This window comes from Moschus berezovskii, chromosome 10, assembly GCF_049115385.1.
Source record: "Moschus berezovskii isolate FMDL1 chromosome 10, NW_MosBer_1.0, whole genome shotgun sequence".
Taxonomy (NCBI): Eukaryota; Metazoa; Chordata; class Mammalia; order Artiodactyla; family Moschidae; genus Moschus; species Moschus berezovskii.
Window position 1 is genome coordinate 75,643,822 of NC_142469.1, and position 144,179 is coordinate 75,788,000.

General features: G+C 41.1%; 1 protein-coding gene across 1 annotated transcript; it reads left to right on the forward strand.

Moving 5' to 3' along the window:
* Positions 1-3,930: 3,930 nt before the first annotated feature.
* Positions 3,931-101,072, forward strand: TMEM200A (transmembrane protein 200A). Its single transcript, XM_055433590.2, has 2 exons — positions 3,931-4,138; positions 98,167-101,072. Exon 2 carries the CDS (start codon positions 98,180-98,182, stop codon positions 99,653-99,655), a length of 1,476 nt encoding a protein of 491 aa, XP_055289565.1. The 5' UTR covers positions 3,931-4,138; positions 98,167-98,179; the 3' UTR covers positions 99,656-101,072.
* The last annotated feature ends 43,107 nt before the right edge of the window (positions 101,073-144,179 follow it).

The following is a 144,179-nucleotide window of genomic DNA, read 5'->3' on the forward strand; positions in this document are numbered from 1 at the left end:
CAGGAGAGACGGTGTCTGCTTCTGCAATTTAAAAATGGATGCTGCTACTGCTCCTCAGGTAGAAATAATCTAATCAGGACAAATAGGGAATTCATAAAATATTTAAGCAATAGTATTAGCTTCAATATTATAAAGTATCTATTTGAGATATCTAACTTGCACATTTGATGAACAGAAATCAGCAGCATCTTTCTGCCACTAAATCTACTCAACTATTAGCCAATACATATGAGAGAGAAAAATATAAAATACAGAAAAAAGCTACTCAAAATAAGAGTGAAATTGAAATGACTTAAAATTTTTACTTTTAAATGTATTTCTGCTATTTTTACTTTCTTCTGGATTCTTTCCACCTAATTCCATATTTTAAGGATAAACTCAAATAGACAATTTTCTTTGACTTTGTCCTTTACCCCTTATTTTGCTGGCAACTCTGGGTGACAGCAAAGCTTCCTCAGGGGCTTTACGACTATCAATCTATTTCACAGCTGGAGCAGAGTAATTCAGATAAGAATCTGGCAAACAATTCCATTTGTTTGCCATTGAAGATATTTTTATTTTCTGGTTGAGGAATTTTTTGCTCAGATCTAGAGATGTTATGGGCTACAATTATGGCAAAAGCAAATGAGTACCATCCCACATAAACTTCACCAGTCTTCCCTTAGCCTTGTTACATGATCTACTTAAGAATACTTGTTCTTTTCCATTCCAATGTGTATTTTCAAAATCAATTCGTTCAAAATGTGTTGCCATCCATTGGGCTTACGTCTGTAGTGTACCAAGAACAAAAATGTTGATTTGCATATTTCAACATTTTTCTCAAGCTAATTCTCAATTCCAGAGGAAGCATCTTACTCTATTAATAGCATTAAGATAAGCTTGGTGAGTATGTGCGTGTGTGTGTAACCAAAAATGTGATGAGGATCTGTGTCACAGGTTAAAAGAATCTTACATGTATTATTTCATTTAATTTGCAAAAATACTTTGGAAACAAAATACTTTGAAATAGGTTTGTTCCTACTTAAGGGTTGGGAGAAATGAGGGTTCATTTCCCTCCATTAGTATTTAGTTGAATTTGAATTATAGTGAACATTTTGCTCCCACTAAGCACTCTTGTAAGATGGGCTTGTTCTAGTGGAAATTGATGCATCTTAGAAGGACACTGCAAAAAATATTATGTGTGAAGTGCAGTGCAGCTTAATGGTGAGAGGTGCCATCCATTACCTCAAAGGAGGATATGAAGCTAAATTCAAAACCCATTACAGGCATGGTATTTTTACTGCTCTTTTTCCACATGGAGAGATACTGCCCATTAGCAGAGATTAAATAATTTACCTGAGTTTATCTTGGGCACTCAATGCCAAGGAAGAATTTATGAGAATGCCAAGAATTTATCTTGGAAGTTGCTTGGTCTACTGAATTACAAACAAACCTCTATAGAATATTTTATCCTTGCTTTTTCTGGGACTTACAGTAATTCTTTTAAATGGAAGTGTAAATAATTCTTTAGTGATCTTACATAGTTTATTTTAAGTTGAATCACTGAAATCTAAGCTCAAAAACGAATCATCAGTATTTATGACCAAAAGAATGCGCTTATGCCTTTTTCAAGGCCTTCGTCTTTGAGGCAGGCTCAGTCTTTCAGAGTGTAAAATGGTTAGATGACCATTTTAAATGTGCCACTGCTTGTCTTAGGATGTCATGTTTGATGATCTTGATCACTTGTGCCCATTCTTCATTTCCTAGGAAGCCACTAGGAAACATAATTAGGAAATATCTCTCAGGAGCTCTACAGAAAAATATGGTTTCAAGACACTTTGTTATGAATTGAAGAGGTTACAACTAAAAGGAAGGCCCCATGGAATCACAGCCCTTTAAAGGGATGCCTGTACAACTGTGTGAGAACACCTAAGCAAGTTGAGCAGGTGGCTGATGGATAAAGAGTACAGAGACAGGTGAGGCAAAAATAAAACTTACAGATGGTTTACAGGGGTGACTCATTTCTCCACCCCTTCCAGCTTCCAACCCCTTCAGTGTTTAGTTTTGTTTTTAACATTTTGATTGTGAAATTTTTACTAAAAGTGTCAAGTCTCCCAATTCTTCTAGTCAAGACAGGAAGAGTGTACCAAATAAATCCATTTCTATAGCAGTCTCTCCTCATTGCCAAATCTGATATCCAAGATTCTTTTTCAGTGTTTAAGTTTTGCATGGGATTCTCTTCTCTTTCTTGTATATTTCCCACATTCAGAAACAAATTTTTGTTGAAAATGAAATCAGCAGACTGCACATTGAAAGACACAAATTCACTGCACTAGAATGCCATACTTGTCTTCCAGTCATCAGCTTAAATATATTCAGGAGACACAACAGATACACCCTACACCCAGCGCTGGGAGATTGTATGCTCTGTACATGGCAGGGTCGTGGGTGGACTATCTGGTAATCCCGAGTTTTACATAAAACTTTATTTACTGAATTGACTTGTATATATACAATCACCAGTTCGGTCTCTGCCAAATGGGAGGTACCTACCTAGCATAACCTTTAGCAGCTTCCCAGATGGCAGAGTGGTAAAGAATCCGCCTGCCAATGCAGGCGACACGGAGACGGAGGTTTGATCCCTGGATCAGAAAGATCCTCTGGAGGAGGAAATGGCAACCCAAGTCAGTATTCTTGCCTGGAAAATTCCACCGAGCCTGGCGGGCTACAGTCCACAGGGGTCGCAAAGAGTTGGACGACTGAGCGCGCGCGTACACACACACACACACACACACACACACACACACACAGGTCAGATAATCTTCTCTGTGAATAGGGGACAGTCCTCACTTACTGGATGTTTGAGGGTAAGGAGGATTAACCCATACTCCTCCTTGGCTGTGACGTTTAGAGTTGAACCTAAGCACTGCTCACCGAAGCTCTCCAAGATCCGGTACGCCCTCGTCCGCCCTGCCCATGACCCTCACATCGGGCCACTCTCGCGGAGCTCTTTTCGGTGCTAGATCGGGTGGGCGCTCCAGGGCCGTGTTGATAGTGGATACCGGGTCTGGTTCCGCTCGCGCAGCACCCGCGCAGCCCGCCAGGGGGACCCCGACCAGCCCAGGCAGCGTCTGATAAGAGAGAGTCCGAGGGGCGTGGAGCGAGAGTCCTGCAGCGTCGGCTCCAGGAAAACCCGGAATCAGCCGGGGCTTCCCCACTGGTCCAGGGGCTGGTGGGACCCCCGGCTCCGAATCCCGGGGTTCCAGTGAGAGGCGGGCCCGGCTGGTGGGTGTGTCCTTTCCCCCTCTCTGGGCTTCCAACAGGAAGAGCCCCAGAAAGCGGGTATTTTGTTCCCAACGATAGGTTTTGTCTGCGGTGATCCCTGCACTGCAAGTGCAACTTTGAGGCCAGGGTACGCCTCCTGGAGGCTGGGAGTCCGGGGGAAGGGGATTGGATTTTGTCTGCATCCTCAAGGAGGAGGCTAGCGGCGAGAGTAGGGGAGGCAGGGCCTGGGGAGTTCCTACCGGTCGTGGGCAGAGGGAGACTCGCGCGCACCCGGGTCGCGATCGCGTGGCCACGCTCCTGGAAGCCCGCCCGGCACCCCACGCGCCGCCCCTAGACTCCTCTTTCTGCGACTGGAGCGTGAGGTTCGGTGGGGATCTGCTCAGTGGGGATCTGAGCACTGCTGAAAACTTTTCTCCTCTCAGCCCCCGTGAGTCTTTTGTCTTGTGCGGCTGAGAGTCCCTGTCCGCTCCCCGGCGCACCGCGCGCGCCGGGTGACCACCGAGGGCAGGAGCGCTCTGACTCCGTGCGCCCTATGGCTGCGGCCGGCCGCCCGGCGACCCGCGGCGGGCACAGCCCGCGGCGCGCCCCCAGCCCCGAGGCCGCCGCCCCCACCCACGTCGGCCCTCCGGCAGCCCGCGCCGCCCGCCCCCTCGCCTGACTCATCAGCCCGCGGTGGCCGCGCCGCGTCCGCTGCCCGAGCCCAGCCGGGATGGGGAGGGAGGCCGCGGCTGCCCAGGGCTGCGGAGGTTTCTGCTGACGCCCCCAACCCCGCTGCCTCCTGCGCTCTGCTCCGGAGGCGCCCGACGTCCCACCCGCTCCGGGAGTGAGAGCCGTGAGAGGCGACTGGACCCCCGAGGCCCCGCGCTCGGGACAGGTGAGGCGGGAAGGAAAGAATGCTGTCAGGGGTGGGAAGGTGGGTGGGCAATCGGTGCAGTTGAAACGGGGCGCTGCTTCCCCACCCTCTTCCTCCCAGCCCCCAAACACTGTCTCCTGAAGTTTGGGGAATAAACCAAACCCGCCATCAGTTCTGGACTCCCCCGTTCCCGGAGCGCAAGAGGAGCGGTGTAGGGCAGCCTCCCAGGACACCGGAGCCTTGGAGAGCCTGGCTGGGTTTCTCCAAGCTACACCCTCCTTTGTCTCCGTTCCAGAGTCGGCATTCTCTGTAAAGATGTCCACAGTGTTAATTTATAGTAGTCCTTGGCAAGAGCGAAGTGTGGTCAGGGTTTCCTAAAGCAAGATCTGTATGTAGTAGGTTCTTCATAGACAAAATGGAGAGGTGAAGCAATTATTTGCCAAATCCAGCGCTATTCTTCTCCCTATATAATCTGTCCTTAAGAGAAAGGGCTGGGCGTTTGCAAGATTTGCTCCATTAATCATTCTTTTGCTCTAATTAATTGCCCAAGCCAGCATCTCACATTTTGTAGGTACAGGCTCTCTGTGGGTATTTACTGACACTAGTTTTCCGCTGATAAGTATGTGTCTCTGTCTGTGAATGGTATATATAATCAGAATAATTCATTATTCAGTTCCAGGCATAGGCAATGCCAGAAAATCAGATGCTTCCTATGTATGTAATTTACTCACTGAAGTCAGATCAAGTACACCTTAGCCTGGTATTGGATTATGTATGTTGGACCGAAGTGTTTATTACCTTTTTTTTTTTTCTAAAGACCTTCAAAAGTACTTGTGGACAACAGAAAGCATTTCAAGAATCGACAACTGTTCTTATTTGTCAGTATGAATATTGAACTCTTTAGGTTTAGCTGTCAAACCAAGTTCTTCTTTATGAAGAACTACAAAATCATGAACAAATGTTAACAGCTCTGTGAAAGCTATTAACTTTGCTATCTTGTCATGTCTTGCTTTACAGAAACACATAAAATGACCTTCAGTTTGTTATTTGACCACCAATACCAGAATATATCACCATTTTGTGAAAAGTAGGCTGAGCTTCAAAACTTCTCAAACCTTACTTTATTTTTCCACTACTTTTTCCCTGTGCAGAAGCATCCACTTTAGTTTCATGCTTCTCAGACAGCTTAAGTGAAGGAGTTGTTCTTAACAGAAGATAATGCTTCTCTTAAGTAAATTAATGTTTGAGATTTTTTTTTACTCTTAAAATATATCTTGTGAAGTGTTAGGAATGATTTTTCTCTAATGAAGTCTTACTATAGAACTCATATTGTGAGATGATTTAACTGTAATTTGTAACCTTGGTTATAATTAGCTTTGTATCCTAGGCTGGGGAAGCTTTCAGTGAAAGAGTTGTGTGGGGAGCATCTGTATGTGGTTTGCAGGCAACTGGCACAGAGAGATTTAACCTGTTGCTTCTGAGTCAGGTTCAGGGAAATACATGTAATATCCAAAGGCTTTCTGGAAGGGATTCTTCAGGAAAGGTCACTGTAAAGTGTGATGGCTGCTCTTTTTATTCCAATTTAGAGGAATTACTAGTGAAACTTTCGAGAATTCCACGAGTTAGATTGCTATACTTGAACTTTTGTAGCTTCAGCATTTGACAACAGCTCATTGGACAAAGATAAATACTAGCATATAGGGGAAGAGGATTCACACCGTTTATTTAAATTTTCTTATTCCCATGATAAAGCTCAGCATAAAGGAACAGAAATTTAAGAAAATAGATAAGAACACAGATAAGAACAGATGTCACTTTTTTATGTTTCTTCAACAAAATCAGTAGACGATAAAATTAAGTCTTCATGGTAATACCTATTACTTATCATGTAGAATGTAGAGTGTAAAAGAGGAGGCAATTTTAAAATAAATTTCATTTCGTGTTACTTTCGCTAAATGAGAGACAGCATGAGGAGTTCAGTCAAACAAAGCATGTTTGGGAAAAGAACTTGTGTAGAGATGGAAAAAAATGTGTCTGCAGTAAGATGGACCTTTCATTTTATTAAGGGATATATGATTTGCAGTTTTGTCAAGGGTATTTGTTTCAGGATTTTAGATATGCTTTGTCTGCTAAGATCTGATATGTGTCCAACCATTCAGAAAACATCCATGAACCCTTGTCATGGTGCTGCTGCTGCTGCTAAGTCACTTCAGTCGTGTCCGACTCTGTGTGACCCCATAGATGGAAGCCCACCAGGCTCCCCTGTCCCTGGGATTCTCCAAGCAAGAACACTGGAGTGGGTTGCCATGCTAGGTTTGCTGATTGGTGGCAAACTAGCCTCTCCTCTGGGAGTTTGCAGGCTGGCAGGGAGGGGACTGGGAAATGTGTCAGATCACTGAGCATCTGCAATGGTCTTTGAGCATCAGGGATCTGGTCCACACTGAATTTCCAAGGGCATTGGGTGGGGAGCTGGAAAACCCAAGTTGTTATTCTGGCTGAGACACTGGTTATGTGGCCTTGGATACCTTTCTAGGCTTTTCAGAGTCTCTCTGCTCTCGTTGGCAGACCAAGGACTTTGGACTCTGATCTTTTCATTCTCTTTGTAGAATGCTGCATGATGAAGAGAAAGCAGGATGTAGTGGGGATGGTGTGGTGAGCAGAGTTTGGTTTGGGGGAAGACAGGCTGGAGACTGCATTGGACACTGGGAAAGAGTAACGACCATGATAGTAGGAGGTCAAGGAGACCGGACATCTGGCCCATCACTGATTCTACAAGTTCAAAATACATGACAAAATAATGAGCTAGCAACATTCACTTAATCCTTGATGGTTTTTCAATGAATTTTCACAAATAAGGGCAGTTGATTTTCTTTACAGTTCCAAGAGGTTATTCAAACCAGGTTATGAAACCAGGACTAATTTCGCAGAGCATGCTTGTGCCAGTATGCTCCATTGCCTTTTTGCAGGATCTGTAGGGACAAGAGAAGCTAGAACACAGTTTGGAAACCTTGTGTGAATAGGAGACAGAGATAAGGGTGACATCAGATTTTAGTGGAGTTTCAAATGTCTGAGGAAAAGGTTAGGTTATATTCTGAAAGATGTGTGCGTGCTAAGTTGCTTCAGTTGTATCTGACTCTTTGTGATCCCATGAACTGTAGCCCGCCAAGCTCCTCTGGCCATGAGATTCTCCAGGCAAGAATAGTGGAGTGGGTTGCTCCAGGGTATTTACCCTGCCCAGGGATCGAATCCATATCTCTTGCATCTCCTGCACTGCAAGTAGATTCTTTACTGTTGAGCCACTGGGGAAGCCCATACTGGAAGCTAAGAATCTCCAATTGTGCTATTAAGACCTGAAACATCTGAAATTCTGATTGTTAACCTTTAGTTTGATTACTCCTGTTCAGGGCTTCCTCCTCATCTCATTCCCCTCCCCATCCCCAGCAGAAATTCTGGTGATCTGAGTTATTATAGTCATGGATAAGACTCTTCCAAAAACTTTGAGTGCAATTGGAAAAAGAAAATTCTCATATAAAGGTGGGCATTCTTGGGCCATTGTACTATTAATCGATGGAATATGTTCCAGTAGCAAGTTATTCTTTGGAAATTTTGTCACCAGAGGTGAAATTACACAAAATTCATGGGAGTGTGAGCGAAGTGTGAAGATGTGGCTATGTAAGTTCCTTTCTACTGTGTCCTTGTCACTCTGCTCCAGACACTAAGTACACTAACGGGGGTCAAGTCCCCTCCCCGTTACCCTGTGTTCCTGCAGAAGAGAGTTATCAGGATTCACCTGATTATGCACACGAGGAACCTACATTTAACTGTGTTAACCAAAAAAAAAAAAAAGAGTATATTTATTGGCTCATGTGACTGGAAAGTCCAAAGGTGGACTTTGCTTTAGTCGTGGCTGGAACACAGAGCCCCTTTCACCCTCTCTCTCTCCCCATTTCCCAGTTTCTCTTCTTTCTGAATCAGCTTCATTCTGAGATCCCTTTCCATGTGTTTCACATGCTGAGAAAGGTGAGCATTAGTAGTTCCAAACCTGCATTCCTGGGCTTTGATCCATCAGAAGAGAAGACTTGTCTCTTCCAGGTCCCATTTATGGAAGTCTTCTAAAAGGTCTCTGATTGGCTGTGCTTGGTGGTCACTGTCTCAGTCTCCGTGTCCAACCAAGAGTGCTGCTGTAATAGTCTTGGATGGAGTGCCCAACCCTGTTTGTATGTGGTGTTGGTGGTGGGGTGGGGCAAAGGACTGGGAGGGGCATCACCACTGACAGGTCTGTCAAGATCATCTAGATCCCCCAAACTTATGAGGCTGCCAGTCAAAATCAGCATGTTTATTACTGGGGAGAATTGCTGCCTCCTTTTTGGGGATAGCCTCCTGGACAATGATGTGAAGTTTATGTGTAGAGGCAACTCAGATGCCCAAGGCCGTGCAAATTCCAGGATTGGGACCTTCCTCCCAGCCAAGGCAACGTCAGGAGATGAAATAATTCCCTCCATGTCTAGACTTTGGTAATATCCAGAGGATTATGGAATGAGGAACCCACCATTTATCCATGTCCATGTGCTTTTAGGAAACACCCTTGTGCCCTATTTTCAGCCTAGGGATTTTATTTTCAAAAGCCTTGGTCATCCTGGGATCATGAGATTGGAGACTCCCTACTTTGGGCATTACAAGATCTAGTGACACAGTGACAGTTTGAACAAAGAAGTAAAGTGATGAACATAGACTAGTATTTAAACAGGTTTGTTGAGATTGTGGGAACTGGGCAGAGAAGAGGCAGTGGACAGAGATTAGGGTTATCACTTAGGAAGCCTAAGATGATTGGTCCCAAGCTAAAATATTGGCTTGTGTGAGCAACTTTATGAAGGTCTGATGAGAACTAAGGAGCCTTTGTGTTGGCAGAAGCATTGGAAGGATAAAACAAATCAGGAGGGACAAGACCAGAAGGTAGGCTAGGTCAGTAGGTGAAGTGGCTGTGTGTTGTACATTTGTTGATAGCAAATGGGCTATATCGAGAGGCATCCTGTAGCCACCACACATCCTAGGGGCAAAGCCTTTATATGTGTAGCACTGACATTTATCAAAGGCCTACCTGGTGTGCCAGGTCCCACGTTACATGCTTTACATCCATTACTCATAAAAGCCCTCTAAGGTGAGAAAACAGAAAGTAAGGGAGGTAAATGTCTTGCTTAGGGTTATATGGTCATTAAGTGGATTCAAATCCTGGCAATCTGAAACAAAATCCTGTGCTTAAACTATGCAACACTGTCTCTCAAAGTCAAGATAAAAATCCAGTACATGAGGCCAAACTGAAGGATGAGTGCCAAACTGGACCATCCAATGGGCATCCAGGTTGCCAGGAATACAGGTCAGACAGAGGGGTTGGAATGGAGGCTATTGGGGTGAAGAGGTAGAGTATTGGGATTCAGTAGCAAACTTGGTGCCTCAGTAAGAAAGGCACAGGCATAGATTCTTGGCTTGGGGTTCGGGTGCAGCGAGGAACGTGGGTAGGAACAGCTCAGGAAGTTGAACAGGTGGGCAGATCAATAGAACAACTAGAGCTTGATTGTTGATCTGAGGCCAGGAACTCTGCCATCTGCCTCGCCTTAAATATCCTTCGTGATGTAAGTCAATACAAATACGGCATGGGCAGCTCCTTAGAGGGAGACGAAGTTCTATTAGTTGTCAGGCACTATTGGGGAAAAAAGAGCTAAAGAGCATCTGCCATATGTTTTCTATACATAATCTCACCAAATCTTCATTAGAGTCCTGGGAGGAGATGTACTGTGGCTTTTTTTTTCTTTTGGTTGTTGAGCCAGGAAATGAAGGCTTAGAGAGGTTAAATTACTTGCCTGAGCTCCTGGAGCCAGACTGGAAGTTGAAGGAGCTGTCATGGAAACCGAAATCTATCTGTATCTCAACCTCATCCTGAGTCTTCAGGGAGTCATCCTGGTTCCGGCAGGGCAAGGTCAATTTCAAGTCTGGGCCATAGACTTGGGGAAGTCAGCAGAGGCATATGATTGGAAAGGGAGATTGTGAGTTGAACGTTTAGACATTTGAATGGGAGCTGAGAGCAGGTCATCTGAACAGAGTTGTCCAGCAGGACTGTATCTGGCTTTAGCAGAAAACTCAATAACCTAGTAGATTTTCCCACTCAGTGCAGGATCTCTATCATTACGCAGGATAGATAACGTCAGCAAGTCAGATGTTTGGAGGGCTTAATTTTAGTCACTGATTTCAGTTGAAGAGAAAGGACCTCTGCCAGCTGCCATGGCCTGAATTTACCTTTATACATGCAGGTACTTTTCCCAGAAATATGATAAATAAGAAATAGATACATAGAGAGAGGAAGAGCTTTAGCACATACTCAATGTTGCAGAAATGTAGAATACACTCCAGCTATAAATGTCCATACTTGAAGATGCTATAAATGATGAAGTATTTAGAGTTATTTACTGATGAAATGAGTGATATATCATTTCCCAACAAATGCAAGGTCTAATTGGTCACTGTGTAAATTTGACTGGATGTAGGCGTTTGCTGTGTGCAGTGAACTCTGTATACCTATGGTAAGAAGAAGGGCAATGAGAAAGTACATGGAAGAAGTATTTGAGACATATTTTCGAGGCTCCATAGTTCATTTGGAGAGGTAAGACAATCATGTTTAAAATGTTAAAGCAGCACAATAGAATAGTATGATTTTAGAGTTGACGGGATCTTTCAGACAGTGATCAAGATCACAGTGCTAGCCAGTACTATGAAAGACAAACTTATTAGGAGCAGTTGAACATAAATGTTATAGAAACTAAAAAGAATGGAAGTGTCCGAGCCTGGAAGACAGATCAGGGGAGGCTTCCTAGAGGAGGCATGTTCTGATGAGTATGTATGGGCAGAGAGAAGACAGAGGGGTTTCCAGGTAGCATGCTGCTGCTGCTGTTTAGTCGCTAAGTCATATCTGACTCTTTTGCGACCCCCACGGACTGTAGCCCACCAGGTTCTTCTGTCTATGGGACTCCCCAGATAAGAATATTGGAGCAAGTTGTCATTTCCTTCTCCAGAGGATCTTTCTGACCCAGGGATTGAACGCATGTCTCCTGTTTGGCAGGTGGATTCTTTACCACTGAGCCACCGGGGAAACCCAAGGTAGCATGACCAGGAACTTATCAATATCCTGCAGCCAGAGACCACTGGGAAATGACTTGTAGTTGAACAGGTTGTGTTTGTTACTTGTTACAGTGAGGGAAAATGTACACTACAGGAAAACATGGAGAGTTGCAGTAAATGTTAGAAATGAATGATTATTGGATTTGGTCTTGTAAGTGGTTTGGAAGAGGGTTTAAAGAAATAGGTCTTTGCTCTGTATTGAAGCAGAAATAATCTTATGAGTTTGTATCTTAATAAGTCTTATCTTGAAGGAGCAAGACTAGAGAGGCTAACACTATAATTGGCAAAGACGCAGCAAACACTCATTAGCCAGATTAGGAGACTACTGGTCATTTGGATAATATTTGTGTTTTTGTGTTCATATAGGATTCCATAGTGGTCTTGTGTTTGTCCTGATCTATCACGGTCACAGAGTGGCCTTATCTGGTGTTGATGCTCTGTGAAATCATTTCCATCCAACAAGAGAGCCGCAGGGCCAGCTCCCAGATGTCTGGGCTACTTTTGTGCTCTTTCATAAACTGGAAATTACGTTCCACAGTGTATCTGATTTTATGCACTGACCAAGATTCCCATTTACAATAGGAGCCTGTTAGTGAATGCTTCTTTTGGGGATTACTGAGGTGATTTTCTTCCTATTCTGTAAAATTGTATTTAATATTAACAGTGTTTATTAAGTTCTCACTGTTTACTAGGTACCCTGTAAGATTCCAGGGATGCCAAGATAACAAGGATCTCAAGAATCTCATAATCTAATGAGAAAACCACCTGTGAATCAGTGATTATGATGCATTGAAATAAAGCTAGTAGAGATATGAGAACAGGTAAAGAATAGCAGGGGCTTTGGGGATGAAAGCGATGCTGAGAAAAAGCAGGCTCTTCTGCAAACAGTGAGCTAATCACAGAGGTGCTGAATAGGTTGGCAACTGCTGAGGTATGTTTGCAGTTTTGAGAATCAGCATCTTTGGCCTGAAATGCAGTATGAATTCAAAGATTCTCCATCCTCTCTCTAAGCTGATCTTGACATAGAAGAGGCACACATTTTTGGCTCACTTGGCAAACCAAGTATCAGATCAGCTCAGTGCAAGAATGAGAACATACATGTACAAGCATTTGTGATACAGCAGGGTTACTTAGCATTTCTGAAGGATGTTATTATTTCTCATCATAAAAGTATACATGCTTCCAGTGAAAACTTTGGAAAATACATGATGTATTTTTAAAAAATCAGGGAGAAAGTTTGCCTATAATCCCATGACCCAAAACTACCCATAACATTTTGGCAGTTTTCTTCCTCTTTATTTTTAATGAAGTTTTTCCATAGTTAAATGTGCTCTGTTTGCTTAACCTTATGTCCTAAATACTTTCCAGCTTCTCGGAAAGCTTTATTAATGTTGTATAATATTTGATTGCATGATTTACCATAATTTATTAACTATTCCCTTAAAATTGGACCTTTAGGCTGTTTCCAAATATCTGGTATTATAACTGGCATTTTGATGAAATCTTTGTTCATACTTCAGATTACTTCTTAAAGGAAGATCCATGGAAGGGTAATTCCGGGGTCAAAGAGTAAGAATACTTTAAGACCTTTGGTACTTACTGCCAAACCGATTTTCAGAGTAGGTGAACTTGTGATTGCCCGTGCACAGAAATCCCTTCTCCCCTGTTTGCATGAGGGGTTATTTATTTTTTTCTTAAGCGAATAGCAGTTTTACCAATTGCTGATTTTATTCCTTTGTTACCAAGACCTCTCTTTTAGAATGGTAATTGGTCAGATGCTGCGATGAATCACTACATTAAAAAAATTATTCACAGAGTGGTCCTGAATATCCAGATAGGGGCCCATGACAGAGAGAACATTAGTTTGTGAATGATTTCTTAAAGCCAGTGACAGGCAGGCACATCTTGTAAGGGCACTCTGCAGACCTTTGTGTGGAGCACCTTTTTGTGAAGATGATGCTGGACAGAGGCCCCACTTTTCGGGCCAAAATCCTCTGCCAACTCTGTCTCTGTAGCTTAGCGGTTGGGTGCTTGGCCTCCTGGACTCCTGGAACATTTGGGATCATTGTGCTTGTGGTCCCTACACTGTTGGAAGGGGCTGTCACCCAGGGAGCATGGGTCTGTATCTATTTTGTTTACACTGTTCTCTGAGCAGGTGACCCAGGAGCAGGTTGTGCTGGTGGGTACAACGTGAGGTCAGCTGTGGCCTAATTTAGGATATGGACACCTGAGAGATACCCCCTCCCCAAAGCCCTCTGCCCTCTTAGTCACTGATCCCCTCCCCCCAAACAAGTCAAGCAAAGATCCTGAATTTTGAACCTTCTGGGTTTACTCCCTTTGCCAAAGACTGGCCAGCCATATCAAAGTGTCTCATTTTCAGAGGGAGAAACCTTGCTTTATTCCACAAGAAGGAGGAGCTTGGAGCCTACTCAAACCTCCATGGGGTGTTTTGTTGCCCAAAACATTGCTTCAGACTACAAGGGAACTATTGGACTTACCACCGCAGTCAATTTGAGGCGATCTTTGAGTTCCAATTTCAGTTTTTTCTACAACTGCTATTTTGCTGCAGAAATAATTTACAGCTACAATAAAAATACTTCTGGTTTTCTTCTAAAAGTTGGAGGAGAAAATTATTATAGTGTTATGATTCCATTTTCTTTTGTGGATCTCAGTCAACAATTTTGAGCAAAATTGTTTTCATTCATTCGTTCACCAAATCATTATTTAGTGAGATTCACTTAGTAGTTTCTGTCGAATCATATTTATGACCCATTTTGTCAAATGTGAGGTCAACTTATACATGGTAATGTAGAAAAACAGGGAGGAAATCATGACCTAAACATTTATTGGTTGCTTTCTGATGAGACCTATAAAAGTTCTCATAGCTTGCATAAAGTAGTACCCAAAGTACCCAAGCTCTGTAGGAAGTTCATTAATTAATAATTGATTCAATAAATGTTACATGCTGGTAACTGGCGATATGGTAGCCATCAAAACAAAGGTTGTGGTGAAGTGTACCTCTAAGTGGGAAAGACAGGTCTGCTTCAGAGAGTAGAAAGTGCTTGTGAGGAAAGTAAGGAGTCTAACGAATTGAGTGCCTGGGTTTTTGTAGACTGAAGGGTAGGAAAGACCTCTGTGTGTGAGACATTTGAACTAAGACCAGTCTTGCAGACTGGGGAGGCGTGTGTGCATGCATGCTAAGTCACTTCAATCATGTTCAGTTGTGTCCAACCATTTGCGACCTTATGAACTGTAGCCCACCAGGTTCCTCTGTCAATGGTATTCCCCAGACAAGAATACTGGAGTGGGCTGCCATGCCCTTCTCCAAAAGATCTTCCCAACTCAGGGACTGAACCCACGTCTCCTGCAGCTCCTGCATTTCAGGCGAATTCTTTACCACTGAGCCACCGAGGAAGCACATTGGGGAGGGGAAGTAGGCTTTATTCTCAGGGCACTGGGAAACCATTAGGAAGTTTTCCTTTTGGAGCATGATGTTTGAGGTCATTTATTAAAAATAGGGTTGAGGGAGTTTCCTGGCTAAGTGGTTAAGATTTTGCCTTTCAATGTAGGGGACGCATATTTGATCCCTCGTTGGGGGACGAAGGTACCACACACCACAGGGTGCAGCCAAAAATTAAAAACATAATCACAGGGGTTGAAATTAAGAATGTTAAGCAGTTCCTCACTGTGACGATGGTATTGGAAGCAGGAACAAAATTGGCATTCGCACTTAGAAACTTTTTGGGTTGCTCTGTTCAAGGTGTGCCTTATATCATTATGTGGCTGAAAACATTCCGTAAACAGTATACATATGTGTGTGTGCATGCTAAGTCACTTCAGTAGTGTCTGACTGTGACCCTATGGACCATAGCCTGCCAGGTTCCTCTGTCCATGGAATTCTCCAGGTGAGAATACTGGAGTAGATTGCTGTGCCCTCCTCCAGGGAATCTTCTAGACCCTGGGATTGAACCCATGTCTCTTATGTCCCCTCATTGGCAGGCTGGTTCTCTATCACTAGCACCACCTCCATAAACAGTATATCTACTTTTAACAGTATATCACCCTCCATAAACAGTATTCAGTTCAGTTGCTCAGCCGTGTCCAACTCTTTGCGACCCCATGAACCGCAGCATGCCAGGCCTCCCTGTCCATCACCAGCTCCCAGAGTCTACCCAAACCCATGTCCATCGAGTCAGTGATGCCATCCAACCATCTCATCCTCTGTCGTCCCCTTCTCCTCCTGCCCTCAATCTTTCCCAGCATCAGAGTCTTTTCAAATGAGTCCCTTCAAAAAGTTTTAAATATAAATACAAATATTTATTTATACATAGAATATAAACAGCTTAATGAGTCTGCCACGAAGTTCTTATGGAAAGCATTTTTTTAAAAAAAACCATTCCTACCTTAGTGGGGCTTCCTTGGTAGCTCAGCTGGTAAAGAAGCTACCCGCAATACAGGAGACCCTGGTTCTATTCCTGGGTTGGGAAGATACCCTGGAGAAGGGATAGGTTTCCCACTCCAGTATTTTAGGGCTTCCCTGGTGGCTCAGATGGTAAAGAATCCGCCTGCAATGAGGGAGACCTGGGTTCAGTCCCTGGGTTGGGAAGATCCCCTGGAGGATGGCATGGCAACCCACTCCAGTATTCTTGCCTGGAGAATTCACATCGACAGGGGAGCCTAGCGAGCTACAGTCCATGGGTCACAAAGAGTCGGACACGACTGAGCAACTAAGCACAGCACAGCATAGTGACTTGTGTATGGTATGCATTCAGTAAATGTTTGCTGAATCAGTTATACTGAATCTTCTATTCTATCAGTAAAATACCATCCTAGGATATAGAATCACATTGAAGTCACAGTAGTTTTATGAAAAGACCAAATAATATCTTTGGAAAAAAATTAGATAAAATGTTAACTGTACTATGAATATTAATGATTTTCAATTAGAGTCAAATTAACAGTTGAAATATTGAATATAAATATCTGATACACAGCTATAATTATCTTCGTTAAATACTTCTCACCACACAGTATAGGTGGAAATCTTTGCAAAGTCCACACATTAGATAAAGGTTTTGATAGCATCAGTTGGTTTTTTCACACTCTATTTAGCGCATGTGAAAATTCCTTATTTATTTTATGAATCTCCCAGTTGTTGAACCAACCTCTGTTCAGAACTCTTCTGCCAGCACCCACAGAATGGAACATAGATGGTGATAGCATATAATTAGTGATGCTTGTTAATGAATGTTTAACTCAGTGTCTTCCAGGAGACTGAGTTCAAAATATACTCTGAGTCATCAGACATTTATGGAGAGAGTGCCAAGTGCCGTCCATTGTGGTCAGTTCTGGGAGTTAACAGGCTTCTTACAAGGAACTCACAGTCCAGAGGGCAATCTGGTCAGTACTTAGAGCAAAGAGGAGAGTTCTGGAAGATGATCTTTGGGTGGTGTCCCTGAGTCTAAGCTTGGGGAAAGGAGAGAGTAGTGAGTGAAGCTGTGTATTATTTCACAGAAGCCTTCAATGTAGAATTTGGTTATTTTTTTTAAAGACAGATTACAAAAAGAAGACAAAGATGAAAAAGGCAGCATGTGCCTTCCATCTTTAGGTAACAAGGCCACCTGCGTCCTGATTCTCATTTCTGTTGATATTACCCTGGGGATTCCCCCGGCTGTCAGTGACTCTGTTCATTTGGCACTGACTGGCAGCATCCTCCTCGCTTCAACACCAGGCCCCATGAAACCCGCCCCCTTGGCTCACAAGCCTTGGGATCTACCTCATGGCCTCCACTCCTCCTTACCCTTACATACTCCTGCAGCTTTATTTTATTTTTTTGACTGCATTGTGCAGCACATGGCATCTTAGTTCCCTGACCAGGGATTGAACCATACCCCTGCATTGGAAGTACAGAGTCTTAAACACTGGACCACTAGGGGAAGTGCCCACACATTTTTGCAGCTTTAGATTGGCAGATTCTTGATTCTGCTGCCTTCTTGGTTGCTAAAGTCACTTATTCATTGCTTTATTCATTCACTCATTCATTCTTTCAATAACTATTTTTCTGAGTATCTACTCATTTAAACACTGGCTTTATAACAGAAAACAAAGCCAAGTTCCTCTCCTTATGATCCCTGCGTTCCAGTGGGGAGACAGCCAATGTGTATAGAGTTGCAAAGACAAACATTAAGAAGAATGAAGCCCAGCTCAGGAACTGAGAGCGCTGGGATGGGGGTAGGGGCCGGGTAGTAGAGCCGAGACACAGAAAGCCTCAGGGATCAGGTCTGAAATTTGAGCAAAGACCTGATTGAAAGGGAGGGAAGGAGTCATTAGAATGTCTAGGTGGGAGGAGAGCTCCAGGCTGACAGCAGGAAGTGCAAAGGCCAGAGGAGGCAGCAGGAGAGGTGGGAGTAGGTTTGAAATGTTTGAATAGCAAAGAGGCTGGTGTGATTAAAACAATGCAAGGGCTTATAGAGGGCCTTGGGACATTGAGGGAACTTTGGACTTTACTCTGAGAAGCATAGGAAGCACCTGCCAGGATCCTAACCTACCCTCGAAGCTTTGCTAGGCCCAATCCTCATAGAATTAACTTGTTTTCAGAAGGAATATGCATAGAGTGGAGGCCTATTCATCTGCCTGATGGACCTGAACTCCAACTCAAGATTCTTGAAAGTGATGTGATCAGATGAGAGTGACATTGACAAACACTTTGAAGCAAGGATAACCCAGGGAATTTCAAAGGGGATGTTTTACTTTGGGTGTGAGCAAAAATTTGTTGTGGATAGAAAACAGTATGCATTCACAGATTCAGAGTCCTGAGGAGACTTTTTCTTACAGTGAGAAATCTGAAGACTGGAGAACCCGTCCACTTTTGCTCAAGTTCACTTACTAAGTATTAGATGCAGATACAAGATTAAAATCCAGGCCTTTCTCCTCTTGATCTTGACTCTTGAGGAAAGGGGTGACGCACATGGGTTAAGGAAGAGAAACAATGTGAAAACTGGCCTGAGATTAGCTACCTAATAAGACAGAACTGTCAGGGTTAGTGACTTGGAGCATGCCCAGAAAGTCTCCTTAAACATCAGCATTCATTTGGTCAATAGATGCCTGTGGAGCAACTACTGTGTTCTCAGTATGACTACGTGTGATGCTGGGGGAACAGGGAGCTGTGTTCACAGGGTGAATAGGAAGCTTGTACTATAGTAATGGAGGCAAATAATAATAATAATAAGTCATAAGTAGTAAGTGTGGTTCATAACACAAAGACACACAGGCTGCTAGGAGAGAGGGTCATGAGTCAGAGGGGAAATGAAGGTTCCCCTGAGAAATGTCTTGTTAAGATAGGACCAGAGACCAGAGGAGCTTGTCTGGAGAAGATCCTTGCCAGCGAGAAAAGCCCAGGCAGGAAGGTTGAGAAAGGAAGGAGTTGGGTTGTTTTTGAGGAACAAGGAGCAAGTTGTGTTATTGGATCAAAGTGAGCCTAGGAGAGAGGGTGGAAGGAAAAGTTGTAAGCTGGGCCAGCGCCATCATGTATTGTCCTGAGGGAAATGGAAATCCAAAGAGCCAGCTTTGAGAAAAAGAGGACTGACAAATGAATGGCATTTGAGTATCATTCTAGGAGTTTCCTGGAGAAGCGGCTGGAGGAAGCAAGAATGCGTAAAGGAGATAACAGGGCCTTGGGTTGGGTGGTGGCAGAGATGAGAGAAGTGGAGAGAGAAAAGGGAGGTTTTGAAGGCAGAACCAGTGGAGCTTGGTAACTGATAGCACATGGGAGATTGTAGTCCAGGATGCTCCAAGATTTTAGCAGGGCCGGTGGTAACATTCACAGAGGTGAGGAAGACTTTTCCCGAGTTCCGTTCATGAGTTCAGTTTTGGACACATAACATTTGAGTTATAGGTGAGATATCTCAGAGGAAAGGGCAAGTAGGCGTTTAGACAGATGGGTGTGGAGCTTAGATGATAACTTTAGAAAGGGCACATAAATTTGATAGTCTTTAGCCTGCAGTTGGTAATAAAGTCATGCAGAGAATAGAGACTGAACAAAGAAGGTGACTGAGGAGCAAGCTTTGGGATTTCCACCTTAAAGGGTGGTCAGAGAAACATACAGAAGAGTATTAATAGCAGCCCTGGAAGTAGGAGAAAAGCCAGGGGGGTGATGTCATTGATGAAAGTCACATGATATTAGTGAAAGGTTTGTTTGCACATGCTCCTTACTGAGCCCTTTCTGAAGATTTGGGTTCAGTCTCTTTCTCCAACTTAACCTACCAGTGCAACCATAGTGTAGCCTGTAAGTTTTGGGTGAGATGAGATTAGAAGTTACTGAAAAAAAATTTTTTTTTATTCCATGGGCATAGTTGTCGATACTACATTAGAATAGAATAAATGCTCAAATCATACCTTCACAATAAAATGATGATAGAATAGCATATCTGAAGGTCAGTTTCATCATTATCATGTTCATTACTCATCTATTTCTGCTATCAGTTCCATGGCTGCCTTCCAGTTTAGTAGGTTTTTGAACTTTGTAAAGTATTTGAATATATATTATTAACAAATTAAAATATAATTGATGTGTGGTACATTGGTTTTGGGTATACAACACAGTGATTTAATATATGTATGTATTGTGAGATGCTTACCCCAATAAGTCTTCCTAAATTAACATCTATCACAACACATAGTTACAACTTTTTTTCTTGTGATGGGAATTTTTAAGAACTACTTTCAGCAACTTTCAAATATCCAGTATAATGTTATTAACTATAAGTCACCATGCTGTACATTACTTTCCCTAGGACATTTATTTTCTAACTTTATTTTAAACCATTACTACATCATATTTAATTTATCTGTGTGATAGGCATTTTTAAAACCACAAATAGAAGTTTAAACTATTTTCTTTTCCAGGACAATATAAGGAAAAAGCAAGTTGCTTTTCATGTAAAAGCAAGTTGCTTGGATAACTAGCAAAAGACTCAGAGGATTACCCGGCTCTTATTAAAATGCACTTTAGCTCATTAAAACTAAAGAGAAAAGACACCTGTTAATTGAGGTTGCCTTTCGCCTCTCCCCTTGGGAGCTTAGCCCATCCTGGATGTGACAGCGGACCCTGAGGGAGAATCATATCTTTGTTCCTGTATTTTCCTACAGGAAAAGACACAGTAGAAAGTCACTAGTAGTACATGAAACTAATGTACAAAAATCGAAAACCATCCTGTGTATGCATTTTCAGATTAGAAGGGATTGACTACATTTACATTTTCTCTAATCTTCTAATGTAGTCTTTTCATTTTTTAAATATGTTTCATCATATTAAAAGACTGCTTAAGATTTAGGAATAACCTTATTTATAAGAGGAGGTTATAAAAGCACTTAGTAGTGCTCTTTATGTCCCTTGTTTTAGTTGCTAAATTGTGTCTGATTCTTTTGCGCCCCTGTGGACTGTAGCCCACCAGGCTCTTCTGTCCATGGGATTTCCTAGGCAAGAATATTACAGTGGGTTGCCAGTTCCTTCTCCAGGGGATCCTTTTGACTGAGAGGTATTGAACTCATGTTTCCTGCATTGGCAAGCGGATTCTTCACTACTGAGCCACCAGGGAAGCCCATATTATGTCCATAGTACTTTCTTAACCTATGATTGAAAAATATATAATAAAAAGCTCTCCTGGACTTTGAGTGTTTTGGGAGTTTGCTCAGGATCCCCTGGATCAGTGAGAATCCTTCAGACCTTCTCAGGCACCTTTCTCTTCTTATCTGAATGCTTAGAAGGTGAGCCTACCAATGGTTTTAGGTGTCTTGGTATAAGTGTCTGTCAGTTATATGAGACCTTCACAACAGTGTGTCCTAAGGAGTAGTACTAGATAGTTGCTGGCTATATTTGATGATCCATCTTCTTGCTTACTTTTAACAAAAAAAAAAAAAGAATTTCCCCCCAAATCTGTGCCTTTGGGTGAACCATTGCTGAAGATAATCTTTGAGGAGGGAAGTGGGCTGCTTTCAGCTTCAGAGAGGACTTCTGTAAGTATTTGTGGAAGTTGACTCCCCTTGGATAACTATATCTGGTGCAGAAGTTGAGTGAAAAATAACTCTCAACCCATGGGATACTGTGCTGGGGACTCCAGTAGCTTTCCTGCAAGTGCAGTGCTTTTAGAATGTCAGCCACTTTTTTCTGTATGACTGCAGTAAATTGAGTGACAGTCCCTAAGCTGTCTTGTGCTATGTTAGACACACATTATAGGATATTATTCCTGAAAAGTGGGAGACAGACTTTTTTTTTTCTGTTGAGGTACACATTTAAAAAGCAGTTTGTGAAAAGAGAATGCCATTTTAAAATTTAAATGTAAGTACCAGAAAGGTTTATTTGGTTCTTATCTTTTATTTCTGGGCTTCCCAGGTGGTGCTGGTGGTAAAGAAACTGCCTCCCAATGCAGGAGACATAAGAGACTAGGGTTTGATCCCTGGGTGGGGAAGATCCCCTGGAGGAGGGCATGGCAACCCACTCCAGTATTCTTGCCTGGAGAATCCCATGGACCGAGGAGCCTGGTGGGCTATGGTCCATAGGTTTGCAAAGAGTCAGACACGACTGAAGCAACTTAGCACACACTTATGCATCCTTTGCCAACAAAGGTCCATCTAGTGAAAGCTATGGTTTTTCCAGTCATCATGTATGGATGTGAGAGCTGGACTATAAAGAAAGCTGAGCACTGAAGAATTGATGGTTTTGAACTGTGGTGTTGGAGAAGACTCTTGAGAGTCTCTTGGACAACAAGGAGGTCTAACCAGTCCATCCTAAAGGAAATCAGTCCTGAATATTCATTGGAAGGACTGATCCTGAAGCTGAAACTCCAATACTCTGGCCACCTGATGCGAAGAACTTACTCGTTCGAAAAGACCCTGATGCTGGGAAAGATTGAAGTCAGGAGGAGAAGGGGATAGCAGAGGATGAGATGGTTAGATGGCATCACCAACTCGATGGACATGAGTTTGCGTAAGCTCTGTGAGTTGGTGATGAACAGGGAAGCCTGGCATGCTGCAGTCCGTGGGGTCGCAAAGAGTCGGACACGACTGAGGGACTGAACTGAACTGAACTGAACACATCCTTTATATTTATAGCTTAACCAGTGAGATTTGAGGAATTGCCAATTAAAGGTTAACCTTTGATAGTCTGGTTCCCATATCTGAGTGGGATGCCCTCTCGTATCTGTACTCTCTCTTCCATTCATTCCAGAATCCTTACCACTTGGCTATGTGACTGAGGTGGCTCCCCTTCAAGTTCAGTTCAGTTCAAAGATATTTTAAAATATATAGTCAACCATTGATTATCTGGGTTGTTGATTTAAATGAGATTTTGTTTGAGGCCAGAGGGGGAATGCTGTCTTATCAACTCATGCTCAGTTGTATCCAACCCATTGTGACCCTGTGGACTGTCTCCTGTCAGGCTCCTGTGTCCTTGGGATTCTCCAGGCAAGAATACTAGAGTGGTTTACCATTTCCTACTCCAGGGGATCTTCCTGACCCAGACATCAAACCCATGTCCCTTGCATCTCCTGCATAGGCAGGCAGATTCTTTACCACTGGGCCACCTGGGAAGCCCGTAAGAGGGGGAGTATTCAATGACAATAGATAATCCAGTCCTTTACTTGTCCTTTTTCTCCACTGGCTCCCACCACCATGCCCCAGTTTGTGCATATGTTCTGTGTGAAACAGCTATTTTCTCTGCCTGCTACTTAAGCTGAAATTCTTTCTTGGGGTGGGGGAAGAAGCATTTTTCATTCTAGACCCACTTCAACTGCACCTCTTCTGTAGAGTCTTCCCCTGCCTTTCCAGGGAGAAGAGTTGTACTTTCCAGCACCTTTGAGTTGCTTTGCTCATGCCAGCAGTTAAAACTGATACACAAAGAGTGACTTCTCTACTGTCTCTGTTGTAGATCTAAGAGCATAAGTAGTAAAAGTGGACCTAATGTCTCCCTCAGGACAACAAAAATAGTTGAATGGAGAGTGAAAGGGGAATTATTTTCTTCCATTGGTGGTATTGTCACCAGCAATGTTACCAAAAAAATTTAAAAAAAAGGAACCATTTCAGCTCTAAGGATACTGGCTTGAGCACTTGCATTTTGGAGACCAGTAGACAGGACTCTCAAGCAGGGCTGCAGCCCTGAAATAAGTTGGGGTATGCGATGAAAAGATACAAATGAACTACTGTGTATAACATAGAATAGCCACCAGGATATACTGTATCAGTTCAGTTCAGTTCAGTTCAGTTCAGTCGCTCAGTCATGACCGATTCTTTGCGACCCCATGAATCACAGCACACCAGGCCTCCCTGTCCATCACCAACTCCCAGAGCTCACTCAAACTCATGTCCATCGAGTCGGTGATGCCATCCAGCCATCTCATTCTCTGTCATCCCCGTCTCCTCCCACCCCCAATCCCTCCTAGCATCAGACTCTTTTCCAGTGAGTCAACTCTTTGCATGAGGTGGCCAAAGTATTGGAGTTTCAGCTTTAGCATCAGTCCTTCCAATGAACACCCAGGACTGATCTCCTTTAGAAAGGACTGGTTGGATCTCCTTGCAGTCCAAGGGACTCTCAAGAGTCTTCTCCAGCACCACAGTTCAAAAGCATCAATTCTTCGGCGATCAGCTTTCTTCACAGTCCAGCTCTAACATCCATACATGACCACGGGAAAAACCATAGCCTTGACTAGACGGACCTTGGTTGGCAAAGTAATGTCTCTGCTTTTTAATATACTATCTGCTGCTGCTGCTGCTAAGTCACTTAGGTTGGTCATAACTTTCCTTCCAAGGAGTAAGCGTCTTTTAATTTCCTGACTATAGCACAAGGAATTATAGCCATTATCTTGTAATAAATTATAATGGAACATAATCTATAAAAATACTGTTTTACTGTACTGTACACCTGAAATTCTGAAACTAAAACAACATTGTAAATCAGCTATTGTGTTTAGTTGCTAAATCGTGTCTGACTCTTTGTGGCCCAGTGGACTACAGCATGCCAAGCTTCCCTGTCCTTCACTATCTCCTGGAATTTGCTCAAGTTCATGTCCGCTGAATTGGTGATGCTATCCAATCATCTCGTCCTCTGCCACCCTCTTCTCCTTTTGCCTTCCATCTTTCCCAGCCTCAGGGTCTTTTCCAATGAGTTGGCTCTTTGCATTTGGTGGCTAAAGTATTGGAGCTTCAGCTTCAGCATCAGTTCTTCCAATGAATATTCAGGGTTAATTTCCTTTAGAAAAGTGAACTATACTTCAGAAAAAAAAAAAAAAAAGCAGTAGAAGTACCTCCTTCCCATCCCCAAGAAGCTTCTCTCTCTCTCTTCTGGGGGCAGGGGCAAAGTAGATACACTGGGCAGGGAAGTTTCTCTCCTAATTTTGCTAAGGTACTGCTATTGAGTTTCTCTTGTGGCCAGGCTCCCGGCACCTGCTCTGGCCCGGTAGGGACTCCAGACTGGAAGTGCATCCTCTTACCTGATGAATGGTGTGAGCTCCTTAAGGCTAGGTGTGGTATTCTATCTATTGTGTTTAAGACTACTCTCTAGTCTTTGGATGGTATAATTCAGTTGAATTAAGACAGAAGCTCTGAGGGGTTCAGGGGTGCCTGTCGCATCAGGTGGGATAATGTCACTTTGATTGATGGGCAGGTCTTATCAAGTCAAAGGTATTAACTAGTTCAGAGGAAGAGCAACCCTAGACTTAGAGGCTGACTTTTCCTGATAGCTGAGAAGTCAGCAGTGGCATCCTGAGTGGAATGAAACAGCATGAGGCAGCAAGTCTGGGCATCCTGGCGTTCCAACTCATAGCCAGATGGAGAGTATTAAATGATAATAGATAACCAGTCCTTTTCTTGGCCTTTTTCATTTTGATGTTTTGAAATATCCATGAAGCTATCTTAGTAAAATTGAAAGTTGAACACTTGGAATGCCTGGCAGTGACAGATAATCTGCTTCCCAAACATAGTTCATAACTCAGCTGTGTATCTAGATATTACTTCCTGGATCTCTCTGAAAACACTGATCAATAAATTATGAGCTGTCAGGTTCAAAACCCAATAAATGTCTTCAGTTTTAATTTTTAGTGTTTCAGTAAATCACATTTTGTTGGCATAGAGATAAAAATGAATATCCAAAGTTTGAATAGTGTCTTCATTATAAGTACAAAGGATTATTAATGTATTTAAATTTTTTAAATAATTCTGACAAATATTAAAATTTTGAGGGCCAATGGACTCAAAGACTTTGATAGGAATAATTTATTCAAATATGTGAAAAAAGAAGAAATCATTTCTTAATTACTTTCTCAATATTACAAGTTGTTTTTATGAGTACCTATATACAATAAGTTTATTATTTATGAAAAATTTTGGTTTGTTATAGATATCTGTCTTGTTACTTAGGTTTTGATAAACATACCTTTCTAAAGACCACATGATGGTCTGTTACCAGCATTTCTAAATTATAGTTTTTAATTAATTAAAAAGGAAATATTGATTCTTCTGATGTTTAAAACTTTGCAATTTCTTTCCAGTCTTGGGAAAGAAAAGCGTTTTTCAGCTGTATCATTGGACACTTTGGTATTTTTTAAATGAAGCTTAACCTTTAAAGTGATGATCAGATCGTGATTGTTAACTTGTCAGAAGGCAGATAGCTGTTCCCTAAAGTGTTCTGATGGAATTTTTTTCTCTTCTTAGAAGCTTCACCGTGTCAGACACTTTGGCATTATTTTTGCTTTTCTTTTAATATTACAACAGTTAACATTTGAAGTACATTTATTATCTTTTTTGTAAAAGGATGTATCTTTCTTACCATCTCATCCAGTGGTAGAAACACAGGAAGACTATCAATCAGGTTTAATACAATCTTTTGAATATAAATATGGAGGAAAAATGTCTTTATCTAGAAATGGGATTTTCTTTGTTAACATTATGCTCCATGCATGCATTCTGAGGGAATTATCAGTTACAGAGACCTCATGATAAAACTTTTAATTTCCATTAGCCTTACGCCACAGCCTGGTTTGGTGGGGACCAGGGCTCCCTGCTGGGACCATGTGCCTGGAGGTGAGTGAGCGGCAGTGTGGGCTGAAGTCAGGGCCTCGATGGACTATTGTCACCCTGAAGGTGGCTTTTTATGATTACTGTTACAACCTGTTTATTCTTCAAGGATCTAACAGAGTTCCTTTAAATTCCTAACAGCTTATTGTCAGGGATTTGGCAGGCCGTTTCTTTTGTTAACCTTATTGTATAAAATAGTTGTCTTATTTTGCCAAATCAAAGTTTCTCCAATAAATACTTTTAACACACAATAAAGATAGACCACTACTCTGGGAAAATACTTACCCTATAAACAAGTTTACAGATTGTTTTGTTCAGGAGGCTTTTTTAGCAGGATTGCTCCTCATTCCTCCCAAAAAGAAAATGCCCTTAATTAGAAGCTCATTGTTGAAAGGAAAAATTAATTTCTTTGCAATTCTGTAATTTTAAAATTACATTATGTTCTGCTTGAGATTAAAAGAGGTTTATAACCTTGCAACCACTGATCTTGCCTGTCCTTTTCCTTTTGAAAACCTTTTAAGAGTCTGAGCATCAACTCACTCATAACACTATGTAATCTCACATTATTATAAATAAACTGCAAGAAGAATTTTCAGATGAATTTTTAAAGGTGACCTGTTGCCCTTTGGTCATGCTTTGAAATGCAAAATAAACAGTTGAGAAAATTATCCTTCAGTTGAGGAAGAAATTCTGCTTTTTCTGAAATCCTATTGCTATGCTAAGGAGAACTGTAATATATTTGTGAGCATAGGGCTTTTAAATTTACATTATCTAGAATTCTCCTATCTTTTTTTATTTCACTCGTGTTTGTATCTGGATTTATACAGTGACTGTATAGTCATTGGGAAAAAATATCTATAAAGTATGGAAAAGTATTTCAGTATCTAATTATTAAAAGAGATTTGGGGGTTTCTGTGGGATTTGGTTCCCATCCCTGAAATGATCTCTAATAAAGTAAAACAGGAGTTCCACCCTGTCCTGTTCACCAAAGCTCAGAGGAAAGGTGTGTGATATGCATGGCACTTGGGTGTTTTGAAATCTTCTGTGCTGAAAGGGTAGTGGCTAAGTTTTGGTGGAGCTGAAAGTTGCACTGGACCCAGATTCTGTGTGTCAGAGCAAGCTATGATGGCCCAGTAGTGTACATTTACAGTCTGCTTTTTATAGCCACTGAAGGAAATCTTGTATTGTCAGCCATAAACACTGGCATGTGGGAACTGATGATCTTTTCAGACCAGTAGAGAGAATCTCGCAGAAGGCAATGGCACCCCACTCCAGTACTCTTGCCTGGAAAATCCCACGGACGGAGGACCCTGGAAGGGTGCAGTCCACGAGGTCGCTGAGGGTCAGACACGACTGAGCGACTTCACTTTCACTTTTCACTTTCATGCATTGGAGAAGGAAATGGCAACCCACTACAGTGTTCTTGCCTGGAGTATTCCAGGGATGAGGGAGCCTAGTGGGCTGCCGTCTATGGGGTTGCACAGAGTCGGACACAACTAAAGTGACTTAGCAGCAGCAGCAGCAGAGAGAATCTGGGAAAGTGATTAGAAAAGCCTTCTAGCCTCATCAAGCTTCCCTGGTAGCTCAGCTGGTAAAGAATTCACCTGCAATGTGGGAGATCTGGGTTCGATCCCTGGGATGGGAAGATCCCCTGGAGAAGGAAATGGCTGCCCACCCCAGTATTCTGGCCTAGAGAATTCCGATACTACTGCCCCCACTATAGATGTAGCAGTGCCCAATCTCTGTCCCTTCTGAACATCAACATTTTAGGGCAGAAAGGAAACCACAGGTTTTTAAAAGCTACTCTAGGTCATTGGAGACTCTTGAGAGTCCCTTGTACTGCAGGGAGATCCAACCAGTCCATTCTAAAGGAGATGGATCCTGGGTGTTCATTGGAAGGACTAATGCTGAGGCTGAAACTGCAATACTTTGGCCACCTCATGCGACGAGTTGACTCACTGGAAAAGACTCTGATGCTGGGAAAGGTTGGGGGCGGGAGGAGAAGGGGACAACAGAGAATGAAATGGCTGGATGGCATCACCGACTCTGTGGACATGAGTTTGAGTGAACTCTGGGAGTTGGTGATGGACAGGGAGGCCTGGCGTGCTGTGATTCATGGGGTCGCGGAGAGTCGGACACGACTGAGCGACTGAACTGAACTGAACTAGGTCATTGGCATTGAAATACTTTTTCACTGCCCCTCCCCCCCATTCAAAAAAGAAAGAAAAAAAAAACTAGTAAAAATGTAATCTCAGCAGATATGACCTTGGAACATATTATAATAAATTTGCTTTGCAGATTTTTCCTTGTTAATTTAAAACCATGCTCAAAAGTCAGCATTTCTATTTCTCCATCAGCAGCAGTTGAAAGCCAAGTCCTTTTACAGATTCCTCTGAAGGATTCCCAAGCACTCCCTTCTGGAGGACCTGTTTCTAAACCGGAAACCTTTATTTTCTGATGAAGGCAGTCACACAACACAGCTCATTCATCAGTAATCCTTTAATGCTGTTAAAATGAGTGGGTAGAAGAGGGCCCTTTAATTATCAATTATAAGAAGATCTGACCCTTATGATCCTCTTCTATTATCTTGTGATAGTATGTCTTTGGTGAAGTTGGGTGCAAGAATTTGAAATGCATGAAAAGAAAGAAGGAAGGGCTGCCTATCTGTAACTGTCCCCTAGACCTATTGCGTTTATAATAAAAATACATTAAAAGCTCATAATTCCTTTGTATCAGAAGGGATGTTTGTTTGCAAAGGGGTTTAAAAGGGTAGGTGACCCTGTGTGTCAACCATGTGACTTTTCAAGTTTGTTTACAAGTGGTTGAGCCAAGCGGACTCAAATCTGTAGAGGGAATTCTAGATCAAAATCATAACACAGTTTCCATACCCTTAACTATGTTTTCCTGGAACAGTTATGTGAGGCTCTTTGGAAGCCAGACTTGGGAATGTGTTATGCTAAGTTTTGTCAGTCATGTCCAACTCTTTGTGACTCAGTGGACTGTAACCCGCCAGGCTCCTCTGTCCATGGGGATTCTCCAGGCATAAATACTGAAGTGGGTTGCCACTTCCTACTCCAGGAGATCTTCCCTACTCAGGGGTCAAACCCACATCTCCTGCAATGGCAGGCAGGTTCTTTACTGCTAGTGCCATCTGGGAAGCCCTGGGAATATTCAAGTTTAAACTTTCTGACTAGAGCAGCTCAGAGCCCTGTCCAGTTGCTGGGGGTTTTCTCTTTGGAAGTTTCAAAAATCCTGTTTGCCTTTGTGAAAGTAGGAAAGGGTACAGAGATGTGAGGAGTAGGTATGCCAGTATCTTAGAGAACTGAAAATTTAGTTTCTGCTTCTCAGAATAGTTTTTTCTTACAGGTGGATGTTTTCACGGTGAGTAGTATGGGAATGGAAGGGAGAAAGGCACACTCCCCTCTGGAAAGATGAGAGTGAAACTTTAAATGTCCAGGGAGGCCTGGCGTGTTGTGATTCATGGGGTCGCGGAGAGTCGGACACGACTGAGCGACTGAACTGAACTGAACTGAACTGAACTGAACGACCTTCTACTGTACCCTCGTGGATGGTCCATGGAGATTACTGTGTCCACTTCAGTGGTGTCCAAATGAAGAGGGATGTGAGGGAAATCAAAGTTTAAGTGAGCCATAAGGCCTGATTAAGATGTTGCAAAATGTGAAAGGAACTAGAGTTATTCTGGAGAAGAGAAAGTTTATATTAATAGCCTTCAAATATAAGGATCAGATATCTCCTCCTTAAGAAAAAAAAATTAAAAAGGAAATGAATTTAAATAATGGTATTAGGAAATTAGCTACCTGGATACTTCCTAAATTAAATAATACCCAGAATGCATTCTCAAGAGAGGTATTATATATATACTCAGGGAAAATGGGACCCATCTTCAGAGTGTGACAACTCATTGCCTAGATGAGCACAGAGTCTGTAGATGTGATGTGCATTTTTGATTATGTGTGTTTTCACTCCATAATCTAAGTTCATATAGTTTTTCTATTTTTCCTACTAATGATTTTTTTTGTAAGAGGCATGCTTAAGTAATCATGCTTTCTCAATCTTGTTACCAGAAACAAAGACAATTAAATTTTATGTTTAAAATATCTAATAATGATGTTTTATATTCATAATAATGATAATAATAACAATTAATAATTAATAATAAAATAAAAATGAATAAAATATTTATTTCTTGAAATAGAAATTATCAAAAATTATAAAAAAATCAAATATGTGCTTACATATTTGATTTTTAAAATAATTCCAGTACCTAAAAAATACTTGCATCACTCAATTATAAACACTAAAATTACTGAGACTAAAAAAAGGAAGCATTTCAGTATCCTTACAGAAAGCATAAATTGTATTCAGTTTAGGTAAATTACATCAACCATTAAAGGTATATATGCTTACAAAACCATATGACACATGTCATTCAGTATATCACTGAATGGCAATAATTTTAACACTGATCATTATATTTAAGAAGACAAAAATGCTTATAAGAAAATTTCATCATTCATCTAATATTTTATATTGACTATAAAAATAAAATAAAATATGAAAATACTACTATAGTCTAGCATAGATTATAGAAAATCTTCTAATAAAGTCATCTAATTTTTACATATCAGAGAACAAAGAATTAGAATTAGGACTTGGTCATATAGCAAGATATTAGTGGAATATTAGTGAAAGCAGGAAGCAGACTGAGAAGTGGGGAAAGGGTCTTCTGGTTCCGAGCCCAGGGCATGTTCTACTGAAGTGCGCTGTCCAGAATGCTAAGTGTAGATTTTGAAAAGGGCAGTGAAGGCCTGTGCTGGGAATAAAGATGAGGGAAATAGATATGTCAGTGTTTGAACCGTTAGGGGAAGAGCGAGGTGTGAGCTCGCAGAACAGGATTAAGGAAAGCTAGGAGCAGGAACTGGGCTTCCCAGGTGGTGCTAGTGGTAAAGAACCTGCCTACCAGTGCAGGAGACCAGAAATGCGCGTTCGATTGCTGAGTTAGGAAGATCCCCTGGAAGAGGGTATGGCAACCCACTCCAGAATTCTTGCCTGGAGAACCCCATGGACAGAGGATTCTGGTGGGCTGTACAGCCCATAGGATCACAAAGAGTAGGACACGACTAAAGCAACTTAGGATGCACACTTGAGCAGGAACTGTATTTCACCAAGCCAGCTTCACTGTAATGACCCCTGTGAAAGGTGGCCTTTCCAAATATCAAGGGCTGTATGAGATAATTATCACTTTAGAACTTGAACTTCATCTTTTTGTGAAGGAAAATATCTAACATTTTTTAGTATGTACTCTGTGTACCTTGCTAGGTACTTTGTTCATACCTTCTCCCTTGATTCTCACTGGACCATGTGAAGTAACAATTCTCCACCTAAGAATATTCTATTCAAGTGAAGGAACTTGTTCTTGGTTGTTCATCAAGTAATGTAATGAATGCTTTATCGGTTTCCAAAAAAGTGTAAAACATTAAATGCCCAACAGCCTTCAGACTATTTTTGACTATAATTTAATTTTCTTTGATTATAAGATTTCAGGCCTGATAGACATGATTATAAGTCATATAATTTTACTTATTTTATCTCAGTTGTTTGGATCTTGGAGAAACGAGATCTTATTATACCTCTCAGTTATCTAGTGTGTTCTTTTTTAAGATTTTATTTTATTTTCATTAACATATAGTTGATTTACATCATAGTATAGTTGATTTAAGGGCTTCCCTGGTGGCTCAGCTGGTAAAGAATCTGCCTGCAATGCAGGAGACCTGGGTTTGATCCCTGGGTTGGGAAGATCCTCTGGAGAAGGGAAAGGCTACCCACACCAGTATTCTGGCCTGGAGAAATTCCATGGGGTCGAAAAGAATCAGACACGACCAAGTGGCTTTCACTTTCACTTTCTTTCATAGTTGATTTACAATGTTGTTATAGTTTCAGGTGTACAGTAAAGTGATTCAGTAACACATACATGCATATATATATATATATATTCTTTTTCAGATTCCTTTTCATTATAGCTTATTACAGGGTATTGAGTATAATTCCCTGTGCCATACAGCAGGTCCTTGTTGTTTATCTGTTTTATGTGTGAAAGTGAAAGTCACTCAGTCATATCTGACTCTTTGAGACCCCGAGGACTATACAGTCCTTGGAGTTCTCCAGGCCAGAATACTGGAGTGGGTAGCCTTTCTCTTCTCCAGGGCATCTTCCCAACCCAGGGATTGAACTCAGGTCTCCCACATTGCAGGTGGATTCTTTACCAACTGAGCCACCAGAGAAGCCCAAGAATACTAGAGTGGGTAGCCCTTCTCTTCTCCAGCAGATCTTCCTGACCCAGGAATCAAACTGGGGTTTCCTGCATTGCAGGCAGATTCTTTACCAATTGAGCTACCAGGAAAGCCCATTTTGTGTATAGTAGTATGTATTTGTTAATTCCAAACTCCTAACTTATCCTTCCCCCTACCCCTGCAGTCATCTAGTTTTAACCAGGAAGGACTCTGAAGTTCTTCACTGTAGCTATAGAGCAAACTTTCTGTGTCCCATTTTGGTGAAATAACAGGTGTCTTTTGTCATGCCAGGTGAGTGTGACCCACATTCTGCAGGGTGCTGTCATGCAGAGAGCAGAAGGAGCAGAAGGAGCAGGAGGTGTCAGTGTTTGGAGTAGCACCACCACTTTCTGTGTGGTCTGAAGTATGTCATTTAATCTCAGTGAGCCATTTCTGAATTTACAAAGTGCAGCAAGTCCTACCTGCTTCACAGGAATTACTCTGAGATTTAAATGATGAAGGATGTGAAAAAGCTTGCTAAAAGTTAGTATTCTTTATACTCTTAAGGGTGTGAACCCATCTTTCTTATGAATATTTCTCCCCTATATCATGGGGGGATTGCATTGCATACGTGTTAGTCTCTCAGTCGTTTCCAACTCTTTGCAACTCCATGGACTGTAGCTCACTCGCCTCCTCTGTCCATGCATATAGTAAGTGCTTAATAAATGCCGATAATGGATTGGGACTGTAAAAAAAATTCATGTCAATGTATGGCAAAACCAACCAATATAATATTGTAAAATAATTTGCCTCCAATAAAAAATAAATTAATTAAAAAAAAAAAGAATACTGCTCAACAAGGAACATGGGTGCACTAAGATCAGATATCCACTCATTTCCTGGGAAATTTTTTCTCTTGAAATCTGCCCCAATGTTGAGGTTGCTCAATCCTCCAAGGCAGCCTTGAGTTTTCATCCCTCTGCCTTGGACTTTGTCTGCTCCCCCTCATTACAGCAGGATTTCTCAGCCTTCTCACTATTGATAGTTTGAATCAGACAATCCTTTGTTGTGGCAGATTGTCCTGTGCATTGTAGGATGTTTAGTCACGTCTGTAGTCGCTACTTCTCTTTCTGTGCTGTGCTCAGTTGTGTCTGACTCTTTGCAACCCCATGGACTGTAGCCCCCAAGGCTCCTCTTGTCCGTGGGATTTTCCAATCAAAAATACTGGAGTGGGTTACCATTTCCTTCCTCCAGGGGATCTTCCCGACCCAAGGATTGAACTGCCATCTTCTACATGTCCTTCTTGGCAGATGGATTCTTTACCACTGAGTCACCTCTTGCCAGTAACTTCAGCCTTAAAAGCAGACCAAGTTGAACAATAAAAAAATATCTCCAGACATTGCCTTTTGTCCTCTGAGGACAAAATTACCCACAGTTGAAAAATCACTGTATACAATAATCATACAACAGCCCCAAATGTGTGAAAGTGAAAGTCGCTCAGTCGTGTCTAACTCTGTGACCCCATGGACTATACAGTCCATGGAATTCTCCAGGCCAAAATACTGGAGTGGGTAGCCATTTCCTTCTCCAGGGCATCTTCCCAACCCAGGTCAAAGCCAGATCTCCTGCATTGCAGATGAATTCTTTATCAGCTGAGTCACCAGGGAAGCCCAATGTGTATGTAATCATTATTAATAGCTTGCCTGTGCCTGCTCCCCACCAGACTGCCAACCCCTAGGGGACAGCACTGTGTCTTTCTCTGAACACAGGTCCCACATCAGGCAGAAGTACACTGAATAGGGAACGAAAAGGAAAAGACACTTAAAGACCTACTCAGTTATAGTAACTGTGTTGGTTCATTATATGGATTTTTTTGTTTTCTTCTGGACCCAAAGGGCAAGGACTCACCAAAACCTCAAGTCTCGTTTCCGAAACCATTAGTGCCACCACCATTTTCTCAAGCTTCCTTTTCCCTGCCCTGATTGCTGACAGAATTATTCAATGTGTTCACTCAAAGTGGCATTGGGTACTTGAGACTTTAGGCTTCAAGGTCCAGGCAGAGATCAAAGGTGCCTCTTTCTCTCTTTCTCTCCACCTCTTTTTTAAAACTTCATAACACCTTCCACCCCCAGGTTCCAAATGCCACATATATCCTAAAGACGCCTAAATTCCTAGCTTAGAACCTCCTGATGAATTCCAGAATCATGAATGCTAGCCCTACTAAGGTATCTTCTCTTACATATTTCACAAACTCCTGAAACAAAAACCCCATGTTTGTACAGTTGAACTCATGATCTTATTTCCTTGTCTGTTTCCAACTTCCTTCTGAATTCTTTATTCCAGGGACTGGAGCAGGGCTCTGGACTCAGAGTCTTCCTTTGTTCCTTGGTAACTCAGTGACCTTGTGCAGATGATCTCTCCTTTTGTTGCACCATTGTCCTCGTCTGATAAATGGATACTTGTCTTCCAGGGTTCTCGAGAAGATCAAATTAGGTAATGCAAGTCAATCACTTGGAAAATATATCCTGAACTGCTTAATAAATGCTAATAAACATGCCTTCCATGTTTCCTTATGTTTACATTACTCAACTGTAAGTGGTTATTAAATCCTATTATGTGCCAAGAGATGAGCTACTCACTATAGAAACCAAAATGAATGAAAAATCAGAATGATTCTCATCTCTTACTCCTCCCCTCACCATTTCCCTGTTTCTACCCAGCAAATCCCTATGAATCCCTTTTGTTAATCCCACCTATCATTTTATTCGGTATGGTCCATTCTTATCCATTTCAAGTGCAATGGCCTCCATGAAGGTTTTGATCCTTTCTTGCTTAGATTATTACAGCTGTCCTTAAAACCAGCCGTTTTGCTTCCAATTTCATATCCAGCTTGTCCATTGTCTTGCTTCCTAGTGTCTTTCATTGCCTTTATAATGAAGGTTAGCCTCTCTAGCATGATGTAGATGGTCCTTGGTGACCTGCTTATCTTTTACACTCACTATTATGGGTGGTATCCCAACACGCTTTAGCACTCAAACTCCAACATGCCAGATTCACTCATACTTTCATACCTTTCTGCCAACTGTTCCCTCCTCCTTGTTTTCTCTCTTTTCTTTGCTAAGCTAACATCTATTCATCTTTAAGTCAAAGCCCCATAATTCCCTAAACTGTGAATTTTTGACATTGTACTCATTTTGATTTCTCATTCATTTCAGTTTCTGTAGTGAGTAGCTCATCTCTTGGCACACAGTAGGATTTAATAACCATTTATAGTTTAGTAAAGCTACAGTTCCATAAGACTGAGTCAGCCAGTGCATCCTTATAGAATTGCAGGAGTAAAACTGAATCGGAATAAATTGACAGAATTAAGCAGCAAAATTAAAGAGTGAAGAAAACATGTAGGTATCTCTAATGGATAGAATAAAGTTGTCAGTAGATATAGAATCTTAAAGCTGAGATCAAGTTAGAAGTCTTGACGAAAAAAGCTCATCTGTAATAGATAATAGAGGGAGGAATACCTAGGGGCCTGGGGGTTAAGACATGCTACCTTCTTTTACTGTCCCTGCTTTCAAGGAGTTTGATCTCATGAGGGAGAAACACCAGAGAAAAAAGTGAATCATTTCTTGCAATAGAGTACTATTTAAAAAGGTACGCACCTAGTGTTATGGCAACAGCGATGAAGTAATTTTTCAACAAATCGGGTCACGCCATTGCCTGGGGGCCAGAAATGACCAGCTCAAACATCAAAGGCACATGTGCAGTGGGCAGATGTTTTACATCATTTCCAAGCCTCCCGTGCCAATAACAGCTTCATATAAAGAGCCTGATCAAAGATTGCATTCAGCAGACCAGACTGCCTTGGGATCACATGGCCTGAGCCACAAAAGATGCCAGTGTTTCGTCATTTTCTACCTAAGTGTTTTTTTGACTAGTTTGCAGCTAAAAGCATGTCCTTTTTTTTTCCTTTCTCTTTTTCAGTCCCTTTATTTTAACTCAAACTGTTCTGCTAAAAGATTACTCTTAACTTATGTTACCTCCTAACAGTCTTTGCCCACAATGCAGCCCGAGGCTCTCAAATCCTCGGACTAGCCAGGAGGGTTGGGTCAGAGCACAGCACGTGCCTGGAAATGGCCACTCTGCGGGACACATATGGTCCCCGAGTCCGGAGGGCGGCATGGTAGAACCCTGAGAACACCCCCTGGACTGCAAGAGCACCTGTCCTGGGCTTATGAGCCCTCTCCATCTTTTGTTCAGAAGCAGCCCTGGTTCTTTGGAAACCCTCAGCCTCTCTACTTGAAATGCTGGCTGAGGACAGGACCAGGCAGTGTTTGCCCAGGCAGCTGGGAATTTAGGCAGAGCAAGGGAACAGTGCCTCCTTTGTGAGCCTCCATGGGCAGCCCCACCCCCTGCAACCCTGCCAGCCCACTCAAATCACCAGATAGCCAGGGATGAGCTAGAGTTCTGTCTCAGGCTCCGGGGGGAAGAAGGAAGGAAGCCCATGCAGTCTTCGGTGCAGCTGCAATATCCCTGATCTGACAGGGTCCCAGTTGCAGGGAGGAAGGGGACTCTTCTGATTTGATTTTAATAATTGCAACAGCATCAAAGGTATGAATGTTCAGCACATCCTCTGTGTTCGTGCATAAAAGTACATCCTTTTTTTCAGGAAGATTATTTTTCATTGGGGAAGCATAGGATACAGCTTTCTCAACACTAAGGAGATGGCCAAAACATCATTTAGTATCACTAATTGGGAAGATCCTCGGAGAAACGGCAACTCACTCCAGTATTCTTGCCTAGGAAATCCCATGGACAGAGGAAACTAGAGGTCTGTACTCGATGGGATCACAAAAGTGTCAGACACAACTGAGAGACTAAACAGCACCGATAAACCATTTTAATCCATGATTTTCTTGAAGCAACCGTGTTGTTATGGTTGGGTCAAGGAATGCATTTCTTTGTTGTTCAAATATGTGCTTTTATAAATTATATTGGGAAGAATTTCTAATCATGTTTTATCTTTTGAATTGTCAGCTCATCTTCTCAGGAAGGATTTGTTTGACAAACTGAGTGTCACAGGCTGCCCTTCAATCAGGGTAATCAAATAGTTTCCACTCCTGTTATGTGTACACCACTTCATCGTTGAGGTGAAATAGCAGTGAGTCACATCCCTGGCTGTGTTTCGGGATTCAATAAACTTATTTTCAAGCCAGTTGTTAGCGTTTGAAGTCAATATTTGTCCATTTCTCAGAAACCTTTATCAACCCCAGAAGATTTGGCTCTTGACTGCTTTGTGTGGAAGGAGCCACCACCCTTGCCCTCTACCCAGTCTAGAGTCTGTAAAGCCTGGGACTGTTTCAAGGGAAATGCTGAACTGGTGTGCAAGAAAGACCCTTTATCAAGACTTGATCTGATTTTGCTGTTGCACAATGGTCTCACTGAATTCCCTTCCGCTCCTACAGAGGGGAATACTTACTTCTGCCAGCAGCTTCCTGCCAGAAGTTAGAATGCTTCCCTGTAAATACTCGGAGTAGCGGGGGTGGAAGAGCTTTCTTCTCTCCCCACACTGCTTCTGCTTCTGGCAAAGGTTTGGATATTGGCAGGGGCGCCCCGCCTCTGCACAGTCTGTTCCTGGAGGTGGGGGATTCCTCTTACTTCCAATTACCAGTTTCTTTACACGTGGGAGGACATTTTTTGGCACAGATTATCCTTTTCACTTCATGTCTGGCTGACTGTGCCCTTGCTAATTTATTTTTTTGGCATTTTTCTATGCATTTGTTAAGATGTCAAATGGTACGCGCAGAGCTTTGGAGTGAAGGCTGAGTTTACATCCTGGAGCTTGCAGTAGGTATGGGATTTTGGAAGTTCTCTTTAGAATAGAAGTTATAGTCCTGGGTAAATAGAGGGTGTTCAAAGTCATTCAGTTGGGTCTCTTTGTGATCCCATGGACTGTAGCCCACCAGGCTCCTCTGTCCTTGGAATTCTCCAGACAAAAACACTGGAGTACGTGGGTAGCCATTCCCTTCTCCAGGAGATCTTCCCCACCCAGGGATCGAACCAAGGTCTCCCACATTGTAGGCAGATTCTTTACCATCTGAACCACCAGGGAAGTCCAAATATAGGGTATCGTGTGTGATTTACTTGTCTTCTTGCAAAAGTCTCATGACCCTTTAGTGAAGAGTGAATCACAGAATCCTAAACTTGTAAGTGGGTCAGGATTTGAAAATTCATGCTCCCCATTGCCTTCATTTCCCTGCTGAGGAAGTTAAAGTCCCAAAACACGTAAGTGACTCACCCAAGGCCACCCAGCTGGCCAGTGCTAGAACCTATGCCAGAACACCAGTCTTCTCTCCTTGTCTTGCATTATTTTCACTATATTTCAATGCTTTGAAAGTACTGGTCACTTAGTACACTGTATTAGGTACAGCAAATTTATCTTCATAGTTCCTTCTGTGTAGGAAGGGGAAAAAAAGAGAAAAACCTCACCCCTTTTCCCACCAAAATAATTCTGACTAGCTGTATAGCCATTCTCGATGGATTGGCTATAATTCTTGCAACTGGATTGAGTTGCCTGGAAAAAGGGTCATGTCAGCAGTTTTCCCCTCTCCCAAGTGGTTGAAACCCTTTGTGGAAATGCCAGCCAGCTGAAACATGTCAAAATCAATCTGCAATTTTGGAGGCTGTGGAAAAGCAGTTCCCGTTGCCTTCCCTGGACAGTCTGTTCTATTATACTATCTGAAACATTAATAGTGCATTTGTGAAGGCATACTCAGGAAGAACAGAGCTCACAAATTGTTTCTTCAGAGGGAGTGATTATAATAAACAACTAGTTTGAGTGAAAGTGGTTCAGGAAATATTTCAGGTTCTGGCTGAGACTCCTATATGCTTAATTAAGTAATCTTTACAAATCTCTTATGAAACCTGACATTAGGAAGTGATTTTTTTTAAATAAAAAGTTAATGAACATGATATCTGTTCAGAACAATTGCTTTTAAATTCACTGGTCAGATGGGGAAGGTTTTGCTGGTAATGATGTTAGAAGAAACTCATCCCACACTCCTTGACTGGATTGTGTTATATATTCCAGAAGGTTACTAGCTGGATCAGAGTCTGATTGAATTTTTTCTTTTTTTAAGCACTGATCTTCTGACTTGAATTTTAATGCCCTTTACCTCACAGCTCATTATTTTATTTATTTTATTTGTTTTGGCTGTGCTGCACAACATGTGGGGTCTTATTTTTCTGACCAGACCTAAAATTCGAACCCCCTGCATTGGAAACCTGGAGTATTAACCACTGGATGCCCAGGGAAGTCCTGTGATTGAATTTAAAGGAAATACTACACTTAATGGTAGTTAAAATCCAGAGCCCATAACAATGTGGTCTTGTTTTTGACAGCAGTTACAAAAAGGGCAGGGATATCAAACTTGTGATGGTGTCCTCAGTGGCTAAAACTTAACACTTTAATATTTAAGTATGAAAATGGTGATAAAGGACATTTGATTTTGGAGTCATTTTCAAATTATTATTATTAAGTATCAGACATACACTATGAACTTGTGTGCAAAATTAGCACAGTTTACATTTTGGGGGTGGCTTAAGAAAACAACTAAAGCTTTTAAAAATGTTCTCTACTCTCAGACTTTATATTTATTAATATTTCTGACATTTATGGACATGGGACTGACAGTTTCTTACACACAGTGGGTGCTCTGCAGATATTGGCAGGTCATAGTATAGAAGATGAACAATTTTAAGAAAAATTTTTATATCGTTTTTATTTATGTATTTTAAAAATTTGTTTTTTGAAGTATAGTTGATTTACAATGTTGTATTAGTTTCAGTTGTACAGCAAAGTGATTCAGTTTTGCATATACATATATATTCTTTTTCATATTTTCCATTATGATTTATAATAGGATATTGAATTTAACTTCCTTGTACTAAACAGTAGGACCTTGTTGTTTATCCATTCTATATATAATTATTTTCATCTGCTACTCCCATACTCCCACTCCATCATTCTCCTGTCCCCCGTTGGAAACCACAAACCTGTTTTCTAGGTCTATGAGTCTGTTTCTATTTTGTAAATAAGCTCCTTTGTGTCGAAGTTTAGATTCCACATATATGCGATATCACATGGTATTTGTCTTTTCTTTCTGACTTACTTCATTTAGTATGATAAGCCTCTAGGTCCAAAAATGTTGCTGCAGATGTCATTATTTTTTATATTTTATGGCTGAGTAGTTTTCTATTATAGGCATGTACCACGTCTTCTTTAACCATTTATCTCTTGATGGACATTTGTTTCCATGTCTTAGCTGCATTATTTATATATTTTTTGTTTGCTTAGAATTTTATTGGAATTTTGAGAAAATCCTCAGACATTTTGGATTTTTACCAGTTCTTTTACTGAGTCCTATTAATATTTTATTGAGGAAACAGCACTATTTGCTTCTTTTTTAATTAATTAATTTAATTTAATTTACAATATTGTATTGGTTTTGCCATACATTGACTTGAATCCACCATGAGTGTACATGTGTTCCCCATCCTGAACGCCCCTCCCACCTCCCTCCCCATCCCATCCCTCTGGATCATCCCAGTGCATCAGCCCTGAACACCCAGTATCATGCATCGAACCTGGACTGGCAATTCATTTCACATATGATATTTTACATGTTTCAGTGCCATTCTCCTGTATCATCCCACCCTCGCCTTCTCCCACAGGGTCCAAAAGACTGTTCTATACATCTGTGTCTCTTTTGCTGTCTTTTATACAGGGTTATTGTTACCATCTTTCTAAATTCCATATATATGTGTTAATATACTGTATTGGTGCTTTTCTTTCTGGCTTACTTCACTCTGTATAATAGGCTCCAGTTTCATCCACCTCAATAGAACTGATTCAAATGTATTCTTTTTAATGGCTGAGTAATATTCCATTGTGTATATGTACCACAGCTTTCTTATCCATTCATCTGCTAATGTACCAGTTCTTTTAAATTAATAATATCCTAAATTGATGTGATAAAAGTTACAAAAATTCAAATTTCCTGAGAGGAAACGAGGGGGCTGTTTTTGTGGTGGTTGTTGGTGGTGGTTTTGTGAAAATAATACTCACCTTTTCTCTTTAAAAAACCGTATAATTTAGGAAAGTTCAGTTCAGTTCTGTTACTCAGTCATGTCTGACTCTTTGCGACACCATGAACTTCAGCATGCCAGGCTTCCCTGTCCTTCACCAACTTGGAGCCTACTCAAACTCATGTCCATCGCGTTGGTGATGCCATCCTGTTGGTCCTTTAATGGACCAGAACCTGGTGGTCCGGAGTCAACCGATGAGAAAGTAAAGGAGAGAGAAAGAGGCTGATCTTCCTTGGTTTACACAGAAAGCCAGTAAAGCCCCTGCACGGGGCTTGCTCTGTTCACGAAGGCCTCAGGCGCCCTCTCGATGGGGTGAAGGCACAGAGCGCCTTCTCAAGAGGGTCTTAGAAGCCCGGGCAGGAAAGTGAACACAGAGAGCCTCTACACTCCAGGAATTAGCCTGAAAAAGAGAAACAGGGAGAGAGAGAGAGAGAAAGCAAGACACGGGGACCAAAGCTCTGATGGAGCAAAGGTGTTTTATTCAACTTTGTGTAGGTATTTATACTGTCTTACAAGATAGCTATTTTCAGCAGAGATAAAATCAAAACTTACAAGTTATCAAGGAAACATGAGGTCATCCATATGAAAGAGAGAGAGTTGTAAATAGTCACTTTTACCATATAGTTCATAAAAAGGAAGAGGGTACTTATCATCATATGGAAAAACTAAAGAAGGAAATACCTGGATTCCTCAGCCCCGGGGAGAGGCTTGCCTCTCCTCTTAATTTAATAAGAAACAGAGAATTCCTGACAGATCCAAAACAGCACACAGGAAGCCTCCTGTTAAGCTTCCTGACACCATCCAACTATCTCATCCTCTGTTGTCCCCTTCTCCTCCTGCCTTCAATCTTTCCCAGCATCAGGGTCTTTTCCAATGAGTCAGTTCTTTGCATCAGGTGGCCAAAGTATTAGAGTTTCGGCTTCAGCATCAGTCCTTCCAATGAACATTCAGGACTGATTTCCTTTAGAATTGACAGGATGGATGTCCTTGCAGTCCAAGGGACTCTCAAGAGTCTTCTCCAACACCACAGTTCAAAAGCATCAATTCTTCCCAGTGCTCAGCTTTCTTTATAGTCCAGCTCTCACATCCATACATGACTACTGGAAAAGCCATAGCTTTCACTAGATGGACCTTTGTTGGTAAAGTAATGTCTCTGCTTTTTAATATGCTGTCCAGGTTGGTCATAGCTTTTCTTCCAAGGAGCAAGCATCTTTTAATTTCATGGCTGAAGTCACTATCTGCAGTGATTTTGTAGCCCCCCCACCAAATAAAGTCTCTCACTGTTTCCATTGTTTCCCCATCTATTTGCTATGAAGTGATGGGACCAGATGCCATGATCTTAGTTTTCTGAATGTTGAATTTTAAGTCAACATTTTTACTCTCCTCTTTCACTTTCATCAAGAGGTTCTTTAGTTTTCTTTCCTTTCTGCCGTAAGGGTGGTGTCATCTGCATATCTAAGGTTATTGATATTTCTCCCAGCAATCTTTTCTCTTTACAAAATCATATAATTTAGGAAAGTATAAAGAAATAAATACCCATCAGTGCACACTTCATCTTCCAAATCTGCCATGGCTTAATTTCGTATTGTTTCTGTCACTGGCAGCCTTGCCTTGCATCTCTTTTTCTATCTCTAGGTGCAGTTGCACCAGGTAAAATCATTTGGGAAAAACACATGGATGGAACATCTGTCGAATTCCTCACACTGATGATGAGAGGTTATCTGACATGTGACTGCATTAGTGATCACTAATTACTTATTTGAATTCTGTTGATAAATGTAACAGAACATTCACAGTAATTAGTTTTTGGTGACAGTAGATAACAGATTCCTTTCTCCTTGTTCAGACAGAATGTACCACCAAAAAAAGGTATCACTTTCATACCAAGCAAATTCTAGATTATGTTGAATAGTGGAATCTTCTTCATTACTGTTATTATTTTGATAAAAGGTGTCCAGACATAGTTCTCTCTCTTTTTTTTTTAATTTGAAGACTTTTTTTTCCTGCTAATTTACACTGGTGGTCACTTGTGTGATTAGTGTTATCGGAAGAAGCAAATGTATGTTTAATATTACAGAATTTTGAAAGAAAAATGTATAGTCTTTGATAGCTCATATTTGAACTGCAAAAGCTTGGATCATTTTATGGTTTTTCAGTGAATCGTTCTTATACAAGAAACTTTGAAGACTTGCTCTACTCACTTAAATCCACTATGGAAGCAATTTGTTTTGATCTCTTCATACCATTTACTTTCCATTAGCTGATTTTGTCTCATGGTAGGAGAGTCATTCTAAGGGGGAGAAAGGATGTGCACTCACATTCATGTGAACAGTCACTCACCTCTGACAACTGGATTGCTCAGGGCTGCTGGAAGCAACACCGCCACTTTGCAAATCACGGCCCTTACACAGTTGTGGTTTGCAGCCTGGAGCTTGCTTTCAGCACTGCTGGAGGTCCTCTTGGGAGTCTCTTGTGCTCTCCATGTGCTGGCTCACACCATCCTCCTCAGGTGTCCTCACCTCTTGTTTCCTGGTCCGGATGACAAACCTGCAATGCTTACCACCTCACTGTACCACAGCCTTTCTACATATTGAACAGACATATGAAATTGTCAATGTTTGAGTGGTTTTGATTTGCAAAATCAGCAGTCACATCTGCTTCAAGCCACCACATGCTTGTTTTCATGTTTTCATCCTTCTACCGTTCCCTGACCTCTGGGAATAGTTGACCCTCCCCTGAAAGGTTCATTCATCCATCTCAGGAACTCATAAACTATTTCTCTTCTGAGATCCACGTCCACCTCTATTGGTTATCCTTTTCTAACATTCACCTTGGCTCCTTTCATTAACATATAACATAACCAAGGAATTTCTGTCTATATTTGATTTTATAAAGTGCAGACAACATTCCACATGTATAAACAAGAAGTATAAAATGTATGTGCAGTGTAAAGAATAACTCTATAACAAACAATTAGTTTAGCTTAAAACTAGATCCTTTCTGATACTTCTGAACAGTTATGTGCTCTGATCACTCTTCCTTGTCTCCTCCAAACAATATCCTAAATTTTATATTATTTTCCCCTTTTTCTTTATAGTTTAATCACGTATGTATGTCTCTTTAAAAATCTTTTGTAATAATCTCACATGCTATTTAATATAAATGCTACTGGAGAAGGAAAATGGCAACCCACTCCAGTATTCTTGTCTGGGAAATCCCCATGGACAGAGGAGCCTAGTGGGCTACATTCCATGGGGTTGCAAAAGAGTCAGACATGACTTAGAGACTAAACAACAACAAGTATATTCTATAAGAAGTCCTTAGATAAAATATAGAGCCTTTCAAAAATATAAATGCAATGATAATATCTTCTGAAACCAGGCTTTTCACTCACATTTGTGAGATTAATCTACATTAATGCGTAGTTTTCTCTCATCTGATTTCCATTTTCCCGGTGTGCTATTGGAGACTCTATATACCTGATCGTTGTTTTTCAGTCATCAAGTTGTGTCTGACTCTTCGTGACCCCATGGACTGCAGCATGCCAGGCTTCTCTGTCCCTCACCATCCTCCGGAGTTTGCCCAAGTTCATGTCTGATGAATCGATGATGCCATCCAACCATCCCATCCTCTGTCACCCTTTCCTTCTGCCTTCAGTCTTTCCCAACATCGGTGACTTTTTCAATGAGTCAACTGTTCACATCAGGTGACCAAAATATTGGAGCTTTAGCTTTAGCATCAGTCCTTCCAAAGAGTATTCAGGGTTGATTTCTTTTAGGATTCACTTGTTTTATCTACTTGCTTTCCAAGGGACCCTCAAGAGTCTTCTCCAGCAACACAGTTCGAAAGCATCAATTCTTCAGCCCTCTGCCTTCATTATTGTCCAACTCTCACATCCGTACATGACTACCAGCAGAGCTATACCTGATGCATGTCCTGAATTCCAAACAAAGTAACTTCTCACTTTTTATTCCCTGACTTTAGCTTATTTTGTTTCACTTTGTCAGTTTTGTTGACAGAAAGAAAACTCTTCTGTCTTAAACAGAAAACTATATTGTCACCCTGCTTATTTAACTTATATGCAGAGTACATCATGAGAAACGCCGGACTGGAAGAGGCACAAGCTGGAATCAAGATTGCCGGGAGAAATATCAATAACTTCAGATATGCAGATGACACCACCCTTATGGCAGAAAGTGAAGAGGAACTAAAAAGCCTCTTGATGAAAGTGAAAGAGGAGAGTGAAAAAGTTGGCTTAAAGCTCAACATTCAGAAAACTAAGATCATGGCATCTGGTCCCATCACTTCATGGCAAATAGATGGGGAAATAGTGGAAACAGTGTCAGACTTTATTTTGGGGGGCTCCAAAATCACTGCAGATGGTGATTGCAGCTATGAAATTAAAAGATGCTTACTCTTTGGAAGGGAAGTTATGACCAACCTAGATAGCATATTAAAAAGCAGAGACATTACTTTGCTAACAAAGGTCCGTTTAGTCAAGGCTATGTTTTTTCCCGTGGTCATGTATGGATGTGAGAGTTGGACTGTGAGGAATGCTGAGTGCCGAAGAATTGATGCTTTTGACCTGTGGTGTTGGACTTTTGAGAGTCCCTTGGACTGCAAGGAGATCCAACCAGTCCATCCTAAAGGAGATAAGTCCTGGGTGTTCACTGGAAGGACTGATGCTAAACCTGAAACTCCAATACTTTGGCCACCTCATGCGAAGAGTTGACTCATTGGAAAAGACTCTGATGCTGGGAGGGATTGGGGACAGGTGGAGAAGGGGACGACAGAGGATGAAATGGCTGGATGGCATCACCGACTGAATAGACATGAGTTTGAGTGAACTCCGGGAGTTGGTGATGGACAGGGAGGCCTGGCATGCTGTGTCGCAAAGAGTCCGACATGACTAAGCAACTGAACTGAGCTGAACTGAACTGATATCCTCTGCTTAATTGTGTCTCTATTTCTCACTGCTTTCCTTTCTCTTTTCTTTCAAGACTAAAATCTTAGAGTAGTTCACATTGATTGTCTCTATGTCTTGGCCTCCCAGCCAGGCTTTGTTTGACCTCTTGATAGTTGGCTTCTCCACATTTTTATTTTTCTTTAATCTTCATGACAAAGCTCATGACAGGCTCTTTTTTCCCCCCTTTTTCTACTTGATGTTGAATGTAAGCCTCCACGAGTGTATAATCAGATTTTCTTGGTTTGAGTGCACTGTACCTGATTTTAATAAGCATTCCTTTTATTTTCATATTGATGGCGTAAAGACTCCCTTACATAATGTAAAAGGCTCCTGCAATTATAATAATGCTCTTAAAGTCTCATATTAAGACAGTGTGGGTGAGGTGGTAAGAGAAGGAGGAGAAACAACTTTGCATCAGAAAGTGCTTAAACATATTTTAGGTACCTTCTGAATAATAGTGATAGAAGTAAAATTGGAAAAAATTCTAATGGAATATTTTCTTTTATCTAGGGATTCAGCTCACTTTGGAATTTGACAGTTATCAAGACTCTGAAATATCACAGATGTTTAGCAGCAGGATTAATAGCTTCTCCTCATTTAGACCAGGAGATTACTAGTAGGATTATTGTGCTTAAGACATATATTTTGTCTGCATTTGCAAAGTTTAGCAAAGATTATTAAAATAATGATCTAAGTAATTCAAACCCAGGAACTTTGTTACCTAAATTACTAATATCTCTAGTCAAATAATTATCTCAATAATTTAACATCGATTATACCTTTACACCTATGTACATGAAGATACTCAATTTGGTCAATATCATGGGGCTGCATGGAGAAGGAAATGGCAACCCACTCCAGTATTCTTGCTTGGGAAATCCCATGGACAGAGGAGCCTGGCAGGCTACAGTCCATGGGGCTGTAGAAGTCAGACAAGACTTAGCGACTGAACCACCACCCACCATGGGGCTGCAAGCAAGTGATGAATAGAAGAGATAGCCCTCAAGTTGTTGCCAACTGAGAGGAGAAAAAAAAAATCAAAGTAGAGAAATAATTTATATTGCAGATCAGCCTACAAATGGCATTTACAGAACAGAAAAGGTATATAAAGATTCATGTGAAAAGGAAACTTGACTCTCACAAACTGGATGACGATTTTCTTTTGGAGCAGATTTTAAGAGACTACATCTCAAGCCTGATTTATGAAATTCATTTTATTTTTATATAGCAACTGTATTGATGGATTGTTTGCATATCATCTGTATTCTAACACATGATAAATTTATTTCATTCATCAAACTTGTGTTGTTACTAAACTATCTTCCACTGCAAAGAGCAGGCACACAAAGCTTGCTAAGATGTAGTTGAGAAGTTTAGGGTAGTAAGGAAGTAGATATGGACCATGGGGTGAGGGAAGGAAACATTAGAAATTTGAGATTAACAGATATTATATGTAGGATGAATAAGCAACAAGGTCCTACTGTATAGCACAGGGAGCTAAATTCAATATCCTGTGAAAAGCCATAGCAATGGGCTTCCCTGGAAGCTCAGCTGGTAAAGAATTCACCTGTAATGTGGGAGACCTGGATTTGATCCCTGGGTTGGGAAGTTCCCCTGGAGGAGGACATGGCAACCCACTCCAGTATTCTTGCCTAGAGAATCCCCATGGACAGAGCAGCCTGGTGAGCTACAGTTCATGGGGCGGCAAAGCATCACACACGACTGAAGCAACTTAGCACAGCACAGCATAAAGCATACTAAAAGAGAATATGAAAAAGAATTTATATATATATATATGTATAACTGAGTCACTTTTGTGTACAGCAGAAGTGAAACACAACATTGTAGATCAACTATGCTTCAATAGAATTAAAAAAAAAGAAACAGTATTCTCAGTACAATATAAAAAGTGCTCCAATGTGTACAGTACTGTAGTGGTCTGATGGAGAGAGGCAGGCAGGAGCTCTGACTGATTAGATAAAGCAGATTGCACGGCTTCCAGACCCAGTGGGACTCTTGAAGGATGAGTGGAAACTTAGCAGAGTGACACACTAAAAAGAGTGCTCCAGGTTTTCTGCCCAGGTGGATATTTTTCAAGGATTTTTCTCCAACTATGCATGGGACTGGCAAAAGTGTATGACAGACCTCTTCTGAGACCCTGTGATTTGTTCTAGCATTGCTGTAGTCTCCACTCTCCATCCTCTGATCCCAGCCTCCTATTTTTTTTTTAATCTACTTTCCCTGAATTCTGACTCTAGGCTCTGAATGGCCCAGTATGCATTTGTCAGGTGTTGTCGGTTTGGATAAGGCTGGGGAACCAGACACATCAGGAAAGAAAGGAGCCTGAGAAGAGTCAGGGAAGCAAAATGGGTGTGTGGCACGTGGGGAGCAGGAGTGAATATACCTGCCTAGAGCATAGGTGGGATGCTTATGGAGAAGAGGTGGGAATGGAGTTGACCAGAGAAAGCAGGGTCCAGAACCCAAAGCAACGTATGTGCTTTGCCAAGGAGTTTGGACATTATCATATTCAAAATGAGAAAACCCTGGAAGTCTTTCCAAGCAGCAGAATGACATGAAAGGCTTGTGTGGTAAGTATATGTGTACTCTTTAGCTAGTTTTATTGTTTCTGCATTGAAGCCATTGATGAGGTTGCTGTTCTGAACCGCTTCTGTGGGAGTATTAATAGTTGGCCAGCAGCCTGCAGGTGCCATATCTTCTGGTGGGTTTCAGGGGTGATGACTGAGCATGGCAAGGGACTGGAGCCAAGGCAGTTCTGCCCAGAGGGGACTCATTCTAGTGAGCAGTACACTTGAGGCGAAGCTGGCAGACTTTCTCAGAGCTGAACACGAGTCTCCTATTCAATCCTTCTTTCTTTTCATGATTGCCAAGGGTTTATGGTGGTCTGTGGGTTCCTCTCTTTCTTCCTGAACCCTCCCTCTTTATCTGTCACAGGTGTTTCTCCCAATAATCTCTTTTAGTTCTAATTCTGTCTTGACACTGGCCTTTCGTAGAGTATGAACTGACATATGATGCCTCAAAGCCTGTTTTTAAATTTTAGTATGTACCTTTAAGTGGTTGTTTACATTTTTACCCTCTGAACTAGCATGCTTTCTTTATTTGAAATACACTGTTTTATGAAGTCAGAGGTAATCTTAAATAAATTATCTCAGGACAGTTTGGACCCCCGGGCATGCCAAGCTTCTCTGCACAAGTTTATCATTACAACTACTTGGGATCTGACAGGCTTCTGGGGGACTAGAGCAGAACTGCCAGCCTTACTTAGTTCTACTTAATAATGTATTTCCCACATCCCATTATGGCAGGATTGGCTCAAGTTCAATGAGTTGATGGACAGGAAATGCTTCAGACAGAGGGGATTTTTTCTTTTTCTTGACTGTCATTCTTATAAAGTATTTTGATATCTCATGAATAGCAGGTGGTTAGATAAAGAAGGAAGATAATTTAACATCTTAAAAACCTGTGACCTAGCATTTGGGAAGACAGGATTAATTACAGCAAATCACCATGTGATTTTTGCAGCAGTGTTTCTCTCTGGAATATTATGCCTTATGGATGAAGAGCAATTCCTCTCTGTTTCTTTAATAAAAAGTCACTTTAAGTTAAAACAGTGAATCATGTTCTTGAAGTAGGTTGTGATCTTCAAACATGAGAAAAGCATGTAAGTTAACCTTTTTGTTTTTAGAAGGTCTGTCATATTGCAGTTTATATAATATGACTAACAACAAAACTGTGCACTATATTTATTTAAAATAAAATGCTAGGCCGAGTGTCAAGATTTTTGAAACTAAAGTGAATTTATTTAAATTGTAGAATTGAGTGTTTTTTAATCTTGTGGGCAGACTTTCAAGTGTCCTTGTGATCAGAGCTCTTCTGTGAATTCTCTGTGAATGGGGATTCCCGGTGTGGTCTAGGATTTAGGGAGGGACGGAACACCAACCTCATGGTTTTGGGTGTACTGCTTTGCTCTCATTTTATACATTAGGATCTCTTCAGTAAGTGACAACTAAAAGGCTGAGGGAAATTCAAATGGATTCAGAATATGTGAAATGATAAAATGTTAAATATCTTTAACATTAACTTCTACGTTAAAGATATATATCTATTAAGAGGTTAAAGCATCTGCCTCCAATGCGGGAGACCCGGGTTCGATCCCTGGGTCGGGAAGATCCCCTGGAGAAGGAAACGGTAACCCACTCCAGTATTCTTGCCTGGAGAATCCCATGGACAGAGAAGCCTGGTAGGCTACAGTCCACAGGGTCGCAAAGAGTCGGACACGACTGAGCGACGGAACGGAACGGAACGGAATGATATAACTGTAATTGTGGGCATTTTCTAGTAAGTTTTCATTTAAAGAGAATACATAGTAGTTGCTTAAATGTGAAAAGAACCATGTGACAAAAGATTTCATATTTCTTTGAATTTAATAGTACTAGGAAGTCTATCTGGTAGAAGGATTTCATTTGATGTAATTTTATAGTATTAAGACCCATGCACAATTGAGATATTGCTCCTGTTCATGTGACATATTCCTTGTTTAAACAAAGCAAAATTATAATCAATGAACATGACAAGAGTGATTATTTCAAAAGCCCAACTGAAATGCTAATGAACTCATGCCTTAATTCTGATAAGATTGAATTTGGGGGGGCGGGCGTGACCTTCTTATTCAGTTAAGAATCAGTTATCAGTGTTGCTCTAGAGAAACCACAGTGGATTGTAGACTTGGCTACTGTTGGGAGGCTGCATTTGTCAAGTGGAAGTTTTGGAAAAGTCAAAATGGCACCTCCCATTGACACTAGAGATTTGTTTTAAACCAGCAGTTGACCATGTTGGGATAAGTGGATAAGGCAATAAAGCAAACCAGTGCCATTTTTGGAAGTGTTTATTTATTTATTTTTTAATCTTATGCTTACAGAATTTTTGCAAGTATAGTACAAAGAACATTTTTTCCTAAATCACTTGAAAATATTCAATAACTTGTTGGCATGATATCCTCACCTTCAAGGACTCTAGTGTGCATTTCTTACAAACAAAGACATTTTCTACATAACTTACACTATAACCACTGAATTCAAAACTTTCACATTGGTACATTACCACCATCTAATTTTCAGGCTTTACCCAAGTTTTGCCAGTTATCTCAGTAAAGGATCCAGTCCAGAATCGTGTGTTGGATTCAGTAGTCATGTCTCTTTAGTCTTCTTCAGTCTGGAATGCTTCTTTAGTCTTTCCCAGACTTTCATGATCTTGAAAGGCCAGTTATTGTAGGATGTCTTTTAGTGTGGGTTTGTCTGATGCTTCTTTGTTAGATTTGTGTTTGGTGTGAATATCAAAGAACCAGTTTTGGGGGTGGAAAATAACTTCTTTACCATCTTTAGTTCAGTGTTTGGAGACCTTTGAAATAAACTGACAAAAGACAGATTAGAAGAGGAAAGAAAAATGAAGTTAATGCACGTATGTACAGGAGTTCAGAAAGAAATATGACTCAAAGAGGCAGTTAGGATTTGGGGCTTTTATACCATCTTAATAGGGAATGGGAAGGGCCAGAGGGACAATTCTGGGAGAACAAATAACTTCCTAGAAGGGGAGTAGAAAGAAAGAGCACTTAAGGAAAAAATGACTTTTTGAAAGATAAGTGGACCTTAGGAGAATAGATGGAATATATAATAGTTTTGTGACTGTTTGGTTGTAATACTAACTACTTCTTCTGAAAAAGAAGATTGGAGTTGTTCCCAGGGATGGGATTTATGACAATTGAATTTTTTGGTTCTTTTGAGAGGCTCTGCTTTTAGACAGATAAGGGACTTTAGGAACTCAAATGGCTTTAACTTAAAATCATTTTTATGCCACAGTGACTTATTCTGGATCCCTTCCTGGCACTGTATTCTCATTGTGTCATTTAGTGTACAATTTCAGTTCATCTCATGATAATGATGTTCACTTTGGTCCTTTGATAAAGGGGTATCTGCCATTGTAAAGTTTCACATTGTTTTTCATTTTTAGTTGATAAGTAGTTTGTGAGGAATGCTTTGAATTTATGCAAATATCTTTAAATTTACAAATATGTGAGTTTTTGTTATTATGGTCACCTGGTTTAATAGGTTATAATCTGCTGTGCTGTGCTGTGCTTAGTCATGTCCGACTCTTTGTGACCCCATGGACTATATGTAGCCCGCAAGGCTCCTCTGTCCATGGGGATTCTCCAGGAAAGAATAGTGAAGTGGGTTGCCTTGACTTTCTCCAAGGGATCTTCCCAACCCAGGGATTGAACCCAGATTTCCCTCATTGCAGAAAGATTCTTTACCATCTGAGCCACCAGGGAAGCCCAAGAATACTGGGGTGGGTAGCCTGTCTCTTCTTCAGTGGATCTTCCCGACCCAGGAATTGAACCAGGGTCTCCAGTATTGCAGGCTGATTCTTTACCTGCTGGGCTACCAGGGAAGCCCTATAATCTCTGCTGCTGCTGCTGCTGCTGCTAAGTCACTTCAGTCGTGTCCGACTCTGTGTGATCCCATAGACGGAAGCCCACCAGGCTCCCCCGTCCCTGGGATTCTCCAGGCAAGAACACTGGAGTGGGTTGCCATTTCCTTCTCCAGTGTGTGAAAGTGAAAAGTGAAAGTGAAGTCGCTCAGTCGTGTCCGACCCTTAGCGACCCCACGGACTGCCGCCTACCAGGCTCCTCCATCCATGGGATTTTCTAGGCAAGAGTACTGGAGTGGCTTGCCATTGCCTTCTCCGCCTATAATCTCTACTATCATTTATTTTGATGCTCAGTTATCCCATATTTGGCTGCTGCTGTGGCTAGTGGTAGCTTATTCAAACTGACTTTTCTGTTGACACACCCCCATTATTCTTTGAGCATTTCCTTGCTTTTTTGGAAAGCACATGTTGTTTTGAGATCATCTTATACTTTCCTTGCCTTAGTTCTGAAGTTAGCCATTTTCCCAGAAGCCCTGATTCTTAGAAACCAAGATTTGGATGACAGGTGTGCTCATTGCTATCAGGGTGTTGGCTGCTGCTCACAGACCCTCTTAGTATGTATATAATCTCTCATCACTGCTGCTCCCACTCTATCTCTTGGGGACACCCTCTTCATTATCAGTGCTCTGATTCTCTTCATTGGGCTACTGTGCAATAACACTCCTTCCTCATGTGGCCCAGGTCTCAACACCCACATCAGACCATCTTGCCCCCTCCCACAGGGAGTCCTACATCATGTTGCTCAGGCTCTGATACCATGTGCTGGGTCACAGCCCCAGGTAGAAATACTCTTTGCTTCACTTGGGCTCTGAAACTCTGTAACTGGACACCTGCCCCTCCTGCCTCCTATGGGGATGCCTTCTTTCCTCCACTCAAAGTTTGACACCTTGGTTGGAGCTGCCACCCCTCTGAAAGCACATTGTCCTCATCCTAACCAGGATCCAGTACTCCACTCTCAGTCATCACGGTTCCTCTACTTCTGTGTGGATTTCTGCCTTGCTCAGCTCCACCAGATGACTTCAGAAATGAATTGCTCATGAAGGGGAATGGAGCTCAATTACATTTTAAAGTGTAGATTTAGAAGTTACCTAATAATTTACCAAACTTGGAAGATCTGCAGTCATATATTTTAACCAAGATTCTGGAACATATAATTGAAAAGAAATTATTGCATGAGTCTCCGTGTGTCAATTTTTTAAAGATTTATTTTTAATGTGAAAGTACATATTTTAATAAGGCAAAGCTCTGATGTTTAATTGCGTCTACAATCAATGATAAACAGACACATTTACAGCTTATCTTCTCCAAAATGTACATGTGCATCAACTACTTAGAAATAAGTTGTCTTCAGAGAATTTTGTGTCCAAAACCCATGATGAAAATTTCAGAATCCCAAGTAGCAGCGAGTTCCTCATTTACATTCCATCAGATCTGTGGTCTTTTAAATTAGACAAAAAGGTTTAAGTTACTTTCTGTTTTACACATGGAATGTATACTTCAGTTCAGTTCAGTTGCTCAGTCGTGTCCGACTCTTTGTGACCCCATGAATCACAGCACGCCAGGCCTCCCTGTCCACCACCAACTCCCTGAGTTCACTCAAACTCATGTCCATCGAGTCAGTGATGCCATCCAGCCATCTCATTCTCTGTGGTCCCTTTCTCTTCCTGCCCGCAATCCTTCCCAGCATCAGAGTCTTTTCCAGTGAGTCAACTCTTCACATGAGGTGGCCAAAGTATTGGAGTTTCAGCTTTAGCATCAGTCCTTCCAATGAACACCCAAGACTGATCTCCTTTAGAATGGACTGGTTGGATCTCCTTGCAGTCCAAGGGACTCTCAAGAGTCTTCTCCAGCACCACAGTTCAAAAGCATCAATTCTTCGGCACGCAGCTTTCTTCACAGTCCACCTCTCACATCCATACATGACCACGGGAAAAACTTAGGACATTTCTATTTCCAGCCCACATCCTGACCCTTGAACCACCTTCAAACTCCCTCTGTTTTCGACTGCCCTTTAGTTTCAGTTGTGCACTGAGATGCCTGTGACATAAAATGCAGATGTCAAGTAGGCATCCCCTGTGCTTCATGCTCCTATAGCCAGTGCCTACGTGACATCTCCCTTTTGATGTGTCGTGGGCGTCTCATGGGCTTCCTGGTGACTCTGAGATAAAGAATCTGCATGCAGTGCAGGAGACTCAGGTTCAATCCCTGGGTTGGGACGATCCCTTGGAGAAGGGAATGGCTAACTCAACATGTCCACATCCGAACTTTTGACTCTTGATACTGTCCTCTGAGCACAAATCTTCTTTCCAATCTCAGTAATGGCAGAACCACCCCCACCCAACCCTGGCCAGAAATCTGCAAATGTTCTTGGTTTTTCTTTTCTTTTATGGAGAATAGATCGGTGTATGCTGTGGTCTGTTCTGATTTTTCCTGCCTCAAGCCTAGTCCAACCCACCAACATCTCTCACGTGGTATGCTTCTTACTCTATTCTTGCCACTTTGTGATTCATTATCCTCACAGCTGTCAAAGTGATGTCTGTATATTGGATCATCTTTCTAGCCTTCTTAAACACACTTAACAAATTCCACAATTCTTATATACACCTGCGTGACCAGCCCCCTGCTCATCTCTCTAGCTTCATCTTGTGTTCTTCATTCCCAAGCACTTGGCCTTCTTTCTGTTCCTGGAACATATCAAGTATTTTGCTACCTTAGAACTTTTGAATATCATCTCCCTAAAATATCATTAACTTCCTTGTGTCAAATAGAACCTTTGTATCTTTATACTAGAGCCAAATGCTTACTGATGAGTATGATTTGGGGACCAATTTCTGTTCTCTTACATATTACTTATTTTGTACTCAAAGGAGAATTTCAGTGACAGTATGAGATAATCATTAAACTTAATTTACTATTAAGAAAATAACATTAAAGTTGCTTCCAACTGCTTCCAAAATAAAAATCTTAATAAAAGTCAATGTAATTATGACATTTAAAATTTAAAAAAGAAATAAGGAACCGTGTCTATAAAATATTCAGTATATGAAACACTTTGAAACTTTGGAAGGAAAAAGAATTCAATGTATTATTGTTACCAAATTATTGCTAGTTTAATTTTCATAAGACTCATTTCAGTGTGAATTTTTATTAATGGTTTCATAAATACCATAAAATAATTCCTTATGTGTACATTGCACAATCTAGTGTGTGCATGCATTGTTTTTCTTAAATTCTGACTCATGAGCACAGAGAAATGACTTGTAGCATCACTTGACCAAGTCCAGTTCTTTAGACTTCATCTTCATTCGAGAAATATTATCTGGAAGTATATTGTGCTACTTTGCCTACAAAGGTCCATATAGTCAAAGCTATGGGTTTTTCAGTAGTTATGGGTGGATATGAGAGCTGGTCAATAAAAAAGACTGAGCAGCAAAAAATTTATACCTACAAACTGTGGTGCTGGAGAAGACTTTTGAGAGTCTCTTGGACAGCAAGGAGATCCAACCAGTCAATCCTAAAGGAAATAAATCCTGAATATTCATTGGAAGGACTGATGCTGAAGCTGAAGCTCCAATACTTTGGCCACCTGATGTGAAGAACTGACTCACTGGTAAAAGCTGTGATGCTGGGAAAGGCTAAAGCAGGAGGAGAAGGGGACGACAGAGGATGAGATGGTTGGATGGCATCGCTGACTCAATGGACATGAGTTTGAGCAAACTGCAGGAGATGATGAAGGACAGAGAAATCTGGTGTGCTGCAGTCCACGGGATTGAAGACTTGGACATGACTGAGTGACTGAACAACAAATATTGTGCACCCTGTAGAGAGGACAGGATAAAACTGGAAACTGAAGGGATGAACCATTTAGTATGTGCTTCTCAATTCTGTATGCTTGACTTACCAACAGAAAGCTTCATTATTAATGAATTGCACCATTACTTGGTGAAGAAGTCAGCTCTTTATAATTTAAAGAAAACTACACGTCAGTAGTTAGCAAAAAAGAGAACCAAAGTTGCCATAACATAATAGATCCTTAACTTTTGAAAGGACATTGGTACTCCTTGGAACCCCGTTTTTGTAGTTTACTAAATAATTATAATAAATGTGCCCCCTTTCCTGCTCATGAGATCTATTCATGGGGTCGCAGAGAGTCGGACACGACTGAGCGACTGAACTGAACTGAACTGAACTGAGGTGTCATTAGATATCTCCTTTCCACTGCCCACAAGACAGTTCTTGGAGTGTCTGAGATTGTGCCCTTAAAATTGACAGCTGCAATCTGATGTGTCAATGAGTTACTGTGCTGTGTGTGTGTAAGGAAATGAAAATTTATCATCTTTATTGAAACAAATCATTTGAAAATTAACTGGAAATAATTTGGTTAACAATAATACACTGAATTCCCTTTCCTTCCAAGGCTTCAAAGTATTTCATATACTGAATATTTTATAGAATTTCAGTCTTTTTTCTTTTTGCATTTTAAATGTCATAATTACAATGATTTTTATTAAGACATTTATTTTGGAATCAAGCTTTTTTGGATTGTTGTTTTCTTAATAGTAAATTAAGCTTAGCAATTATTCCATACTAATTGCTACTGAGATTCTCTTTCAAGTTATGAAATAAATAATACTGTAAGGGAACAGAAACTAGTTCCAAAATCACATTCATCATCTAGTATTTGACTAGTGTAAAAACACCAAGTTTCTATTTCACTAAGGAAAACAACATTATTATGATTCATAGTCATTAAGCCTCATGCTTATTTTATGGATTGAATTTTTAGCTTTTGATTATCATGTGTATTTGTCTGTGTGTATATGCATTGTCAAGTAACAATAAGTCTTTAGGAATGTAAGATCCAATAATATGTTCAAAACTTAAATTTACTCTTCAACAGCTTCGTTTTATTTGTTCCTTATTTCTCTAAAAGTTGCCATCATCCACATCTAATTGCTCAAGCCAGCCACTGGGCATTGTCTTGACAATTTTGTCTCCTTTACTTTCCACATCTACTTTAATGCCAAGATCTGTTTATTCTACCTTCTAAACTGCCTTCTTAGTTTTTCCACTCATTGATCCCATAGCTGCCGCCTTGGTTCAAGTTATGATCATCTCTTACCTGGATTGCTGTCGGGCTTCTTGACTGTTCTTCCTAGACTGTTTTTGCCTTCTTTCCATATAGCAGCAGGAATCTTATAATAATGCAGATCTGATCCTAGTTTGGGCTTCCCAGGTGGCTTAGTGGTAAAGAATCCGCCTACCAGTGCAGAAGATGTAAGAGACTCAGGTTTGATCCCTAGGTTGGGAAGATCCTCTGGAGGAGGAATTGGCAACCCATTCCAGTATTCCCACTCCAGTATCCTTGCCTGAAAAATCCCATAGACAGAGGAGCCTGGTGGGTCACAGTTCATGGGGTTGCAAACTGTCAAACACAACTGAGCATGCATGATCCTAGTCTGTCTCAGCACGAAGCCCATTCACTCTGTCTCCTAAGGTAAAGTTCAAAGCTTTATGATCTATGAAACTTTATGTGATCTTGGCCCTACTACCTTTTCACTCATCCCTTTGCCAGAGTGCCACTGCTTATGTTCATTTCTTTGAGAACCAGGTACTTGACCCTTTCAGCATCTTAGAACGTGCTGTTTTTCCCTCTCTTCTGTACACTGTCTCAATGTGAAGTCAGATCCTTATACTTCTCAGACTAAGGCCACCTTGACATTCACTTCCATGCCATCCTGCATTTTCCCTTCTTAACACATGTAATACATAATTATTTATTCAAAGTCTAGCTTTTCCACTCAACAGATAAATCTGAGGAGGTGAAGATCAAGTCTGAGTTGTTCATCGTTTTATTCCTTACCCCAGCTGAGTGCCTGACACACAGTGAATGCACAGTAAGCATTTGTTGAGTGAATGAAAATGAGTGAATGGAAGACACATATGAACATCACTCAGATATTTACTTTTGATGTCAAATTGTGACAACTGAAGTTCAAAAAAATCAAATAATGAACATTTGAGCCCAGGTGAGTGGTGCTTTTTCAAAGTTTGTTTGAAAGTATCACCACCAGTCATGTCTACTAAGGTTCTTAGCAATGTATGGGTACATATAGAAAGACTCTTTCAGGGGAAGACACTTAAATATATTAGTAAGCCCTGAACAAGTGAAAAGGATTCCTTTTGAGAATACACATGGAATGTAAAATCTTGAAGAGATTTATTTTCCCATAGGCATTTTCTTATAGCTGTTTAGTCATCTAAACAACTCTCAAACATATGAAGGATGATTACATAATAACTTTAGAGTCACTGGAAATTTGCAGCTGTATCAAGAATTCAGCAAAAGAAGAAATAGGTACACACCCCAAAAGTCAAAAAGCATGTCAAATAGATGTCATAAAGCCCAAAGCATATATATCCTCAAAGTCTTTATTCCAACTTTGATTGCTCTTATTTTGCACATAGTATCAATACACCTATTGCTTGGCTTTTTCATTTCTAAAACCAAAGCCCTAAACAGGAACTGAAGAGGGAAAGAAGTTGTAGGAATCCACTGTTCCCAATGGCAGGGTTAGCAGACAGCAGAGTTGTCTTACCCTCCTCCAGGCTTTTGTGGAAATTGAACTGCATGGCGGCACTAACCATATTCACCTAGTGGCATGATTATGCTTTTAGAAAGTCATTTTCCATTCTTGATCATAAGCTTGTAAGGAAAAACCTTGACTTTTCACAAGGCTCTCAGAGAATCACACAAAGCCATGTCATAGTTGATATTCATAATCAAAGCAAAGCAAAACAACTCTGAGTCATCAAGAGAAAATTAAATTATGTTCAATATTGTTTGAGGAGCCTGCAAAGAAATACTATATTTTAGAAATGTTTTCATCTCTAATAATGGAAATAAAAAGCTTCTAAAAGAGCTGAATATAAAGTTATTGCTTCCATTTTTTTAGAGGCATTCATAAACCATGGAGTGTCTCAGAGCTAAAGTTTTATTATTTACTACTTTTAATTCTAATGATGCTTAGTTCACAAACCCTTTAAACAACCTAGCTGATAGCAACCTATGAAGAAGAGAGGTAAGTGTTCATACAAGTAAAAACCTGAAGCTGTAACTTAAATTATTATCTCAAGATCACAGCTATTAAAAACCAGAAACGTTTAGTCTTTCTGGATACACTTAGACATAAAAACAATGTAGCATTGTGGTAAAATCACAAGCTTTAGTCAGAAACATCCTGGTTTGTGTCTTTCCTTTGATCAATACCAACTGAGCCACAGTGGGCAATGTGCTTAATCTCTTTAGGTGAGAGAGAATTGAGCAACTACTGTTTGTTGTTTTTGTTACTTAGTTGCTAAGTCATGTCCCACTCTTTGCAAGCCCATGGACTGCAGCGTGCCAGGCTTCTCTGTCATTCACTATCTTCTGGAGTTTGCTGAAACTCATGTCCATTGAGTCATGAGTTGTGGTGACGCCATCTAACCATCTCATCCTCTATCTTCCCCTTCTCCTCCTGTCCTCAGTCTTGCCTAGCATCAAGGTCTTTTCCAGTGAGTCAGCTCTGCTAAGAGCTCAGGTAGCCAAAGTACTGGAGCTTCAGCTTCAGCATGAGTCCTTCCAATGAATTTTAAGGATTGATTTCCTTTAGGATTGACTGGTTTGATCTTCTTGCAGTCTAAGGGACTCTGAAGCTATGACAAGCCTAGGTAGTGTATTAAAAAGCAGAGACATCACTTTGCCAACAAAGATCCATATCGTCAAAGCTATGGTTTTTCCAGTAGTCATGTAAGGATGTGAGCGTTGGACTATAAGGAAGGCTGAGTGCTGAAGAATTGATGCTTTTGAATTGTGGTGCTGGAGAACAGCAACCATTAGTCATGTGATATATCACTTATCAGTTTGGCAAAGTATGAACTGGAGCCAGAAGGGGAAATCTTTGAGAAATCAGCTAATGAATTTCCTTTGGGTTTTGAAACCAGTGTGTGTGTGTGTATTAGTTACTCAGTTGTGTCTGACTCTTTGTGACCTCATGGATTGTGGCCCACCAGGCTCTTCTGTCCACGGTATTCTCTGGGCAAGAATACCAGAGTGGTTTGCCATTTCCTTCTCCAGGGGATCTTCCCATCCCAGGAATCGAACCTGAGTTTCCTGCATTGTAGGCCAATTCTTTACTGTCTGAAACACCAGGGAAGCCCAAGGATCAGGTATTAAATAAAAAGACATTTCCCAATGACACCAACCCTGTGTGTTTTAGTAAGTTATTTTTTAGTCCATCTGACCCTCAGTTTCTCTGGGTATAACACTGGAATAACAGTAGTACCTATCTGTATCAGTCAGAATAGATCATGTACAATAAAAAACAGTCCCCAAATCTCAATGATTTAAAATAACAAAATGTATTTCTCATTCACTCATGTCAGTTGTGGGTTGACCAGTAGCTCTTTCACATCATCCATATATGAGAACCTAGAGTGATTGACTTTTTTACCTAGGAGGTTGTCAATTATCATGGCCAAAGGGAATAGATCATAGCAAATCACACACTGAATCTTAACGGTTTTTTGCCAGAAAAAGACATATATCTCTCCACTTACATTTGACAGACCATGGCAATTCATCTCTCTTGCCTAACGTTATAGAGTTGGGACAATGAAATCCAACAATGGGCCAATAGATCTGGAAAGAGAACTGAACTATTGGTGAACAGCCCTAATGATCACCACCTGGATTTATTAGGATTGTCAGGAGGGTTCATTTAGTGAATGTAAAATACTTGGGCTCATTCCTGGTACCTTACAAGAACTAAGTAAATGTTAGGAACTGTTATGACCTACATTGATTACAAACTTTATTCATAATGATGATTTGAACTTAATTTACTGTCCCTTAAATAAAAAAAATTTTGAGCATTCTTTGGGATTGGAATGAAAACTGACATTTTCCAGTCCTGTGTCCACTGCTGAGTTTTCCAAATTTGCTGGCATATTAAGTGCAACACTTTCACAGCATCATCTTTCAGGATTTGAAATAGCTAAACTGGAATTCTATCACCTCCACTAGCTTTGTTCGTAGTGATGCTTTCTAAGGCACACTTGACTTCACATTCCAAGATGTCTGGCTCTAGGTGAGTGATCACACCATTGTGATTATCTGGATCATGAAGGTCTTTTTTGAACATTTCTTCTGTGTATTCTTACCATCTCTTCTTAATATCTTCTGCTTCTGTTAGGTCCCTATCATTTCTGTCCTTTATTGAGCCCATCTTTGCATGAAATGTTCCCTTGGTATCTCTAATTTTCTTGAAGAGATCTCTAGTCTTTCCCATTCTATTGTTTTCCTCTATTTCTTTGCATTGATCGCTGAGGAAGGCTTTCTTATCTCTCCTTGCTATTCTTTGGAACTCTGCATTCAGATGCTTATATCTTTCCTTTTCTCCTTTGCTTTTTGCTTCCCTTCTTTTCACAGCTATTTGTAAAGCCTCCTCAGACAGCCATTTTGCTTTTTTTTGCATTTCTTTTTCTTGGGGATGGTCTTGATTCCTGTCTCCTGTACAATGTCATGAACCTCTATCCATAGTTCATCAAGCACTCTGTCTGTCAGACCTAGTCCCTTAAATCTATTTCTCACTTCCACTGTATAGTTATAAGGGATTTGATTTAGGTCATACTTGAATGGTCTAGTGGTTTTCTCCACTTTCTTCAATTTAAGTCAGAATTTTGCAATAAGGAGTTCATGATCTGAGCCACAGTCAGCTCCCAATCTTGTTTTTGCTGACTGTATAGAGCTTCTCCATCTTTGGCTGCAAAGAAAATAATCTGATTTCAGTGTAAACCATCTGGTGATGTCCATGTGTAGAGTCTTCTCTTGTGTTGTTGGAAGAGGGTGTTTGCTATGACCAGTGCGTTGTCTTGGCAGAACTCCATTAGCCTTTGCCTGCTTCATTCTGTACTCCAAGACCAAATTTGCCTGTTACTCCAGGTGTTTCTTGACTTCCTATTTTTGCATTCCAGTCCCCTATAATGAAAAGGACATCTTTTTTGGGTGTTAGTTCTAAAACGTCTTGTAGGTCTCATAGAACTGTGCAACAGCTTCTTCAGTGTTACTGGTCGGAGCGTAGACTTGGATAAGTCTGAGGAACCATAGATCAAATTGCCAACATCCGCTGGATCATCGACAAAGCAAGAGAGTTCCAGAAAAACATCTATTTCAGCTTTATTGACTATGCCAAAGCCTTTGACTGTGTGGATCACAATAAACTGTGGAAAATTCTGAAAGAGATGGGAATACCAGACCACCTGACCTGCCTATTGAAAAACCTGTATGCAGGTCAGGAAGCAACAGTTAGATCTGGACATGGAATCAGACGGGTTCCAAGTAGGAAAAGGAGTACGTCAAGGCTGTATATTGTCATTCTGCTTATTTAACTTACATGGAGAGTACATCATGAGAAACACTGGGCTGGAAGAAGCACAAGCTGGAATCAACATTGCTGGGAGAAATATCAATAACCTCAGATACGCAGATGACACCACCCTTATGGCAGAAAGTGAAGAAGAACTAAAGAGCCTCTTGATGAAAGTGAAAGAGGAGGGTGAAAAAGTTGGCTTAAAGCTCAACATTCAGAAAACTAAGATCATGGCATCCAGTACCATCTCTTCATGGCAAATAGATGGGGAAACAGTGGAAACAGTGTCAGACTTAATTATTCTGGGCTCCAAAATCACTGTGGATGCTGATTGCAGCCATGAAATTAAAAGATGCTTACTCCTTGGAAGGAAAGTTATGACCAACCTAGACAGCATATTAAAAAGCAGAGACATCACTTTGTCAACAAAGGTCCGTCTAGTCAAGGCTATGGTTTTTCCAGTGGTCATGTATGGATGTGAGACTTGGACTATAAAGAAAGCTGAGCATCGAAGAATTGATGGTTTTGAACTGTGATGTGGAGAAGACTCTTGAGGGTCCCTTGGACTGCAAGGAGATCCAACCAGTCCATCCTAAAGGAGATCAGTCCTGGGTGTTCATTGGAAGGACTGATGTTGAAGCTGAAACTCCAATACTTGGCCACCTGATGTGAAGAGCTGACTCATTGGAAAAGACCCTGATGCTGGGGAAGACTGAGGGCAGGAGGAGATGGGGACGACAGAGGATGAGATTGTTAGATTGCATCACTGACACAATGGATATGGGTATGGGTGGACTCCAGGAGTTGGTGATAGACAGGGAGGCCTGGTGTGCTGCGGTTCTTGGGGTCACAAAGAGTCGGACATGACTGAGTGACTGAACTGAACTGAAATAAAAATTTTTAAATAAACCCTGTGTCTGGGAAAAAATAGAGCTATCAGTTCAGTTCAGTTCTATAAGGAAGCATTATGCATTCCTTCATAACCTGGCATGAAGGAAATGCCTCAGTGTGCTGGACAGACTCAGTATCCGGCCTTGGATGACTTAGATGTTACAGTAGTCAGTTATTCTTTCTGTCCTGTTGGGAAATTTGTTGTTTATAAACTGCTAAGTAACTAAGGCTAATATAGTTTTGCCGAGAGAACACACTGGTCATAGCAAACACCCTCTTCCAACAACACAAGAGAAGACTCTACACATGGACATCACCAAATGGTCAACACCAAAATCAGACTGATTATATTCTTTGCAGCCAAAGATTGAGAAGCTCTATACAGTTAGCAAAAACAAGACCAGGAGCTGACTGTGGCTCACATCATGTACTCCTTATTGACAAATTCAGACTTAAATTGAAGAAAGTAGGGAAAACCACTAGACCTTTCAGATATGACCTAAATCAAATCCCTTATGATTATACAGTGGAAGTGAGAAATAGATTTAAGGGACTAGATCTGATAGATAGAGTGCCTGATGAACTATGGACAGAGGTTTGTGACATTGTACAGGAGACAGGGACCATGACCATCCCCATGGAAAAGAAATGCAAAAAAGCAAAATGGATGTGTGGGGAGGCCTTACAAATAGCTGTGAAAAGAAGAGAAGCAAAAAGCAAAGGAGAAAAGGAAAGATATAAGCATCTGAATGCAGAGTTCCAAAGAATAGCAAGGAGAGATAAGAAAGCCTTCCTCAGCGATCAATGCAAAGAAATAGAGGAAAACAGCAGAATAAGAAAAACAAGAGATCTCTTCAAGAAAATTAGAGATATCAAGGGAACATTTCATGCAAAGATGGGCTCAATAAAGGACAGAAATGGTATGGACCTAACTGAAGCAGAAGATATTCAGAAGAGGTGGCAAGAATACACAGAAGAACTGTACAAAAAAGATCTTCACGATGAAGATAGTCACGATGGAGTGATCACTCACCTGGAGCCAGACGTCTTGGAATGTGAAGTCAAGTGGGACTTAGAAAGCATCACTACGAACAGAGCTAGTGGAGGTGATGGAATTCCAATTGAGCTATTTCAAATCCTGAAAGATGATGCTGTGAAAGTGTTGTACTCAATATGCCAGCAAATTTGGAAAACTTAGCAATGGCCACAGGACTGGAAAAGGTCAGTCTTCATTCCAATCCCAAAGAAAGGCAATGCCAAATAATGCTCAAACTACCACACAATTACACTCATCTCACACGCTAGTAAAGTCATACTCAAAATTCTCCAAGCCAGGCTTCAGCAATATGTGAACCGTGAACTTCCAGATGTTCAAGCAGGTTAGAAAAGGCAGAGGCACCAGAGATCAAACTGCCAACATCCGCTGGATCATGGAGAAAGCAAGAGAGTTCCAGAACAACATCGATTTCTGCTTCATTGACTATGCCAAAGCCTTCGACTGTGTGGATCACAATAAACTGTGGAAAATTCTGAAAGAGATGGGAATCCCAGACCACCTGACCTGCCTCTTGAGAAACGTGTATGCAGGTCAGGAAGCAACAGTTAGAACTGGACACGGAACAACAGACTGGTTACAAATAGGAAAAGGAGTACGTCAAGATTGTATATTGTCACCCTGCTTATTTAACTTATATGCAGAGTACATCATGAGGAATGCTGGGCTGGAAGAAGCACAAGTTGGAATCAAGATTTCCGGAAGAAATATCAATAACCTCATATATGCAGATGACACCACCCTTATGGCAGAAAGTGAAGAGGAACTCAAAAGCCTCTTGATGAAAGTGAAAGAGGAGAGTGAAAAGGTTGGCTTGAAGCTCAACACTCAGAAAACAAAGATTATGGCATCTGGTCCCATCACTTCATGGGAAATAGATAGGGAAAGAGTATCAGGCTTTATTTTTTTGGTCTCCAAAATCACTGCAGATGCTGATTGCAGCCATGAAATTAAAAGACGCTTACTCCTTGGAAGGAAAGTTATGACCAACCCAGATAGTATATTAAAAAGCAGAGACATTACTTTGCCAACCAAGGTCTGTCTAGTCAAGGCTATGCTTTTTCCCGTGGTCATGTATGGATGTGAGAGTTAGACTCTGAAGAAAGCTGAGCGCTGAAGAATTGATGCTTTTGAACTGTGGTGCTGGAGAAGACTCTTGAGAGTCCCTTGGACTACAAGGAGATCCAATCAGTCCATTTAAAGGAGATCCGTCCTGGGTGTTCATTGGAAGGACTGATGCTAAAGCTGAAACTCCAATACTTTGGCCACCTCATGCGACGGGTAGACTCACTGGAAAAGACTCTGATGCTGGGAGGGATTGGGGGTGGGAGGAGAAGGGGACGACAGAATGAGGTGGCTGGATGGCATCACCGACTCGATGGACATGAATTTGAGTGAACTCTGAGAGTTGGTGATGGACAGGGAGGCTTGGCGTGCTGTGATTCACGGGGTCGCAGAGAGTCGGACATGACTGAGTGACTGAACTGAACTGAAATAACAAATTTGAAATTATGCATTTCATGTTATGGAGCCAATTTCATCATTTTTGAGTGTACAACCCTGTTTCTGCACATTCCTTGTAAAGGTAATGTGTATGAAAATTTTGGATATATAAAGCTGAATGTAAAGCTGCAAAGCCTTGCTTATTGTTCAAGGCTTCTTCCAAGTTGAAGATAGGCAGGTCAGATCATAGTCAAATTCATTTAGGCAAAAATAGGTCTTCTTAGGTTTTAGAGTCCTCCTTCATTTCTCTTTCATCTTGGGAGGGGACCTTTCTCTTGCCTATTTTTTCAGTCATTCACGTTAAACAGGAAAATCAGTCTTTGGGTCATTGTGATGGATGGTTGATTGGCTACATTTTGGCACAAATACTGTGTGTGTTGGCTCTTTAGTGTTAAATGTGTTATTCTGGCCTGTGAGCTTCTCTACAGTGAAGCCTCTGTCACCCTTGGGCTTGGGTCCCCAGTGCCCAGAAGCATCTGAAACTTGGTCTTCATTAACTGAGAGTGAAGAATAGAATGACTGTGCAACAAAGGTACAGTTCGCAATTAAAGCTATTCTGGGCATCAAGAGAGAACAAAGGGGCACTTTCTTAGTGCAGGGCCCCTGAAATCCTCTGCTAATTGTCTTTCTCCCTTCTCATTTCTTTTTCTGCATGGCTGGTGGCAACCATTAGGGAAACAAAAACGGGGTCTCTTGATCCTCCAGCACTGCTGGACACTGTTGCCTCAAGCCATATTTCTCTAATAACAACATTCCCTTCCCCGCTTCCTTCCACCCCTGAAAAAGCATCTGTTTTAGAAGAAATAAATAGTCAGGAGTCCTCTGCCAATGTTTGATCAGCGTAAAGTCTGGGTCTGTTAAGAAAACCCCTTCATCTCAGTGGCTCTCAAACTTCAATAGCATCCGCATCACCTAGAGGGCTTGTGAAGACAGATTGCTGGGCCCATCCCCAGGGTTTCTGATGCAGCAGGTAGCAGTCGGCCCATTAATTTGCATTTCTAACAAGCTCATGAGTTATAGCAATGCTGCCCCACTTTAACGCACTACTCCATTTGAACTCTTCCAGGGCTCCTTCCCCATCCCGCCCCCAGTTTTCCCAGTGCTAGTTTTTCTCCAGGTACTGGCTTTGCTTTTTCATATTGCTTTTGAACTATTGGAGTGTTCCCGATTCTCTCTCTTTCTGATAGTTTATGTGTCTACCCAAATGTTGTTTTGATCGTCATGGATTATGAATTTTTACTCTTGTGAACTGTCTTATCCCAGAAGACTTTCTAGAGAGAGAAATCTGAGGGAGTTGCCTGCCCAGCTCATATGAAGGCTGTATTTGGTCAGTAAAGGGATGGTTTCCTTATAGCAAACTTGGGCCCTTTAACTAATTATTTAAGAAATGTATGATTTTTGTTGTTGTTGTTATACTCCAGGTATCTAGCTTATTAGCTGGTCGGCCTTTTAGAAATCATTAAAAAAAGAATTACTTCAGTATATTGGTGAAAGATAAAATTAATGTGTCTGCAGTTTTGCACAAGGAGTGTTGTCATTTAGTTGACTGCTTCAAGCTTTAAATTCGTGGTTGTAGCTCTTAAGTTGATCCTGACATAACAACAGAGTAATTTGACTTTTCAGAATAAAGACACATGTGAGCCTAAAGAAATGAAAGTCCAGGGGCTTCCCTGGTGGCTCAGTGGTAAAGAATTCACCTGCCAATGCAGGACACATGGGTTCGATCCCTGATCCAGGAAGATGGCACATGATGTGCCCATGTGCCATGACTATTGAGACTGTTTTCTAGAGCCCAGGAGCCGCAGCTACTGAACCCAGGTGCTGTAGCTACTGAAGCTTGCACACCCTAGAGCCCTGCAACAAGAGAAGCCGCTGCAGTGAGAAGCCCTCACATTGCAGCCTGAGAGTAGCCCTGCTCACCTCAACTAGAGAAAAACCTGTGCAGCAGTGAAGACCCAGCACAGTTAAAAATACATAAATAAAATTCTCAAAAAAAAAAGTCTAGATTTTGAGTGATCTTCTGTTTGAAATGTTTGTTAATAAATGAGTAAGCTAGAACTTACATTTAATTAGACCATAAAATCAGCTTTTTCCAGATGGCTTATCTGGGTATTTTCTTCATGTATATCTTTTCTCTGTGTATATCTCTAGTTAAAAGTGGGGCATTTGTGTACCTCAATTGGTAGATTATGAACAGCAGTGTACATTTTGGTGTCCGTTCTCCAGTGGAGTGTGTGTGTGTGGTATATAAAATATATTTTTTGAATAAATGAGAGCTTACTACATTTTTATTTTTATATTAATTAACACACTTATTGAACATTTCTTCCTGTCATTAAATGATATTCTACATTTTTAAAACTGACTACATAATATCCCTATATGTGAATGTATCCTAATTAGTAGATCAAATCATTGTGCTAATATAGTCAAAAGAAAAAAGAAAACCATGTTGCCAAATTACCCTCTGGAAAGAAAGAAAAAAGTTTTGTATAAACATTACTAGCAAAAAACTTTTTGCTCATATTTTTTTAGTTTATACTTCTTATACTTTAGGTAAAAAGTGAAATCTTTATATTGATTGGGTGTTAAAATATTATCTATGAGTTTAGGGTAAATAGGAGTCAATTTTTTATATTCTTTTCAGTTTGGGAAATAGTCCAATCTGTAGCAATAAAAAGATGAAATACCAAAAATTATGCCCCAAAGTAATGAGATACATCAGTTCATTTCAGTTCAGTTCAGTTCAGTCGCTCAGTCGTGTCCGACTCTCCGTGACCCCATGAATCACAGCACTCCAGGCCTCCCTGTCCATCACCAACTCCCGGAGTTTACTCAAACTCATGTCCACAGAGTCGGTGATGCCATCCAGCCATCTCATTCTCTGTTGTCCCCTTCTCCTCCCGCCCCCAACCTTTCCCAGCATCAGAGTCTTTTCCAGTGAGTCAACTCGTCGCATGAGGTGGCCAAAGTATTGCAGTTTCAGCTTTAGCATCAGTCCTTCCAATGAACACCCAGGATTGAGCTCCTTTAGAATGGACTGGTTGGATCTCCTTGCAGTATAAGGGACTCTCAAGAGTCTTCTCCAACACCACAGCTCAAAAGCATCGATTCTTCGGCGATCAGCTTTCTTCACAGTCCAACTCTCACATCCATACATGACCACGGGAAAAACCATAGCCTTGACTAGACGGACCTTGGTTGGCAAAGTAATGTCTCTGCTTTTTAATATATTATCAAGGTTGGTCATAACTTTCCTTCCAAGGAGCAAGCGTCTTTTAATTTCATGGCTGCAATCAGCATCTGCAGTGATTTTGGAGCCCAAAAAAATAAAGTCTGACACTGTTTCCACTGTTTTTCCATCTATTTCCCATGAAGTGATGGGACCAGATGCCATGATCTTTGTTTTCTGAATGTTGAGCTTCAAGCCAACCTTTTCACTCTCCTCTTTCACTTTCATCAAGAGGCTTTTGAGTTCCTCTTCAGTTTCTGCCATAAGGGTAGTGTCATCTGCATATCTGAGGTTATTGATATTTCTCCTGGCAATCTTGATTCATAAGAAACTAAATAGATTGTTACCATCTGTTACTTTCTTTGGGGAATATTTGATCTTTATTTTATCTGTGCATTGGGTGATATGGTATTTGTTTTTGTTTTGAGGAGCTTGATTACTTCTCACATACCATCTTGATAACTTTTATCTAATTCCTATAAAGGTTAGAAGCTGAACTCATTTTCACAACACTTGGAAGTTATTGAGGACATGCCACTGTGCCATTCAATTCAGAGATGCATATGATTTCATTCTTTAACATATTCTTTCTTTAAATGGTAAACTTTGTTCTTTCTTTAAATAATATATTTTTCCATAGTAAGTTCTAAATTCATGATCATAAACTCTTCTTTCTCCCCTTTAGCTCCTTGTTTTCTCTCAGCCTTTCCAGTTAGACCTCCTTCCCCTAATTCTATTTCTGTTAACAAGCAGTACATTTGAAGGAGGAATCACATGATTTCAAGCTAAACAGCTCTGGACTTGAAATCTTGCTTTTCTACTTCTTCACTGTGTGGTGTTGAGCAAATTACCCTCTCTGAGCCTCAGTGAAATGGTACAGTTTTTCCTCCCTCACAGACTTTTTCTGAAGATTAAATGTGATGATATGTATTCAGTTCCTAAAAAAACTCAGTAAACACTAATACCTTTCTCATCTTAATTTTTTTATTCTTTCTTCTCAAGTTGCACCTTTCCCCCAGAGTCTCCAGATGACTCATTTGAACTTCTTGGCAGTTCTCTTGGAAAAGATTCAGGATAAACCTTTTCCCCTTCTTTCTGGGATTCATCAGTATTAAAAAGTCACGATTTAACTAACATTTACTTTGATCTCAGTAAATCCATAGAGTTTAGTTTAGTCAACTTTATTCCATTTAAGTCTGAATGAATCCTAAAATGACTTTTTAAGCAGGACACAGTCCTCAAGTCTTTTATAAGAAGGAATTACTATCTGAGATCACAGGTCAAGCAGGGAGCTATGATGGTGACTAGTGTCTCCAACAAGCAAGGCTTAAGTATGTTACCACTGAATTCTGTGTTCTGCTTGGGAATTGCTGACAGAAAGTGATACTTCTTGGGTCTAAACTTCCAGCCAGTCTGAATTCATGCGAGTCCACTTGTGGCTTATCTTCCTTCTGTTTCCTCTGCTGGGAATTCCTCTGCCTGTCTGCTTTTGCTCCTCCCTTCTTTTAAGACAGCTTGAGGGTCATCTTCTTTATGAAATCTCTCCTACTCATTCCTTCTCCTCTCCCACCCCAAGGTCATTATCTTCTTTTGACCTTCTCCATACCCCTTGAAGACTTGTGTCATCGTGCCAAGAGCATTTTTCAGTACTTGCTTGTCCTCTTGCTCTAGGCGCTCAGCCTGATAAGAACACACAGGATGTCAGATTTACTTTGAAGCTCTGGACAGAGTCTGTGTTCAATTGGAAGAATTAGGAATGTTATTTGATTTACTTAATTACTTGATTTCATTATCTTACACAGATTTTAATAAGAAATGATGAAGAGTCCTCTTCATCATTCAAAAAGTAAAAAAAAAAAAAAAAAATCCAGACACCCTATAAATAAATGGTTTAAAGCAAAGGATACTGAATCCTGAATAAGCTGGGTGATCAATTCTCTACACTGTTTTTGTTTTAAAGATACAACCAATTCTTCAGGAAGTGATGTCATGCTATAGAAGTTATATAGTCAGAACTGGAGTTGGAGATCCTACAAAATATTCATTGTTGTTGTTTAGTTGCTAAATTGTGTCCAGTTCTTTGTGACTCCATGGACGCTAGCCCTCCAGGCTCCTCTGTCCATATTTCCTAGGCAAGAATATTGGAATCGGTTGCTATTTCCATCTTCCCAACCCAGGGATCAAAACTTATATATAAATTACATGTGTTCTTGGACTCTTTTCATTGGTATAATGGGAATGTTGATAACAGCTTTTCACAGTTACTGAGAATTTAATGAGGCAATACAAGAATAAGCCAACCTATGTTTCGTTAAGAATTCCCTGTAGCTCAAACAGTAAAGAATCTGCCTGCCATGCAGGAGACCAGGGTTCAGTTCCTGGGTTGGGAAGTTCCTCTGGAGAAGGGAATGGCAATCCACTCCAGTATTCTTGGCTGGAGAATTCCATGGACAGAGAAGCCTGGTGGGCTACAGTCCATGGGGTCGCAAAGAGCTGGACACGACTAAGCGGCTAACACACATGTTTGGTTAAACTCCAAGAGGCTATAAATAAAATCTGTGGTATAAGCATGTAACTACAGGAAAAAAAAAAAAAAATATATATATATATATAACACTCAGTACAAAAATGAAAATTTACCACTATAACCCTACTAGTATTTGATTTTGATGAAAAAAATCAAGATGGAAAGCATTTATTCATTTATCTGGAGGAAAATTCCTTTACAAGGCGAATCAGTCATAATTATATATGTAGGTCCCCTCCCTCTGGAGCCTCCCTCCCTTGAAGGTATTTTAAAACTCAGATTGAAGTCAAATGAACTGATTAGAAAGCCCAACCTTGGCATAAACTCATCTGAAATAAGCCCCAGGTATATTAATGCCTTGAAGAAAAGTTAAATGTAAATATTAATAAACTAGTTACTCAGTCATGTCTGAATCTTTGAGATCCTGTGGACTGTAGCCCACCAGTCTCCTCCACCGATCCAGGTATGGAACTCGGGTCTCTTGCATTGCAGGCAGATTCTTTACCATCTGAGTCATTAGATTAAGCATGGAAAAGGCACGTATGAGGTAACCCTTGAGTGCATGAATGGTTTCCATGCAGCTTCTGCCATAAGGACCTGCCAAGTCAGACCCACGCACCGGGATAATTCATGGGTCTCTGTAGACATTAGCTGTGCTGCACATGAAGGATGAAACAGGGTAAATGGAAGAGGCAGAAGACAGAGTTCATTACAGAGTTTGAAAATTAAATAAAGTTTAGTCTTGCTCCATCATCTTTAGGAGAAGATGAATGTTACTCAGGTTAAGTGGAAGACCCCTTTCTGGAGCCCCAACCCAGTTTCCCTCTCATAATGAAGCTAAAGATCTCCATCCAGCCTTGGTGGCTGCATGCTTTATGAGAATAATAATTCTGAAGTTTCAGAGTACTTCTCCGTAAGAAGCTCATCTGCATAACTGAATCAAAACTAGAGGTCAGATTTACTGAAGGCTGTGAGCAAGGACTGAGATTTGGGCAAAGGAAGCAAACCACACTACTTCCGAAAGCCAGAAGGGAGTTGTGTGAATAAGTTAGGATAACCCAGGCACAGAGATAGCTGATCAATCCTGATAAAAGATTTGCTTTACAATACACAGCATTATCCTTGAGAATATTCTAGATTATAAATTTCTTCAAGACAGATACCAGTTCTTAATTCATCCTTTATATTGCCTTGTATCCAGTAAATGCAGGTGTTGCCAGAGAAGGTAGAATTGTTTTCTGTGTTTCAAGATTGTGATGTACTGTAAGTAAACCTTTTGTTCCTGAGCTTCTGGTTTAGTCGGGTTAGTGATTTTAGCCATTTTCTACTTTTTCAAGCTTTGCATTTTTGCCTCAAAGGTTGTATTACACCTGTTTTTAAATTAGCAAGTCCACTGAATTATCCAAAGATCTAGCAGGTCTACCTTTTACTCTATTTTCCAAGTTTCAGGATCATTTTTATTGTTGTTGGTCTATATTTAATTAGAGTCCCACAATGGAAATGAAATAAAAGTAATGCATGCTTCATGCAGAGGTGAATAATTAGATATGCAGAAAGTGAGTGTTCTGTTTCATATTCTCCACAACCCCACTCTTAAAGCATAAGCCTTGTTAGCGGTGATGCTGCTTCCCACATCACTTCAGTGCATATCCAAACACATATCCGTATGTTTGATGTAAATAGGACCTTACTCTAAAAGTTGTTATAAAATCTCAAAAATATGATGTGAATATTTTTCCTTATTGGCCCATATTAATCATTTTGAATATCTGAATAATATTCTATTCTACAGATGCAGCACAGTCTTCTGTTGATGAGCCTTGTTTCCAAGCATTTTCTATTATTGTAGCACTGAATGCATGATTTTCTATGTACTTCTGCAAGTCTTTCTAAAGGATGTCTTCTTAGAAGTGAAATGGGGGGCATCACAAAGAAAATGAACATTTAAACTTTAGAAAGTCATTCCCATATTAACCTCAAAAAAATACCAATTTGTCCTCTCCGGCCAGCTTGTTAAGAGCTTGTTTTCTTGCACCTCACCAGTAAGGAGCATAATTAATCCCTCTTTCCCCCACCCCATGTTTATCAATTAGCTACTTCTGAAGTAGCTTTTGTTTGCATTTCTTTGCTTACTACTGAGTTGCCCCTCCCTCTTTTTATTGGAGTATAATTGCTTTACAGTGTTGTGTTAGTTTCTGCTGTACAACAAAGTGAATCAGTGTAAACATATATCTGCTCCCTCTTGAGCCTCCCTCCCGTCCCCAGTGTCCCATCCCTCTAGGTCATCACAGGGCACTGAGCTGAGCTTCCTGTGCTATATGGCCACTTTCTGCTTGCTATTTGACACGTGTGGTAGTGTAATATACATCTCAATCCTTCTCTCCCAGTTCCTCCGTCCTACTGACCTTTTCAGTTGTTAACTGGACATTTGAACTTTTTCTTCTGTAAATTGCCTATGAATGTCTTTTGTCCATTTTTCTCTTGGATTGCTGTCTCCCACAGGAAACTACCAATGAAGCAAACCATTCTAAAGTATAACAGATAGTTGAAACTAAAAATATTTCAGGCATGATACCAAAATGCCCTGCCCCTGTAGAAAATCATAATACACATGTATAATGTTTTTAGAAACACCATGTAATGCCCCGTTGATTTTAGGTTAGGTCTCTCTTGAATCATTTTAACTGCTAAGCATTCTTTCCAGTCTTTTTCATATTCCTGACATTTCATGTAGTCTATCATTCTTCTCAGTTTTCTCTTTTTAGCTAATCTGTTTAGAGCCAGGATTTGTGGAAGATTCAGTCATCCCAGTAACCCTCAGAGGACAAGTCTAGTCCTTATATGAATGTTTTTTTAAAAGAGATGAAAAGAAGTAAGGGCTTTGAGGAAATATACAGGAGTTTTTTATGCCTTCAGATAGTTAATGTTTGCAATAATAATCCATAGTTTGCTCCCCCAGTACATTTCTCCGCCACCACTTTTCCCACATTTCCCTCTTCCTTCTTTTCTGCCTTTTTCTCATTTTCTCTGACTCTCTTCTCCAGCAGCAGCTCCGAATCCATTAATTTTGTCTCCTGGAATTCTAGGTAGAAACTCTCAGTAAAATAGGTATCTATTGGTAATTCTTCAATGGTGAAACAGTGGTTGTTCCCATTCAGTAGACCAGAGAGAGGCAAGGATGTCCACTTATCCTGTTGTTTACTTGTTTGCCTTTGCTCTCTGGGTGGTAGGGGATATAGATAGGTAATAGCAATTGTAACTAAGATCATAGCATCCGGTCCCATCACTTCATGGGAAATAGATGGAGAAACTGTGGAAACAGTGGCAGAATTTATGTTTTGAGGCTCCAAAATCGCTGCGGATGCTGATTGCAGCCATGAAATTAAAAGATACTTACTCCTTGGAAGGAAAGCTATGAGCAACTTAGACAGCATATTAAAGAGCAGAGACATTACTTTACCAACAAAGGTCCATCTAGTCAAGGCTATGGTTTTTCCAGTGGTCATGTATGGATGTGACAGTTGGACTGTGAAGAAAGCTGATTGCCAAAGAATTGATGCTTTTGAACTGTGGTGTTGGAGAAGACTCTTGAGAGTCCCTTGGACTGCAAGGAGATCCAACCAGTCCATCCTAAAGGAGATCAGTCCTGTGTGTTCATTGGAGGGACTGATGCTAAAGCTGAAACTCCAATACTTTGGCCACCTCATGCGACAAGTTGACTCGCTAGAAAAGACCTTGATGCTAGGAGGGATTGGGGGCAGGAGGAGAAGGGGACGACAGAGGATGAGATGGCTGGATGGCATCACTGACTCGATGGACATGAGTTTGAGTGAACTCTGGGAGTTGGTGATGGACAGGGAGGCCTGATGTGCTGTGATTCATGGGGTCGCAGAGAGTCGGACACGACTGAGCGACTGAACTGAAGTTTAAACTTGGGCTTCCCTGGTGATTCAGATGGTAAAGAGCCCACCTGCAGTGCAGGAGACCTGGGTTTGATCCCTGGGTTGGGAAGACCCTTGGAGAAGGGAATGGTTACACCCTCCAGTATTCTTGCCTAGAGAATTCTATGGACAGAGGAGCCTGGTGGGCTACAGTCCATGGGGTTGCATAGAGTTAGACATGACTGAGTGAAGATTTAAACTTGGGAAAAGGGAAACTAAAATATAACTGGATGATATAATTATATTTCTAGAACACCTAAGGGAATCAACTGGGAAGTTTTTTCTTTTTTATTACTAAGTGAGAAATTTCAGTAGAAGTAGCTTAGTTCAAAATTAATGTACAAAAATCAGTAGGCTTCCTACATCCAAACAGCTACCTGAAGATAGAAATGATACTGACAGAGAACATACCAATGTGCAACAGAAATCCAGTGACAAAATATCCAAGAAATAAAAAATAACAAAAATAAGAAAGATCTATGTTTAAAAAAACTATGGCATAAAACTTTTTAGATAAAATGCTTCAGTGGTATAACAATGCCAAGTTTCCTTTCAGTTCAGTTCAGTTCAGTCGCTCAGTCGTGTCCGACTCTTTGCAACCCCATGAATCACAGCACACCAGGCCTCCCTGTCCATCACCAACTCCCGGAGTTCACTCAGACTCATGTCCATTGAGTCAGTGATGCCATCCAGCCATCTCATTCTCTGTCGTCCCCTTCTCCTCCTGCCTCCAATCCCTCCCAGAATCAGAGTCTTTGGCATCCCATAAAAATACTAACCAGATTTTTAAAAATCAAATTCATAAATTCATAGGCAACATAAAATATGTTAAAAATAGACAAGAAACTTTTGGCTAAGCAGAATGAGAATCGGCTAATCTTATCAGATATTCAAATATATCAGTTCAGTTCAATTCAGTTCATTTCAGTCGCTCAGTCGTGTCCCACTCTCCACGACCCTATGAATCACAGCACGCCAGGCCTCCCTGTCCGTCACCAACTCCCGGAGTACACTCAAACTCATGTCCACAGAGTCGGTGATGCCATCCAGCCATCTCATTCTCCGTCGTCCCCGTCTCCTCCTGCCCCCAACCTTTCCCAGCATCAGAGTCTTTTCCAGTGAGTCAACTCGTCACATGAGGTGGCCAAAGTATTGCAGTTTCAGCTTTAGCATCAGTCCCTCCAATGAACATCCAGGATTGATCTCCTTTAAAATGGACTGGTTGGATCTCCTTGCAGTATAAGGGACTCTCAAGAGTCTTCTCCAACAGCACAGTTCAAAAGCATCGATTCTTCAGCGATCAGCTTTCTTCACAGTCCAACTCTCACATCCATACATGACCACGGGAAAAACCATTGCCTTGACTAGACAGACCTTGGTTGGCAAAGTAATGTCTCTGCTTTTTAATATACTATCAAGGTTGATCATAACTTTCCTTCCAAGGAGCAAGCATCTTTTAATTTCATGGCTGCAATCAGCATCTGCAGTGATTTTGGAGCCCAAAAAAACAAAGTCTGACACTGTTTCCACTGTTTTTCCATCTATTTCCCATGAAGTGATGGGACCAGATGCCATGATCTTTGTTTTCTGAATGTTGAGCTTCAAGCCAACCTTTTCACTCTCCTCTTTCACTTTCATCAAGAGGCTTTTGAGTTCCTCTTCACTTTCTGCCATAAGGGTAGTGTCATCTGCATATCTGAGGTTATTGATATTTCTCCCAGCAATCTTGATTCCAGCTTGTGCTTCTTCCAGCCCAGCGTTCCTCATGATGTACTCTGCATAGAAGTTAAATAAGCAAGGTGACAATATACAACCTTGACGTACACCTTTTCCTATTTGGAACCAGTCTGTTTTTCCATGTCAAGTTCTAACTGTTGCTTCCTGACCTGCATCCAGGTTTCTCAAGAGGCAGGTCAGGTTGTCTGGGATTCGCTTCTCTTTCAGAATGTTCCACAGTTTATTGTGATCGACACAGTCAAAGGCTTTGGCATAGTCAATGAAGCAGAAATAGATGTTTTTCTGGAACTCTCTTGCTTATTCCATGATCCAGCGGATGTTGGCAATTTGATCTCTGGTGCCTCTGCCTTTTCTAAAACCTGCTTGAACATCTGGGAGTTCACGGTTTACATACTGCTGAAACCTGGCTTGGAGAATTTTGAGCATGACTTTACTAGCGTGTGAGATGAGTGCAATTGTGCGGTAGTTTGAGCATTCTTTGGCATTGCCTTTCTTTGGGATTGGAATGAAGACTGACCTCTTCCAGTCCTGTGGCCAGCGCTGAGTTTTCCAAATCTACTGGCATATTGAGTGCAGCACTTTCACAGCATCATCTTTCAAGACTTGAAATAGCTCAACTGGAATTCCATCACCTCCACCAGCTTTGTTCGTAGTGATGCTTTCTAAGGCCCACTTGACTTCACATTCCAAGATGTCTGGCTCTAGGTCAGTGATCATGTTATCATGACTATCTTGGTCATGAAGATCTTTTTTGTACAGTTCTTCTGTGTATTCCTGCCACCTCTTAATATCTTCTGCTTCTGTTAGGTCCATACCTTTTCTGTCCTTTATCGAGCCCATCTTTGCATGAAATGTTCCCTTGGATTCTCTAATTTTCTTGAAGAGGTCTCTTGTTTTTCCTATTCTGTTGTTTTCCTCTATTTCTTTGCATTGATCACTGAGGAAATCTTTCTTATCTCTCCTTGCTATTCTTTGGAACTCTGCATTCAGATGCTTATATCTTTCCTTTTCTCCTTTGCTTTTCGCCTCTCTTCTTTTCACAGCTATTTGTAAGGCCTCCTCAGACAGCCATTTCGCTCTTTTGCATTTCTTTTCCATGGGGATGGTCTTGGTCCCTGTCTCCTGTACAATGTCACGAACCTCTGTCCATAGTTCATCAGGCACTCTATCAATCAGATCTAGTCCCTTAAATCTATTTCTCACTTCCACTGTATAATCATAAGGGATTTGATTGAGGTCATATCTGAATGGTCTAGTGGTTTTCCCTACTTTCTTCAATTTAAGTCTGAACTTCGCAATAAGGAGTTCATGATCTGAGCCACAGTCAGCTCCTGGTCTTGTTTTCGCTAACTGTATATACTTTAATACAAATGCTAATTAAATCAGTTTCGTTCTGGCAAATTAATAGACCAAATAATGGAACAAAATGGTAAGTCTTAATATTGACCCATATGCACATGAGATTTGGTATAGAACTCTGGGAGTTGGTGATGGACAGGGAGGCCTGCCGTGCTGTGATTCATGGGGTCGCGGAGAGTCGGACACGACTGAGCGACTGAACTGAACTGAACTGATAAATATATGAAATTAATATGTGATGAAGTAGCATTTTAAACCAAGGAAGGAGAGATTGTTTACCTGTTCAACAAAGTAGATCTTTATCTCAGTTCTTACACAAAAAGAAATTCCAGATACATTAGAAAATTAAAATGGAAGAGAGTTGAAACATAAAATTATTGAAAGAAAACATGGGAAATTTTTAAAATATAATCTAATCTTGAAGATCTTTCTAATGATTATGAGGCTGATCTCGGGTGGCCTTGACCTGCCACGGCTCAAAGTGGAGCTTAGCTTTCCAGGCAGAGATTAAGACTGGGTCGTCTTGGAGAGAGCACCAGATCCTACCCACTAAACTGTGGTCAGTGACAAGGGTCCTGGCACTTCAGGAAAGAATTTCCACAAGGGAGGAAAGTAGTGAAGCAAGTATTTATTAGGAAGAAAAGAGAGGATAGTACATGTGGATAGACACACAGGACACAGGTGAACTCACACCCAGAGAGAGGGAGAGGCGTGCCCCTGTGGTAGTTTAAATCACTTACATGGGACATTTCTTCTGACTTTTCTTTGGATGGGGAAACAGTGGAAACAGTGTCAGACTTTATTTTTTGGGGCTCCAAAATCACTGCAGATGCTGATTGCAGCCAGTAAATTAAAAGACGGTTACTCCTTGGAAGGAAAGTTATGACCAACCTTGACAGTATATTAAAAAGCAGAGACATTACTTTGCCAACCAAGGTCTGTCTAGTCAAGGCTGTAGTTTTTCCCATGGTCATGTATGGATGTGAGAGTTGGACTGTGAAGAAAGCTGATCACCGAAGAATTGATGCTTTTGAACTGTGGTGTTGGAGAAGACTCTTGAGAGTCCCTTGGACTGCAAGGAGATCCAACCAGTCCATCCTAAAGGAGATCAGTCCTGGGTGTTCATTGGAAGGACTGATGCTAAAGCTGAAACTCCAACACTTTGGCCACCTCATGCAACAAGTTGACTCACTGGAAAAGAATCTGATGCTGGGAGGGATTGGGGGTGGGAGGAGACAGGGACGACAGAGAATGAGATGGCTGGATGGCATCACTGACTCGATGGACATGAGTTTGAGTGAGCTCTGGGAGTTGGTGATGGACAGGGAGGCCTGGTGTGCTATGATTCATGGGGTAGCAAAGAGTCGGACACGACTGAACGACTGAACTGAACTGAACTGAACTTTGGTTTGCCTGGTTCATAGCCTATATCTAGGCTTCCTTGGTGGCTCAGTTGATAAAGAATCCACCTGCAATGCGGGAGACCTGGGTTCAATCCCTGGGTTGAGAAGATCCTCTGGAGGAGGGCATGGCAACCCACTCCAGTATTCTTGCTTGGAGGATCCCCAAGGGCAGAGGAGCCTGGCGGGCTGCAGTCCATGGGGTCACAGAGTCAGACACCACTGAGTGACTGAGCACAGCACAGCTCTGTCCGTATTTGGTATACCTCAGGATCCTCCCTTGTGTATGCATGCGTCTCTTGACATCACACCCATTTGACCAACAAGGAGCCTCTCTGCAAGTGTGGTCAGGGAGGTCTTCTGATTTGAGAATGAGAAATACATGGTCTGAGCAAAGTCCAGCTGCCCCCCTTAATTATCCTCCTATTCTCACCTTGGAGTTTCCTCCACAGGGAATGAATCTCCAATTGCTTTACCCTGCGGTGGGGGGACGCATCTACCAACTGCCTCAAGGCCATCAGTCAACATACTGATATTTTCTATTTGCTTAAAGATACAATCTCACTGCAGATGCTGATTGCAGCCATGAAATTAAAAGACGCTTGCTCCTTGGAAGGAAAGTTATGACCAACCTTGATAGTATATTAAAAAGCAGAGACATTACTTTGCCAATCAAGGTCTGTCTAGTCAAGGCTATGGTTTTTCCCGTGGTCATGTATGGATGTGAGAGTTGGACTGTGAAGAAAGCTGATCGCCGAAGAATTGATGCTTTTGAACTGTGGTGCTGGAGAAGACTCTTGAGAGTCCCTTGGACTGCAAGGAGATCCAACCAGTCCATTCTAAAGGCAATCAATCCTGGGTGTTCATTGGAAGGACTGATGCTAAAGCTGAAACTCCAATACTTTGGCCACCTCATGCGACGAGTTGACTCACTGGAAAAGACTCTGATGCTGGGAAAGGTTGGGGGCGGGAGGAGAAGGGGACGACGGAGAATGAGATGGCTGGATGGCATCACCGACTCTATGGACATGAGTTTGAGTGAACTCCGGGAATTGGTGATGGACAGGGAGGCCTGGCGTGCTGTGATTCATGGGGTCGTGGAGAGTCGGACACGATTGAGCGACTGAACTGAACTGAACAATCAAAAAAAGTAAAACACGTAAATTAACTATGGTTGCCAGCGTATCACTAGGAGAGAGCTGATTTCTTTGGTATATAAACAGCTTGTATAAATAAACTCTAAAAAACCAAATGAGAAAAAATTCTCCCCCTTCTATGGAAAGTTGTATGAGAAATCCAACACTGGACTTACGTCTGGGAAGGGGAACTAGAGAAAGCAGGAGTGGGAGAGATTTCCTCTTTACTTTGTACTGTGGGGTTTTTATAATACCTTGAGCACAAGTAGTTCCCAAATAAAGAAGATGAGAGAAAGACAGATTGGGCACTGAGTACTTTTTAAAGCTGGAAGCTTCAAAATCTGCTTTCCCCAATTCCCTTTGCTGCCTGCCACCAACCTGAACAAGTAGGAGAAGAGGGGGAAGAAAACGAAAATAGAAATAGTTACATGCATCCTGACTGCCTTCTGGGTTTTTTTTTTTCTTTAAATACATTTACGATTAGCAGAGGCTTCCCTGGTGGCTCAGATGGTAAAGAATCTGCCCACAATGTGGGAGACCTGGGTTTGATCCCTGGATTGGGAAGATCCCCAGGAGAAGGGAATGGCAATCCACTGCAGTATTCCTGCCTGGAGAATCCCATGCACAGAAGAGCCTGGCAGGCTACACAGTCCATGGGGTCGCAAAGAGTCAGACACGACTGAGCAACTGACACTCACACACCATTAGCAGCTTTTCTGTAAAGGACCTATGGAAAGTGTCTTGCTCTACTCACCGCAGGATAGGCCAATAAATCTGAAACGAGGTATTGAGACAAAGGAACTTTATTTGGGAGCTGGCTGACAGAGAAGATGGCAGGCTAGAGCTTCAAAATAGCCATTTGGTTGAGGCCTGGATGGTTCTTTTAGGGATCAGAGAGGAGGCGGGAGGTGAGGAAACAAACAAAAGAAAATTTAATTCTTGCAGATAACTTGTAGAGCAGCAAACCTCAGGCAGGGGGATGTTAGTGTCACTTCCATACAATCCTTCACTAGTGGGCAGGGTCAGGCTATCTCCCTGAGGCACGCCATGATGTATGCCTACAATAACAAAAGTGGCTAGACTAGGGATCAAGTCACAGAAGCAGATTCAGTATGAAGGACTTTTGTATTTCCAGGCTTAATAGATTGCTTTGTGTATGTGTGTGAGTCAGGAGGAGTTTGATCTTGCCATCCCTCACAAGGCTTCTCTTCATACCACTTCTATCTTGCCAGAAAGGCATTCCTGCTCAGATTTTACTCATGGGAAAAATAAGTTCTCTAGAGGGAATGATGGACATTGAACTATGTCCTAGTGTTTTTCTAGGATTTTAAAAATGCTACGTAGCTTAGAGCTACTGAAATTTGATGTACTATCTTGTTCAGTTCAGTTCAGTTCAGTTCAGTCGCTCAGTCGTGTCCGACTCTCCGCGACCCCATGTTACTGAGGATTAAAAAGATCACATGTATGTGTCTAACTCTGTAACCCCATACACTGCAGTTTTCCAGGCTCCACTGTCTATGGGATTCTCCAGGCAAGAATACTGAAGTGGGTTTTTGTGCCCTCCTCCAGGGGATCTTCCCAACCCAGGGGTCAAACCCGCATCTCTTTTGTCTCCTGCATTGGCAGGTGGAATCTTTACCACTAGCGCCACTTTGGAAGCCCGAAAGATGACATGGCTCACCTCTAATTTAAATGGTGTTTTTGCTCTAGTGAGATATGTACCTTCTTTACAATAGAGAAGAAGCTAATACCTTTTGCCTTATTAATGGTATTGGCACAGCTGTGTCACATGCAAAGCTGATAGATGTATACAAGATACTGGCTTCAAAGTGGAGCAACTGGAATTGAAATTCAATGGCAAGCCACTCCAGGACTCTTGCCTGGAAAATCCCATGGATGGAGGAGCCTGGTAGGCTGCAGTCCGTGGGGTCGCCAAGGGTCGGACACGACTGAGCGACTTCACTTTCACTTTTCACTTTCACACATTGGAGAAGGAAATGGCAACCCACTCCAGTGTTCTTGCCTGGAGAATCCCAGGGACGGGGGAGCCTGGTGGGCTTCTGTCTATGGGGTCGCACAGAGTCGGACACGACTGAAGTGACTCAGCAGCAGCAGCAGCAGCAGTGCACTCTCCTGTTTGACCACTTTCAATTGGCCTTGATTCATGGACCTAACATTCCAGGTTTCTATGCAATATTGCTCTTTAAAGCATCAGACCTTACTTCTATCACCAGTCACATCCACAACTGGGTATTTGTTTCGCTTTGGCTCCATCCCTTCATTCTTTCTGGAGTTAATTCTCCACTGATCTCCAGTAGCATACTGGGCACCTACCGACCTGGGGAATTCCTCATTCAGTATCCTATCATTTTGCCTTTTGATACTGTTCATAGGGTTCTCAAGGCAAGTATACTGAAGTGGTTTGCCATTCCCTTCTCCAGAGGACCACATTCTGTCAGACCTCTCCACCATGACCTGTCCATCTTGGGTGGCCCCACACGGCATGGCTTAGTTTCATTGAGTTAGACAGGGCTGTGGTCCATATGATCAGATCAACTAGTTTTCTGTGATTATGATTTCAGTGTGTCCGCCCTCTGATGCCCCCTCGCGAAACCTACCGTCTTATTTGGGTTTCTCTTACCTTGGTCATGGAAAATCTCTTCACAGCTGCTCCAGCAAAGTGCAGCCGCTGTACCTTACCTTGGACGAGGTGTATCTCCTCAAGGCTGCCCCTCCTGACCTTGAACGTGGAGTAGCTCCTCTCGGCCCACCTGTGCCCCCGCAGCCACCACCTCTTGGATGTGGGACAGCTCCTCTCGGCCACCGCCCTGACCTTGGGCGTGGGGTTGCTCCTCTCGGCCACGCTTCTGCGTGTGGTCGGTTGCGCAGAGTGGGCGCCTCTCGCGTCTTCGCCGCCGGAGCCGGCACCTCTCGCGCCAAACAGGAGATGATAAGAGTGAACGTCGACATTCTAGGAATCAGTGAACTAAAATGGACTGGAATGGGTGAATTTAAATCAGATGACCATTATAACTACTACTGTGGGCAGGAATCCCTTAAAAGAAATGGAGTAGCCATCATGGTCAACAAAAAGTCTGAAATGCAGTACTTGGATGCAATCTTAAAAACAACAGAATGATCTCTGTTCATTTCCAAGGAAAACCATTCAATATTACAGTAATCCAAGCCTATGCCCCAACCAGTAATGCTGAAGAAGCCGAAGTTGAACGGTTCTATGAATACCTACAAGACCTTTTAGAACTAACACCCAAAAAAGATGTCCTTTTCATTATAGGGGACTGGAATTCAAAAGTAGGAAGTCAAGAAACACCTAGAGTAACAGGCAAATTTGGTCTTGGAGCACGGAATGAAGCAGGGCAAAGGCTAATAGAGTTTTGTCAAGAGAACGCACTGGTCATAGCAAACACCCTCTTCCAACAAGAGAAGACTCTACACATGGACATCACCAGATGGTCAACACCAAAATCAGATTGATTATATTCTTTGCAGCCAAAGATGGAGAAGCTGTATACAGTCAGCAAAAACAAGACCAGAAGCTGACTGTGGCTCACATCATGAACTCCTTATTGCCAAATTCAGACTTAAATTGAAGAAAGTAGGGAAAACCACTAGAGCTTTCAGATATGACCTAAATCAAAACCCTTATAACTATACAGTGGAAGTGAGAAATAGATTTAAGGGACTAGATCTGATAGATAGAGTGCCTGATGAACTCTGAATGGAGGTTCATGACATTGTACAGGAGACAGGGACCAAGACTATCCCCATGGAAAAGAAATGCAAAAAAGCAAAATGGCTGTCTGAGGAGGCCTTACAAATAGCTGTGAAAAGAAGAGAGGCGAAAAGCAAAGGAGAAAAGGAAAGATATAAGCATCTGAATGCAGAGTTCCAAAGAATAGCAAGGAGAGATAAGAAAGCCTTCCTCAGCGATCAATGCAAAGAAATAGAAGAAAACAACAGAATAGGAAAAACAAGAGACCTCTTCAAGAAAATTAGAGATATCAAGGGAACATTTCATGCAAAGATGAGCTCGATAAAGGACAGAAATGGTATGGACCTAACTGAAGCAGAAGATATTCAGAAGAGGTGGCAAGAATACACAGAAGAACTGTACAAAAAAGATCTTCACGATGAAGATAATCACAATGGCGTGATCACTCACCTGGAGCCAGACATCTTGGAATGTGAAGCCAAGTGGTCCTTAGACAGCATCACTACGAACAAAGCTAGTGGAGGTGATGGAATTCCAATTGAGCTATTTCAAATCCTGAAAGATGATGCTATGAAAGTGCTGCACTCAATATGCCAGAAAATTTGGAAGACTCAGCAGTGGCCACAGGGCTGGAAAAGGTCAGTCTTCATTCCAATCCCAAAGAAAGGCAATGCCAAAGAATGCTCAAACTACCACACAATTGCACTCATCTCACACGCTAGTAAAGTCTTGTTCAAAATTCTCCAAGCCAGGCTTCAGCAATATGTGAACCGTGAACTTCCAGATGTTCAAGCAGGTTTTAGAAAAGGCAGAGGCACCAGAGATCAAATTGCCAACATCCGCTGGATCATGGAGAAAGCAAGAGAGTTCCAGAAAAACATCTATTTCTGCTTCGTTGACTATGCCAAAGCCTTTGACTGTGTGGATCACAATAAACTGTGGAACATTCTGAAAGACAAGGGAATACCAGACCACCTGACCTGCCTCTTGAGAAACCTGTATGCAGGTCAGGAAGCAACAGTTATAACTGATCATGGAACAACAGACTGGTTCCAAATAGGAAAAGGAGTACATCAAGTTTGCATATTGTCACCCTGCTTATTTAGCTTATATGCAGAGTACATCATGAGGAACGCTAGGCTGGAAGAAGCACCAGCTGGAATCAAGATTGCTGGGAGAAATATCAATAACCTCAGATATGCAGATGACACCACCCTTATGGCAGAAAGTGAAGAGGAACTCAAAAGCTTCTTGATGAAAGTGAAAGAGGAGAGTGAAAAGTTTGGCTTGAAGCTCAACATTCAGAAAACGAAGATCATGGCATCTGGTCCCATCACTTCATGGGAAATAGATGGGGAAACAGTGAAACAGTGTCATACTTTATTTTTTTGGGCTTCAAAATCACTGTGGATGCTGATTGCAGCCATGAAATGAAAAGACGCTTACTCCTTGGAAGGAAAGTTATGACCAACCCAGATAGCATATTAAAAAGCAGAGACATTGCTTTGCCAGCCAAGGTCCATCTAGTCAAGGCTATGGTTTTTCCAATGGTCATGTATGGATGTGAGAGTTGGACTGTGAAGAAAGTTGATCACCCAAGAATTAATGCTTTTGAACTGTGGTGTTGGAGAAGACTCTTGAGAGTCCCTTGGACTGCAAGGAGATCCAAGCAGTCCATTCTAGAGGAGATCAATCCTGGGTGTTCATTGGAAGGACTGATGCTAAAGCTGAAACTGCAATACTTTGGCCACCCGAGACGAGTTAACTCACTGGAAAAGACTCTGATGCTAGGAGGGATTGGGGGTGGGAGGAGGTGGGGACGACAGAGAATGAGATGGCTGGATGGCATCACCGACTCGATGGACATGCGTTTGAGTGAACTCTGGGAGTTGCTGATGGACAGTGGCCTGGTGTGCTGTGATTCATGGGGTTGCAAAGAGTCTGACACGACTGAGCGACTGAACTGAACTGAACTGAACTGAGTGCACTCTAGCTTTCCCTCTCATCTTATAGGAATATCAGCCTGTGTTTGGATTTTCCAGGCATTTAAAATCACTGGAAAGGACGTTACTAGTACTTAGAGTCTCACTTTCCAAAACTCTTCAAAAACATGGTCATGCTACCTGTAAGTGAAGTTACCAGATATGTTCTCCTGCAGAGGAGGAATCCATATAAATGGTCCAGTTTGTGATTTAGATACTTCAGCTCTTTTTCCAGAAGTATCTCAGCTAATTTCCTGCACTTTAGTAAGTTTGTGATTTCTTTAGCAATAGCTTCTTTAAACCAATTCCAAGTCCACATCCTGCCAGGAAATGCAGTGAACATGGGTCATTACAGTTCTTATAAAAACTTACTCAGATTTGAAGAACTGGGGTCCAGGGTGAGAAGTGTATTTCTACTTTGGGGAAAATAAGTTCTGATATCTCTGTTTCTGCAGAAAATGTCTCCCACTGGCTCTCCGCAGGGTTTTACCTAACAGCTCATTATGGGGCTGTTATTTGGCCTCCTGAAGATTTTTGTGTTTTGTGGGCTTCCTGGCTTGTAGACCTTGGAGAAATTTGTTCCATGTCATTGTTACACAGCTCATAATTGGTTTAAGCCCATATTTTATAGTTTGTCAGGCTGGCAGGTTATAGAAGCATCAGTAACAATATATATAGATTTCCAAGTACACTCTACATTCTTAGCATTTTCTGTATGTTTAGAAGGTACTGGGCCATAAAGTAACATTTTATCTGGGTATCGTGTTGATAATTATAAAAAATTCTGTATATCCCCTTAGTTCCAGCATTCATGTGGAAGTTGAACCAAACTAAGTATAAAGAAACCATTCTCTCCAGGGCAGACTAGCAAAGGTCTTCCGAATATACATAAAATCATAGCTTAAACTTCTTGTCACAAAATTCACATTTCTTAAATTTTCACTCTCTATCAATATCTTCCCTACTTCTCATATTCCTAACCCATACTCTTCATTTTCGATCTGTTTTATGTTCAGGTGTCCCAGTGGGAACAGAATGGTGCTTGCAGAATTGATCAGATTACTCAAGCATTTGATTTAATTGCATCATTAAAATAAAAATATCAGATGAACTGGTTTGGGTTTATCTACTTTGTTTTTATTATTGCTAATATTTTTTGACACAGACGTTTCTCTAAATCTCAACAAATAGAATGGATTGAAAAAGAAAATCATGCTTTATTCTTTCGGTAATATATTTCCCACCTGTCTCTCTCTTATATACAGTCAACTCTTCTTGCAACTACCAAATTATTAATGCTTCTGCCACTAAAATACACAGACTCCACTCAGATAGTTTTTGACTGTAAATCCCAGAAAAACTTGCAGCCATAATTTCCTTCCCATGTACAGTGACCCATTACTAATTATTTAACTCAACATATTAAAATGTGTTTTTAATTTGCCTACCTGGGCAATGAAAGGGTTAATAATATTGAACAATGAATTAATAATAATAGCTACTGTTTATTGAGAGGTTATTTTAACCAACACTATAGTGGACAGTTTATATATATATAAAAATATGTATATATATAAATATGTATAAATATATATATTATAATATATATATGCTGTGCTTAGTTGCTCAGTTGTGTCCAACTCTTTGCAACCCTATGAACTGTAGCCTGCCAGGCTCCTCTGTCCATGGGAATTCTCCAGGCAAGAATACTGGAGTGGGTTGCCATGCCCTCCTCCAGGGGATCTTCCCAACCCAGGGATCGAACCCTGGTCTCCTGCATTACAGACAGATTTTTTACCATCTGAGCCACCAGGGAAGCCTATGCATGCATAAGTGTGTGTGTATGTGTGTGTGTGTGTGTGTGTGTGTGTGTGTGTGTGTGTGTATAAAACTTAGCTTTATCCCTAAGAAGATCTTAAAATCAGACACAGATGCTGTCACTGATGTAGACCTTAGCCCCCAGACACTGAGCTGTATTATTTCCTCTGCCTATTAACAAACCTATTGGTATTATCCTCATCTTACAGGCAAGGAAACTGAGGCTCCAAGAAGATGAACCAGTTTTTCAAGGATAGTTGTTAAGCGATATGTAGGGATTCAAGTTCCCTCAGGTCTTCTGCCACCAGTGTACTGTATCTCTATTCAGGACGGGTTTTGTCATTTTACACATGGAGGAACCAATGTAACAAAAGTTTAAAACAACATGTCCAAAGTTGCATGGCTATCAAGTGATGAAGCAAGGATATGAACTCTTGTCTTTCTGATTTCAAGGCCCATGTGCAAAACCATTATGCTACACATTAAAAAATGATTTCTATTCTATTCTTATTTTTTAAACTTTAATATGATTGAGCTATCAGTCACCCATAGGCATTTTCTCTTTCAACTCTGGAAAGTACGTAGATGAGAAATGCTCTTCTAAAAAAGTTTCAAATGTCTCTACAGGGAAGAAAGTCCTAAAACTGTTCTAGCTTGAACAGAAAGTATTTCCATCTGTCACATTTGTGGATACCACATGGGATTTTTATATAATGCTTTTGTTTGGTCCTGAAGGCATAGATTAATTTTTACTTCCCTTTGGCAGATAGCCTCACCGTCTGGCAACTTGTTAAACCTTGAGATAAGAATAAAAATTCAAACAAAAAAGTAAGGCGATATCAAGTATATTTAAAATAATAGGCAGACTTCAGCTGAGAAGATGAAGAAAAACCATGGAGCAAGGACCCTTGTGAAACAGTGAGAAATAATGATGACTTTGAATCTGTGTGGCAAACTCCTACTGATGCACCAGGTGTCCATGACCTGCAGTTGCTTCTTGGAAGCCTCTCTGATTCCTCCAAATAGTATGGAAGAGTATTCTCTTATAACTCCATCAGAGCTGTTCATTCATTCAATTTTAAATGTATACTTTGCATTCCCACTGGACTCCATAGTGTTTGAAATCAGGGAATGAGTGTTATTATCTTTGTGTCCCTAGTACCTAGCATATTTCAGTTGTATTTAAGCTTTCATCAAGGCAGTTCACAGTCAACAGATAAACTTACTGAGCACATTCTAGGTACTGTGTGAGGCCTTGGAAGATAGCATGAAAAATAATAGAAAAAAGGACATCTAACCAAGAATGAACATTGGACTTGGAGTCAGAAAACTTGAATTCCAGTCTTATTTTCTGCTACTTCATTGTTGGATCTTAGACAACATTCTTGGTTCTTAGTTAAGGAATGTCCGGATTCAGAGTCTTCTAAAGCTTTTAACTCTCCAAATCTAGTTACTTACCATTATCTCAGATATAAGCATGTGAATGCATCTAGAATCACACCTGGTGGATAGTAGGCTCACGTGTGGTCAAAATAGTAGGTCAGTATGGTCAACAGAAGACTTAAGTGTACAGGAATAAACTTCCATGAGGGCATAAATATTAAAAACCGGATTTAGGGCTATGAAAAGTGAATTCTAGGATGTGCTTAAACTTGTAAAAAAAAAAAAAAGAGTAAAGGACAACAAAAATAAGGTTTTTAGAATTACAATCAGAGCAAGAATCAGTTCAGTTCAGTCGCTCAGTCATGTCCGACTCTTTGCGACCCCATGAATCACAGCATGCCAGGCCTCCCTGTCCATCACCAACTCCCAGAGTTCACTCAAACTCATGTACATCGAGTCGGTGATGCCATCCAGCCATCTCATTCTCTGTCGTCCCCGTCTCCTCCCACCCCCAATCCCTCCCAGCAAGAATAGGAGAGGATAAATCTGATGGTTAGATGAGATGGTGTAGTGTTGATATGTAACACACAGGCAGAAATCTTCTTTGTCAAGGAGAAAGAGCTTTTGGCTGAGATGTGTAGAATAAAAATGGTCCGGAGGGGATATGAGCTCAAAGTGATGAGTAGATGGTAATGGAGTCCCTGAAATAATGCAAGAATCTGCATCTCTAGCAAGAAAGGTAGCCAATAAGATTGAATTCCTACTGATGCTTTCTGAGATTTACAATGAATGGGTACACAAAGGCCTGGAGATGGCCCAATAGCATCCTGGTTTGCACAGTGAAGAAGCAAGCATGTTGTGTTAAGCTGAAGCTGCTGATCCTAATAGCTAGCAGTTTTGTTAGCAAAACTGTAACTGATTTATGAACACTGAGAATGAAAAATAGGATAATTGATATATAGCTAAAAGTTAACCCGAACTAATTTTTTGTTGTTGTTTTGGGTTATTTACAGAAGACTATCTGTCAGCTTGTCATTTCACAAAATCATATCTCTTGGGAGAATATGGAAGCACCAAGTGTAGCTGACTCTCTTGTTAGACTTATTTATAACTAGTTGAATGACCGCCTAAAAAATAGCTGCTTATCATTATGTTCTTCAGGCCAGGATGCATATTTTGAAGCCTATATCTACTATAGTACCAGATACCAGTTTTTACTAGTTACTTGCTTTTGAACTGTGGTGTTGGAGAAGACTCTTGAGAGTCCCTTATACTGCAAGGAGATCCAACCAGTCCATTCTAAAGGAGATCCATCCTGGGTGTTCATTGGAAGGACTGATGCTAAAGCTGAAACTGCAATACTTTGGCCACCTCATGCGACGAGTTGACTCACTGGAAAAGAGTCTGATGCTAGGGGGGATTGAGGGTAGGAGGAGACGGGGACGACAGAGAATGAGATGGCTGGATGGCATCACCGACTCTGTGGACATGAGTTTGAGTGAACTCCGGGAGTTAGTGATGGACAGGGAGGCCTGGCGTGCTGTGATTCATGGGGTCGCGGAGAGTCAGACACGACTGAGCGACTGAACTGAACTGAATGAATATCTATATAAATTAAAAATGCCCACCTAGGAGGAGGTCTCCAATGGAATACTACAGTATGTAATTCAATTTTCAGAAGTTTGGATGAAGGCTTGGGTCCAGAAAGATGGATTAAAAAGACACTCTGTGCCCAGGTTAACAAAGTGAAATTCAGCGTATAAAACTTCTTCACTTGGATCTTTGAGAAAAGGCCCACCCCACCCAGGATGGTAGAGAAAGGAGGAGAGTTGGGGTGGTTATTGGTTTGTTCTGAGTCTGTTCCTTCATCGGCTGAAAGGGAACTAGACAGATGTGAGAGGTCAATGCTCACCCAAGGACACACCTTCACTCTCATCTATTCCCAATAAAAATGGAAATGGAAGACAGTTGGTTCATAGTCACCATTCTAAAGGGGGCTTCCTAGGTGGCATAGTGGTAAAGAATCCTGCCAATACAGGAGATGCAGTTCCATCCCTTGGTTGGGGAGATCCCCTGGAGTAGGCAACCCATTCCAGTATTCTTGCCTGGAAAATTCCATGGACAGAGGAGCCTGGAGGGTTATCCATAGGATTGCAAAAGAAGGACACAACTGAGCAACTGAGCGTGCAGTCACTGTTCTAAAGGTACAAAGCATTCTTTAGGGTCTGGCGTTCTGACAGAAACAGGAATCAAAATAAGAAAAATGGGCAGGTAAAGAAGACCTCAAGTGAAAGCAAATGTGGAGGCCCATGTCATCTCAAATTCTGTAAGAGCACAGGCTTTGTAGCCACCTCTGAGCTGTGCGACCTTAGGCAACTTACCTAGACTCCCTGAGCCTTAGTTTTCTCATCTGCAAAATAGAGATCATAATGATTGTGTCCATTTCCAGAACTGCTGTGATAATAAGTATGTTCTTATACCAAAACACTTAGAATGATGCCTGACTGTGACCAGTGTATTAGCTATTATTACTATTATTAAAACCTAGAAGGATGCTATGATTTGTTATGGTAAGAAAACTGTAGTTTACAGGATCCCTATTCTCCCTTCCCTTTACCTCCAGCCAAAAAAAAAAAAAAAAGGTGGTAAAATGTAGAATGGAGGAGATGTGGCTTTGCAGAATAAATAAATAGGCAGACTCAGGCTATTTTGTGTATACTGAATACTTTGGATCAAGTTGACGGTGCAGTTTGACGCTGCTGAGGCTTGTGTATTCACTCCTTCTAGATTTTACAGTTTCACTAGGTTTCTATGGTTTTTCCAGTAGTCATGTATGGATGTGAGAGTTGGACTATAAGAAAAGCTGAGTGCCGAAGAATTAATGCTTTTGAACTGTGGTGTTGGAGAAGACTCTTGAGAGTCTCTTGGATTGCAAGGAGATCAAACCAGTCCATTCTACAGGAAATCAGTCCTGAATATTCATTGAAAGGACTGATACTGAAGCTGAAACTCCAATACTTTGGCCACCTGATGCGAAAAGCTGACTCATTTGAAAAGACCCTGATGATGGAAAAGAAGTAAGGCAGGAGGAGAAGGGGACAACAGAGGATGAGATGGCTAGATGGCATCACCGACTCAATGGACATGAGTTTGAGTAAACTCCGGGAGTTGGTGATGGACAGGGAGGCCTGGCATGTTGCAGTCTATGGGGTCGCAGAGTCAGACACGACGGAGGGACTGAACTGAACAGTGATTTTCCAATATCAGCCCCTCATGTACAAGTTGAGATTAATTTTCCCAAGATGACAGCAAATGTACTTTGCATCTTCCTCTAACTCCACTGAGCATGAGTCTAGCATTCAAGCATTTGGGAATGACTTGCTACCTTTCAAGACCTGCCCTCCGTCTCTCTCTAGACCAGCCTGGTTCCCTCCTTTGGTGCTGTGTGCTAAGGCCGGCCAGAGCTCTGTTCCCCGGTCTTTCTTTCTTTCTTGACCTTATCTGAAATGCCATTCACTTGCTTTTTTCACGCTGATGAATGTTAGAATGCTCTCATCTGCATGAAGCCTGCTGTAAAAGTCCTGCCTGATTGAAACTTTTATTCTAGGGGTTGCCACATTCTGTTCTATGTAGATATACCAGCCCCATCATTAGCTTTTAAGCTCTTTGAAGCAGTGACTGAGTGTGCGCATTTTTGCTTTTCCTTTAGGGTCAGTTTGGGGCTCTGAGTCCTGAAAGAAGCTCCTTTAGTGTTGAATTGTTTTGTACGGAATTGAGGGAGGACATTGACATCCAACCTGAACTTGCTAATCCTTGGGCGTCTTGGTGCCTGTCTGGCTGGTCAGGGTGGTCAGGCTGAAGAAACTCTGTGAGCTTTTATTTCCCCCTCGTTCTAGACTTAATTTCTGTACTCCCCCGGGTGTCTTTCCTCCTCTCAGTCACACTGTTATCCGGCCTGTGCTTTTTCTTCCTGTCCTGTCTAACCAGCTTTGCTTCTTCCTAAAAGAACCCAGTCCCTCTCTGCTCTTTTCTACCTTCCTCTCCTCATCTGTATTTCTCAAAAAAATTTTTTTCTCTTCCATCCCCTTTTCCTTTATCAACTTTAAGAATAGAAAATGGCATCATAAGGAGAAAATGTTTTAACAAGTTGGGGAGGACTCGGAATGCATATGGAGTGGGAATTCACCGTGGTTGCTTTTAAACCAGATGCAAGCCTTTTGCCCTTGTTTTCATTCTATTCAGAAAGATTTCAGACTAAATCCTCATCCTTCTAAATGGAAATAACTGAGTTAGATGGCTGCTATCAAATCTAAGCATTTTTTTTCAAACACTCGAACTGGTATTTGGTTCAAGAAAACATAAATGGACACAGCTTTGTTTTACCCAAGGTTTAGTGGATGTCCTCAATTGTAGCGTGCATACTTTGATAAACTTCATAGGCTAGAGCTGTGGGTTAGATTGTGGTTTGTTCTTCCAACATTCAGCTATTTTAATCCAAGCTATAATTCCAATGAAGGCTGGATTTATTCACCAGCTTGTTCAGCTAACTAAAACTGTAGGTACCATCCACCACCATGTTATTTAAACACAATTCAGAAATCATAAATAGAAATCCAAAAGGAGAGCTTGATTTCACAAGACAGAATTTGATACCATGAAAAAACTCTTTTAGAAATTTGCCAGAGACCTTGCGGATCTTAAAATATTCTCTGTTTTCTACTAGCCAGATTTGGCAGCTTGAGAAGTATTCATTACAAGTAATGACAAATATTTTACCAACTCACAAAATGTTGCTTTTTGTTTTGGCATTACATTTGTTCAAATTTTAAACTAGGAAAGTTAGTATAATAATCCTGTGGTCATACAGAAATCTCAGGAGAGGTATTATTCCCATACTGAGCATTTTAGCAAATATTTCTTGACACTAACTATGTGTAAGGTATTATATCAAATATTTCTGGTAACAAAACTGAGAGTTAAACTTGATGTTTGACCACAAGTAGTGGAAGAACTAAGACACTGTAAGATGGTGAGTGCCATAGAAAATTTGCTAAAATGCTCTGAGGCATGAACTCATGTGGGATTTGCTTAGCCAGAGAAGGCTTTATAAAGAAATGAAATATTAGCTGTATAGATTAGCCAGAGGATAATATGTGAAATATGTGAAAGAGGTAAAGGAGGATCTAGACAGATGAACATTATTAATGAAGTCTCAGAAACATTGTATGGAGGATAGGCAGTATGGTTCGGTTTTAATTTTATGTAACTGAAAGAGAGCAGTTGGAGATGAAGCTAAATTCCATGGGTCTGAAAACCCAGATTAAAACTTTGGTGAGTAGTGAGAAATATTTTATCTATTCTTCTACTCTTTAAACAACTTCAGAACCATATTTTTAGATAATTAATCTAAGCTTGATTGCGGAGGAAGAGAAATGGAGTTTGGAAGACCAGTTGGGAGGTTATTATAATAGTCTAGTAAGTGTTAATAAGAACAGCACTAAGCTGGGAAGAGCAGGATTGGAATGAAGGAGTAGAATTGAGAGACGTTCTATAGTGAAAATTTTTAGGATTTAGAACCTGATTAGAAGATAAGAGACAGAAGAAAAGGAGGACTTAAAGATAACTATGAAGAGTCAAGCACAAGAACTGAGGCCATTGAAAAAGTCAGACAAGTCAAGTGGTAGGGTAGAAGGTGAGTCCACCCCTGTGTGATATGGGATGGAGGGGGAGCTCAACTTTGCTGGAGAAGCATGATTGTACCTAAATAGGTCCCCCAATGAGGAGCTGGAAATGTGAAACTAAAACTCAGGCTGCAGTTCAAAATACAGACTTGGGACTCATTAGCATTAAGGAAACAGTGGAAGGTGTAGGAGGGAATATGAATGCCAAGGGAGAGCATGAAGAGAAGATGGCCATGGACAGGACACTTGGGAGAAGATGGCCATGGACAGGACACTTGGGAGAAGATGGCCATGGACAGGACACTTGGGAGAAGATGGCCATGGACAGGACACTTGGGAGAAGATGGCCATGGACAGGACACTTGGGAGAAGATGGCCATGGACAGGACACTTGGGGGAAACTTGTCTACTTCTAGGTGAGGAAAAATAAGTCAAAATCAAAATAGTCAGTGAGGTCAGGAAAGAGCCATGAAGACATAGTATCATAAAAAAGCTGGACAAGAACGAGTTTCAAGAAAGGAGGGGTAGGGTAATATGGAAACAGAGAAGTCAGGAAGATGAGAATTGAGCAGGAGAAATTAAATTTGATAGTTGAGAGTTCATAGGTGACTTTTGCAAGAGTAATCTTAGAACTGTGAGCTGATGGAATGTATTCTATTTGTAAACCTAAGGTTTGTTTGGGGCCTATTGGTGTTTTGGATGTTTTCATTTCTTTAAAATAATAGATAATGAAGGATGGTGTGTGTGTGTGTATGTGTGTGTAAGAGAGAGAGAGAGAAAAAAAGAGAATATGTGTATCTTGTGACCAGAAAACGGTTTTATAATTTTAAGCAATAAAGTATAATTTTAAGCAATAAAATATAATTTTAACTCATAAAATTACTTAAGGAAAATGTACCTTGAGCTCACATTTCCTTAATAATAGAAACACTAATTCAGCCAAAAAAGGAAATCTATAGAATTTTATATTAGCCAATAAATGAAACTTCTACCCAAATTATGTTGATTAAAAAGACATTCTTCTGCCCCATCGCATTACATGAAACAGCAACAACAAAAATATAGAAACACTTGCTGAAATGATGAGTGTACCTCAGAACATAGATTTAACATCTTTTTCTCTTCTTTCCAGAATAAAAGTTGCTATGATAGCAACTGGTGGAGTGATTACTGGCCTGGCCGCCTTGAAAAGGCAAGACTCTGCCAGATCACAGCATCATGTCAACCTTAGCCCGTCGCCTGCTGCCCAGGAGAAGAAACCAGTCAAGCGTCGACCTAGGGCCGATGTTGTGGTTGTTCGAGGCAAAATCCGGCTTTATTCCCCATCTGGTTTTTTCCTCATTTTAGGAGTCCTTATCTCCATAGTAGGAATTGCAATGGCAGTCCTTGGATATTGGCCTCATAAAGAACATTTTATTGATGCTGAGACGACATTGTCAACAAATGAAACTCAGGTCATCCGGAACCAAGGCGGTGTTGTGGTTCGCTTCTTTGAACAACATTTGCATTCTGATAAAATGAAAATGCTTGGCCCTTTCACAATGGGGATTGGCATTTTCATTTTCATCTGTGCTAATGCCATTCTTCACGAGAACCGTGACAAAGAAACCAAAATCATACACATGAGGGACATCTATTCCACAGTCATCGACATCCACACTCTGAGAATCAAGGAGCAAAAACACCTGAATGGCATCTACACTGGTTTAATGGGAGAAACAGAAGTAAAGCAGAATGGGAACTCCTGTGCTTCAAGACTGGCAGCAAATACCATTGCTTCTTTTTCAGGATTCAGAAGCAGTTTTCGGATGGACAGCTCTGTCGAGGAGGATGAGCTTGTGGTGAATGAAAGTAAGAGTTTTGGGCATCTTGTACCACCTTTGCTCTCTGACAGCTCTGCCTCTGTTTGTGGCCTCTATCCACCTCCTTCCAAGATAACTGATGATAAAAGCAGTGGCCCTAAGAAATGTGAAACCAAGTCAATTGTGTCATCGTCCATCAGCGCTTTTACATTACCTGTGATCAAACTTAATAATTGTGTGATTGATGAGCCCAGCATAGATAACATCACTGAGGATGCTGATAACCTCAAAAGTAGGTCAAGGAATTTGTCAATGGACTCCCTTATGGTCCCTTTGCCCAATCCTAGTCAGCCCTTCCAGCCAGTTAGTCTGATGCTCCCAAGGAATAATTCCATTGGGGAGTCATTGTCAAGTCAGTACAAGTCCTCTGTGGCCCTTGGACCTGGAACTGGACAGCTTTTGTCTCCTGGGGCTGCTAGAAGACAGTTTGGTTCCAACACATCCTTGCATTTGCTCTCATCACACTCAAAATCCTTAGACTTAGAGCGGGGTCACTCCACATTAACCGTTCAGGCAGAACAACGAAAACATCCCAGCTGGCCTCGGTTGGATCGAAGCAACAGCAAAGGATATATGAAACTAGAGAACAAAGAGGACCCAATGGAGAGGCTGCTTGTGCCCCAAGCTGCAATCAAGAAAGACTTTACTAATAAGGAGAAGCTTCTTATGATCTCAAGATCTCACAATAATTTGAGTTTTGAACATGATGAGTTTTTGAGTAACAACTTGAAGCGGGGAACTTCTGAAACAAGGTTTTAATGTCAAAAACATATCTTATTTTACAAGGATATATATATATTTTAAACCTATTTTCATTGGTGTTTCCTTGTTAAAATTTTGGTTACAAGCCTTTTTAATCAAATGGTTTGTAGTATATTAGACCTGGCTGCTTAACTGTGTAATGGAGATGGTTATATGTTTGGATTACTTATGATTGCAATACTCTGTATACTACGTGTGATTTTATTTTTTCCAAAAGCATGGTTTCTTTTATTAATATGAATACAAAATACTTCCATCCAAATTAAAGTTCCTTTTCTTTACTTTAAAGTTCTTTCATCGATGATCACACATAGAGCAAAGTGTCCAATTTAGAAAAGCCAGGGTACCAAAGTGTGGACTGGAAGTATAAATTCAATGCAAATCTTAGGTGTCATTTTCTGAAAAACTGCTTTAGGATTGATTACGTTATTTAAAAGACAAAATATCTGGCTTCTGTTCAAGGTAAATAATTGAATTGGTTTAACTTGTTTAGTTCTGTGTGAGTAACTGATATGAATTGGTAAAGTTGGTTGTGACAAGTACCCTGAGCTCTAGGTAGGTTGTATTTTTTTCAACATCAGTTCTATTTTAGTGATATTTTATTAAGAAACCATGTATTCAAGAGCTATGGCTGAGAATGCCAGATGTTCTTAGGGGTAAGTATCAAAATGCTCTTAGCTTTAACTTTATATATTCTGGATTGAAATTTCTTTGCAACTGACTTGAAAAATGAATGAACCAATTTAGTGTTTAGAAGTGCTATCTTGAAATAATTTATATATATGAAGAAAATGTTGACTAATGAATGAAAACATATGCTAGTAAATGCTAACTAGTCTCAGTACCTTTCCCTAGCCGTCTCTCTCCTCATCTCATATCCACTCATTCCTACATCCTTGTTTTCCCCTAATATTTCTTAGTTCCTGTTATTTGGAAGAAAATCAGCTAACCTTGACATTTCTTTTATCTTTGCATATCACTAAGTTGGTGGTTGGATAAAATTTAGTCCTTGGTACATTGCCTTGAAATTTATCTTGTTCTAGAAAGCCTTATGATAATTCCAAAGACTTTCTTATGGTATAATAAATATTTAGGATTATGGTTCTCAGTTATTGAAGGTAATAAATATTAAAATAGATTTTCCACCAGGAAATTTTCATGTTTTCCATTAGGGTAACCTAATTTAAAAAAATTGTTTAATGGAACACTCAGGAAATTTCACAAGTTTTTCTCAATGTGTAAACATTTCTGAACGTCAGTATTGCAGTTGTAGAAGAGGAAAAGGAAGATATCTCTGTATTTGTAATTCCCCACAATTCCACCTTGTATTGGCATCATGAACTTCCCTGGGTTGAGGCACAGTGTTACTTGTTAGAACATCAAGCCTGTGTATTGTAATAGTGTGGGCTTAATATTTTATGATAAAGCATTTAATAAACCTCCAGTCTTAATATAAGTGTGTGCTCTTCATATATTTGCTATTATTTTTTGAATGAAATACATTTCTGCTTAAAGTACTGTTTTTCAAACTTCATATATATTCTACTGAAGGTGCTTGATACCCTAACATCTGCACTGGGTGCCATGGCTTCTTTATTTTCATTTTTTTAATTTTTATTTTATTTAGATTAATGAGCTAGGTCCATCTACCTATTGAATTAAGCTATTTTGATATATTGTTATTTGGATGTGATACTTAATTTTATGTGTCAAGTTAGCTACCTAAAGGATGTTCAGATTTCTGGGTGCAGTCTATTAAGGTGTCTCCCAAACAGACTACCATTTCAATTGGTAGACCAAGTGAATTGCCCTTACCGATGCAGATGGATATGATCTAATCCACTGAAGGCCTGAATAGGACAAAAAGGCAGAGGAAGGATGAATTCCCTCTCTCTACTTGAGCTGGGCCATCATTTTCTCCTGCCCTAAGAAATCAGTGCTCCTGGGAACTCAGACTGGGACTTATACTATTGGCTTCAACCAAAGGCTCCTTGGTTTTTAGGCCTTTGGGTTGGGCTAGAACTACCACCTGCTTTCCTGGGCCTCTTTAGCTTGCAGGCAGCTGGCAGATAGTGGGACTTCTTGGCTCTAGAGGTAATCCTTCATAGTAAATATATGTATATATGTCTAAAAGTATATATGTGTTAATATCTATCTAATCTCCTATTGGTTTGGTTTCTCTGGAGAACCCTGACTAATACACTGAAGATCATTTTCACTTAAAATTTCTCTGACTTTCAGGAAAATAGCTAGATACATAGCATCTAGCTACATCAGTGATACTCCTAGATTTGAAAACAATGGCTCACAACACCCCTAATGTGACAAATGACTAAAGCAATATAATTTGCTCAGCTAACCCCTGAAAGAGCTCTGGCAATTTGAAGAGGATTAAACAGCATGGGTCTTGGAAGACTTAAAAAAAGGAATTGGGAGCTCAAGCAGTGATTTCGGTTCAATCTCCTCTCCATCAAAAAACCTGAGATTTTACTTTCAAACAAATCAATTTATTAAACAACAAATAATTTTATTTTAAATTAATCAAAAATGCATATTGCCAAGTAAAGCTTTCGATAAATGTGAAGTAGTTGATGTTGCCATATTGACTTGGTGTCATTCCACCCCAAAGCAATGAAACTGGAATTTTAGTTAGACTATATTTTGAACATTTCCTTTAGTCTTTTACAAATACTGCAGATTACTCATAAACTCCATGTCTTCTTCTAGTAAACCATGTCTTCTTCTAGTAAATCTGGACCATGAACTAGCTGCCTCCAGCCTAAAAAGTTTCTAAGGTCTGTGGCCTATCTGGGTTATATTAGTTTGCTCAGGCTGCCATACAAAATACCACAGATTGAGTGGCTTAAAAATTAGAACTTTATTTTCTCACAAGTCTGAGGTCTAAGATCAAGGTGTTTGGCCTGTCTCCTTGGCTTACGAAGGCCACCCTTTCACTATGCGTCTCTAGTGTGTCTGTCTTCTTATGACCATGCCAGTCATGTTGGATTCAGGCCCTACACTCAAGACCTTATTTCACCTTCGTTACATTTTAAAAGGCCCTGTGTCCAAATACGGTTACATTATGATGTACGGGGGTTAGGACTAAACATATGAATTTGGGGGTGTGCCCATCAACTGAGGTGTGCCCTTAAGAAGCAGGAAAGCTGAGTGTTCTTAGCCTGGAGTAGGTGACAAGAACACAGTATGCCCCCAATGGCTTTGTCACCCCTGCTGTGTAGCTTTGAATAAGTCACTTAATCACTCCATCTTGATAAATACAATTTCAACTAATTTCTTAATTCCAAGACTTCGTTCATCAAATGGGTAGTGGAGATGAGTAAGAACATAAACTATAAAGTACTTTCTAACTCTAAACATCCAGGGTTTTTGGTGCCATGGGATAAAGATCCATTGTTATATATTAAATGGTTCAATGCTCATAGAGAATCCAGGATGGTGCTTGAATGGGCCCATAGTGAACATTCAACATATATAAACTATTATTGCCTGAAAGTATCACCTAAGAGCTTTTCAACCTTCATGCTCCCCCCACCCTATGCCCCTGTGGTAGGGTGAATAAAAGGCCATTAAACGTGTCCATGTCCCATATACCAAAATGGACTTAAACTCTAAATTAAGGATCTTAAAGCAGGGGAAGTTATCCTGGATTATTCAGGTGCGACTAGTGTAATGAAACAGAGAAGGCAATGGCACCCCACTCCAGTACTCTTGCCTGGAAAATCCCATGGATGGAGGAGCCTGGTAGGCTGCAATCCATGGGGTCGCTAAGAGTCGGACACGACTGAAGCGACTTAGCAGCAGCAGCAGTGTAATGAAAAGGTCTTTGTAAGGAGGAGGCAGAGGAGAAGCTGAGGTGACCAAAGCAGCCAGAGGACAGAAGATGCTAAGATTGGGCTTTAAAGGTGGAGGGAGGAGCCACGTGCCAAAAAATGCAAGGAAAGAAACTCTAGAAGCTGCAAAATGCAAGGAAATGGATTCTGCCTTCAGCGCCTCTCTAGGAACCAGCCCTGCTGGTTGGTCTTGACTTTAGCCCAGTGAAAATGACTTTGGACTTCTGGCCTCAGGAATTGTAAAAGAGTACATACATGTTCTTTTAACCCACTGATTTTGTGTGGACTAGATAATTAGCAGATGAGCCAGTAGTCAGCAGACTCGTGTGTGTGCTCAGTCACTAAGCTCTGTCTAATTCTTTGCAACCTTATAAATTGTAACCTGCCAGTGTCCTCTGTCCATAGGATTTCCCAGGCAAAGATACTGGAGTGCACTGCAATTTTCTTCTTCCAGCAGATTCATAAGCAGGGTCATAAGCAAACTCAGACCAGGTGATGACAGGTGGCCCTAAGCATATGTGATCAGTGTATGATCAATTTTAGGTTTACATCAACATTGATGATGTAAGTGTAATCATTTAAACAAAAGTGGTAGAGCTTTTTTGAAGCAGAAATTACTGATTTTGATACATAACAAAAAATTGAATAGTTGCTTAGGAGCAACCGTCACTTATAAAAGCTTTCAGACTCAAATTAGCGTTTCCATCTACATAATTTTAGAAAAAACAGTGGTATTCAGTAGAAATCAGTAAAAAGAAAAACATTTTACTGAAACTTTGTTTAGAATGAATATTATGCCAGAATTTAACAATTTGCTATATGAAGATGAGTTTTTAGCTACTTGTTTTAGCAGTACAAATGCAATCCTTTTTAATCCTTATGGGAACACACTATGAAAAATGAAAAAAACAGTAAAATAGATTCTTAAAAAGATCCACCAGTTTGCCAAAATTTTATAGTGTTTTAAATATTAAAACATTGACCTGCCCAGTGGACTATATTCAACTTCTATGGTATTTAACTTGTTCAAAGGTCTTAATCACTAGTTCTCTAAATAGGAGCCATAAAAGCCATACATAGGTTACTCTCTCTCATACTTTCAATGAATTGCTCTGTTCCCCTTCACCCACCTTACATGTAATTCTGTTTAAGACATTGTATCAATTATAAACTTGATATTAGATCCCCATTTGATGATTCTAGTCATTTGTGATCTGAATTCAAACTGAAATAATTCAGTTGGTTTCTCTCTGTATGCTCTTTCTCCCAGGATGATGGCACAGGCGTAAAGGCCCACTTATTTAAAGTGCCTTTTATCAAAAAGTTGATGTCATCTTGATTTAATAATTTAAAAATCAAAAAATGAAATATTGCCATTTATGGCAACATGGATGTATCTAGAGAATATCATACTAAATGAAGTAAGTCAGACAGAGAAAGACAAATGTTATATGATATCACTTATTTGTGAAATCTATTAAATGAATTTATTTACAAAAGAGAAACAGACTCAGAGACATAGAAAGCAAATTTATGGTTACCAAAGGTGAAGAGGGGATAGACTAGGAGTTTAGGATTAAAAGATACACACTCAGTCAGTTCAGTTCAGTTCAGTCGCTCAGTCGTGTCCGACTCTCCGCGACCCCATGAATCACAGCATGCCAGGCCTCCCTGTCCATCACCAACTCCCGGAGTTCACTCAAACTCATGTCCACAGAGTCGGTGATGCCATCCAGCCATCTCATTCTCGGTCGTCCCCTTCTCCTCCCGCCCCCAACCTTTCCCAGCATCAGAGTCTTTTCCAGTGAGTCAACTCGTCGTGTGAGGTGGCCAAAGTATTGCAGTTTCAGCTTTAGCATCAGTCCTTCCAACGAACACCCAGGATTGATCTCCTTTAGAATGGACTGGTTGGAGCTCCTTGCAGTCCAAGGGACTCTCAAGAGTCTTCTCCAAAGATACACACTGCTATATATAAAATAAACAACAAGGACCTACTGTATAACACTGGGAACTATCTTCAGTATCTTATAATAACCTATAATGGAAAAGAATCTGAAATATATATATATATACACACATACATATATTTGAGTCATTTTGCTGTATACCTGAAACTATCACAATATTGTAAATGAACTGCTCAGTTCAGTTCCGTTCAGTACTCAGTCATGTCCGACTCTTTGAGACCCCATGCACTGCAGCACTCCAGGCTTCCCTGTCCATCACCAACTCCTGGAGCTTGCTCAAACTCATGTCCATTGAATCAGTGATGCCCTCCAGCCATCTCATCCTCTGTGGTCCCCTTCTCCTCCTGCCTTCAATCTTTCCCAGCTTCAGGGTCTTTTCCAATGAGTCAGGTCTTCACATCAGGTGGCCAGAGTATTGGAGTTTCAGGTTCAACATCAGTCCTTCCAATGAAAACTCAGGACTGATCTCCTTTAAGATGGACTGGTTGGATCTCCTTGCAGTCCAGAGGACTCTCAGGAGTCTTCTCCAACACCACAGTTCAAAAGCATCAATTCTTCAGTGCTCAGCTTTCTTTATAGTCCAACTCTCACATACATGACTACAGGAAAAACCATAGCTTTGACTAGATGGACCTTTGTTGGTAAAGTAATGTCTCTGCTTTTTAATATGCTGTCAAGGTTGGTCATAGCTTTTCTTCCAAGGAGCAAGTGTCTTTTAATTTCATGGCTGCAGTCACCATTTGCAGTGATTTTGGAGCCCCCCAAAAGAAAGTCTCTCACTGTTTCCATTGTTTCCCCATCTATTTGCCCTGAAGTGATGGGGCTGAATGCCATGATCTTAGTTTTCTGAATGTTGAGTTTTAAGCCAGCTTTTTCAATGAACTGTATTTCAATTTAAAATTTGTTTTTTTAGTAATAAAATTCAAACCTGCCCAAGAATAGGGCTCATTAACATGACAGAATTTGGTCACTCAACCTTTCTGTGTTAATAGGTCAGTTCATATTCTTGAAACACAAATTTAGTAAACCTGTATGTAAACTATATATATATATGTGTGTGTGTATATATATATATACACACATATGTGTAAGAAAAGAGAAAATAAGCCATAAAGGAGATACAGGAAACCTCTGTACATAGTATCTTGTCATTCTTACCTCAGGTTGGCTTTATCCATAATCTTAAAATTCATTTATTCTCTTTTTTTTTGTTTCCCTCTACTACTGATTGACTCAGCAATTGTTTTATACCACAAATGCTTGAGAAAATTATTTTTATTTTTGTCTCTTCCCCTATTAATTCACCATTTAGTAGTTTGAGACTTTGTATTAATTTTTTATTTCTTTCTCATTACCAAGTAATATAGATTCTCCAAGGGCTCCCCTGATAGCTCAGTTGGTAAAGAATCTGCCTGCAATGCAGGAGACCCCGGTTCAATTCCTGGGTCGGGAAGATCCACTGAAGAAGGGAGAGGCTACCCACTCCAGTTCTCGGGCTTCCCTTGTGGCTCAGCTGGTAAAGAATCTGCCTGCAATGCAGGAGACCTTGATTGGATCCCTGGGCTGGGAAGATTCCCCTGGAGAAGGGAAAGGCTACCCACTCCAGTATTCTGGCCTAGAGAATTTCATGGACTCTATAGTCCTTGGGGTCTCAAAGAGTCAGACATGACTGAGTGATTTTCACTTCGCTGTAGACTCTCCAGGAGCATGTATTCTCTATAAATTAAATGTAGATATTTTGTTAGCAGTGTAATAGTTTATAATCTAGACAAGGTCACAGTATTTGTGGTACAAAAGATAAAATACTTGCTAATAGAAACATACAAATCTAAAATCAAGAAGCAATAAAAACATAAGCATTAATGCACAATGGAACACACAAGTTCATGGCAGCATCAAGACTTGAATCCAGGACTACTGATTGCCAGTATCAACATCAATTAAAATCAAATCCAGCTTTTTAAAAAAATTAGTTGAACTGAGGTAGGCAAACCTAGAGCCTGTTACATGGAATGAAGTAAGTCAGAAAGAGAAAACCAAATATCATATTGATGAGTATATTAACGAACATATATAGGGCTTCTCTGGTGGTTCAGTTGGTAAAGAATACGCCTGTAATGCCTGTAATGCAGGAGACCCAGGTTCAATCCCTGGGGTGGGAAGGTCTCCTGGAGAATGGAATGGCAACCCATTCTAGTAGTCTTGCCTAGAGAATTCCATGGACAGAGGAGCCTGGGGAGCTACAGTCCATGGGGTTACAAAGAGTCAGACACAACTGAGTAACACACACACACACACACACACACACACACACACACGGAAACCTAGAGCCTGTCACACAGAGTAAAGTAAGTCAGAAAGAAAAAAAACAAATATCATATATTAATGCACATATATGGAATCTAGAAAAATGATACTGATGAACCTGTGTGCAGGGCCCGAATAGAGATGCAGATGTAGAGAATGGACTTGTAGACACAGCAGGAGAAAGAGAAAGTGGGATGAATTGAGAAAGTAGCTTTGAAATATACACATTGCTGCTACTGCTACTGCTGCTAAGTCACTTCAGTTGTGTCCGACTCTGTGTGACCCCATAGACGGAAGCCCACCAGGCACCCCCGTCCATGGGATTCTCCAGGCAAGAACACTGGAGTGGGTTGCCATTTCCTTCTCCAATGTGTGAAAGTGAAAAGTGAAAGTGAAGTCGGTCAGTCGTGTCCGACCCTTAGCGACCCCATGGACTGCAGCCTACCAGGCTCCTCCATCCATGGGATTTTCTAGGCAAGAGTACTGGAGTGGGGTGCCATTGCCTTCTCCGGAAATATACACATTACCAGGTGTAAAGTAGATAGCTGGGGGAAGTTGCTGTATAACACAGGGAGCTCAGCCTGGTACTTTTTGATGACATGGCAACCCACTTCAGTGTTCTTGCCTGGAGAATCGCAGGGACGGGGGAGCTTGGTGGGCTTCTGTCTATGGGGTCACACAGAGTCGGACATGACTGAATTGACTTAGGAGCAGCAGCAGCAGCAGAAGGGTGGATGGAGAAGGCAATGGCAACCCACTCCAGTACTCTTGCCTGGAAAATCCCATGGACGGAGGATCCTGGTAGGCTGCAGTCCATTGGATAGCTAAGAGTTGGACATGACTGAGCGACTTCACTTTCATTTTTCACTTTCATGCATTGGAGAAGGAAATGGCAACCCACTCCAGTGTTCTTCCCTGGAGAATCCCAGGGATGGGGGAGCCTGGTGGGCTGCCGTCTATGGGGTCACACAGAGTTGGACACGACTGAAGTGACTTAGCAGCAGCAGCAGCAGAGGGGTGGGATGATGGGATGGAAAAGAGGCTCAAGAGGGAGGGGATATATATATACTTGTAGCTGACTCAAGTTTTTGTATGACAGAAACCAACACAAAACTGTAAAGTGATTATCCTCCAATTAAAAATAAAGATTTTTTAAAAAACATACATTCAAATTCTGATGAATAGACTTTGCATTTATTAGGACTGGTTAAAATTTCTGCCAGAATCTATAGTTTGAACTTTTCATTACATCTTAGAAGTGTGTGGGGGGGTCGTTGGGGGTGTGGTGATATACTAGAGACTAACATTAGAGAAGGCAATGGCAAGCCACTCCAGTACTCTTGCCTAGAAAATCCCATGGATGGAGGAGCCTGGAAGCCTGCAGTCCATGGGGTCGCTAAGGGTCAGACATGACTGAGCGACTTTACTTTCACTTTTCACTTTCACACATTGGAGAAGGAAATGGCAACCCACTCCAGTGTTCTTGCCTGGAGAATCCCAGGGAAGGGGGAGCCTGGTGGGCTTCTGTCTATGGGGTCACACAGAGTCGGACACGACTGAAGTGACTTAGCAGCAGCAGTAGCAGCAACATTAGGGAAAGCACAGTGTTTGGAATGAGAATTTTCAGTACCTATTTTATAATTTGACTTCTTATGTTTGATTTATTAACTTTGTAACTCTGCCATGAAAATTATGCCATTAAGCCCTTCTGAGCCATTATATTATCTTTGAACAAGATCTATGAAACTAAAATGAGTCATTTGCATCCATATTCAATAAACCACATGTACTAGAGGAAAGACAGGAAGATAAGGAGGAGGGCAGGAAGAAGTATGGGACTTGGGGGAGAGGAGAAAATGCCATATGTTTTTTCTGCTTATTAAAAACCCATGCCCAGCAAAAGGCATTCCATTTATACTTTATTTTGGAATAAAAGTAAGCTTATAATTTTTAATCACTGAAGCAGTAAGGAAATATTCTTCAGTTCAGTTCAGTTCAGTCGCTCAGTCGTGTCCGACTCTTTGAGACCCCATGAATCAGCACGCCAGGCCTCCCTGTCCATCACCAACTCCCGGAGTTCACTCTAACTCATGTCCATCGAGTCGGTGATGCCATCCAGCCATCTCATTCTCTGTCGTCCCCGTCTCCTCCCACCCCCAATCCTTCCCAGCATCAGAGTCTTTTCCAGTGAGTCAACTCTTCGCATGAGGTGGCCAAAGTATTGGAGTTTCAGTTTAGTTGATTTTAAATACATTTTAGTATACATTAATAATATTTGTTATACAGCTCATTTGAATCAATCACCCTCAGGGCTTGTGAATTAATCATTAATCTGAGGTTGTCAACTAATGAGTCATCAATAACTAGAAGATGTTCAGAGATTATTATTCTAAAAATGAAATCACTTTTTTCTGCACTCAGATATTTTCTGTGGTCCTTAAGTATATATTTTTCCTTAAAGCATTTCCAAACTTCAAATATGTTACCTTCTGTTATCAGTTATAATGTAATGTCCTGAGATGTCATATTGACTTTCCAGCCAGTTAGTTGAAGAGTTAGGGGAATATCTTTCAAAGGCGCTTACATTTTATGAGTTCACTATTATGGTTTCTTACTGTTTCAGGGCATTAAGAGGGTCAAATAAAATATATATGAGCAAAAAATATGGAGAACATGTAGAACCTGGATCATATTCAGTATAGGCTATAAATAATTATCCTGTACATTGTAGCAAGCTCATTATCATTTGACAGATATGAAAAAAATTATGAACTAATCTAAGTGAAATATATTCACTTTGGCATGTGAATACTACCTTGTATTTTATATTGGCTAACAAAATATGCAGCAGTTTCCAAAATAAACTTCATATAAACCATTCTTTTCTTACTCTAGAGGTCTGGCAATGATATGCACTAAGAAATTCTGACACAAAATTATTATGTGTTTATAAAATTATACCAGAGGGCCTAGTCCTACAAGTATAGCCTCAATCATTCAGTTGCTCAGCCGTGTCTGACTCTTTGCAACCCCATGGCCTGCAGCGTGCCGGCTCCCCTGTCCATTACCAGCTCCCAGAGCTTGCTCAAACTCATGTCCATCAAGTCAGTGATGCCATCAACAAGCATAGCCTACTCTCCAGTATTTATTTAGTGTTTAATCTGTGGATTATTCACATTCTTCTGTTTCAACTTTTAAAACATATCTGCATATTTTATTATTTACTTTTGTTAACATAATGTTATGGTTATGCTCTCTTTGGACTACAGGTTAAAGGAGAGGTAACATTGAAAACTAACCATTCTGCAACAGAGTAGTAACACTGCCATGGGTTCACAGTAGAAGCAAAGAGAGAATATCTGAAAAATTTGGGGTATCTCAAAATACATATTTTATTTGTTATTTTTGTTCTTTCACGCTTGTTGCCACAGTCTACCAAGAGTTGACTCTTGGTCAGAATAGAAGTTATTGTCAATTCAAGTATGTCATTGAATTATTTATGTATGGGAAAGTTTGGGAAATTCTGGAAATGATTTTAACATATTCTTTGTAGACTCTTTTCTCAATATTTCTATTTTTCTAGACTTCAGACTTTATTCATCAAGGTGCCTCAGAGTCTTGCACAGTGTTGGTACTTATTAGACTCCCAGTGGACACTAATAGAATCAATTAAAATTTTTTTTTCATGGGTGAAAAATAAAGGTTATATTTCAATGTCTTACACTTAAGGGTCAGTTCCCAAAAGACACTATGATAAGAAAGGGAGAACATACGTGGGTGATTATAAAATGTTAACTTTTAATTTAACTTTAAATTAAATTTTAAGTTTCAATATCTACTAGAAAATAAAGCATGAACTGGCCTTTAAACCAGTTGCTAGAAGTGAAGAAGGAATTAGTCCAGTGGAACTCTTGGTCCTTTAATACTAGGATGAATAAGGAAAGTAATTTCAAAAGCTAGGTTATCTTTCCAGAAACAAAGAACATAGAAAAGCTATTTTAGAAATGCAAAAGCAATTCAGTACCTGCAGAGCTGGTCAATGGCCTTTTTGAAAATTAACTTTGTATTATCTGTCTGCCATATACTTGCTTTTTAATTTTAATGCCCAAGCTCTATTTGAAATAAAGCAAATATTTCCATTTGATCAACAGAGCAGTTCCCCTGTGTACATAATAATTCAATTTCATGAATTTATATGTCAAAATGATCATTTGCAGTTAGTGTTTCTAGAGAGCCACAGGTTACAATCCATTCACTGAGGTCTTGTGATTGGTATGGCACATCCTCCTCATTCTCCAGTCTCCCAGGAATTCCAGCATTACCTCAACATGCAAATTATCTTCATTTCATAGATATAAACCTGAAATAGAAACCTGCTCTTAATGACATTTCATACCTGTGAGCTAACAGCAAATACCAGAAGCATGGGAAAATCGAAATTTAAGATACAAATATCCTTCTTCCAAGTTATGTGAGAAAAAATCCTGATGTTACTCATTTTATTAAAAAGGTAAGGAAATTGACTTTAAAAAAAAAACCTCAATTGTCTCATGGGCTTCCCAGGTGGCGCTAGTGGTAAAGAACCTGCCTGCCAATGCAGGTAATGTAAAGAGATACGGGTTTGATCCCTGGGTTGGGAATATCCTCTGGAGGAGGGCATGGCAAACCACTCCAGTTTTCTTGCCTGAAGAATTCCCTGGAGCCTGGTGGGCTACAGTCCATAGTTTTGCAAACAGTTGGACACTACTGAAGTGACTTAGCATGTATGCATGCAAGTATTTTATACGGCATTCTTGAGATGCTGTTGATGGCCTTGGGAACCAATTATGAGAACTGCACTATCCTTAACATACTGAAAGAAAATCAAAGAGAAGGTAATGTTCTCTGGAAGAAACAACTTGAGGTAAACTTTGAAGATTTGTATAAAACAAGGAACTATCTCAAGAAAAATCACTTAGAGGAAAATAGCAGCCACGGTTAATACGTAGAACCAGGAAGAAGTAAAGCCTGCAAGACACATGGCCTGTCTGAAATAGAGTTTAAACTGAAGAAAACAGAAGATAAGTTGCAAAGGAACAGAGTTCACATTCACAGTAACTTCAAAAGCAGGCCAAGGGACTGGTTTCTAGACTCATGATAAAACCTCCTAAGAATAAGAGAGATACACTGAGGAAGGTTTCCTAGGAATATATGCTTAGTGGTGATATGCAGAGAGGTTTGGGAAATATTGGAAGCAAGGAGAGAAAGAACTGGGGATCTAGATCAAGGTAATAGCAAGGAAAATGGGGAAGTATCTATTCTCAGTCATTGTATTATTAATTTGCCAGCTTATTTGTCTGTTTTTCTCTCCCTCATCTTTGGTTCGTTGGACACTATACCTTGATTTTTTTTTTTTTCCTGCTTCATTTGCTCCTTCTTTTCAATCTCCATGGCTGGTCTTTCCCTTTCTTCACTAACACTGGAGTGCCCTAGGGCTCAGTCCCTGGTTCTTCTCTCTTCTGGATCTATCCTCACTTACTTAGTGATCAGATAGCTTTTTAAACCATCTCATGTCCATGACTCTTAAACTCTCCCTTTTTCACTTGGATACCTACTAGACAAATTAAATTAAATTTAACATATCAGAACTGAACTCCTGTTTTTCTCTAAACCTGATCTATCTGTAGTCTTCCCCTTCTCAGTTGTTGGTGACTCTATCATTCCAATTGCTTGGACTCACAACCTTACCACCTTCACTGACTCTGGTTTCCCCACATCCAATGTTACAGAAAATGCTATTGGCTCTGCCTTCAAAATATATCTATGATCCTGACGTTTCATACCCACCTCCACTGCTTCAATTCATCATAATATCTCACCTGGAAATCTGAAATACTCACATAACTAGCCTTCCTACTTCCATCCTTCAATGTAGTCTACTCTCAACGTGGCAGCTGAATGAATCTTGTCACCTGTCTCCTCATGCCCTACAGTGGCTTTTCAACCCTGGAAGGACCTACATAGCCTGCCCTTTGTTAAATGCCTCCAATCTTCATCTATTACTACCTGCCTTGCTCAGCTATACCCATTCATTTTCCTTCCTGATCATTGAACACAACAGGCATTCGCCTGTTTCAAGGTTTTCCGCAGTGTGTGCCTTTTTTTCTAGAATGCTGTTCCTTCAGACACCTGTCCCTGCCCAACATCAAATGGCACGCCTGGGGAACCGTTGAGCCACTTCTTCATTTCAGAGCCTGACATAAGTATTTATGGTTTACTCTTTTCTCATGCTCTTTTCCTTTCCTGCCCTGCAAGGCGTAGCTTGAATTTACCTCTCAGACTCATTTGGACAACGGATGCTGATTCCGACCAGAGCTCTGTCTTCCACATCTCCCTCTCTTACTCTTCCTGCCACTTATAAGTTTCTGTCTATTTAATCTCTCAACAGAGTCTAGGGTTTTCCCTTAGCTTTGAGCACCCCAAGCTACTGCTTCACCTTTGCTTTCAAGACTTTCTTCAATTATTATTCATACATCTAAAATTATTTGCATGACATTACTGGTTTGGAACTAATCTGCAGTCATTATTGTAAAAAAACACACATATCCCCAAAAGAAGAAACTGTATAACTTAGAAAGTGAAATATCTCCCCTGATCCTATCCTCAGATAGCCACAGCAAAAATCACTTTTAGAGAACCCATTGGGCACCAGGCATTGTGATAAGTACTATGGAAACAAAGAAAGATCAGACACGACCTGACCTTCAAGTAGTTTACAAGCTCAAATAACCAAGTACCTCTTTGCTGCACAGGAATAGCCGCTGCACAGGAATAGCCAATGCGCTATGACCTTTAGCTCATGATCTGGACACTAACCATCCACTCTGGATGCCTGCTCTGCCCCTGCAGATGCACAGAACCCCCTGCAGACAGCATGAAGGCTGAGGAGGTGGAAACAATGGATCCAGAGTGAAGAGGCTGGATGAGACCAGGAAGACCAAATGCAAACAGTTTTGAAAAGACTGTTTCTGAGATGATCCAGAAACTGAAAAATTATTGTCATGTCACCTATGCTTGAATGGATTTGAGTATACTCTGTTTCTTTCTTTCTCAGTGACAGATCGTCTCAGAACATTTAAAATTATTTTTTTAAAAAGTCCCTTAATCTAAAGCAAAATATTCTCAAAACTTGAGAAGCAGGAGAACACATTGTCTTAATTACACTTGAAGAAGAAGCCAGCCAAGGAGGGGTACTTGACCCAACCCAAGAGGATCCTAGGAAATTTGTAGTATATGTCTGTTTGCAATTCAGCCTTTGTGACTCTCCTCTGCCTATCTCTACACATGGCTCTTTGGAACAACTTCCTCCAGCCTCTGAGCTTCTAAGAGGAGAAGATCTAAAATGACAATTCATGCTATTTAACTATTAATAATTGATGACACTTTGATTTTTAGCCTTTTTATCTCTAAATGTAGGATGAATGTCTTGGTTCTACTGTTGAATTATCCCAGTCTTTGCAAGAAGTTGGGGCAGGGGAAAATAATACTTTGGCAGGCTCTATTCTTCTTCTGGAAACTTCTTTCTCAAGAAGGAAAAGCCAGGCTGGCTAGCTACCAGAGAATTTTTCCAGGAATTCCTGGGAATGAAAGAGCTGAAGTCCCAGAATATGTGCTATTTCTAGGACCTAGAACTGCCCCTCCCCCAATTCCTCCTCCTCTTTTCATGAGTTTGGACTCCGTTCTGTCTTCTCATCCTTTCGCCTTATTTTCTCCTCCAGCTTCCTAAGTCTCTATTCCAAGTCTCCTGAGCATTAGCTTTATGGTTTTCATTATTGCTACATAGCTGATCTAAGCCAGTATGGGCACAAATAACCATGAAATTCTCACCAACAGCTACAGATCAGAGTAACTAGTCTCTTTCTTGCTACCAGGTTATAATGAAGGCAAGTCTCTTACTGAGTTGTGTGACAAGATAGACATTAATTAGCAAATAAGAGGAAAAACTGTTCTGAAAGTTGGATAAAGCTCAATTTTTTTTACAAAATGTATATGCTCCTATTACACCATGCTGCTGCTGCTGCTGCTGCTAAGTCACTTCAGTTGTGTCCGACTCTGTGTGACCCCATAGACAGAAGCCCATCAGGCTCCCCCGTCCCTGCGATTCTCCAGGCAACAACACTGGAGTGGGTTGCCATTTCCTTCTCCAATGTGTGAAAGTGAAAAGTGAAAGTGAAGTCGTTCAGTCGTGTCCAACTCTCAGCGACCCCACCGACTGCAGCCTACCAGGCTCCTCGGTCCATGGGATTTTCTAGGCAAGAGTACTGGAGTGGCTTGCCATTGAGCAGAGAAAAAGTGTCCCTGCACCTTCTGAGAGTCCTTGGTTGGGTCTGAAATTAAACTGACAAAGGCAGACAAGCAGGAGAAAAGCACAGACATTTTAATACATTTTTATATATGCATGGGAACCTTCACCAGAAAATGAAGACACTTGAAGAACTAATCAGAGCAGAAAGACTTCATAGCCTATCAGACAAAGAAACAACGAGTGTGTGAAAAATTGACACGACAAAGGTCCTGGAGAAGACTCTTGAGAGTCCCTTGGACTGCAAGGAGATCCAACCAGTCCATTCTAAAGGAGATCAATCCTGGGTGTTCATTGGAGGGACTGATGCTAAAGCTGAAACTCCAATACTTTGGCCACCTCATGTGACGAGTTGACTCACTGGAAAAGACTCTGATGCTGGGAAAGGTTGGGGGCGGGAGGAGACGGGGATGACAGAGAATGAGATGGCTGGGTGGCATCACCGACTCGATGGACATGAGTTTGAGTGAACTCCGGGAGTTGGTGATGGACAGGTAGGCCTGGCATGCTGTGATTCATGGGGTCGCAGAGAGTCGGACACGACTGAGCAACTGAACTGAACTGAACTGAGTAAATGGTAAAGTAACAAGTTTGTTTATTCGGCTTTCTCAGCTTAGCATTCCCTACCCTTCCCCCTTCCTCCAGAAACAAGGAGGATGTGTTTCACATGGGGCATTTATCTCTTGCTTTCAGGGAAAATAATATAAGTGGGGAATATCACAGTGACCTTCCTGTTTCTGCCATTTTCTCAAATTTCTCCATCTTAAGATATTTAAAACACCAAGGTGCCATATTTTGGGGTAGCAAGTCCTGAACCCCCTCAATATCCTCCATGACAATTTTACTCAAGGCAGACATGGTTATCTAAAGAAGGGGTTCCCTAACTTTTGGGGTTCAAGAATCCTTTACATTCTCTAAATTTATTGAAGACTTCAAAGAAATTTTGTTTATGTGTCTTATATCTATGGTTATTTGTTGCACTGGAAAATAAAACTGAGAACTTAAGTAAATATAAAGACATCTCCCTCTAGTTGTCAGAGCAGTGATTCTTTCACATACGGAGTCTCTGGAAAACTCCACTGCATACTCATCAAAGAATGAGAATGAGAAAAGCAAGTAGAACCTTATTATCAGGGAAATAATTTTGACCTCAGGGACCTCTTTCCAGTCTCTAGAGCTCCCAGAAGTCCCCAAACTGTACTTTATTTTTTTCCTAAAAGAAGGTACATGTATTTATTATTTATGTATTTTTCTTTTTTGGCTGTGGTGAGTCTTCACAGTTGCAGCGAGAAGGGGCTACTCTTCATCGTCGTGTGCACAGGCTTCTCATTACAGTGGCGTCTCTTATTGCAGAGCATAGGCTCCACATTGCTCTGGCTTCAGCAGTTGCAATGCAAGGGCTCAGACGTTGTGGCTCACAGGCTTATTTGCTACCTGGCTTGTAGGATCTTTCCCGACCAGGGATCGAACACGTGCGTCCCCTGCATTGCAAGGTGAACTCTTAACTACTGGAACACCAGGGAAGCCCATGAACTGTACTTTCAGAATCACTCATCTGCGGCTACAATTCAGTAAAAGACCAGATGCAGCTAGAATCTTCTGAATCAATATCTTGGATGTTTAAAAATAAAATTCTCAGGCACCATCCTTATGAGTAAAAGATGAAGAATGAGATAAAAGGTATCTCAAATCTTTAGAACCTGTTCATAAAAATGTGGGAGAAACTCCAAAATGTTTCAGCCAATCTCCTTGTCTTGAATATCGCAGATTTCGTAAATAGGAGCTCATCTCTCACAGCCATTTTGCTTTTAGAAAGCCACTGATTTTAACAATGGAAGCTCCTTTCTAATATCATAATACTAATTAGCAAAGTCTCTGTTGTTGCTAGAGACTGAAAAAATAAAAAGGCAAAGGTCTCACCGCAACTACCCCTACCTCTACACTACCTTAGAGGGAATCCCAGATACACCAGTTCTTCTGTAAATGTTTCAGCATTTACCCCTAAAGGAGTCTTCTTTCATCTTAATCTGATAACATCATTATCATACCCAAAAGTGTAACAGGAATGTCTTATCAAATGCTCACTTGATATTAAAATTTCTCCAGTTGTTTCATAGTTTTTTTTTTTTTTCCTGTAAATTTCCTCATATCAGGATCCAAACAAGATCCACACCTTACAAGTGAGTAGTGTCTTTTAAGTTTCCTTTCATCTTTAGATTTCTCCTTTTTTCCCCTTTTGCAATTTCTTTGTTGAAGGAAATAAACCATTTGTCCCATATTGTTTTCCACATTCTGAACTTAGCAGACTACATCCCTCTGGCGTTATTTGACAAGTTTCTCTGCCCCATATGTCCTGTGTATGGGTTGTCAGGAGTGAGGTTTTTTTGGATCCTCTTAAGGAGGCACATGAATGCATGGAAGCTTTTTCGTGAACTGCAATAACAAGAAATATAGGTAATGATCTCTAGTCCCAGTTCCTGGCAGCAAGTTCCTGAAACCCTTATCATTTCCTAAGTGATAAGAGCACTAGGAGCATCTCTTAGTCTAATGTTTGTCTTTGAATTGACCTCATTCCTGACACTGCTACTGCTGCTAAGTCACTTCAGTCGTGTCCGACTCTATGCGACCCCATAGACGGCAGCCCACCAGGCTCCCCCGTCCCTGGGATTCTCCAGGCAAGAACACTGGAGTGGGTTGCCATTTCCTTCTCCAATGCGTGAAAGTGAAAAGTGAAAGTGAAGTCGCTCAGTCGTGTCCAACTCAGCGACCCCATGGACTGCAGCCCACCAGGCTCCTCCATCCATGGAATTTTCTAGGCAAGAGTACTGGAGTGGGGTGCCATTATGATTTCCTAAGTGATAAGAACACTAGGAGCATCTTTTGTTCTAATGATTCAACTCTGGGTGGGTTCCTGGGTGACTCCTGGGTGGGGACTGGTCACCAGAAAGACCAAGTCATGATCAGAAGGTTGGAATTTTCAACCCCAATCCTCATTTTCCAGAGGGGAAAGAAGGAGGTGAAAATGGAGGTAATAATTGATCAGGGCTGCATGAGGAAGCCTCTATAAAATTCCCATAGTAGGGCATTCAGAGCTTCCAGGTTGGTTGAACACATCCGCACCAAGAGGACACACCCTGACTCCAGGAAGACAGAAACTCCTGCACTCAGGACCTTCCCAGACTTCTTCCTATGTATCATTTCATCCAGCTGTTCATCTGTGTCTTTTATCATTTCTTTACAAAAACTGGTAAGCTTGAGTGCTTCCCTGAGTTCCGCGAGCTTCTCTAGCAAAATAGTCGGGTCCCGGCAGGGTCTTTGAAACCTCTGACCTACAGCTGGTTGGTCAGAAACACAGGCATCCAAAGTGTGTATGGGGGAGGTGAGGGAGGTCTTGTAAGACTGAGACATTACCTGTGGCATCTGATACCATCTCCAGGTAGATAGGCTCAGAATTATGTTACATGTAGTACACTTGGCTGTTGTTGCAGAGAATTATTGGTGTGGGGAAAACCTCCACATATTTGGTGATCAGGAGTAAAGCGTTTTGTTAATTCATAAATGTCAACTCACAGGGGAGAGAAACACTGTAGGGAAGAACTCAGTTTTTCCTTACATAGACAGGGGAAAAAATGAGTTTTACCCAAAACAGTGACATTAAGATGAAGTGAATTGTTAAAATTGGATTGTGTAGGGACTGAGAAAAAATCTACATTGAATTAAACCCTGTGATTGATCAGATTATCTTCTACAGAAGCCATGTTACTTACCACTATTAATATACCTATAGTAATATCACTTTGTCTAGGAGAAAGTACTATAAAGTAAATTACAGGCATCTCACTAATCATCTTTGACATTATCAATTTTAATACTATTTTACTAATGTAGCCTTCTTTACCTGAAAAGCACAACTATTTCTGTTATTATTTCTCCTTCTGATATTTAAATTTCTGAGAGGAATATGTGACTGAAACAGTATTGATAATGATTTTATTGTCTTCTAAAGTTAGGACATTCTAATCTTCAACCAATGATGGCCAGTGACAAAGACATTTTTGGTTGTCTCAACATCCTGTTAAGAAATTTTTTATTTCAGTTTAGTTCAGTTCAGTCACTCGATCATGTTCGACTTTTTGTGACCCCATGGACTGCAGCACACCAGGCCTCCCTGTCCATCACCAACTCCCAGAGTTTACTCAAACTCATGTCCATCTGTTGTGCCCTTCTCCTCACACCTTCAATCTTTCCCAGCATCAGGGTCTTTTCCAATGAGTCAGTTCTTCCCATCAGGTGGCCAAAGTATTGAAGTTTTGACTTTAGCATCAGTCCTTCCAATGAATATACAGGACTGATTTCCTTTAGGATGGACTGGTTGGACCTCCTTGCAGTCCAAGGGACTCTCAAGAGTCTTCTCCAACACCACAGTTCAAAAGCATCAATTCTTAGCCACTCAGCTTTCTTTACAGTCCAACTCGTACATCCATACATGACTACTGGAAAAACCATAGCTTTGACTAGATGGGCCTTTGTTGGCAAAGTAATGTGTCTGCTTTTTAATATGCTGTCTAGGTTGGTCAAAACTTTCCTTCCAAAGAATAAGTGTCTTTTAATTTCATGGCTGCAGTGACCATCTGCAGTGATTTTGGAGCCCAGAAAAATAAAGTCTGACACTGTTTCAACTGATACCCCGTCTATCTGCCATGAAGTGATGGGACCGGATGCCATGATCTTAGTTTTCTGAATGTTGAGCTTTAAGCCAACTTTTTCCACTCTCCTCTTTCACCTTCATCACAAGGCTCTTTAGTTCTTCTTCCCTTTCTGCCATAAGGGTGGTGTCTTCTGCATATCTGAGGTTATTGATACTTCTCCTGGCTATCTTCATTCCAGCTTGTGCTTCATCCAGCACAGCGTTCCTCATGATGTACTCTGCATATACGTTAAATAAGCAGGGTGACAATATATAGCCTTCATGCACTCCTTTTCCTATTTGGAACCAGTTCCAGCTCTAACTGTTGCTTCCTGACCTGCACACAGATTTCTCAAGAGGCAGGTCAGGTGGTCTGGTATTCCCATCTCTTTCAGAATTTTCCACAGTTTGTTGTGATCCACACAGTCAGAGGCTTTGGCATAGTCAGTAAAGCAGAAATAGATGTTTTTCTGGAACTCTTGCTTTTTCGATGATCCAGTGGGTACTGGTAATTTGATCTCTGGTTCCTCTGCCTTTTCTAAATCTAGCTTGAACATCTGGAAGTTCACGGTTCACGTATTGCTGAAACCAGACTTGGAGAATTTTTAGCATTACTATTACACAATAATAATTTCAATAATAAACTTTCTTGATAACATCATCATGTATTTGATGGTTCTGATAAAGTTCTCTCAAGTAGGGCAACCTCTGGAAAAGTCGGAAAATTTTAAAACCTCAAGGATCATAATAATTTAAATTCACCTGATTCTCAAAAAATTAGGTTTCATAGCAAAAGGAAAACAATAATAGGAAAAATAAGCTTGAGAGTTTTCCTTTATGAGGTGGACTTCCTTTTCTGCACCATTCAATACCCTCTCCATTTGAACTAGAAAAAAGTTGTTCAGCTTTTGAACTGTGGTACTGGAGAAATACAATTGTTTACCAGGAGATTTCTTTACTTACAGAGAAGAAAACTTGATAATGTAACCAAAAGTGGGGTCCAGCTGCTTGCCACTTAAGGTTGGTGGAAAGGGAAGTTTGCTTTATTTTGGATGCGGGCAGCTGAGGGTTGGGGAGAGAGGACAGACGCCTGTCTAAAGATCAACCTTCTATGCCGCCCCAGAAATCAGGGGGCAAGAGCTTTTATAGGCAGTTGTTTGCGGGGGTGGGGGGACTATGTCAAGAAACAGAACAGTTAACTCTGACAGTCATCTTGAAGTTGTTCTTCGGTGGTCTGATCAGCATCATCCTGATTGTTTTATGTATAGTTACTCTTTAGTTCTAGGGTCAGTTTGTTCCCCTGTTCTTGAGGTCAAATCCTGGAATTGTGGCAGCTTATGTCAGAGCTACAGTCTGGTCATCACATAGTTAACTTCTACCGGATAGAGGTTTCAGTATATATAACACGGCTCACAGGATTAGCTCAGAATATTATCTAAAGCCCTTGAGAAGGAACTGAAGGTCCTTGACCATGCTTAATGATTAGTCTGTTGGACTGTTTTTCTTTGTTTCTGCATTTTCTCACTTCTCTGATTAAACTTATTCTTTGGCTAAAGTTTTTCCACAGACAAAAGGCGAGCAGGGGACACAGGGGACAAGGACCATAGGGTCTTGCTCCGTTTCAATAATGCTTAAGTGGTCTGGAAAAGAGGATTTGGGCTTATGTGCCTTTATAAAAGTGTTTGTTGCTCTTTGTTTGATCATGATTAATTTGGCCAGAAATGATGTGATTGCAGCTTCCACTGTTAGCCCTATGGGTATTAATCATCTCCTAGGTGATCTCAGTTTCCATGGCAACTGTAATATTTATGTTTTCACTGTAGCTGGCTGGTCTCCAATGGTTGGAAAGGCTGGGTAATCCTGAAACATTAAGTCTCAGTCATAAATTTCTCATTGCTGCTATTAGAAAACCAGTTCACCACTTCCAAGTATTATAACTGATCTGTATTCAGATAAGTGAATTCAAACAAAAGTGTTCTGAGACAACTCTGTCCTTTTTTTCCATGTTACCAGGCTTTTCTGTCCAATGGGTTTTTGCTGACTAAATAAGTTCCTGGTATTTGCATCCATATTTTCATGATAACTGTAAACATACATAATATATCACTCTCGCATTTATACGGAAATAGATTGAGTAGGTCGGTCACGACTGAGTGACTGAACTGAACTGAACTGAGTATAGCTCCCTAAAAGGAAAAGAAAATAGATATTAAGTATAACTTTATATACTCTTTAAAACAGAGATATCAATTAAGCCCAACAGACAGTGAATTAAAGTTTCTGAATTTTGTTAAAATTAAAAAGAATCAAGAGTGAATTGTCCATGAGAAAAAGTCTCTGATCTTTCCTGCCTTCATCGGAAGTCATAAATATTGTATCAGTTATCAGGATTTTCCTAAAAAGAGTTTCCAGAACAATGAAATCAAGCAGACTGTCTTACACCTAAGGGGATTCAAAGGTGGAAGAAAGTCTTTTCTGAAAGATGGCCTGGAGCAAAATTATAGATTCTTGGTCCCTTGAATTAATGGTGTCAGTATCCCTGTCGCCTTTCTTCAAGTTCTTTTCATCCTGCATGTCTTCTAAAATATACGATTAACCCATTAGACTAATAAATTTTAAAATGATAAAGTTTAAAGTTCTCTTAGGCTTAAAAAAAAATCATGCCATGGAAGCATCTTCCATCCTGATCACACGCAAAATTGGCCCCATCTTTTTCTTTGCCCAAAGGATGTCCATGGTACCACAGAATGATGCACTGCCCTCCTAGAAACCTGTTTGTATCATCTCTGAGATAGGAGGTAGGGAAAGCTGCAGAGGGCGGGGGCAGAGAGGCGAAAGGATGAGGACAGAGAGTGAACCATTAACACCAAGTCACTTTGTGGGGTCTCACTGCTGTGCACCAGGACGCCTAGACTGTCCTCCAACGAGCAGTACCTCCACCAAGTTCAGAAGTGTCCATACCTCATGCCTGCTGGCTGAGGAGACAAAGTTTAGTGAAGCCGAGCATTCAGAAGACAGTCTTCACACACCAAGTGCTCAGAGGACACTCTACAATAAAATCAAAGGAAAACTTTAGTCCAGCCGAACGACACAGTTTTAAACAGAGAGCTCTTAAACTGGAAGATTGGGATTGACATATACACACTACTATATATACAATAGATAACTAATAAGAACCTACTGTATAGCACAGGGAACTCTGCTCAGTACCCTGTAATGGACTACAAGGAGAAAGAATCTAAAAATAGAGGATATATGTGTACATATAACTGATTATCTTTGTTGTACATCTGAAACTAACAACACTGTAAATCAACTACAATAAAAATTTTTAAAAGAGAAAAGTGATCCCAAAGAACTAGCTAAAACATAGCAGCAACAGCAACAAGAAAAAAAAAAAGCTGAAAACAAAAAACAAAAGAAAGAGCGATCTCCTAGATGGCATATAGTCAAACTTTTTAATTTTTCTACTGTATTCCATAATTCAGATACAGTGGATACCTCCAAATATGCAAACCAGTTCAGTTCAGTTCAGTCGCTCAGTCGTGTCCGACTCTTTGCAACCCCATGAATCGCAGCATGCCACGCCTCCCTGTCTATAACCAACTCCCGGAGTTCACTCAAACTCATGTCCATTGAGTCGGTGATGCCATCCAGCCATCTCATCCTCTGTTGTCCCCTTCTCCTCCTGCCCCCAATCCCTCCCAGCATCAGAGTCTTTTCCAGTGAATCAACTCTTCTCGTGAGGTGGCCAAAGTATTGGATAGGGCCATACAAAATGAATTCCATACTGAATCCCTGCTCCTTCCTCCAAAATTGGAAGCTCAACAATTAAGAGACTCTATTTTGCCTTTCAGTGCTTCCAGTATAAGGAGGCATGGGGAGGACACTAAAACACTAAAACACTGCCAGTGTTGGGGTACAGTAATTAGGTCTGCTTCTCTGTGATGTTTTTGTGCGCACGTTATGGAAAATACCCATAGAATCTCAAACTGATTTCAAAGTCTTCTGTCATCATGATAAAAGAAATCATTTAAATTAGACATGCATGTAATTAGCTCAGTTCTCTTAGAGGGAGCACTTTATCTTTGAAATGGCTATTCAGAGTGGACACTCCCTGAGCAAAGCCTTTGCAATAAAGAAGATTGATATGATTCTTTAAAAGCATGTTGTTTTATGAACACAAAGCTCCAGTGTCTGGGTTCCTGGTGGTGGCTGCTCTCTCCTGGATGAATGGAAACTAAGGTTTCCATTTGCATATTTGTGTGTGTGTGTGCGTGCACGCGCAGAAAACAAGTCACTTCCTGTGTGGAAGCCAGGTTTTGCCTCCTACATTTCTCTTCGACTTTAAGCATTTTTCTCCTTGTGTAATGGACATGTCTGCATCCCAAACATGGAAGCACGAATATACTTGACGCTGGAGTAAAGAGCTCATGCAGCTCAGGACACAAGAGCCTTGGAATGAAAGCTCACCCTTCCCACCAATTGGCACTTTGCAAAGGAAAACAGGTATTAGTGGTTTATTTTGAGCTAAATCCTCCCCCACAATAAACATAAGTGCACCAGCCTGAAGTGTCAAGAGACCCTGAAGTAAGTGCTAGAAAAGCCTTCACTCGCAGCATTTTGGATTTTGCAGGTGGCTTACAGGATGAAGAAAGAAAAGGAGACTTTGGGTGGCCCTCCTCCTTGGCAGGTCTGTCTGTGACCTCTGGCCAGTGCTGCTCTCTTTGGGGCGTGTCTTACTTTTGTCTTGTTGGTTAGTCACTAAGTCCCATCTGACTCCTTAGTGACCCCATAGACTATAGCCCTGTCCATGGGATTTCCTAGGCAAGAATATTGGAGTGGGTTGTCATTTCCTCCACAAGGGGATCTTCCTGACCCAAGAATCAAATCCACATGTCCTGCGTCACCTGCACTGGCAGGCAAATTCTTTACCACTGAGCCTCCCAGAAAGCCCTATGTCCTACTTTAGGGGCACAATAGGTTCTGAAGACAGATATATCTCAATTCTATGTTCTGACTGACATTCCCTACACGACTTGAGGAGATGGGACTTGGGGGACTGCCAGCAGGATAACCAGGAAACTGTGCTGGTAACTGGAAAAGTCCCACTGTCAAGGTCTTAAGTTCCTGCCTCTGGAGGTACCAGCTTTCCAGACCAGTTTCTCAGACCAGGTGAGAAGGGAGAACTAACTCAAAGGACATAAAAGATAACCGAATCATGGAGGCACAGAGTATACCAATGCAAATAAATTCTAATGTTAATCCACTTGATGGAGTTTAAGATTCTGTGGTCTCATAAGAACATCACATGTTCTCTCTCTGGCTCCGATTTTAAATACAGCCAAGCCTGCGGACACTTCTGTTCAGACACTTGGCTCTGACAGCTGACTCCTTTCAGCCCTCACCTATGTTTTCCCCAGTGGTGACTGGCAGCTCACAGACTCCTCTAGGGTCTCCATAGAACCAGAGACACAGCTTTCCCTGTGGGGACAGAGAGCTAGAAAAATCAGTTGGAATCATCCTCCTCATTTCCTTTCCATTTTTAAGTGAGTGAATTCAAACGAAAAAGGGTGTCTTAGAGGGGAAAAGAAGGCACAAAATGAAGGCTCCAGCAGAAAGGCAGAGCACACAGAAAGCAACTGGAGGACTCTGAATTGTGTGAAGAGCTCCAACCCATGATTGCAGCCTCTGGGAGAACTGCCTCCTGATCCACAGGCCCTGGGGTGCCTGCCTTGCTGACCATCCCTGGGGGATGGTCCAGCTGACCCCATCCACATTCCTCCAGTCCCCACCTCAGCCCTGGGACTGCTCTGCTCTTTTATCCCACCACCCATGGCAATCTTGGCAGGCAGATATGATGCAGATACAATAGAAGCCCAAATTGTGAACCAAATCAAAAGCCATTCTCGTATACTAGACTGACTGCTGGATCCACAGAAGCCTATGAACCTCTCTTCGCTCCAGGGTGTTTTTCAAGTCGAATTCTTTGGCGTCTAGTGAGAGGACTGTTTGGATAGAGAGGTCTGCATCCAGGTCATGGTTCCACCTCTAAATTGGAGTTTTCTCATCTGTCATAGGAAATAAGAAGAGTGCTTGCCTCCTAGGGCTGTTGAGAAGATTAAATGAGATGATACACATTAAACATGTAGTAAACACATCACAAATGTTACCTGTTGTTATTGGCAGAGTCAGCCTTAAGCAAAAAAGGAAGGCAGGCTCTGTTAACTTTTAGAGCCTTTTTGTTCTACTTTCAGTTCTCCCACACCTTAGGGGGCAGCTTTCCACCTCCAATGTCCAGAAGAATGTCTGTATACTACATTCCCAGTAACTGCTACATCCAAGCCTCATAACATAAGCTCTCTCCCCGAGTTAATCAGTTACACAGCACCTGGCCTCTATGAATCAAAGAATGTTCAGACTGAAGTGGTCTCCACAGAAGTATCTTCAGAGATTGTCTAGTCTCCAAAGTTTAAGTTTTGTTCAAAACTCATAAAACATCTCATCTAGATTTAAAGATCTGTTTTTATATCCTTCCATGCACTAGGCTAACACTAACCTTAAAACTAAGTGGGACTAAGTTTTACAGAGTTTCTTTCATAATAACAAGGTATTTCCTTGCCCAAATTTACATACATGTGTCCAGTGGTAGGGGATTTGCAGGCTATGATGGCCAACTAGGAGAGATGTTGACTAGTGCAGTAAAGAATGTTAGAGCCAGATAGACAACTGCATTTTATTTTAGAAAGTATGTTAACGGACTGTGCAAGGATTAGCTAGGATATCAACAAACCCTGACCTTGAGACATGGAAATGTCTTCTTAACCAAAATCCTGTATTAAAGGAAATTCATTAAGATAGTTTTACTTACAGGCCATATATTATTGACTTATCAAAACAAATCCCTATTTCAAATATTAGTGAAAACCATAGAGTACAAATTTCATGTGTATAAGAATTTCTTAGAACACTCATCAAACATACAGATGCTACTGTCTCAGTGATTCTGGAATGGTCTGTGGGACTCTGTATTCTAATGAGCATACCAGGTGTTTCTGAGACAAATAGGGTAGAAAAATGTTTTGAGAAAAACTGCTGTAGACACATTCTATTCTCAGCCATTCTCAATTGGAGGTGAATTTTCCCTCAGGGAACATTTGACAAAGTCTAGAGCTATTTTGTGGAGAAGGCAATGGCAAGCCACTCCAGTACTCTTGCCTGGAAAATCCCATGGACGGAGGAGCCTGGTGGGCTGCCGTCTATGGGGTCACACAGAGTCGGACATGACTGAAATGACTTAGCAGCAGAGCTATTTTGGACTTGCCAGGTGGGGTTAGTGGTAAAGAACCTGCCCGCCAATGCAGGAGACATAAGAGACATGGGTTCTATCTCTGGGTCAGGAAGATCCCCTGGAGGAGGGCATGGGAACCCAGCCCAGTATTCTTGCCTGGAGAATCCCATGGACAGAGGAGCCTGGCAGGCTACAGTCCATAGGGACGCAAAGAGTCGGACACGACTGAAGCAACTTAGCATTCACACATGCCCCGGTATTTTTGATTGTTACAACTTGGTGAGGTGGGGGTGGGGAGCAGCATTCCTGGCATCTACTGGGTACAAGTCAAGGATGCTGCTATGCATGCTACAATGCACAGACCTGTTCCCCACAACAAAGAGTTACAATTCAAAATGGTACTGGTGCTGCTCTATACCACACTGACTTTGGCAGACTTGGGGCCCAAACTCAGAACATTCTGCTTTTAGTTTGTGGTTTCCCTACAAGTCAAGCTGGTGTTGGTGGTTGCTCATCACTCACTCCACTCTCTTCCGTGTCCACTTAGTCTTAGGGGTTTACTACAGAGCATTCTCACAACCTGGGTACAGAGATATAGGGTGGAAAATGCTGGCTCATCTCTGACCGTTTGGAGGCAATTATCTTCAGAGACTTGAAGGACAATGGGCCCTCTCCACAGCCACTCCTGAGTCATCACTGCGTTGGCAGACACAGTGATGCTGGAAAGATTTCTCTGTAGATTTCAACTCCACTTGCAGTTCGGAAATAGTGTGGAATCAAAGTGGATGATCGAAAAGCATGGTTAAACAAGAAAGCTGTGGAGGCTTTGCTGACCAATTAAGTCTGTCTCATTTCAGCTCAACAATTCAACAAAGGGTTCTATGCCAGGCAAAGTGTAAGACACAGGGAAGGATTGAAAATTGCATAAATATTGTTCCTTCCTCAAGTAGTCACAGCCTCAGCTCCCTCTGCCTTTCTTCTCTCTGCGGTTTACCTTCCCCCTCAAACACCTGAAAAGCCCTTCCTTATGACTGACTTCTATTTATTGGCTGCTTAAGACCTAAGAAGCTAAAAAAGACCCAAAGAGACTAATCTAGAAGTCCAGAAAGGGCAACAGAATAATATCCTTCTTTATAGGACGGTTCTGGTAATTTATCATTAACAAAGAAACAGCCTTCAATGGGGCTATTAAATACTGAGTGTCTATATACAAGAACTATCTCAGCAAATGCCTTTAATTTCTAGACAGTTTCTATTTGCAAATGAGGTTACCCTGCTTGCTTAGGAGGGCTTGAGTTTTGCTGAGGGAAAATTGCAAAAGACTTTGAAGTGTAACATACTGGAGTCAGAGTGAGAAGAATGACTCCTGCCAGCCCACCCAGTGGGCTATGGTCAGACTATACAAAAACTCCATGACAATTTTTGAGAAAGAAGCATTCAATGAAACCCCACCCATTCCCCTTTCAGTCACATCGTTTACTCTCCTTTGGAGTTTTTGAAAGTTTCATATTTTGGGACTCTAGGTTCAGGATGGAAGCTTCTTTTCCAGGTCAAGAAAGGCAGCCTGAAGAGGGTATCCATGGAGCTTCAGCTGTGGGCAATATTCTTTTTTTTAAGCTGGGTGGTGGACATTTAGTGTAGTTTAGTGCATCATTTTTTAAAATATTTGTGACTCATATTCCTTGGGATATATAAACTATTTCATTGTAATGAAAAACAGAAGTTCCCAAGGTAAATCTTACAATCAGCCAGATGTACATTCAGTGCTGTTTCTCCGACGTTCGTCGTTCTTCTCTGCTTCCTGTTCCTCTCCCTCCTGTTCCCTGCTCCTGAACTCCCTCTCCGTCGTTCTCAATCTTGTATCCCCACCTGCCACTTCCTCCCACTGCCTCCTCTCCCCGTCTGGCTCTGTGTCCCATTTCTGCAGAACCTCCTACTCTTTCCTCCCACAGCCTGGGCATCTGTGAGGAGGGAGGGGCTGGTGTGAGCAGGCAGTCAGGTTAATTCTAGACCAAAAGCTTCACTTTGAGATTGTCCACATGGTCCCCAAATCCTCAGATGTTTTCATAGCCATACTTCTTTAAAGTGTTCGTTACCTAACTTTTTGCACCAAGAATTTGAGATTAATTATAAAAACATGTAGACTATAGCAAGACTGAATAAATAGTTGAGAGAATCAGAACAAAGATCCCATCACTTTGTTGGGCTGGGTTTGTATTAAATCATTCTGTTATCAGCTTAATTAAACTGCAGCTGTATTTCCTAGATTTCCCATTGTTTGATGGTTCCAGGTTAGAATTGGCCTTAAGAGAACTGGGAATAAAGTATGAGGGGTAGGCTTTAGCAGCAGCCTCCCTCTCTGGATGTTTTGTGATCAGAGGTGGCAGCTGCTTCCAGTTTCAGCTCACTGTTTTCTGCTTCTTCTTCAACTGTCCTTCCTGACTTTTCACCCTGTTGACCAACCTTTCACCCTGCAGCCCAAGTCTATCTCCAGACACTTGCTGTTGCCCCATTGACTTCTCCCATAGACTCCTCCAACAGCTCCCACTCTGCTGGCTTCTTCTGCGCCTGCCTGTGTTTGGCTTCTCAAATAAACAGGTCAGGCATTCTGTCGACTTTTGCCTCCCTTTGAGACCATCAATTACCTGGAGCCCTCTTCTTCTCCACAATTGTGAAAGGTCTGTGCGCTCAGTCATTGGGTCATGTCTGATTCTTTGCAACCCCGTGGACTATATGCCGCCAGACTCCTCTGTCTGTGGGATTTTATAGGCAAGAATACTGGAATGGGTTGTCATTCCCTTCTCCAGGGGAATCTTCCTGACCAGGGATCCAACCTGCATCTCTCACATCACCTGCATTAGCAGGCAGATTCTTTACCACTAGCGCTGCCTGGGGATCCCCGTGAAAGGTCTAATTCCGATAATCAATCTACTGTCCCTTAACTCTTAAGAGGTTCAGCTTCTGGGATTGACACCGTGAGAACAGTGTTCAAGATCAAAAGATGACACAAATCAGACATTCTCTTGAAACACTGATTGTGGGCACAATTGAGTCAATCTATCCGCTAATCTCATTTACTGATGAAACACTGAAACCCAATGATTTGAAGTTACAACCATCATCCATCAGGGTCACAGCTACAGTGGCAGACGTGGGAATGGAACCCAGATTACTGATTTACACAGTTTCTTTTTCTTAACGGTGACTATAGCCATATTTTAAATGAATGACTATTGAATCAGTTTGCTTAAAAAAAAAAGAAAAAAGGATGTGTCAAAGCAGAAATTAGTACTTTGACACTGCTTGGATCATTCTTTTAGAAAACAGAGAACTATTATGATTATTCTGTTTAATAACTGACAGGAAGCTAGATGGCATATCATACAGGTGCTGAATCTGATTTAAAAAAACAATAATAAAAGTTATTTGAGTGAAAAAATTTCTGAGCATATGAGAACATCAAAGTTGATCCTGAATCTAAAGTAACTATGGGAACATTGGTTAGAAAAATTATATGTATTAACTTTGTGGTTCACTGAAGACATTAGCATCTTCAATATTTAAAAATAAACAGTCTCAAGATGTTCCTATTTATATTTTTAGCAAGTGGATATGCAGTCTATGGAGTATATTTTAGCTGTCATTAAGAGAGTCACTAACAGTGGAATTTCCTCACTTCTAGCTTCGAAATTTCCCCCTTAAAACAAAATTTGCATTGATGAAAATATAAATAGGATATGTCTTGATTGAAATGGCAGTAGTTTCATGAAATTATTTTCCGGGTATGAAAGAAAAGACAGAGTTCATGCAGCACATTGTTTGTACAACTTCCGGATAAGATGTGGAGTCCAGCGTCCTTCACACTGATGTGTGGGGCTTATTCTCAGGCGACTCATGACTTGGAGAAGGGGCTCTGGCTACCTGCCCTGAGGTGACCCTGGGAAAAACATGTCCCCCCTCCAAATTCTAATCTGTTTCCTCATCTGCAAAAGAAGAGAGTACATCTGGATAATCTCTGAAACACCTTTCTCTCCTTAAATCTCATTTTTGTGTTGTGCCAAGACATAGCATAATGGTATAAATGAATTTTTAAAACTTATAGCTTATAATGTTGTGTTAGTTTCAGGTATACATCACTGTGAGTCAGTCCTCTCTCTCTCTCATATATAAATGTATATATATGTATATATATACGTATATATATATGTGTGTGTGTATATATATATATACATAGACATCAGATTCTTTTTCCTTATCTTATTGTTGTTCAGTCACTAAGCCATGCCCAGTTCTTTTGCCAACCCCATGTACTATAGCCTGCCAGGCTCCTCTGTCCATGGTTATTCCAGGCAAGCATACTGGAGTGGGTTGCCATTTCCTTCTCCAGGGGATCTTGCTGACCCAGGAATTGAACCCGGGTCTCCTGGATTCTCATGATAGAGGGTAAAAAGGAAAGGGCAGGGGCCTGTGAATGGCTATGGGTAGCCAAATCATAGCATCTGCATCAGCATGCTTCAGAACTTTTTCTGAAATGGAGCTAAATTTATCTTAGACCAAAGGTTGCTCTGATGATCATCCTGCCTCCGTCATAGATGCCTAGAAAAAAAAATCAGTTTTTGATGATGATTGCCAAAATATCTAGAAATTTGTCAGAATTATAATTACATAAATTAGAGGAGTATACCAGTACAATAGCCCTAACAATAATATAAAATAAAAGAATAATAATACGTTTTCAGAATGAAATAATGCCATTTGCAGTAATATGGATGGACCTTTTGAATTGTGGTGCTGGAGAAGACTCTTGAGAGTCCCTTGGACTACAAGGAGATCCAACCAGTCCATTCTAAAGGAGATCAATCCTGGGTGTTTGTTGGAAGGACTGATGCTAAAGCTGAAACTCCAATACTTTGGCCACCTCATGCGACTAGTTGACTCCCTGGAAAAGACTCTGATGCTGGGAAAGGTTGGGGGTGGGAGGAGAAGGGGACGACAGAGAATGAGATGGCCGGATGGCATCACTGACTCTATGGACATGAGTTTGAGTGAACTCCAGGAGTTGGTGATGGACAGGGAGGCCTGGCGTGCTGTGATTCATGGGGTCGCGGAGAGTCGGACACGACTGAGCGACTGAACTGAACTGAAAGATTATCATACTAAGTGAAATAAGACAGAGAGAAAGACAAACATCATATGTTATCACTTGTATGTTGAATCTTTAAAAACAATACAAATAAACTTATTTATAAAATAGAAAGAGATTCACAGACATAGTAAACAAACTTATGGTTACCAAGGGACATGACTTAGCGACTAACCACCACATGAGAACCCAGAAAGCCAAACACCCACCTACCCAGGCTTTCTTCTATCCGAACTGACAATATGATCCAGTTTTGGCCAGTGAAAATCAGGCAGAAATCACTGAGAAGAGCTTTGGGAACACATTACAGAAGAGACAGGCAAGCTGGTTCTCTCTTCTGTCCTTTGGCTCATGTGCCTCCCACCTGAGACCTGGACGCAGAAACTGAGAAGTGCAGTAGTCCTCCAGCCACCATAAGGTTAAGGCCACATGCTGAGAAAGGAGGAACAGCCAACAGGAATCTGGGCCAGATGGTATCTCTGAGCTATTATCCAAATTAATCTACCCCAGATTCCTTGTTGGGGGTAATAAAATCCTGATTGGTTGAGGCTTTCAGTGTCCTATTGCTTGTAGCCAAACACAGTCTAACTAGTACACGTGGACTCTGTGGACAGTGTTAAAACAGGGCTCTAACTTGTATGGCTTAAAGTGGAGAAAAGGGACAATTAAATCTGGACCACTACACACCAGTGCCATTATCCAAAACGACATATTTTCAGGTATACATGGTGAGAGCAAGAACAGTCACAAACAGAACTGCAGAGAATGCCACTGCTTTTTAGAGAAGACGAAGAGCAAAGCCACAAAGCCACAAGTGAAGGAAAACAATGATGAGGTGCCTCCTGAGAGAAGTGAGGAAAATAGTCTTGCTCTTCCTTCCCTTCCATGGGGACTGCACCTAAAATGGCAGAACAGTCAGAGGAATGTGTTTTTAAATCGTTGGTTGAAAGGGAATACAAGTTTTTAAAACTTCGATCATAATATTTCCTCTCTATCCATCACTACTTATGGGTTGTGTAGAATAATTCTCATATCTCCACATTCTCAACAATACAGATGATTTCCAATCATTGTGGTTTTTTTTTTTTCTAACAAGCACCTTGGATTTTTACTCACTATGATAAGCCTCAAAGATATTCACATTCTAACCCTTCAGTTCAGTTCAGTTCAGTCGCTCAGTTGTGTCCGACTCTTTGCGACCCCATGAATCACAGCATGCCAGGCCTCCCTGTCCATCACCAACTCCCAGAGTTCACCCAAACTCAAGGTATTCTCAAGAGTCTTCTCCAACACCAGAACCTAGTAAATGTTCCCTAGTAAAATGAACTTTACAGATATGACCAAGTTCAGGATCTTGGAAGAAGGAACTTAAGATGGGTTACTTCCTATCTAGGTTATCTGCATAAGCTCAATGTAATCACAAGGGTCCTTATAAGAGAGAGACAAAAGGTTTAGAGTCATAAAAAGTCCGTGTTATGACATAAGCAGAGAGTGGGTGATGCTGTGTTGCTGGTTTTGAAGATGAAGGATGAGGCCATAAGCCAAGGAATGTAAGCATCCTTACCAAGCTAGAACAGGCAAACTAATGGAAGAAGAAACAAGAAGAATCAAGCCCTGCCAACACCTCGATTTTAGTCCTGTGACCTCCAGAACTATAAGATGGTAAATCTGTACTGTTTCAAGCCATTAAATTTGTAGGCATTTGTTATAGTAGTAGTAGGAAACTAATAATATACAGGACTTTTGCACCTCAGAAGAGTCTACTTGACCATTGCAAGCTGGCAATAAGATGTCCATGGTGAAGCTCAGACAGGTTTTCTTGGGGGAGGATTGAGAAATACTTGAGATAAAATTTGCATTTTTGTTTTGTTTTCCCACTTTTGAGATATAATTGACATATGACATACAGAAGTTTAAGATGTATATTGTGATTATTGGATATATGCATATATTACACAATGATTATCACAATAAAGTTTGTTAACACCACGATCTCTTCACATAATTATAATTTGGGTGATAACACTGAAGATCTATTCTCTTAACAACTCTCAAGAATATAATACAGTATTATTGATTAGAATCATCATACTATGCATTGGATCCTCAGATTCTATTTATCTTATAGCTGGGATTTTGAACAGTTTGACCAACATCACCCCATGTCTCCCACCCCACCAGCCTCTGCAACCATCTTCTCTATCCATTCAACTTTTATTAGATTCTAGAGAGATGTGAGAAAATATGGTATTCATCTTTGTCTGACATATTTCAATTAGCATAGTACCTCAAGGCTCATCCATGTTGTCACAGAAGACAGAGTTTCCTACTTTTTGGTTGAATAATATTCCAGTGTATGAAAATGGATGGATAAAGAAAAGGATGGACACTTAGGTTGCTTCCACACTGTGGTTGCTGTGAATAATCAGAAAGTTTTAAAGTACAAGGCAGGTGGGCTTGTTTCAGAAGTCTTCCTTTACCTACGTTCTACCCTCTCTCTCCACAGGTACCCCAGGTGTCCCTGGCCTTTCTCTCCTACTCTCCGTGTCCCAGGTTTCTCCTTTTTCCCTCTTAATGTGTGTTCTCTGCTCCATTTCCTCAGAAAATTTAGCTTCCTCTTGTACACCAAGGTCATAAATGAATTCTCTGATATAAGGTAAGGTGAGGAATCCCAGCTTGGAAATTTGACTGCTAAGATTTACTAGCATGCGGGCTTGTGCAACATAGGAGTTTTCTTCATTTATGAAACAGTTATAAGAACAAATACCTTACAGGGATAGGGTGGAGGTTTGAATATTTGTGAAGTATTTAGGGCACATAGTAACTCTCAGTAAACATTAGCAATGAATGTTGATGACTTGGGGTTATTTCATTCAAAGTCATTTGGAGTTTAAAAAGGGTGCTTTTTCAAGAATAACACCTTAACACGAATCATTTCATTTTTTATTACAAAACTTCCCTCGTTACAACACATTAGTTTGGGTGATGTTCGGGCTCAGGAAGGTGTTCTGTGGCCCATCGCATCAACTGGACAATCCATAACTATGCATTCAGTTCAGTTCAGTTCAGTTCAGTCGCTCAGTCGTGTCCGACTCTCTGCGATCCCATGAACCACAGCACACCAGGCCTCCCTGTCCATCACCAACTGCCGGAGTTCACCCAAACTCATGTCCCTCGAGTCGGTGATGCCATCCAGCCATCTCATTCTCTGTCGTCCCCTTCTCCTCCTACCCCCAATCCTCCCTAGCATCAGACTCTTTTCCAGTGAGACAACTCGTCGCATGAGGTGGCCAAAGTATTGGAGTTTCAGCTTTAGCGTCAGTCCTTCCAATGAACACCCAGGCTTGATCTCCTTTAGAATGGACTGGTTGGATTTCCTTGCAGTCGAAGGGACTCTCATTAGGCATCTTTAATTTTCCTTCTGATGTAGTAAGCCCTGTAAGTGTTTTTGTGTGTGTCTGTGTGAGTGTGTGGTGAGGAAGCACAGATGAATAAGAACATCTCTCTTATTCAGGTGAGGGAAGATGATCATTCAGGCTGCATTGAGGCAGTTGGGAAGCAACCTACTACATTTGGGAACTCGCTGGCAGGAACAGAACTGGGTCTGCTTTGTGCAAATCAGTTTTATCATATACCTACCATGGGACCAGGGCTCCCCTGGTGGCTCAGATGGTACAGTGTCTGCCTGCAATGTGGGAGACCTGGGTTCAATTCCTGGCTTGGGAAGATTCCCTGGAGAAGGAAATGGCAACCCATTCTAGTACTCTTGCCTAGAAAATCCCATGGATGGAGGAGCTTGGTAGGTTGCAGTTCATGGGATTACAAAGAGTCAGACATGACTGAGTGACTTCACTTCACTTCACCCTGGGACCACAAAGGACACCACAGATGCTCCCACAAAAGGAGGTGGTGTTCATAAGTCCACAGCATAATTACCTTTGTTTTTAGCCTCCAATGGCCTTTCTCTACTGTTAGGGTGATTTTTCACATTTTCTAGGTTTTAGTCTAACCAATTTAACTGGTCATAGGGGGTAGGTTGGAGGTGGAATGAGAGACTATGAATCAAAAGTAAGACCATTCCCACTGACATCAAATAAGGGTGACAAACAGGTAATTAAGACTAGCATGTTTCTAATTAAAACTCTAATTGCGTCAAGCTCTTCTAATCCAAATAGCTAAGGGATGATTCCTACTGCTTAATGAAAGCAAAATTCTTACCAATCGATACTTTAGCCTAATGCTCATTCGTTTATATAAAGGTCAATTGCCACATAATATCCACTGCTGATTGCCACCCACAGAAAAAGTAGTGGGAGGGAAAAAATCCATGTGATGTTGGTTACTCCTGCCTAGTTTTTCAGCTTTTAAAAATACCTGTGTCTGTGTGATGACTACAGCAGGAGGCCTTGATTATAGCCCGTTTTTATATAACAGAAGGAATTGTGCTTTTTAGCTGTTATAACATCGGCTTGTACCTACAGGACAGCGAGTCCTTTTGTTTGTTGTCATTATCATGGTTAGTCACAGAGAGAGAGTACGTAAGAGCATCTAGCTCAATTTTCTTAAAATGCCTCCAGTGCTCATTGGAAAGACATTGTCAGACACGATTCATCTTCCCACCTGTCAAATTTCAATCCTGTTTCAAACACTTATGGATCAAGATAACATAATAACCAAAATCAGAAAAAAAGATCTCAAGGGAGCTGGCAGCCAAATCATAAAGCAAAACTCTTCCCTCCAGAGGCTTACCTAAGTTTCATGCTAGAAATTGTACCTGCTCTGCCAATTAGCTGATGCTTAATGGCAAAGCAATATCTCACAACTCAACAGAGGCTGGGAAAATCTTACAGAGTATAACGTAAGGAACCACTGTTTTTTTTAAATCAGAAAAAAAGTTATTGGTGAGTTAAGTCTAGTAGTGAGAAGGCGTACTTATGTTTTGGAGGCAAATTGCAAACATCAAAGAAAATTTACTGGCAAGTGTTCTTCTGAAAAGCAGAAGGGAAGCCATATAAGTGGGTTTATTTGTCCTGCAAACAAAGATAAAGTAATGTGTTAGAAGGGAGTGAGATAATTCCGAGGCTTCTTTAAGACACTGAAATCAATCTCATGGGGGCATGACGTCCTGTGATTCAGTTAACAGATGCATGCCCCACTTTTTACCTGGTTCTTGCAGACTCTTGTTTCCTCTCCTCTCTGGAGTCTGTTGTCAGGGGACCCAACTCTCACTTCACACATCTGCAGGCTCTCATTTCCTGTCTATTTATGGTTTCACACTATGGAACATCTTGGACATTTCTTTACCCAAAACTTATCTCTTTTGTTCATTTCTTTTTTCTTGACAAATGCTGTTCTTCTAACCCCAATGAACCTATTCTGCCTAAAGTGTTCGTGGTCCTCCATGGTTTTCCTATGTGGGTACACCGTGTTGTCTGCTACGCTCTGCAACCACCAGGTTTTAGACTTGCAGTTAGAAAGGAGCTTTCTCAAACTAATACATTAATGTTATCATATCTTAAAATAGAACCTGGGAATAGCAATTGTCCTGTGAGCAAGAACTGTCGTACCTCCTCTCCTCTGGGAGCTCCACACCAGTCTCAGGTGGGGCTGCTGGAGTGACTGCAAATATCCCTACAATGCAAGGGAGAATTCTGTAGCTGGTCATGGCCAATCATGGCAACATCTTTTAGCTCCAGGAGGACTGAAGTAGGGGAACAGGGACTTGTGGAGTTCTAATAGCTGTAGGTTGACAAAGATTCCCCATTCTTACTGGGAGGCAGCCTCTGTGGAGCTAATTTGCATATATATATGCTAGTTTTTCTTCCATGCTCCTTTACATTTTGTAAAGAACCTTTAAACTAGTTTTGTTGCTCTTTATAAAGGCTGGAATGTTCTTTTTAAAAATGCAGATTTGATCGTGTCACTATGTGTCTTAAAACTTTTCAAAGTCTTCCTGGTCTCTCCTAATTAGAGACCAAAATTTTTATTTTGGCCTAAGAGCCTCTGCCTGATCTGGCCTGTCCACCTCCCCCAAATTCTTTCCCTCTGCTTCCTACTCTTAAAAATTCAAGAAGATAATTTAGATGATACAAGCAAACTGTACTTAGTACTTCACGAAGCAGGGAGTCTCTGTTGCCAAGCATTCAGAGAACTACAAAATGGGGCAGAAGGCAAGAGGCTTTTACACGATAAAGAGTGAGGAAGAAGGAAAAGAAAAATAGAAAATGACTCAGGAACAAGCAAATACATATAGAGCCCAGAACTGGCTTGGAGTTTGGGGATTGGCTGAACAGACTGTGTTATTTGTCAAGCAGAATATTTACAGGGACACAGAGGTTACCGAAAGTTTGATTTGCTGGCATAGCACCCTGGGCAGAAACAGCTCCATCTCGGGCTTAAAAATTTATTTCAACACCCCCCTCACTCATCTTTCCCCAGTCGCTTGCTCTTCCTCCTATTAAAGAGAAAAGAAAACATAACACTTGTTAAAATGGTAAGAAAGACTTTATTCCGGACTATTGCGATTAGTGTTAAGACTATCACGATAGGGAGAGAGAGCCAACTCAACTCTGAATACAAGGAATTTGTGTTCAAGAATTTTTAGACAAGGAGAAGAGTGAGGAGATGCATGGATGGAAAATTACTAAGAGGGAGTATCAGGGTAGGGGGATTCTTGCTAATCTCATTTAACAGGATTCTTTTTAAAACTGGGTAGACAGGACAAAGATAGGACTGGAGAGGGTGGGACCAGGGGCAAGGTCAAGGCCTTTTCAAGATAAGGGCTCAGTGGAGACAGGCTAAAGCTTTGTCAAGGAGAGGCCACTGTCATTCCCTAGCCTCTCCAACAAGGCTTCCCTGGTAGTCAGATGGTTAAGAGTTTGCCTGCAATGTAGGAGACCCAGGTTTGTTTCCTGGGTCAGGAAGATCCCCTGAAGAAGGAAACGGCAATCCACTCCAGTATTGCTGCCTGGAAAATCACATGGACCGAGCCTGGTGGGCAAAACCCCATGGGTTGCAAAGAATCAGACACAGACACGACTGAGTGACTAGCTCACACAGCCTCTCAGATAGCCTTCCTTCAGGTCCTCCTGCTTCTAGTCCCCCTGATTATAAGAAGTATTCTTCACTGCTTCCCCTCCCCCAGTACCTCCACATCACTGAGGCATCAGCTCATGGGTCTGCTCCCCTTGGAAGCATTCCTTGATCTTGCAGATCTCAGGCTAGGTCTTTCTAACTGAAGATCATGTGGATACCTTTAGACTGTCTCCTCCATTAGCAGATAGGATGGGGACTCTTTATTTCAACCTCAGCCTGTTGTCATAAAGACATCACCCACCATCTGTAGTTATGTGGGCCAAGCATAAATATAGATGACACTGGTAAATGCCTGGGAAACTGCTTGGGAATTAGCTTAAAAGTCTTAAGTTAATGAAAAATATGTTGCAATTTAAAGATAAGAGAGTGAAAAATTATGTCAAGGCCTCATTCTTTCTTTTTTTTTTTGTAAGATTCAAAACCAAGTTAATGTGTTGCAATGAATTCCTTGGTTCTTTATCCAGCGCTATAGCCATCTCAATACCTGCATTAATTTAAAAAATATTCATGGATGGGCTGCCTCATTTTTTGTAGAATGCAGTTTGCTTTTGTTAATAACAGACAATAAGATTAATTTTAAGGAACAGTGCAATGTTTTCTGCACTATTTGATGATACCTTCATCAGTCTTTAATGACATTATATGATGTGACAATGTTTTCTTGGCTGTATCCTTCTAAGGCATGTGACAAGGAAGTGCTTGTAATGTTTTCTAAACATGGCGATTGAATTTAGTCTTTATCTTTGGATGTTGACTCAATTTCTGAGCCTCATTTCCTAATAATTATAACTGAAAAACTTCAGAAAAGTCTCATTTTTGGTGATTCAAGGTTCATAAATAATTTACCATAGATGATTTTTCACTAATTTAAAGTGGGTGTTTGACATCATTAATTAGTCATTTTGTTACATAACCCCCATTTAATGTCACTGAGTTAGAAACATTGAAGTCTTTTCTCTTGTGTGAACTCAACAAGTCATTTGAATTATATGACATGTTTCCTATAAGATGACACATTGGGGATTACAGTTGAACAATTTAAAGTTCTGAAGTGGTTATTCACCTGACTTGCTGAGCTATTGATCAAAGTATCTTGTGTATCTCTTTCAACGTGAAAACAATACAATCCTGAACCCACAGTGATGCCCTGAAACGTGCTGTCAACTTACCACTTCCTCACTCGGCACTGACATACATTGTCTTCTCTGGGCCACCATTTCATTTATTCTTCAAGCCCATAAGTTGTGTCATAGAAAATGTGAAGTGATTGTTGCCATTATCATTACTGAGAAGACATAATCTTAAATTTGCTGGGAAGTAAAAATTGTATTATTTAAAGTACCCACTTGTTATGAATATTGCAAGAGTTGACAGTCCTGCTCACAAGGAGCTAATCATAATTATAAGACAGCCAACCTTTATTGTACACCTGTCATGTGACAGGTACTATGCTTAGCTTTTACATGTATTTCCAGCATAATCCACTAGGGCTATGATTATCAACTAGTGAGAGATTCTGTCAGGGCTATTAGAATTTTATTAAGCATAATTAATACTATAATTACTTTTTCTTTATTAATCATGATAATTTCTTTTGTTTTTGTTTAAAAATAAGGTTTATTGATATCTTTTAATTCTCAGCTTTAGGAAAAAGGCATCTTTGTAAATTTCTGCTGTTTGTAAGTTCACACAATATCTCAAGCTTGGATTAAGGGACACTCCCTCACTTATTTGTTTTGTAAATGTGTACTTCAGTCATGATAACTCATAACTTGTGAAATCCCCAAAACATTAACTTGGGAATTTTTTTTCCCTAGGGGAGCATGGAATAAAGAAACTGGGACAAGATTGTTCTGAAGGAACAAATGACTATAATACAAAACAGAATAAAATAAATGTCATGAAGAATGCATGAACAGAAGATCTCTTCCAGCTCAAAAGGGGAAGGTTCAGTTCAGTTCAGTCGCTCAGTCGTGTCCGACTCTCCGCGACCCCATGAATCACAGCACGCCAGGCCTCCCTGTCCATCACCAACTCCCGGAGTTCACTCAAACTCATGTCCACAGAGTCGGTGATGCCATCCAGCCATCTCATTCTCGGTCGCCCCCTTCTCCTCCCACCCCCAACCCTTCCCAGCATCAGAGTCTTTTCCAGTGAGTCAACTCGTCGCATGAGGCGGCCAAAGTATTGCAGTTTCAGCTTTAGCATCAGTCCTTCCAATGAACACCCAGGATCAATCTCCCTTAGAATGGACTGGTTGGATCTCCTTGAGATACAAGGGACTCTCAAGAGTCTTCTCCAACACCACAGTTCAAAAGCATCGATTCTTCGGTGATCAGCTTTCTTCACAGTCCAACTCTCACATCCATACATGCCCACGGGAAAAACCATAGCCTTGACTAGACGGACCTTGGTTGGCAAAGTAATGTCTCTGCTTTTTAATATATTATCAAGGTTGATCATAACTTTCCTTCCAAGGAGTAAGCGTCTTTTAATTTCATGGCTGCAATCATCTGCAGTGATTTTGGAGCCCAAAAACATAAAGTCTGACACTGTTTCCACTGTTTCTCCATCTATTTCCCATGAAGTGATGGGACCAGATGCCATGATCTTTGTTTTCTGAATGTTGAGCTTCAAGCCAACCTTTTCACTCTCCTCTTTTACTTTCATCAAGAGGTTTTTGAGTTCCTCTTCACTTTCTGCCATAAGGGTAGTGTCATCTGCATATCTGAGGTTATTGATATTTCTCCCAGCAATCTTGATTCCAGCTCGTGCTTCTTCCAGCCCAGCATTCCTCATGATGTACTCTGCATATAAGTTAAATAAGCAGGGTGACAATATACAACCTTGACGTACTCCTTTTCCTATTTGGAACCAGTCTGTTGTTCCATGTAAAGTTCTGACTGTTGCTTCCTGACCTGCATACAGGTTTCTCAAGAGGCAAGTCAGGTGGTCTGGGATTCCCATCTCTTTCAGAATTTTCCACAGTTAATTGTGATCCACACAGTCAAAGGCTTTGGCATAGTCAATGAAGCAGAAATCGATGTTGTTCTGGAACTCTCTTGCTTTCTCCATGATCCAGCGGATGTTGGCAATTTGATCTCTGGTGCCTCTGCCTTTTCTAAAACCTGCTTGAACATCTGGGAGTTCACGGTTCACATATTGCTGAAGCCTGGCTTGGAGAATTTTGAGCATGACTTTACTAACGTGTGAGATGAGTGCAATTGAAAAAGGGGAAGGTAGTGGTCAGAAAAAAAAACTTAATGAAAGAGGTTTCTGTTGAGACAGATTTTCCATGGCCAGTGGGATTTTTTTTTTTTTCTTACAAAAATGGCATAAAATTGGCACAAATCAAAAAGGGGAAATGATTCATATGGAAGAAATTGAGTTACAGAGGCAAGAAAGGGATGGTGGTTGTTCAATGAATGGGAAGAAGATTGAGTCTGGTGGAAATTTGGGGGAGAGTTAAGTGAGGAGTGAGAGAGGATTCTAGAAGAGGAAGGTACTTAGATGGGGGGGGGCTGAGGTTTAATCTGATAAGTAGTGGGGCTACTGAGCAGAGAGGTGACATGGTCAGAACAGTGGTGACATGGTCAGCTAAGTGCTTAAGGAAAATAAATCTTTGAAGGCACAGGTCCAGAAGGAGAAACCTGGAGGAAACCAGTTAAAGGGCTCTTCCTGCAGTCTAGGTAAGAGGTCATAAGGACCTGGGCCAGAGTGGTGGCAGCGATAATGAGGAGCTGGGGGAGAGCGAGCCTGCCTGTGGCTGAAGACCCTGCTCCCTGCCCATCATTAGTCCTTCCATTCATGGGTAAATGACATGGAACGTTCTCACAAGC

Excerpts from the sequence above, each read along its gene's own strand:
- TMEM200A (XM_055433590.2), top strand. The coding sequence starts at position 98,180 with ATGATAGCAACTGGTGGAGTGATTACTGGCCTGGCCGCCTTGAAAAGG.